The sequence below is a fragment of the Sabethes cyaneus genome, chromosome 1, assembly GCF_943734655.1.
Source record: "Sabethes cyaneus chromosome 1, idSabCyanKW18_F2, whole genome shotgun sequence".
NCBI lineage: Eukaryota > Metazoa > Arthropoda > Insecta > Diptera > Culicidae > Sabethes > Sabethes cyaneus.
The window spans coordinates 169,755,891-169,877,786 of NC_071353.1; the positions used below are offsets into that span (position 1 = coordinate 169,755,891).

The 121,896-nt window shown below is 41.9% G+C and overlaps 6 protein-coding genes across 7 annotated transcripts; 3 read left to right on the forward strand and 3 right to left on the reverse strand.

The window, feature by feature from the left end:
- Window positions 1–16,145: 16,145 nt before the first annotated feature.
- Window positions 16,146–22,494, reverse strand: LOC128733382 (uncharacterized). The gene is made up of 2 exons (XM_053826940.1): window positions 22,345–22,494; window positions 16,146–17,329 (listed from the first exon to the last, which is right to left on the reverse strand). Exons 1-2 carry the CDS (start codon window positions 22,406–22,408, stop codon window positions 16,170–16,172), a joined length of 1,224 nt encoding a protein of 407 aa, XP_053682915.1. The 5' UTR covers window positions 22,409–22,494; the 3' UTR covers window positions 16,146–16,169.
- A 482-nt stretch (window positions 22,495–22,976) lies between these two features.
- LOC128733392 (UDP-N-acetylglucosamine transporter) lies at window positions 22,977–24,595 on the forward strand. Its single transcript, XM_053826952.1, has 2 exons — window positions 22,977–23,264; window positions 23,323–24,595. Exons 1-2 carry the CDS (start codon window positions 23,255–23,257, stop codon window positions 24,369–24,371), a joined length of 1,059 nt encoding a protein of 352 aa, XP_053682927.1. The 5' UTR covers window positions 22,977–23,254; the 3' UTR covers window positions 24,372–24,595.
- Window positions 24,528–25,513, reverse strand: LOC128733397 (uncharacterized). 2 transcript variants are annotated; one of them, XM_053826972.1, is made up of 2 exons: window positions 25,222–25,513; window positions 24,528–25,160 (listed from the first exon to the last, which is right to left on the reverse strand). In XM_053826972.1, exons 1-2 carry the CDS (start codon window positions 25,367–25,369, stop codon window positions 24,610–24,612), a joined length of 699 nt encoding a protein of 232 aa, XP_053682947.1. In that variant the 5' UTR covers window positions 25,370–25,513; the 3' UTR covers window positions 24,528–24,609. The 2 variants fall into 2 exon arrangements, with proteins under 2 accessions (XP_053682947.1, XP_053682938.1); XM_053826963.1 differs by having other exon boundaries at window positions 24,528–25,163.
- A 6,807-nt stretch (window positions 25,514–32,320) lies between these two features.
- On the forward strand, window positions 32,321–34,399 carry LOC128732425 (uncharacterized). Its single transcript, XM_053825674.1, has 4 exons — window positions 32,321–32,524; window positions 32,582–33,139; window positions 33,695–33,847; window positions 33,906–34,399. Exons 1-4 carry the CDS (start codon window positions 32,380–32,382, stop codon window positions 34,397–34,399), a joined length of 1,350 nt encoding a protein of 449 aa, XP_053681649.1. The 5' UTR covers window positions 32,321–32,379.
- A 3,702-nt stretch (window positions 34,400–38,101) lies between these two features.
- Window positions 38,102–115,924, forward strand: LOC128732689 (stromal interaction molecule homolog). Its single transcript, XM_053825990.1, has 9 exons — window positions 38,102–39,991; window positions 65,588–65,745; window positions 65,805–66,153; window positions 78,434–78,606; window positions 78,670–79,237; window positions 79,315–79,362; window positions 92,344–92,758; window positions 92,856–93,017; window positions 103,661–115,924. Exons 1-9 carry the CDS (start codon window positions 39,502–39,504, stop codon window positions 104,106–104,108), a joined length of 2,811 nt encoding a protein of 936 aa, XP_053681965.1. The 5' UTR covers window positions 38,102–39,501; the 3' UTR covers window positions 104,109–115,924.
- A 45-nt stretch (window positions 115,925–115,969) lies between these two features.
- LOC128732426 (probable 4-coumarate--CoA ligase 1) lies at window positions 115,970–117,648 on the reverse strand. Its single transcript, XM_053825675.1, has 2 exons — window positions 116,575–117,648; window positions 115,970–116,506 (listed from the first exon to the last, which is right to left on the reverse strand). Exons 1-2 carry the CDS (start codon window positions 117,646–117,648, stop codon window positions 115,970–115,972), a joined length of 1,611 nt encoding a protein of 536 aa, XP_053681650.1.
- Window positions 117,649–121,896: the final 4,248 nt, after the last annotated feature.

Here is a 121,896-nt window from a genome sequence, read left to right on the forward strand (position 1 = left end):
GGTTCAGTATTCAACAGTTTCAATAGCTTTGAATAGTTCATAATAGATAAAACCCTTCTGATCCCACCAAACACAAAGCACTGTCTTTCGTCCATAGCGATTTGATCGTGCAACCTGTATATTAATGCTTCCTTTGGAATTACTAATGATCGTTGACGTTTAGTATTCTCGAAATAAATCCATGCTTTTCATCGCCAGTCATAATCCGACGGACGAACGTCTTGCTCTTGTATATGGCGAGCAGCATTTCACATGTGGGTTTTCAGTTTTCCCCAAGACCTTTAAACGTATGGAGATGGTTTTATGAGCCGTGAGTCGTGAGTTGTTGTTGCGTTTGAGAGTCATCTTCGTTCGAAAATGCTTGCAGTTGTCCTGGAACTTTTCCGGCCGTTTTCCGCGCTCCCTGTCTCTCACATTAATGTCGACCTTTTTAAATTTTTTGAACCACTCGAAGCACTGCCATTTTCTGAGAGCATGTTCACACGGTAAGCTCCGGAAAACCTTCGATGCGATCAATTAGTAGCTTTCTTTAACTGGCAGCAGGCAATCAATACCAGTTAGAACCTTCCCAGCCAGCACCAAATCGTACATCATTGTACGAAAATTATCGTAAATATCGCTTAATCAATTCGGATTCGTAACTAAAGCTTAATAAAGTATGCCCAAGTTGATTTTCAGTCGTATATAATGATAATAACTGACACACATACGACTTTCAGCACAGAATTGTATAGCAGTATGGAGCGAGTCGCACTTAATCGGCTATTATCGTATATAAATACTTATATAGATGAAACGCGTATATTTATTCTACATCACGCATATGCCAGTTTTACGCATCAAATACGATTTATTAGCATGCACATCTATACGTAATGTTGATTTATTACTTTTATATACATATTCTTAAAAACAAAAACCATGGTATCTCGCACAATTTTGCAGAAAACGCATGCTTTTTGTAAGTACCATGAAAAAGCTATTCAAATTTCATCATGTCATGTCATGTCATGTCAAGTAATTTTGACCACGATTATGTTATTTTTGTTATGTATCGGGGTAACGACGAAAGTATCGCATAGTAATTTTAACCAGAACACTGCTTAAGCTGAACAGAAATCTTTTCTGCAAAAATTCACTGGTGTGTCCTCTTAATTTTACCCTCTAATATGGTAACAATTACCATGATTCTTGTTTCAGTGTAGGTAGGTATGAAAATGCTAGCTGGGTTCATACTTCTAACTTCTAGCAACATAGAGCCGGGGTGGCTATTGCTGTATCAAGGATTTCTGCTCACCGTACTCGGTTTGGGGCAACTCGTCGCCAATTCGTGGAGCATCTCGACACACGCTAGTCGGCTTCAATCTGGTCGAGTCATTAAAATTTAGTCAAAGCAATCGAACCATCCCTGCCTAGTGATGAACTGACATTTTTGGTACCGACTATCGATTGTCTTATCGAATTCGTTGATACTGATATTTGAAAGTCAGTTCTAGCGTGTTGGTATTGAACTTTATGAGTATCAAGTTACATAGAGGACTGCCGGTCGGACTAGCGTTTTGTACATTGTCAGCTTTGTGCGATCGAAGCGTCTTGCGGAGGGAAAATAGTTGCCATATACAGTGTTCCTAGGAGGTTGTCGCAGCCATTGTCTGGGCCTTAGAATGCGTTGTGGTGCGTAGATATGAAGTTGACCAAGCAGTGCGGGACTTGCAGAATTTTGGCGCCGAATACAGCTTGGTTTGCATTCCGTCGATCTTCCAAGGTTGCGATGCCAATCAATGCACACCAGTCTTTACAAGGAGGCAGGTCATGCGGATGTGTCCATGGAAGGTTACGTAGCGCGTATCGAACATACCTATGCTGCACTGATTCGATTAGGGAAATCCATATCTCTTCATAGGGCGGCCATACAATTGATCCGAATTCGAGTATAGATCTTACTAAAGAACAGTACAATGCGCGAAGACACAGTGGGTCAATGAAGTCAGCAGCAACTTTCGACATAAAACCAAGTTGGCGACTAGCCTTGTCCACAATAGATGAGTAGTGCGTTTTAAAGAACAGTTGGTAATCTAACAGAACGCCTAGATCCTTGATTTGATCGACACGATTCAAAACAGTTCCGTCGGTAGAGTAGTTGAACAGAATAGGATTCTTCAGACGCCGATAGGAAATCACACAGCACTTTGCTACACTAATCATTAGATAATTCAGCCGACAGCACCTGGTAAAGCTGTCGAGCATCTCCTGTAGCCGGAAACAACCATCTAGCTTGCGGATGACGATATAAATTTTCAAATCATCCGCATAGATCAACAAACTACTGTTCGGTAGAATCGAAGAGACATCATTGAAGAAAAGAGCGAATTGAAGTGGTCCTAAGTTACTTCCTTGAGGAAGCACGCACTTTGGACTGATTGTTGTTGATTCAGCCGATCCGATCTTTACGTATAGCTGCCGGTTTGTTAAGTAAGATTTAAGCCAATCACAGAGTCTATCCGAGAAGCCGAGACGTCGAAATTTGGCGTAGAATATTTCGTGGCTCACTGTGTCAAAAGCAGCTTTGATATCCGTCTATATTGCATCAATTTGTACACCCCCATCCATCTGGCTGATACAGAAGAAAGTAAACTCACAGAGGTTCGATTCAACAGAGCGCTTGCGGAAGAATCCGTGCTGAGATGGCGTGATGTAGTGTTTACATGCTTCCAAAATCACTTTGTTAAGTATAGTCTCAAAGCATTTCGACCCGGCAGGCAGTGAAGTTATCCCACGATAGTTGGCAATATCAATAATATATTGAATATATTCCCGAAATGTGAAGCGGAAAGTTCGCACTTTCCATCGACAGTAGAAGCGGTTAGATCCCCTAACTTCATACACGTAGGTAGACCATAATCCTTCCGCTTAGAGTTTACAAACGACCAAAACTGTTTCGAATGCCTGCGTAATTTGCTTTCTGTCTGATTGAGTACAGTAATCGATTGTAGCAACGGTATACTCGACTCGCTTCCTCAAATTGGCGTTTGGAGAACTGCTTTTTATGCAGGCAGTATTTTTTAGTATTTTAGAGCGCATTGGATTGGACCAAGGTGGTTTTTTTCGTAGGTCTAAATGGGGGTACCACCTCAGAAAAAACAGCAACGCAATTTATTATTGAAAGCAGTGACAGCGTCATCAACATTAGTTTTGCGTCAAAATTAGTTTTGCGAAAGTTGTGTTCAGGTACATCAACGTCATAGTAATGAGTAACAGCAGGAAGACCCTTGATGGTTAACAAAAGAGCAGGGTAATCAGGATCCAGTCGGACAACAGGTTCGGGAGCTTCTTCGTTAATACTACTATCAGTGACAGGATCAGAAGTGTAAATCAAGTCAAGAATTCTGTCCCTGGAGTTGCGAACTGCATTACGTTGTCTCAAACGGCAAAACGACAAACCATTGAGTAACGTGTGACAAGCTAGTGTAAAGTACGATAAATGTGGATCAGCGAATAGGTAACCACCTGTAGTTGCACTCCATTCAACGCCACAGTCAGAACGATTCATGATTCCGACAATCCCTGCTATTGTTCGGCAGAATATAGACAACACCAAGGATAATAACCTTGTCGTGAAAAGCGATTTTGACCCATAAATTTTCCACAGCAAGTCCGCAGGATAGATGAACGAGGGAAGCATTAATGTTTTGTGCAACAGCTACTAAAACTCCTCCACCTCTATGCCGTGAAATATTGTTATTGTTGCTGAATAATTGACGAGAGGCGATGCGATCGTCGAGCCACGTCTCAGTAAAAACCTACACGTCATACGAGAACTCGGAGGTACTCAGGAACACTTCGGAGATTTTGGGCTTTAATCAACGAACGTTCTGGTAGAAGATGCAGAAGGGCTTACTGGGGACTTTTGGCTGGTCACTTGTCGATGCAATGGTATTCAGTACAGCATTCGGCGCGTCAGTTCCGATTGTGCTGGAACGCAAAGAATCGCAACACGAAGAGATATCGACACGATGTTCATACTCGCCTTGGGAGTGTAGTCGAAAGATCCCCTCACCAGCCACGACCGTAGGTGTGTAAGATGGCTGGAACCGACTGAAGACTCGACTGGGTCGGGAAGCAGGGGGACTTCCTTAATGCAATCCGCAGCGCGTCCTGACGAAGGAGTGCGGGAATGTCGATTGAAATTAGAAGTACCGCTCGAATAAGATGGATTCAGCCGCATTGGAGTGTTTTCACTGAAACCTTAACAAGCATCACGCCGGGAAAAGTTGGAAATGCACGAGTACTTGCCTGAGATAGCAGGCTGGAAGACCCCTTCCAACCCTCCGAACACAGGGCCGGGATGACTCTGTTGGCAGGATACTATTTCGTTGATGGTTACAGAATCCTGAAGAGCGCCTGACTAATTGACTGTATCGGGGCCGAAAGGGGCTTCAATCATGCTTTGCTGCGTGCATCCCGGTGTTGACGATGACGAAAAAGTTGACGAAGACCTATGCGTCCATATCTATTGGTTGCGCAGGAACCGTGTCCACCTGCGGCATTCCTGGCGAAACTTTCTTCGACGAAATTCTCATAATTCTTGTGGCGTTTTTTGTCCGATAATCCTTGAACAGACAAAAACGTACATTTTCTGGCCATGTTTCGCAGTATAACGCTAAAGCGTTGCTTAAACTGCTGCTTGACCCCGACTTTGAAGGTCACAAAGTTGAGTGCTGTAGGGTCCTTTCCCATAGGGACCGTTTCACAACCTTAGGTTGTTCTCCAGAATTGAACGCAAGACATTCAGTGACGAGACTAGCGATTTCCTTTTCAGTGGTAGAAGGATGAATGGAAGACAAATATATCCACGCCATGTCCTCACTTTGTTTCCGGTCGAAATTAACAGATTTAATTTTATAAACCACTTTGTCCCCGTAGGTGTTGGCGTTCAGCGTAGAAAGTGGACTAACAGGATTGCCACTGTTTTCCCGGCGTCGTTTTGACATACTCTGCAGGCCAGTCGAGCAAGCAACATTAGGCCACGGTACAGGAGTAGCATACTCATCAACCACTTCCAGTTCATCGCCGTCAATAGACACTGTCCGTGAGAGACGACCATTGTTTTACGTACGTTTGGCGTAGATTGCCTCCACCGTCCCAAAGTTTCTTCAATAGCGATGTTGAATAACATGCAGGACAGTCCATCCCCTTGCCGCAACCCTTTGCGCCATTCGAAAGGACTCGATAGTGCGCCCGAGACACGCACGTAGCACATCACTCGCTCCAGACAGCCTTGATCTATGGAGGCAAAGGATCTAGCAGCAGCAAGAGACACCTGATGGCCAGCGTTGCCATGTCGGTGCTGAGGTCGAGTGCCATAGGCAGGGGAACGTCAGGGGCGCTCGAGACAGAGTTACGAGATCACGCTGAACACGGCGTACTCTGTACCTATACTCTGTACTCTGTAAGGTAATCCTCAACCGGATCCAGAAGATCGACGCTACTCTCCGGCGGCAGTAAGGATGCCGTGCTAGCCGATCATGTGTAGATCATATCACAACACTACGCATTATATTGAAGCAGATCAACGAATTCCAGAACTCTCTTCTGCTGGTGTTCGTTGACTTCGAAAAGGCGTTCGACCGACTCAACCACGAAAATATCTGGGGCGCACTTTGGCGTAGAGGAGTTCCAGATATTAAGCTAGTCCATCTCATCGAGGCTCAGTACGAGGCGTTTTCGTGCAAGGTTTTGCACAACGGCGTCTTGTCCAACCCCATAAGGGTTACTGCTCGGGTGAGGCAGGGCTGCATTTTATCACCGCTTCTGTTTCTCATCGTTATGGATCGTTATGGATTCGTAGCCGGTGGTGATACCAAGCCAGATATATCCACACGGATCAGAAGGGCCAGGGGTGTCTTTACAGGTCTGCGAAACATTTGGCACTCAAACCAGATCACTTTACGTACAAAAATCTGAATTTTTAATTCAAGCGTTATATCCGGACTGATGTATGCCTGCAAAACGTGGTGCGTCTCAGCGGAGACAACGCAAAAACTGCAGGTATTTATTAACCGGTATCTACGATATATAATTCGTGTCGGATGACCTATCAACTGGATAACCAATGAGGAACTCCATCGTCGGTGTCATCAACGGCCGATAGCCACAGAAATTTGAGAACGTAGGTGGAACTGGATCGGACACATCTTGAGGAAAGGAGCGAACGAGATCTGCAGAGAAGCACTCGACTGGAATCCACAAGGACAGCGTAGAAGAGGCAGACCCAGAGGCTCATGGCGACGCAGCTTAGCCAACGACATTAGGGTTGTAGACGAGAACCTGTCCTTGCTGGCGACAGATAAAAGCCATGGCGGGTAACCGTCAGCAGTGGAGATCTCTGATTTCATCCCTTTGTTCTGCCGGACCGGCGGACATGGACACATAAGTAAGTAAGTAAAGTCGTTGAAATTATCCGGTGAAGTGCCGTTGCTAGTGGTTCTTTGCCATTTTTGTATAGCTTCCTCGGGAGGGAGTCGGTCGTTTCCGGTGGCTCTATTATTCTTCAGCTGACCGATTTATCTGGCGAACCTCTTCGAGATTGGGGGCCAAAATTATATTGTTTCTAAGCATTCCTAGGTTAACTTCCTTTCTGGCTCCTTCCCATCGAAGGACTGTTTCCACCTGTCGGCCGGCTCGGGCTCGCCTGTGACCTTAGTGAGCGTATCTTGTCGATAACTTAGCTTAGCTTAGGTAGACTTCGTGATTAATCCAACCGGTAAGACTGGCGAGCGTATGTTGGTGATGTTGGAGAAACACCGGCCATCCATGAGAATACGGTCGGTTTAACTCAATGTTCATTGGTCAAGTTCATTGGAAGCATGTAGTTAGCTTCGATTTTCGATGCTGGTCTAACAAGCCGTCGTATGTTCAAATCTCGGCTGCTGATGGCGGGAAGTGCTGATCACCAGGCCTCGGAAAGCTGCAAAGTTGATGCATCACTGGTCGTCATCATAAGTGTCGGTGTACGGGCGCCCGATCACGGGTCTATACATCACTTCCCTGCCGATCTGTGCATTCATATCCCCGATAACGAACTTGATATCCCATGGCGAACAGCAGAAGTATGTTCCCTCTAGTTGTAGATAGAACACTAAAATCTTCGCTCTGGTAAAATCGGGTCATGCCTTATATGGATCCTCCATATAATGGGGCTACCATCTTAATTGTAGTGCCGAGACACCACATTTCTTAATTTGCCCACCCATTCCGGATCAGATGCTGTCGTAAGTCGCTCCTAACCTGGAGTACAATCGCGCAGAAGATTGAGGAATCGTCTAGCCATCAAGCGCCGCTTCTGACATGAGAACAGACGTTCAACAGACAGCTCGTCGACAGACAGACGCCTGATAAGCCTATTCCTCGTTGATACATTCAGCATTCGTACGAGTGTCGTCTTCCCTGCCGGTAAACAACCTTAATTTCCAGACCAGACCAGACAACGAACGAACGAAGGCAAATGAACTTGACCAGGTCGGACGAAATCTTTTAACTCGTTCGAAATACAGAATGTGGGTATCTTACTTGGATCATAGCGATTGGCTACTTGTCCAGGAAATGTAAATACTAAATATAATGCTACGAGATTGTTCTTGATTCCTATGTGTGGTCTATTTTCCACCGTAGCGAGTCCCGGATGCTATTCTTTTCAATGCACATACGGGATCTATTGCCAAGATCTCATCTACGACTCCAACCCCAAACGACGTGCTCATCTTGGACGACTTTATTAACCTTTCCGGAATTGAACACGGTGAAATTTAGAGTGCGTTCATTTTTGAACCATTCTTTCAATCCAAACACTTTTTAAGGATGAAACAAAGGTAATGACGTTAGGTTTAATGAAAAAAAAATCGTTTCTCTCACTTTACTCTTGGTACCGCTCATCAGCCGACGCATACCTTCTTCAGTTACGGGCTTGGGCCGCCGGTTCCACCAATTCTTCATCTGACCAATATTACTGGCTGGTGACTGCTCCATTCATTATTACCCAATGCTTCTCCATTGGATGGCGCTGGAGATAATTTGGTGGCGTCAGCTCATTTGGGATGAACTGGACTCCATTGTCATTGTACCATTGGAGAAGGTCTTTGCAGCTGACTAGATCTTGCCAAAACATTACCAGATCATCATGGAACTTAAAAAATGAAATCCATTGATGATGGGTTCATGTTTGTAAACTTTCAAACTCAGGGTCTTATCCCTCACAAAAATGCTGGTTGTCTTGCCACAGGTATAGATCCCTTACCAAATCATGAAGTTTTTCGAAAACTTATCTGCGACAACAAACATGAATCTGCTAGGAATCTCACCACGGGCCTTGTAGAGCTTCACCCCTGGGATTTGGTTGAAATCGACTGTTGCCTAAGTTTCATCGTCGAGTGATACTGGATTGTAGATACAAACTGAATTATCAAATCACTGTCGCTAAGTGCGGGAAAAATAGGCATCAGAGGGTCGGTGATTCAGTGGGTCAAACCATGTGTCGAATCGTCACCTTAATGACGTTAAAGTTTTTTTCGCCATCTCTCACAGCTATTTCAAGATTCCTCAGGGCAGCCGTCCCGGACCAGCGTTTTTTGTTTGGTTTTGAACGACGTTAACTTCGTCTGATGCTTGTGCACTCCATGAGCTGGCGTCAAAAAGCCAGTCTGCAGAAGCTTGTCACGCAGTCGATTGAAACTGAGCTTATTAGTAGTTCTATTAGGTAGTCTATACGGCGCAAGAGCGAAACCACCATATTTGGCTATCAAACGCCTAACAGTTGGCCCGAAGATTTTTCCAACATGCATCAGTAAGCTGTTAGACCCAATAGGATCGCAGCACTAGCTCTGCAATTGGACTGTACTCTACGCAGTCGAACGAATAAAACCTGGTCAAGCTTCGGAATTGGAATGTAGTAGCTAGGTTTTGTTTTACTTTACTTGCTGTATCATCCGTATCGATGTCACAGCTTTGTGAACTGCCTGGAGGATAACGTTCTAGATGTTGAATTGAAAGGGTTTGAGAGTAATGTCAATAATTTGATGCTTATGGAAAGGGTCATATTATGTAGATCGAGTCGAGTAATTCAGTTCAACCCAGTCACTCAAGTTTTTCACTGACCGGTCGATGGAATCATCGTGTCCAATTCGACTTTAAAATAAGAAAAACGATTAGTCGAGCAAAGTGGAACTAACATATGATAACACAGTACAAAATATTTTTTCGAAAACGTATCGACGTGTAAACCAATCGTGGAGGTTTTATACCATTTTGTATAGAAAACATTGAGCTTAAAGCACATGTTGGCAGATATTTTGCCATATTTTCAAACATCTGTAGAGTGCCACAGAGCAGCATTCTAAGCCCATTTGTGTTAGTACTATCGGGATTTCGCTGTTCAAGATTAATGTTGGACACTTTCACCTACCCCGGCCTATCCATCTTGCCAAGGGCAGACTCTAACATTTCATTGTTTAGTTTTTTTTAACGTTTGTTCCACTAGGACTAGCTACAGTTACTCAGGAACTTCTGCACTTTGTTACTGTTTCTATGAGCCCCCGCTTTCTGGATCATCTGTAGTCCACTACGCAGCCCCTGCTTTTCTAGGGAGTGCAGTAGAGTAAAGAGAATAAGTACAGTAGCAGAGATTACTAGTGTAATCATAAGTATTTTTTTTTTGAGGTACCATATTTGCCTTAACTTCTCAGCAACATTTTTAACATATTTTACATATACCTTTCGGTTTCCTTCCTTGAAGTAGAAAATTTTAGTGTATTTTCGCAAATACCAATTTATAAAGAATAAACGTTCTACGTTTCAGGATTTACAGCAGACTCTGTTGAGTCTAATTCAGTTTATTAAAAGTTAGTTTGAATATAAACTTTTGAAACAACAGCGACAGCAACGACTGTGGCAAACAAAACATTGTTTATTTTAAGCGCAAAGTTAAAATTACAAGCGATTTAACGAAAAAACTTTGAGCAAATCAATAGAACTGAAGGGAAGAACTATAGAAAGCAAGCACCGAGCACAATGGAACAAATTCAGTGTAAATCTAAAAAACAGAATAGCAGGCAAACTTCCAAAAAAAGAAAAACTGAACCAGACTGAAACTGAAATGGCCGTTTTTCTCACCTCCTCCTGCACGGGACCGGCGTCTCTCATTCATGACGTTGAATGCGATCCGGGTGGCCGCACGGAAAGGGGAGATATTCTGTCTCCCGGGTGCAGTGTCTGGTGTCTGTGTCTGGAGTCAGTAGTGCTCGATGCTGCCCAGCTAAATCACCACAACCCACTCAGTCCATTGCGGAAAAACAAACCGTCCGTCCGGAGGTTCGTCGCAAAACGGTTGATTGAACCACACACTCTGGCTTAGGTGGCAGAGGATTCCTAGAATACAGAGAGATGAAAGAATAGCGAGGGAATAGAAACTGAAAGACGCAAAATCGGTTCTGAGTCATGGGAAGGAAATGCGTGCATGTCCAGCACAGCGTCGTCGGTCAATGGATGATCGAAAAGGTCAGCTGAGGTAGCACTTCGTCGTCGTACTGCCGATGCGATCGATGGTGAGGAATTTGTACGGAACGGTAATAAGTAATAGAGACTGAATGAAACCAGAGCACCGATACTGACAAAGTATTTATGCATGGTGAAAAAGGTTTCCTCCCCGTGTACTCACGGCTAAAAATAGGCCCGAAATGAAATTAAATGCTGGGGAAGTATGTACACGGTTTCAATCGATTTGATGGCTAACATTTGAGGCGATAGTTTGTTTAAAATTTACACTGTCAAATAATAAATTCGTTGAAAGGCTGAACTACTTACCACACTAGTCATGAAGAAAATTCCTGCAACCTCCGGATAGTGAAAATGTTCGTTTTTTCTTCCGACTACTTTGATCAAACTTAATTTGAAATAAATTCAAAAGACACTACAATGTTATGAAGTGTTATTCAAGAACCACTAATGTTTGCTTTTTCAACAAGCAAAGCCAACTCTTTTTTTTTTTGTTTTCTATTTTCCGACGATTTTCGCCTCCGAGATGCAACAACTTAAATATGGCTGCCAATTATCGCGAATCTCCTCTTGCTTCAGTGATTGTTTGCTGTAATCACGGTCAATTAATTATCTGCAATTAGTCATTGCAGATTGTGGCCGTAGACTAGTAAGTCTAAACATCTTGCAGTTATCGAATGACAACTTTGTCGAATCACAACTAGTAAAATTCAGATCTAAACTACCATTCTGCTTGCTGACGGTTCACTTTTTCCTTAACTGATTAACTCAAATTACTCGGTATGATTTGCTTAAGCCCGTGTCCGGATTCTGATCTACCAGTCTGAACCCTATCAGAAATGAACTTATTCCCCTGATGCCTTAACCGAGCATTTCGGTTCTCGAACTCGCACTCGATTCACTTTTTATCGGTCGTCTGCAATCCGGATGCAACTTTCTGCACTTCTCCTAACAGTTTAAAGGAAAATACTTCCAAATCGGCACCAATCGAGCGAAAACCGATAAAAAAAACTATTTTTTCTCACCATCTTCAGGCGCAGTGAAATTGTTTTTCTTGTTTTTGCAAACTTGCGCTTCCTCTTCTTCACGCACAATCGTTCCACAAGCAAAACTGTTTTGACAGTTCTCCGTCGTTTTGCGTCCTCCACTTGGTTCTTCGTGCACGGACACACTCACACAGCTGCAACCGAACCGTGATGCATGGTACCGCAAACACATGCATGAAAAAAAGGTGAGATTTTCGATTCCATTCGGTATGGTTGCACTAAAAATACTTAACTATTCAGTTGAAAACCACTTTCCATGCACGATTACTTCAATTGCACGTAAACTCTACCGAATGTGGAAGCAGAAACTGTGGAATTTAGGAATTATTTTTGTAATTTTCCGGCAAAAACGACCGTTCGCAATTAGCGACCCATCCGAAACGCGATTCCACTCAACTCAACTCAGCTCAACTCATTGCAGTAGTGATGTTCAGTGTTCGCTCGTTCAATCAACTAACCGATTATTTCACCATATCGATAACGAATGGGGCATTCGTTTGTTTGAGTAATTTTAAAATCTGCTTGACTACACTAGCTGCCTTTCGCGGTTTTTCAATTTTTTTGCATTCAAAAACAACTGAAAAGCCTCTCTTGTTCGTTATTTACAATGCAAATGGGTCGAAAATTATTCGATTATTTATTAATCGATTAATTTAAAGAATCGAACATCACCACTGACAGGTGAGCTTGTGAGAACAGGCGACGACGAGATAACACATACCACTGTCGATACGCTTCACACTAGCACAAAGCGCGCCGTATTTTGACGTATTTCGGCTTCTCGCCAGTAAACTGTGGTATTCAATCAAAAGTAGAGGTGAAGGAATGTAATATGTAGGTAATGATCGTAATTCATTTAAAGTTCTCAAAATTCTGCTTTTCTCGTAAAATTTATTCATATTCAGATATAAATAGTTGTACCAATAAATATGCTATGAAAATCATATTTTTATGATTAAAATTTTTAATAAAACAATGACTGCAATGTTTTATGGTATCAGGCCGTATGAATAAAACAGTTTCCCATGTAAATCTTATGGGAGAGTTTGCTCTCACATTTTTATTCTATTCACCATATTCATTAGCATTACTTGGAACCGCACTCTAAAACCAGAAATATTACTCCCTATCTTCCAATCTAGCACCATTTATTAAATTAAGTATACAGTCTGAATTCGTTTATTTCCAACCATCAGGTCGTGATTCGCTAATTGGGTCAACTGACAGTTGATAGAAATGTCTAAACTCGAAAAGTCGAAAGAATTTTGACATTTAAGTGATTTTTAGCTGTTGTATGGCCCAATTAACGAAGCACCCAATTAGCAAATCATTGCTGTATTGATATGCTTCATCCTTGGATTATAAATGCCAGCCTTAGAAACGGCGCTTCTGCTGTCTGCTCTGGTTGTCGCACAGGATCTTGATGGGGTCGGCTTTTTGAAACCGTGACACCAGCAGCCCTTTCCATCACGAAGCTTCTTGAACTGCTACAGACGCCGTATTCAGCTTTGCTTACAGCACCCTGCAGGTTAAGCTTGTAGTCGCTCGTTCTATCGTCAAATCAGCTGCCCAATCTACGTCACTGTATCCAAGAACATTGTCCTTCTTGTACACCAGGTTCATTTTTGATGCTCCACGAAGGTAATGCAAGTGATGCTTGATGGCGTTCCAATGCTGCGTTATTCAGCAGCTCCTATTACTGCCTCCTCGTGGTACCATCCGGGATACGAGCAATCTTGGTGGAGATCGGATGATCAACCCCCGCGGAAGCCAAGGTCGTATGCTGACAGGAAAGGAGGGCTCTTTCGAGCTTCGCTGGCTTTCGAAAAAACTAAAGCACGGAACGAAGAACACGGAAACTCGGACTGAAACAATCGAAATAGACCCACGCGACGAAAAAGGACTATGAATTGGAAACTCGGGACGTGGAATTGCCGATCTCGCAACTTCCTAGGAAGCACTCGAGACTCTCAAACGTATTGAAGAGCTGAAAGTTAGACATCCTAGCACTGTAGGAGGTATACTGGAAGAACTCAACGGTACGTATATTCGGAGATGAATATAACATCTACCAGAGTTGCGGCAACACACACGAGCTGGGTACAGCTTTCATAGTGATAGGCTTGGTGCGGAATAGTGGGCGGTGGCCAATCAATCCTCGAATGTGCAGGTTGAGAATCAAGCGCCGGTTCTTCAATATAAACATCCTGCACGTGCACAGCCTTCACCTCAGAAGTACCGGTGACGACAAGGATGTATTCTACGCGCAGTTAGAAAGTGAATACGACCGCTGCCCACAACATGATATCAAGATCGTCATCGGGCGTTCCAATGCTCAGGCCGGCTAGGAGGAGCTTCAGCTGAACAATGAAATGAGCCTAAGACTTATCGACTTTGCCGCTTCCAAGAACATGGCCGTACGTGGTACCTTCTTCCAGCACACATTCCTACACAAGTACACCTGGAGATCACCAAATCAGACAGAATCACAGATAGAACACGTTTTGATCGCCGGTTGGCACTTCTGACATTATCGACGTCAGATCCTATCGAAGAGCTAACGTTGACTCGGACCGCTATCTAGTGATGGTTAAGATGCACTCAAAACTCTCCGTCGAGAACAACATTCGGTACCGACGACAGTCTCGGCTAGATCTCCCGCAGCTGAAGTAGTCAGACGTCGCCGCAAACTATGCACATTAACCCGAAGCTGCGCTGCCGGAAGAGGACGAGCTGTACGAAGTTCCTCTCGAAGATTGTTGGAACACCATCAAAACAGCCATCAGCAGTGCAGCGGAGAGCTCCTTCGGGCATGTGGCCCGGAATCAGCGGAACGATTGGTTTAACGATGAATGTAGGAGGGTGATGGATGAGGAGAACGCTGCGCGGGTGGCAAAGATGCACAATGCCACATGTCAGAACGTTAAAAGGCGCAAACAGAAGAAGATGCAGCGAAACCAAATCTTCCGGGAGAGAAAGTGCTACCTGGAAGAGCAGGAATATGCAGAGTTGAATTGAACGGATCCCGCAAAGGCTTTGTGACGCGAGTCGAAACGTGTCAGGATAAGAATGGGAGTTTTTGACGGACGATCGTGAGATGACCGAAAGGTGGAAGCAGCACTTTCATGGACACCTAAATGGCGCCCAGGCGGAGAACCATGGCGGCAGGCCAAGCGATTTCGACGGTGCAACAGACAGGGAAGAGGTGCCAGCCCCAACGATAGGCGAAGTTAAGGAAGCCATCATGCAGCTAAGGAACAATAAGCTGGTAAAGATGGCATCGAAGCGGAGCTTATTAAAATGTGACCAGAAAATCTGGCCACTTGTCTACACTGGCCAATTTTTAGGATTTGGGAGACAGAGCAGCTACCGGACAAATAGGAAAGATGGGGTTATCTACCAGATCTATAAAAAGGGCGACAAGTTGGACTGTAAGAACTATCGAGCGACCAGCGTTCTCAATGCCGCCTATAAAGTGCAGTCCGAAATCATTTTCCGCCGACTATCACGAATTGCGAACAGATTTGTGAGAGCTTATCAAGCCGGCACCATTTGTTCGTTGACTTCAAAGCCGCATATGATACCGTCGACCGGAATGAACTATGGAAAATCACGGACGAGAACGGCTTCCCCAGGAAGCTCATCAAACTAATCAAATCTACGATGGATGGTAAACAGTGCTGTGTTCGGATTTCGGGTGGATTGTCAAATTCATTCGAATCACACAGAGGGCTCCGTCAAGGTGATGGTGATGGACTAGAGCGCGAAGCAGAAAAGTTTGAGGAAAATATGTCTAAAACAAAGTACATGTTGCCCAGCGGAACCGAGGCCGACCGACGCCGTTTGGGCAGTAGTATAATGATCTATGGCGATGAGTTTGAGGTAATCAACGAATTTATCTACCTTGGCTCACTGGTAACGGCGGACAATGATACCAGCCGTGAGATTCGGAGGCGTTTTATCAGCGGAAGTGGTAGTTACTATGGCCTTCACAAGCAATAGCAGACTAAGCCCCCGAACAAAGTGTATTCTGTACAGTACGCTGATTTTCTACGGGCATAAAACATTAATAATGCTCGAGGAGGACCTGCGAGTGCTCGGAGTTTTCGAAAGACGAATACTAAGAACGATCTTCGGTGGCGTACAAGAGAACGGAGTATGGAGGCGGAGGACGAACCATGAACTCGCCCAGCTCTACGGGGAACCCAGTATGCAAAAGGTGGCTAAAGCTGGATGGATGCGATGGGAAGGGCATGTTGCAAGAATGCCGGACAACTACCCTGCAAAGATGGTGTTCGGCTCTAATTCTATAGGAACTAGACGACCACAAACGCAGCGAGCAAGATGGTTAGACCAGTTGGAGCGATCTGGCGGAGAGTACTCGCTGTTCGAGGAATCGGAGAGCGGTAGCCTTCAACCGAGTTACATGGAGAAACTTTGTTCAACCCGAACTCCCAGGGAAAAATAGTCGTCAGCAATGGACATTATTTTGGGCAATAGGTTATTTACTTAATTCAATCAAAGCAATATTTTTATTCAAACAATATATTCATGTATAAATCCAATCCGTCATACACATTACTTCTTACCCCTTCCGAACAGCCTACCAGACCTACCGGATCGAGCTAAAGACCCGCCAGAACTAACCTTATCATCGGGATTGGCCATCCGAAGCGTTAGGGTGTTCTTCGTCGAGTTAAACGTCGCACCCAGAAAGGCACCAAATTTCAGCAAATCATTTTTCGCGATGCTCAATCCCGCGTGGATCTGATCCACGTTGAGGACACAGTTTTCCAGCGTGAAAGCCAACGCCAAATAGTGCGCTAGCGCTTTATGCTCCGTGTATTTGGTTTTCAACTGTTTGTGATGGTTGATTTGGGAAAAATTGCGCTTCAGTTCTGTGTTCAGCTCTTTGCTGAAGGTGGACAGCTTGGCATGCGGCAAACTGCGCGATCGTAGTTCCAACAGGTGACACAGGGCATCCATCACCAGGCTGGTGGCGATCACCTTGATGTTTTCCTCCGAATCAGGTTCCTTCGACTGAAGAGCTGATTTTACCTTATTAGTTAGATAGACATTCACCAGTTCCAATGTCTCCGGATCCTTTTTCATAAGCTCCAGCGCAACAGTTTTCAACTGCTGTAGAACGGATTCAGAAATCATATCCTCCAGTTGGTACAATCCGGCAGGTGTTGTTGCCTTTGGATTCCGAGCTGGTTTTATGCTGGCAAGCAAAAGTTCTCCTTCCAGCTTACTTTTGGCGAACTGATTATCCTCTGCAAAGCGCTCATCATCGAACTTCTGCACCGAATCGTGAATAGTTTCGTTCAGAACATCCAGATTGCTTCCCGATCGAGCTATACGATCCAGCGCTCGAAGTCCTGCCTTTCCAGCGAACTTCCGCTGCACGGTCAGATCAACCTCGTCACTAGCGCTTTGAAATTTATTTACACTATCATCGTAGCAGGAATGTAGCATCGTGGCTGTCTCGAGTTGAATAAGCCGCATTTTTCCCGTTGTCTTGTTTCGAACAGCAACGTATGTGTTGATCTGATCCGTGCCTAACCCTTCGCCCAGATAGCCCCGGTACACTTGCTGCTCGGAAACGACCACAGCCATTCGCGATGGCTGCGGACGACTATCTTCGTCGTCGTTTTTGGTTCGGTTTGTGTCTTCCGCCCGGAAGCACTGGATCTTGGTGTCGTCCTTGTAGCCCATTTCGGCGTTCTGGAAGGATACTGAAAAAAAGAAGAAAAATCATCAGAAAACTTTCACGGTAGCTTCAATTTTCTTTGCAATCCTATCTCTGACACAATTAAGATAAGACGGTTTCGGTTTCATAATTATACACAATCGGAGTTTTGCTTTTAGAAAAGGTTGTTTTAATGAGTCATAAGCAGTAGGTTATAGTTTTAAGTGGACCGTATAGCGAGCAATACATATTTTTAAACATCAGCACTCGCGCGTTGTATTACCGATCCTCTAAAGGATTTTTCGGAGAGTAAACATTTGATCCGTAGTAGCACAGGCCCCTTTTAAAGCCAGCCAGGGAAAAATAATGTAACAAAATCTGGCAAAGCACCCTGGAGGTGGCGTTGATCAGCTAATGCTTCGCTAATCACAGCAATCAAGCCTATCACACTACAATCCCATCCTCCGGCAATTTCTCCTCCCCGCAAGTTCCTGGAATTATCCAGTGAAGTGCCGTTGCAAGTAGTTCTTTGGCATTTTTGTAGAGTTCTACCAGGAGTCGGTCCTCTCCGGTGTCTTAATTATTCTTTAACTGACCGATTCTATCCTTACCTCCTCGCGGTACCAGCCTGGATACAAAAAAACCCTTGGTAGAAATCGAGTAAACAACTCCGATGGAAACTAAGTTCGAATGAGCATCTCTTTCGGACGCTTGCTCTTATTTTGCTGTTAACCACGGTCGTCACTCTTGTTCGTCATTGCATCGTGAGGGCTTGCACTGACAGCCGCATGTGTAGGGGAAGGCGCAAAATGAAGAAAACAAGAAAAAGCAATCCAAAATCTGTATCCATACAACCTAGTGTGCCTCACGGGCTCTTGGCTGCTCACGAGTTGCTGGTCTCGTGAGACAGCTATGCAGAAAGACGCTACGCGGCTGTGCGTTGGCGAGTGTGTAGGTTGCAAAATGTATGTACACAGCACCGGCGGTTGTTTGTCATACAGTTGCATCAGTGGCGTAAGCGTTGGATGATATTCTCATACTCGCTCGAGTGTGAGTAGTCATCGTTTGCTTCTCGCTCGATTTGCAACATTGTTTCTGTGGGAGATGGCCGGGGGTACTACAGTACGGCAGATTTTTCATGGTGGGTCTACGGAATCCGCAGAAATCTTGAAATCGTGGAAAAATCGTTGATTACTGATAATGTCAATTTTGGGCTCAATTGCTGTAATTACCGCGGCATTATACTGGTCAACGCCACCTACAAGGTGCTCTCCCAGATTTTGTTACGTTTTCTATCTCTAATAGTAAGAGAATTCGTAGGGCAGTATCAGGTGGGCCCGTGCTACTACGGATCAAATTTTTACTCTCCAAAAAATCCTCCAGGAGGATAGCGTGCTCACGCATATTTTCGTGGATTTCAGGGCAGCTTACAATACAGGCGAATGCGAGTACCTATGGTACATAATGCAGGAGTACGGTTTTCTGGACAAACTGACGCGGCTGATCAAAGTTACCCTGGAGCGAGTGATCGGGGCACTCTCGCTCGAGTCCTTTCGCGCAGAGGGTTGCGGAAACAGGATGGTTGTCCTATATGTTATTCAATCCGGCGAGCGGGCATCGAAACGAGGAACGATCTTCAGAAAGAGCAGTTAACTATTAACCTTCGGAGACGACCTCGACATCATTACTAGAAACCTTGGAACGCCGGAGACAATCTACGCCAGACTAAAAACGGAAGCTAGGAGGATATAAATCAATGCGTCGAAAACCAAATATATGGTAGGAAGAGGCTTCAGAGAAAGCAACGTTTGCTTCCCACGGACAGTGACACGATCTGAAAGTGGTTAATGATCTCGTATATCTGGGATCTTTGGTCACCGCCGACAATAACAAAAAACAAATTTAGCCTACTTTGCCCTTCGCAAGGCGCTTTGATCAAGGTGCATACGCCACCGCACGAAGCTGACGATGTACAAAACGCTAATCAGACCGGTAGTCCTCTACGGACTTGAGACAGTAACTTTGCTTACGGAAGACAGGTGTTGCGAACTATTTTCGGAGGGGTACAAACGGAAAGCGAAGGCATATGAATCACGAGCTACATTCACTACTTGGGGAGATTCCCATCATACACCTGGCGAAAGTTGGGAGACTACGGTGGGCCGGTCCCGTCGCAAGGATGCCGGACGACTGTGTAGCGAAATCCGTTCTCTTCAAGAACCCTACCGGCACCAGGAATAGAGGGGCTCCCGGCTGCTAAACTAAACTAACTATATCCAGTTTGCTGACGCCTGGGCCACATGAGGGAAATCACTGAGGAGGGTATAGAATCAACAGCTCAACAGTATTATATACCACATCACTCTGTAGTCATACCAGAAAGTTCTTCAACTAAATTGCGTATTGTTTTTGATGCCTCGTGCTATAGTTGCAGACATTGAAAAAGTGTACCGCATGGCCCAAGTTAGGTACAGTACGTACGTAAAACGGTTACGTATGGGATGGCCTCGGCACCATATTTGATGATAAAATGTTTGAACCAACTGGCAGAGCTCGACGGTGAAACATTTCCGGACGCTGCGAAGGTATTAGCGGAAGACTGTTACGTTGATGACATGATGTCAGGCGTAGAGATCATGGAGGAAGGTGTGCAACTGAGATACTGCGAAACGGCGCCGGCGGATGGAGCTCGAATTGCCTAGCAGTGTAATACCTGAAAACTACAAGGATTAACGGACTTGCTTTGAATTAGACAACTCAAGTGCGACAATGGAAACTCTTGGATCGGTACTGAATTATTTCAAATTCAAGGATCCTAATGGTAAGGTTGATAGCTTTAAAGCTCGTTTGGTAACCACTGGATTTATGCAGAGAAAACATATTGATTATGAGGAGACAATGAACACAATCCGAACTGTAGCTAATACAGCAATGATTCGCTAATTGGGGGCTTGTTAATTGGGTATTCTAGCGGTATATAAATTTTCGCATATTCTGATAAGAATTAACTGTCGCAATACGTAGTTTACCGAATCAGCTAGTTGAGAGGAAGGCATGATTGCTCTTTCCTATGGATTCATTGTACATTCAGTTACGTTACGTTTCGTTTCGTTTCACAAAATCGTTTACCTACAGGACATCAGCTTAGTCTAGGTTTAATCGAAATAATTCTTTACCTATAGAAGAAGAAGACTTTGTTACTTTATTTCTAATATTGAGGTAGTTGAACTCCCATGTGTATAAACTTGCCGTCGCGGGCCTGGGAAGAAATAACCATGCTTTTAAGTGATTGGTTGATAATTCTTGACAATGATTGATCTTTTTTTTTCAATAGTCGTTTGATAAGTTTCGTTCATATTTGCTATAATAATCTATGCTTAGAAAAATTTCTGAACAATTGACGCAAATATCTCTAAAATTAGGAATCTGATTAAAAAAGCATTTTTGAAAAGTAACAAAAGCAAGCAAAGAACTGCAAGAGAGTTTAACCATTTTAATTCCAAAGCCGCAAAGCACATTTTCGTGGAAGAACATCCCATTAACAGTGGGTGTCGCGGCACAAAGCCGCAATATGACCGCTTGACCTTCGCATCTAGCAGACAACAATCAGTGTACAAGACAAAGTGCTATTGTTGTTCTCGCTAGATGTATCAACAATAATCTATTATTAAATGATGTATAAATACGACAATAAACGTAGTCTTAGTTCAGTCAGTTCACAGCCACCGCCGCTGGCGGTGAAGTGCATATCGCAACACTCGTTCGTTTAGAAGGACGGACGGACGGGAGGACGATTTATCTCTTGGATATTTTGAAATCCCGTTTCTTTATCTATTACACGCGCTCAAATTCTCATCTCAAAGTCTTTTGTTTCTAATCGGTAATGTAATCTCACCTTTGCAAGCAACAGGAAGCGATTCTACCTTAGCAGACTAACTTGCCTTGACCTTAGCCAACTGACCAGTATCATCATCGCCTTCAGCTTTCTATTACACAATATCTTCCATTTGGGCACGCACCTAGCGAGACGTGAACCGATTAGGAACCATCTAACGTCATGACTCATGCCCCGTTACAGCCTTTGTAGGTTTTCATGCGTATCTGCCTAAAATAGTACACGCCCTGGCAGGTGTTGTGGGTTCAAATCCGGTTATAATCTCTTAACTAACTTAACTTAACTAATCGAACACAGAAGTGATCCTAAAGCGGTTTTTGCATATTATTGGAATGTTTTTCTACTTTACAAGATCTCTATGCTTGTTTTGTATCGGTTCAAGTCAAAGTTCTGGAGATTTGAATATCTTTCAGTCTTATCGAACCATGTTGCTTCGGCACTACATGCAAATATGAATGTTCTCTTTAGTTATCCTGTATCTTGCTTGTAATAGCCTAGTTTATATTAATTTCACAAAAAACAAGTTTTTTACCACTCAAGCACGTGGATTTCTATAATTCAGCGTGAAATGTAACCTGTTTGTTGTCGCATAAATATACAAAAACATTATTTTCTCGTATATACTGTAAACAAACCACTGACAAAGTATATACCAAAAAAAAAAAGTACTCAATTTTCTTACATTTTGCAATAATAATTTTACTTGTACATTGTTTCACTACATTAAGAAAATTAAAAAAGTAAACTTTTTTCCGATTCTTCAAGCAAACTGTCAACTTTCTCACCGTTCGGCTAGTTCCAAAGACCACCACCGTCAGCGCATAAGTTTCTGTCGAACAGGTCAATTGAAAAATTTAAAATGTCGTGTTAGGTTGCCACTAAACAAATTCGTTAGTTATTGAACCAATTCAGCAAATCAGCCGTTTAATACGTCTCGCATTCGCCTAGAGAAAATGTGATCACAACTAACAATCAAATAGTAAATAAGTTTCAGGAATTGGTAAAGCAAAGTCCTACTTAGCGGTCAGGTCCTGAAACCGCTGGATTTAACATGACGAAATCAAATACCTTATCGTAGAAAGTTCTTTGAGTTAAGCCTGGTGTACATTACCAGATTTCTGATGCATGCATGGTCCTAAAGGAAATTATTGTTGATATTTACTCACACAAAATTGGATTGTCCCGTTCCGGCCTCAGCGTCACAACATCCGATATCACGCACGAACTCATCACAACAATTGTGTTTTTTCACCGTTAATAATTGAAACAAATTAATAATTCCACTGCACCAAATAAATATTCAAGATCACATGCGAACAGCTCGGACGGAGAGCAGCAACCATCAGCGAGCACGTTTCGATAGTGTTTATTTACATTTATGGCGAGTCGGTTTCTCGCACAAAGTTGCCAGATTTGGTTCCTTAAATCTGCTTGAAGAGTGTTTACCTAAAGGCAAGCCTAAAGGTAACGATTTCAGCTGCTTTAGAAAAGAAATTATAAAAAAGGGTTTTCGTTTTCATATTAAGTTAGATTTAAACAAAATTTGCTTTGGGTTTTACAAAACTTGATAAAATCTGCCGAGTCGGATCAGTGTATTTTCATTAAAAATAGGAAAAAGACAGCTATACCTGTGTAACTGGCAAGGCTGATGGCAAGCACCAGTTTTTTGTCTTTTCCGCACATGTTTGACAGCTGCTATCAATAACAAATTCCGCTCTTCTTTACCGACGAATAAGAAACTTATTTTAGGCAAAGAATCAGAAGCGGGGAAGAAGCAAACTACGGTTCTGATTGGCAAATGCGATTTTGTCAACGTAATCAATACAAAAAATTTCTACACTCGAGCGGTACTCCTACTCCTACGCAAAGTGCGCTTTGTTTTCGTTTTTGCCTAATATTTTCTCAATCAGAAACCGGAAGCACGGGCTATTCCGGTGTCAATGAAGCAGTTCGTCCGTTCGTCGAAGTGACTGCAAATGGAACGTAACTTGTGTAAAGTTTAGTTTGGGAAGCACTCTCCATTGTCTTTTTTACTCACAACGAGATTGTAGGCCGCCGATCGACCGCACAAACGTAATGGCATCCAGTAAGTTTTGTTAGTATTTTTGTCCCTAAAACTATAATTTAAATTGAGTTTCTTTCAGAAACCACTAATAGTAACCTGAAATATCTCAGCCTGGTTACGCTAACCCTGCAGAATGCTATCCTTGGGCTCAGTATGCGCTATTCGCGAACCCGTCCGGGCGACATGTTCCTCGGCTCGACGGCTGTAGTGATGGCCGAACTGGTTAAGCTGGGAACCAGCTTGGTGCTGCTGTTTTTAGAGGAAGGCAAAAACGTACGCCGCTTGCGGGCCACCCTGTACGGTACGATAGTACAGCAACCGATGGACACGTTGAAAATTTGCGTTCCTTCGTTCCTGTACATTGTGCAGAACAATCTGCTGTATGTGGCCGCGTCCAATCTGGACGCTGCCACCTATCAGGTGACGTACCAGTTGAAGATTCTAACGACGGCACTGTTTGCCATGATAATCCTGCGTAAAAGGCTCCTGCCGACGCAGTGGGCCGCCCTGGTGGCACTGGTTATCGGTGTGGTTTGCGTTCAGCTGGCTCGGTCCGAGCCGGCTGGAACGGCAGCCACGCGACAGCAGGAAATGCCGGGCGGTGAGCCGAACCAGTTCCGGCTGCTTGGATTTGGAGCCGCCGTTGGCGCCTGCTTTTTGTCCGGTTTTGCAGGAATTTTCTTCGAGAAAATGCTGAAGGGAGCGGACATTTCCATCTGGACGCGAAACATTCAGCTCAGTTTGTTTAGTTTGCCGTTTGGATTGCTGACCTGCTACGTGTCCGACAGGGCGGCACTTTCTGCCAATGGATTTTTCTTTGGTTATGATGGTTTTATTTGGTATTTGATTGCCCTGCAGGCTGGTGGGGGACTGATTGTGGCCGTGGTCGTTAAGTATGCCGATAACATCCTGAAGGGTTTCGCCACTTCATTGGCTATCATAATATCGTGTGTGGCATCGATGTATTTGTTCAACTTCCAGCTGACGCTGCAGTTTGCCGTCGGGACGGCTCTCGTTATCGGGTCGGTGTTCCTGTACGGGTACGATCCCACGCAGGCCAACAAGCACAAAATCATCAAACTACGTCCGGACCTTGACCAGGAGCGTCTGCTAGCGGAAAAGGTTTAGACTCTCCACAGAAAAGACATTAGATCGGCTGAAAAGTATTTCATTTTTTATTTTATTTAAGTTAGTTTAAAGTTAAACGATTTTAGTAGTTAGGGTTAACTTTTCGAATGCAATCTAGAACAAATTATATATTTTCGGGACTTAAGCTAACATCGCGTTTATTCAATAAATCGCCAAGGAAATTTATTTTACTTTACTTACCATATGAGTGATTATTTTAACGTTCATTAAACGCTACCTACGTCACATCGGAACCGTTTGATACTGCCCTCTCTTGATACACGTGTTCAAGGACGAGATGTTGTACTTCAATCCGAAAACGCATTTTTTTATTTGGTTTCAGCTTGCGAACATACGGTAGCAAGCTTTTAAAGTACAAAACATCATCATCCTCTTCACACGGAGCGGCTTCACGGTGTTCCATTCCTTTCAGCACTTCTCCAACATCATCGTTCGACGATGACGTCTGTTGCTGAACGACAAACTTTTGATCATTTCCAGTTTTTAACTCATTCATATTTTTCTCCAAATCATCAAACTCAAGCGCATCCATTTCCACCATCTCGATTGGATTGCTGATGGAATCATCTGTTTCCTTAGGTTCGAAATCCTTGCTTTCCACCTTCTGAAGGGGCCTTTTCGGTTTCATCATATCCTTCACAAAGAGCATTCTTTCGAAATGCTGCCAAGCAGTGTACCGCTCATGTTCTTCCAATTTTCCTGGTGGCACCTTTTTCAACTCCTTGAGAAAGTGATCGCGAAGCGATCTCCATCGCTTTTTAATGCCATCTACTGTAATTCGATTAGATAGATTAAACAACGCAAAACTGTTAACTGTTTTAAACCTTACCGTTCGAGAGGCCCAGACCCATTTGGTGTGCAATCTGTCGCCAAAGTTTGTCCACCAGCGGTCTGTTGTTGTGCTGTCGCAGCCTTTTGTCCCATATTGGTTTTCGCTCGAACACAAGTGCAATTACACGTTCGGAGTCAATTGGCATTTTGGCCAACAGAAATAAATACGCGCACGTGTACACGAGAAATGGTTTCCGGATTGTTTAGCGCGCGTATGGTGCCGCAGCTCAACGCTCTCATCCACTATATGACCGTACGGTTTGCGATCCGTTTGCGTTGTCCAATCCGTCGCCAAATGCGATCGAAGTGCGATGGTTTGTTGACTTTGTTGTTGACGTTGTTTTTGCTGATGTTAGGGAAGGGATGGGAAAGTTAACGATTTGTTTCGATTTTGCCGGTAATATCCCGATATTGAAAATATCGTTAGACTTTTGGTATTATTTAGAGTGACTATATCCAGCTTTCCACGAGCGATAATGGCGGATATTGAGCACAAGTGGGCACAATCTTTTGACATACATTGGAGGAGCGTCGAGTTCGCCCTGACGGAGTTACTATGGATACATTCATGATTGTTTGTTGTTCGAATGTAAAAAGGTAAACATTGTTCAATTTTGCAGATCAGCTCAAGAGGAACATAATTGAACGGACAACGTGTTTTATGGATTGTGGCTTTGCATTTTTCGCAAATTTCAGGGAGAATGTCCAAATACGCAACGGAAAGTTTCTTATCAAGTCGAGACGCTGTTAGAGAGCAAACTTGACAACGGCTCGACCAACATAAAGTTAATGTTTGCGTTAATGTGTAATGTTTCGAATGTTTAATTCGCACGATTGTGAAAAAGTATTCTGAGCCAGTGCCTTCAGCAAATTATGGCCGCAAACCACTATAAAAGTTTGAATCCGTTTAGTTATGCTCCACTTCAGCTGATCTGCAAAATTGAACAATGTTTACATTTTTACACTCGAACAATAAACAATCATGAATGTATCCATAGTAACTCCATCAGGGCGAACTCGACGCTCCTCCAATGAATGTCAAAAGATTGTGCCCACTTGTGCTTAGTATCCGCCATTATCGCTCGTGGAAAGCTGGATACAGAGTGGCGACAATGTCAAAATTGGAATGATAATTATCTGTCAGTGTCATTCCAATCGAGCAGACGACCTATCCAATGCGTATGCAGGAAAGAGAAAGAAAACCCTTGGAAAAACCGCATTGCATACATTTGGGATGACTTGTCGCCACTCTGTATATCCGGAGTGATTCGCGATAAGGGCGCAACTAACAAAGTGTGAACGATGAGAAATATCACTGTGATAATTTTCCAGTACATTTTCAAATCTTAATTTAAATAACAGTTACAAAAATCAAGTTTAAAGACATAAATTGGTGTAGAATAAATCAATCTTATAATTTCACAACAATACTGCATAAAATTTGTGCATTCAAACTCAAAATCTAAGTTTTATAGTTGAACCCCTTGGAATGAGCCTCAAAGCCTTTTGACAATGAGATTCGCCCAGCCCTGTTTCGCCTTGTTTTGATTTTTTTATTTGGTTTCGCCTGTTTACAATGCGCCTGTGTTTTGAAAACAACGCAGTTTCGCTCTTTACTATCGTCTGTTTACAAAACGATTTGCAAATAAGCCTGTCACTTCATAACAATGCGAGGGGTTAAACTGCAAACTGTCTTGTTTTGATTAAACACTTCTATCGCCCATCACTAAAAACTTGTTTTAAATAATTTTAACGATTAAAACAGAAGAAAGGATTCTTGCCAAGGATATTATCAGTCTTTTTAAGGCTGATGGTGTGATAAAACGATTTGTTTACAATTTGTAGTTGAGCCCCAATCGCGAATCACTCCGGAATATAGTCACTCTAGTATTATTGATAACAAAACATTTACAGTGGACCCCCGTTCGATTGAACGATTCCTCATGCAAACTAACGGGGTTACTTTTTAATTTGAACAACTGGTAACCCGAAATATGCTGAAACCTGTGTGAACTGGCCGCCCTGCTCTTTGTTATTGTTTTGGTGGTTTGTTTTTGTTGGCAGTTGCAAGTGCGAATATTGCATTTTCCGATCGGATTTCTCACTTAATCGTTAGGAAAACGAAATGTGAAACCGATTAAACACGCTAGGTCAGTATAAACGAATCGTGTTTATGTGCATCGTCTGCATAAACAAATGATGTCATGTTGAGAATGACATTTGAACCATTTTTAATTTGCACGTCATGCAAACCCAAGGAACAATTTTTGCTTATTAAACGTTTTACCGACAGCTTTTATTCAGCATATGCTATATAGCTGCTTTTCAAGTATGTCTAAACACCTCTGTTCAATGCTTATACAGTTGGTTTTGGAGAATTTAAACAGCACAGTGCTGAATATGGGCGTGGAAGATGCGTTTGTATGACTGTTATGCAACGTATAGTAAAATGTTTATTCAGTACGTATAGATATGTTTATTAAACTTTTGCTGATGGTACTGAAGCTACGTTTATTCCACAGCAGTTCAACCTTTAGCAAGCAAAAAGAAAAAAAATATGCAGGAAGTATTTTTATTTTATTTTGTGGGTTTCGTTATTTTCATGGCCATGTTGCATATATTATAATTTAATAAGAGGCTTAGTAGGAAATTATTGGTTGGCTCAAAATTCATCAAGCCTGCCATACACTTTTTTCATTCACCCGGATTCGAACTTACATCCTGTCGGTCGGAAGCCGTCAACGAACACATCTGAGATAATCTGACATATGACAGGCGCCGAGTTTTTAGCCGATGTAGATTTACCAGACCAGCTTAAGGTCCCGTACAGAGTAAACGCGACAGCGACGCGACACGACTTCGCTCTCATGTTGCTAAATGCACAGTCCTGCTTCGGGCGAAAAAGGGCTGCGCATATAACTACAGCAAGAAATGTCGCGTCGCGTCGCATGTCGCTTGCACTCTGGCGGTACCCTAAGTTTGTCAAGCGTGGAACAAAAATGGGCTAAAATACATTTAAGCGCTGAAGAGTAGTTTCTTAAATCATGTTTGGCATCTGCTATACTAGATTACTTTAGAAGTATTTATTCCGCACATGTTAAACATTTAATAAACTATTTGTACTAAAATAAAGCATTTCGCTTGTACCACCAGCAACATAACACACTTACAACGCCGAGGACTTTTTCATTTTGAATATTGACGGTGAGCGGCGCTACTGAATAAAATTCACTGGAAACTAGAAATCCAGAATGTTCGGCTAGCGATTGTTCATTTAGTTAGCAGTGATGTGATTAGCAGCAGCAGTGATTAGTTAACAGCAGGAGTGATTCGTGCTAGTACTTTGCTGAGCTTATTGCTGCTTTAAGTCGCTCGTTGTCTGTGCAAATCTATTTGTCATCGGCTCTGATTTAGTTTTTTTCATCCAAAAAACAAAAAAGAGCAGCGGATGGCACGAGAAGCAGTGGTGTTTTCGCGCACCGGCAGCGGGAGCGGGAGCTAGTCACACGATTACGGCGCTACCAGTAGCGGTGGTGGTATCGCCACTATACCACCCGATCATAACAATTCTGGCGACTTCAGCCCGACGAAATTCATCTTACTGAGCAAATCCATTGTGAGTAACTCGCAAAGTGTCAAGCAGCCAGCTGTCTTTGGATATAAGTTTGTTAAATTTATCGGTACGACGAGGGATAACGACACGCCGAGGGCAAAAATACACACCGTACAGGCAACAACACCTAAAAGGAATTCCACTACAAGCAAAGATTTGCGGCGGCTAAAAGTGGTTATGCAAATGTTTTCTATTCTGATTGTATCTAAAAAAAATAAAAATAAAGTGTACCTAATATAAATTTAAAGCATAAATTATAAAGTGTAAAGTATAAAGTGTCATTCAAGTTATTGGTGTTATTGGCTGCCATCAAGCACCTTTTATTCCACACCTGCTCTTGGTGGTGCTACTGATACGTTTGTACGACGATTATTCGACACATACTCCATAATTCCTCTTAGCAATGCAGCTGATGCGTTTGGGCAACTTTAATTCCACTCTTATTCTACACTCGCTCTCAGCAATGCTGCTGATACGTTTGCGCAACGCTCATTCCACACTTATTCCACTTTTATTCCACACTTTTTCGCAGCAATGCCGCGCAACATTTATTCCACTGTTATTCCACACTTGCTCTCAGCAATGCTACAAATTCGTTTGTACAACATTTATTCCACTGTTATTCCACTTTTATTCTGCATTTGCTCTCAGCAATACTGCTGATACGTTTGCGCAACTCTCATTCCACACTTATTCCACTATTATTCCACACTTGATCTCCGTAATGCTGCTGATACGTTTGCGCAATGCTTATTCCACTCTTATTCCACTTTTACTCCACAATTGCTCTTGACTGACACGTTTGCACAACGTCTATTCGACATGCATTTTTATGGTAGCTTTTAAGCAACCATTATTCCACACCTGCTCTTAGCCGTACTGCCGATACGTTTGCATAACGTTTATTCGACTCTTATTCTGCACTTATATAACAACGTATAGATGTTGATTAGAAGCTAGAAAAAATATAGGATATGACGTTTAAACAACAGACAATTCAGCAAATTCGCTTATTCAGCACCGAATGCTACCACACAACTCTTATTCCACACCTGCTTGTTTAGGTGCTGCCGTTTTGTTCCTTGGGAACCAACGGGGTTCAAATTAAAAAGTGTTCAGATTAAAAATGGTCAAACGAACGGGGGTCCACGGTATTTTATTTACTGTCTTATTGCTCAATCCACCTTTTCGCGTGCGTAATGGCGGCTAGCGGGTGCAATCTTCGGAAAATATTAGCAAGCCTTTGGCAACTTTATTCACGTCAAGTTAACATTTCCTCTTTTGATTATTGTTGTAGAATTATGACGCCCACGTGAGCGAAGTTGCCAAAAGCCGATGAACGGGTTTGAAAAGTGTACCCACTAGCAGCCATTACGCGCGCGAAAAGGTGGATAGAATTTCTTGCAGAATTCCCCAAAATTTGGTACAATTTGAAGTCGGTTCTGTTCTGTTGTTCCAGAAAACTCCATTGTAAATTTTTCTATTTCCTCGGACATTTCCTCAGCTACTGACCGGTCATATTCTGTCGTTAATCGGTAGTTTTCAATCAGTATTTAGTTATGTAAGTTAACTTATATGTTCATATCCGCCGGTCTAGCAGAACAAAGGGATGAAATCAGAGATCTCCAATGCTGACAATTACCCTTCTTCTTCTTCTTCAGCAGCATAGAGCCGGGGTGGCTCGTGCTGTTTCAAGCACTCGTCTCCATTCAACTCGGTCTTGGGTCACTCGTCGCCAATTATAGTTGTTTTCTAGTATCTTCAATAATCCATGCAATGTTCGTTGTGGTTTCGATTCCGACGACTACCTAAATAATAATTGACGCACATTAAACATTCCAGGCAAATCCTCTTAGTAATATGCTGCCACTATATGCTGTAGTTTTTGAAGGCAGGACCGACCAGCCGGTTTTTGAAATTTTCGGACTTGGCAACCCTAATGTTTAAGAGCTAAAAAAATGTTTTATTTCTAAACCTAAACCATAGATCAGCCACAGGTTGAATAAAATCAGCTATAAAAGCGTTTGATCAGCCTGAATGAAATTGTTACTTGGGATGGAAACCGTTCGCTCGATGCTTGCATTTGCAAATCAGCACGATTATACTATCCATCAAATGGATGTGACATCCGCTTTCCTCAACGGCTCTTTAAATGAAAACATTTATATGCGTCAGCCGAAGGGATTTGAAGAAGGGGACAAGATGTGCAAGCTCAACAAATCTCTTTACGGGCTGAAGCAGGCTTCCAAGACTTGGAACGATCGTTTCAATGACTTTATTAAACGGTGTGATTTCCAGCGATGTGAAGGCGACAACTGTCTGTATGTTCGTCGAAACAAATCAGGTCTAGTATTTCTGTTGCTCTACGTGGACGACCTGTTACTTATTGCGAAGGATGTCAATGAGATAATGCTAGTTAAACGACTGCTACGGATGGAGTTCAAAATGCAAGACCTTGGAAATGCTCGTATGTTTCTGAATTTGCAGATTGATCATGACAAAGAAAAAGGAGGTATGAAGTTTAGTCAGCCACATTATGTGAATGCCGTGCTGAGACGGTTTGGCATGAAGGCGTGCAAGCGCTCAACAACTCCAATGGAAGCCGGTCTCCAACTCCAGAAAGATGTCTCGCAAGAAAAGCTAGATAAACCTTATCGGGAGCTCATCGACTGTCTTAAGACTGTATTAAGACTGTATTAATACCCACGCCGGCAGTAGATGTTGGCTACTGTCAAACACATTGAGTAGGAAAAGGGTTGCCAGTCCCTTGGGCTGTTTAGAAGCGGATTGTTTAGCAGAAGAAGCCGTTATTAAGCCCGTTTATTAGTATTTGAGAGAGAGCTGGTTTAAAAAACTTAAAGTAGTTTAAACATCGCTTGTGTAGGCACTATTTAAGTGCTTACTTTATGCAGCTTTTTTGCCTTAAATCAACCCGTAAACAGCAATTGCTCTTGCAATTCAGCTACCGTTCACGCAAAAAAAAATTGTAAATGCAAAAAAATTCTGTATAAATTCAACAAAAAATATTGTTGACTGAAGGCTAACCCAGATATTTTTTTGATTCTAACTGTTTGACTTTTTAGTTCAACAATAAGGTTTGTTATTTCAAATAATTGCTAGTTTCATCAAAGAAAAAATTGTAGAATCAAAAATAAGTACTTTTGGGTTTATAAACGATCTAGTAGAAGTAAAAGAAGTACGAATTCAGTTTAAAAAATATTTTTTTGATTTAAAAATATGATACAAGTTGAATTCAACAACAGTTGTTTCAAACTATCACCATTTTTCTGCGTGTTCGTTACTTGGGATCCGCTTGCATAAATAAGCCAAAATAAGGCTATTACCCTATAATTTTGAGTGATACCTCTTCGATAGCTAAACGATAAGTTTGAGCTTGGAGTTTGACAGGTCGGTATTTTGTTTACTCTGAGCGGCGTCGCGTAGAGCGGTGCGTTAACTTCATCAGGCTTCGGCGTTTGCCAAAAGCGTCGTGCGTGTTGTGCTTGTGAGATGCGATAAAGAAAACCTATAAAAGTGTGAAAAATGGACAGCGACCTGCAGCGCTTGATAATGCTTGTTTCGGAAAGAAAACCCATATGGGATAAGTCATTTAGACCGTACCGAAATAAGCTGCTGGTTAGCAAATATTGGCGCCAGGTCGCGGACGAATTCGGTGGCAATGTAAAAGGTAACTTTCATGTCGGTTAGCGTTTTATTGATTGATATTAACTAATATCTTTTTCAGTTGTTGATTTAAAGAAAAAGTGGAAAGGCCTTCGCGATAAGTATTTGAAGGAATTGAAAAAAATACCACCGCCGAAACGGGCGGAGCCTAACATTGTGATGTACTGCAAATGGCCGTATTTTGAATCAATGATGTTTCTAAGAAATTCAGTCAACCCACGAAAGGTTGTACTTTTCCCTTCGGATGAGAAAGGTGACAAGATGGAAGATGAACCATCTGTACCAACTAAAGCTGAATACAATACGATTGATATAATAGATATGCCAAGTGCATACGAGGTTGACAGCAGTACGGAAGGAAGCTACTTTGAACCTCAGCTTAGTATTAGCACTAGCAGCAGTTGTAATAGAAGAAACGACCAACCACATTCGACGCAACAGGAGCCCGCCCCCGCATGTGATGACGAGGATGAACTGTTCTTTAAAAGCATACTGCCACACGTTCGAAAACTGGAACCGGAACACAAGCTGGCTTTCCGCACGGAGGTGCAAACCCTCGTTCTGCAGTACGTGTATCGGAAAAATTCACAGTACCTTCAAACCTCCGGTTTCTCCACCAGCTCTCTCAACTAGGTCGTATAGGCATTAGAAAAAACCGCCGATCACGATGATGGATTGCAAAACACACTAATTATATTTAATTATAAAAATAAGCACATGTGAACGAAATTTTATACCAAAACAATTTCAATAGAAAGTAACAACAATAATTGTATTCTGCCATGAGGAAAATAAAACGATTTTCATTCATTAGGTCAAAATTCATCTTGATTTTAGTCTAGAAAAATCTTAAATTATGTTGCCAGTATATCGACGACAGCACAAGACCAACATCAATATGATAGGATAGGGGGAAACCTTGCCATCTCGGTTGTGAGACTTTAACACATATTCCCGCAACAGGCTGAAATTAAAAAGAACTGTATATACTAAAATTATAAATAGGGCCAAAACAGGTAAATGCACTTTACATAGCAGCAACACGAAGAGCAAAGAGCTGCTGAACAGCCAAACTCACCAGCTTCACTAATCTGATCTGTCACACAGTGAAGGCGTGTTGCGGCGCGTAAACAAACACGGTCTCACGGCAAGAGTTGATTTCATTTTACGAAATTCTGTGCGAGAATGGACATCGATATCGAACGTTTGATTGCGCTCGTTTTTGCGCGGAGGCAAATATGGGATAAGTCGGTCAAACACTACAGAAACAGAGAGCTGCTGGAAAAACATTGGCAAGACATTTCGAACGAACTGGGCTGTGCTAAACGTAAGTAGTTTTTCGCTCGCATGTTGGATCTGGATGAAAAACCGTTACTGCTTTCCAGCATATCCAGTGAAAAAAAAGTGGAAATCACTTCGGGACAGCTTTTACAAGGAACTAAAAAGCATTCCACGGGAAGAGTGGCCGTATTTGGATGGTTCAGCCTATGAAATGTACGGCGCTTGGCCACATTTTGCGTCTATGCTTTTCTTGAGAAACTCGATCAAACCACGAACGTCTTCTGGTGATCCTTCGTATGGTGACATCGAACGATTGGAAGATAGTGACCACTGTGAGGAATCTAAGCCGGTGAGGGTTTCGAGTTACGATCAGGCAGAACTGGCCGAGCTGCCGGAGATAGATGACTACATGGAGGACGAACACACGAGCGTAAGTGACGACGAGGATGAAGCGTTTTTCAGAAGTTTGCTTCCGCACGTTCGTAAACTGGAACCGGAAGCTAAATTAGCGTTTCGAATCGAACTACAGAATCTCGTTCAGCTGTACGTTTACGGGACGAATACGTTGGACAATCAAGAGCTGAAATCCGATGACTGACTGTGAATTTTGCTGTGCTGTGATCATAGATTTTACTTGCAGTTATTACAATTAATACGAAATAATTATGAACTTTGTTACATATACCTATGTGTTTTTATTAGCAGTTTAGAACCGGGATGACCCATGCTGTACCGAGAACGAGTCTCCACTCCATTCGGTTCAATTCCTTAAGAGTCTAGAAACTAAATAACAGGTCAGCTTCGATCTGGTCGAGCCTCTAGCACATTGGGCCAAGGGGCATGGTGTAATTTTATCTTTTTCTATTGTTGTCCGAGAGCATCTTTCAGACTGTTCTTGGATAAGTAAAATTTCAATCATGAGTTCATCAAATGGTGCGATCACTTTGACTCAATTCTGATTGATTTGACAGTACCGTCTCAGCTAAGCAAAATTTGACAAAGTTAAAGACGGGACATTTGTAGAACAAAATATGATCTACAATCTTGCTGAATAAAGTTTTAGAGTAACTAAGTGAATGTGGAAACCAAAAAAACACGTGGCAGTAAAAAGAAAAACGGAAGAAATGGAGGAAAAACTAAAGGAAAAGAAAAAGTGAGAGCAAAAACATATGTGAAAAATTGAGATTTCATCTAAATTTCAAATAAAACTTCGTTTCTAATAAGGGACAAAAAAAGTAGAAAATACAGCTGTCGGAAAATGGAGAAACAAGAATAAAAAAATGGGACAAAAAAGAAAACGGAAAACAAAAAGCGATCAGACAAGAAAAACAGATCGTGACAGAAAAGGAGGAATCACAGCACATAATTAGAGGAAGGACGGAATTGACGAAAACGAAAAGAGACGAAAATTGGGACCGAAAAAACAAAAATGTCGATACGGGGCAGAAAAAGACACCAAATAAAGTAAGGAAAGGTGACGAATCGACCTGCAAACGAGGAAGAACGGAAGAAAGAACGGAAAAATAGAAAAGAACGTCAAGTCTCAGGAAAAGGGTGAAAACGGGACTTGATAAAAGGGACAGACGGACAGACGAAGAAATATGAAGAAACAGTACAGAAGTGAAAATAAGAAAAAATGGAATAGAAAACCAAGAACAACGAAACAGGAAATAGCAGCAGCAAAACAGTAAACGGGAGAAAAAGAGGACAAACGGAAGAAGACTTTCTTACTTCTGTGTCCATGTCCGCCGGTCCGGCAGAAGGGATGAAATCAGAGATCTCCACTGCTGACGATTACCCGCCATGGCTTTTACCTGTCGCCAGGACAGGTTCTCGTCTACAGCCCGGATATCGTTGGCTAAGCTCCGTCGCCGTGAGCCTCTGGATCTGCCTCTTCTACGCTGTCCTTGTGGATTCAGGTCGAGTGCTACTCTGCAGACCTCGTTCGCTCCTTTCCTCAAGGTGTGTCCGATCCACTTCCACCTACGTTCACGAATTTCTGTGGCTATCGGCCTTTGATGACATCGACGATGGAGTTCCTCGTTGGATATCCAGTTATCAGACCACCAGGCACGAATGATGTATCGCAGGCATCGGTTTATGAATACCTGCAGTTTGTGCGTTGTCTCCGCTGAGACCGTCCGTTAACTTAACGTTTGGATTAAAGATTCGGGTTTTCGCACGTAGAGTGATCTGGTTTGAGCGCCAAATGTTACGTAGACCTGCAAAGGCACCCCTGGCCTTCCTGATCCGTGTGGCTATATCAGTCTTGGTACCACAATCGGGCGTTGTCTGGCTACCAAGGTATTGAAAGGCGTCTAGTTGCTCACCTTGTTGTCCCGCAACTCTGAAGTTGGTGGAATTGTCAGTGCCCAAGCAACCAAAAGTTCGAATATTACTTGACACGCGAACTCGAAAGTTCATAATTAGTTCAGATTCAGTTCCGTGGAACTTTCTTGCTGATTAGTAGTGTATATCAAGTATACGTGGAACTAAATGCTTTAAGAAGTGTTGCGAGTACTTCATAGATACTTCAAAGCTATTAGGATGCTACATGAAGCTCTGAAGTAACTTTAGTTGCTAACAAGTTCTGCGTGCTGCTTTTTTGTTTATATTTCTGGTGATCAAACCAGCAGAACCTGAAACTATTGGAGATTAATTATTTTTATTTCACTTGAATAAATTTAATCCTCGCACATTTCTAATTACAAATATAAATTAGAATGTAATGCTCTTCATTATTGTGTTGTGTTGTGTAGCATATGCTGTCAGTATCTCACTACTATAGTTAATTGCCTGGTTCCAAACTTTATGTTCTATAATTAACTCGCGCTGCATAAAGCTGCTGCAAGTTCTAAAACGAACTTTTACTTAAGAACAACTCATTGGCAAAATTCACATCGCTTGTATACGACAAAGGTGACGCAGTGGATCGGTATAGATTTACAACGCGGAACACCCGGGTTCAAACCCAACAGCAGGCAAATGCAACGAATATAGAAGTTAGGTAGAAATATAAAAAAATAGAACATAGAAGTGCTGCTAAATTTGTTTTTTCTTTGTTTTTGACAGTTTATTTCGAAGCTGCTTAGCGTTCTATGCAGTGAACCCAAGACAGCTTGAAAGTTCAGTTAATTCCTTAAAAGTGACGCTGCTTAGCAAGTTATAGATTGATATACATAAAGCTGTTTAACCCTTGATAGACACCATGAACTCTTGGTAACTTGGGCTGGCAGCGTCACTTGTCATTCTGCACACAGTCTATACTGCTCAGCAACCGCCTGAAACATCTTTCAGAAAAAGTCCACGTCTTCAGTAGAGTGACTATATACAGAGTGGCGACAATGTCAAAATTGGAATGATAATTATCTGTCAGTGTCATTCCAATCGAGCAGACGACCTATCCAACGCGTATGCAGGAAAGAGAAAGAAAAACCTTGGGAAAACCGCATTGCATACATTTGGGATGACTTGTCGCCACTCTGTATATAGTCACTCTAGTCTTTAGCAAAACAACTGAATTGGCTCTGAGTAGCGAATAACACCACTTTCTAGCGCGATGTTGAACAGAAGACAGTATACCATCATCTTGTCGAAGTCCTCTGCGTATTTCAAATGAAATGGGCTTGATAACGCGTCTGAAATCTTTACACAGCACTGAACACCATCCATCGTGGCCTTAATCAGTCTACTTAGTCAGCTTCCCAGGAAATCCCGTTTTGTCCATAATTTCTCATATAGCTCTTCCGGGTCGGTAGCATCGTAGGTGACCTTAGGTGATATGGGGACTTGGTATTCCCGACACTTTTGGATGACCTGTTGCATCACAAAGGTCGAACGCCCGTCCATCAGGCATTCATAAACCCGGCTTGATAACTTTTTTCTCGTTTATTCAAAACAAATCTGCTGTTTTACACATTTCTGGCTTAAGTTTTCAAAAGGTCGCCGTTCAAAAGGGTTGATTTACTTGATTTCCATATTTTTTCTACTCTGCTGGTAGCGTGTAGATATGATAGATATGGATATCACAAAAACTGGCAACGCAAATTTATTTCAGCAACTTTGCTGCCCAGTCACGCACACTGCTATCAATTTATCGTTTTTCTGCCTTTTTTGTTCGAAGCTAGCAATTTGAATGTGAAACAGCAGGATATCAGCTGGCGTAGTTTGGAGGCGGAGTAAAGAAGAAAGCATCACATTCCTATCAGAAAATTGTACACACAAAAGAACAACAGTAGGGCGCCCGTACAAGTGTGTGGGTGCAAAAAGTGACAGTTCGTTGTGCGACTTACACGCGACGTCGACGGTTTCCCGTTTCGTTCCGTTCTTTTTTGTTAGTCGTCTGGCTGCTGCTTTGAACTTTGGATGTTCACTTCACTATTACTGCGATAGTGCAAAACCGTGCGCACAAAAAGGTGGTTTAAATATTTAGCTATTTAATTGCCTGTCTGATGACTGATGACGAGTGCGCGAGTGAGACTACAGGCAACGAACGGACTGAGCTGGTAATTGTTGGTTGGTGTGCAGTGAAATTATTGTCGGATCTATACACTACGAAGTGCACCTTCCTTCTTCCAATTCATACGGTCAAGCAGGGAGGCAAGCGAGTGAAAAGTCATTCATTTTCGTTATTGTCCGTTCGAATTGTACAACAGTGCAACACTCCAGCCTGGAACAATAGGTATTGAACGCGGTGGTGGCTGAGGCTACGGTGGATGTTAAGTATTTTGTTCGAGTAATGCTCGAGGTCTTCTGCAATCGATTACGGTAGACGGGTTGACTGACGTGTTCGAACGTTTTGTGTGTGGCGGCGAAAAAAAAAGAAAAAGAAAACCCCCGTTCCGTGGTTTGTCGTCTCCCATTTGCTGGAATAAGTCGAGGTTTCCTGCAAACCGTCCGACCGGACAGCTGTCGGCGGGGCTGAGTGGCAAGTTCAGATGGAAAATCTTATTTTTAGGTGACACTTCCTGTGCTGGCTGGCTTTTTTATTGTGTCATTTTCGCGTGAATAGATTACCTGTCTGTGTGTGCGCGCGCGTCGCGGGTGCAAGTGAGTGGAAAAATAAAAGATCACTCGGTATAAGGAAAAATAAGTTTTAGTGCGACCGCAAAGCAAAGGTACGTCCGCCGAGCGAAGATCTTTTGCTTCTTGGAGGCGGAATTAATCGGATGAGAAAAGGTGTGCGACAAAAGCATTTTCAGAGCAGCTGCCTTTGCGAGCGTGACACAGGGTGAAGGTCGTTCAAAGGCGTCGTCGACGACGACGACGACGGCAGCGGTAAACCTGCGGCAGCTCCTACAGCGCCAACAGTTTCTGGAAACGACAGCGCGATCGACAGATTTAACAATATTATCGACAACGACAGCAGCTTGGGTGAGACGGAAAGAGAGGAGATCCGGAAGTGCCGTACTGGTTGTGTGATACTCGTTCAAGATCAATGCCAAAAGAAAAGCAACAGCAATAAAAGCTCACGGGTGATTAATCGTGGCAATAACAACAACAACAACAACAACCGCTGCAACAGCGACGACAAAAGCGGTGTAGCCGACATTGGCCGTTCCGAATCGTGATAATGAGGAGGCATATCCGATGATAGTGCAACTGTGGTTTTGTTGCTTTCCAGAATTTTGCAGTCCGGTTCTTCGAACGGTTGGCAACTGAAATTATTCAACACAACAGAGCAATAACAGAGGAGGAGACATGGTTCACTGCATTGCGAAGCTAACGGTCGGGTGCGCTGCTCGGAGCTGGCTGCACGTAGCTCTGGTGCTAGCACTGCTCACCTCATCGACGATCGTGTTTGTGTCGTGCTTCGAAAGTGAGACGCAAAGCGATGACATACAGCAGCCTGACTCAAGGCAAACATATCCAGTACAGCAGCATCAGCAAAAACAGCATCAGCTGCAAAAAATCCCCGTTCATCAACCCGACCGAGGTGGTGGAGGAGGCAGTGGTGCCGGCAGTGAACCACCTCGAACTGATCAAGCGTCAGGATCGCCGTCTGTCGGTAGCTCACCGTTCAACGATGGAAGCCCGCAACAACAACAGCACCAGCACCAGCAGCAACAACAACAGCAACAACCATCGAAAGCCGCTTCCGGTCAGCAGTCTTCCAGTCGAATGCTAGAGACACGAAACTCATACGCCGTTCTGAGCCAGGCAATGTCGCAAGCCGTCCACCACGAATTCGGTAGGTATCATGCGAACTGTTACCGTGTACATATGTTATTGCCTCTAAGTTTGCTATTGTTTGTCGGTTGTTCCGAAAGCTTGTGTTTCGTTTTATTCTTCAACAGCGTTCATTTCCCTTATTCCAGAGGAACGCGTGTGTGTGCTTGTGCGCGCTGTGTGTGCGTTGCGCGCAAAGTCTCCTACACCGTTCGAATTCAAGGTGCCGCCAATTCGACACTCCGTCATGTATTTATACACATTTGGAACATTACCCACTACTATAGGTACTCTCCGCATTCAAAACGCCGCCAGCGGCTGATTAGTTGATTTTTCACACCGTGTATGAATAATATGTTTTTTGCTTCATCTTGCGGATAGAGCACATTCGCTTGTACCCCGCACCACCACCTCTGAGGTTTGCTAGTGGGCTAGCAAAAAAAAACATCACCGTATTGGGTAGGATATTTTGAGTGCTCAAATCTTCAACTCTGGATATGGAAGTGTGAGACGTGATTCATGGATCTTATTTTTTTACTTTTGTCATAAGACAGATACGTATTGAGCAAACTGTCGGGCGGTGAATAATGAATTCAAGACGTTAGATAACAATGTTGAGATTAAATTGCCGTAAAATTAATAATAAACTTTTCACATTTTCATACGTAACTTAACGCTGATTAATCGAAAATGGATTGTGCAAAACTTTCTGTTTTAATGAAGAAATGGATTTTTTTACCACAATATTTCTTTTGTTTTCATGCAAAATTCTGCAAATATTGGCAACACTAGAAGCGTGCTTTCTGTATTTCCGATCAAAGCAATCCAACACAATGGTCAACGTTTGCGTCAAAAACTGAAAGTTTCTCGCGTACCCAGTTTGGTTTTAAACTATTTTTTTATTCAATTAGGTACCTACGACTTATTAATTTTGTTACATTTAATGTGTATAAAGGCACTAGATGTGTATAAAAAGACTTTTAGACAATAAAATATAACCTATATGCAAGCTTTTGCTCGCATCTTACGTTTAACTCGACTCATAAGGTTCAGTGCAACATCGTGGTGCAAGTTTGTTCTGTACGGAGACCCACTTTTTCTTTATGTCTTCCTTAGATTCGCCCTTCTTGGGTTGCTTCCGTAGTGCCTGCAGCCCAGTATTTTTCGATGGGTCTTAGTTCCGGTGCGTTGGGAGGGTTCATGCGCTTGGGTACGAAAGTGATCCCGTTGGTTTCGGACCACTCCAGGACATCCATTGAAGAGTGGCACGAAGCTAGATCTGGCTAGAAGATCATGTTGCTTTAACAGAGGAAGCAAACGCTTTTGTAGACACTCGTTGAGGTAGATCTGCCCGTTTACAGTCGCGGTAATTACGAACGGCGCACGGAAACATGAGCAGATCACTTCTTGGCAAACTTTGAAAGTGTCTGCTTCCTTATATCCTCTGGAACATCAAACTTGTGCTGGGCGGTGAAGTAGCCCTGGAAGCTCCGGAAGTCCGCTTTGACTGTAGTCTCATTACCCATGATGAGACAAAGACAATGAAGCTTCGTCGGCATCTGGGTTTACAGTTTCCGGGCCCGTTACTTTCCCAACGTATTTTGCCGTTGGTTACGATTTGAAGCCTGTACATTTGTACGTATGTATTCCCTCCCGGTAGATAACCGTATAGGCGTGTTGAGGATTAAGGGCAAATTCTTTAACTACAGCCTTATCAACTTATACGAACCAACAAACGATAAATCCGATGATGCTAAGGACGAGTTTTACGATAGGCTTGAGAGGACCTATGGAGAGGGCCCAAAACACGACGTGAAAATCATCATCGGAGATGCAAATGCGCAGATCGGGAGGGAGGAATTCTTCCGTTCAGTCATTGGAAGACATAGCCTTCATCTGTCGACCAATGATAACGGTCTGAGGCTCATAAATTTCGCCGCGGCCAGTGGAATGACCATCTGTAGCATCTACTTTCCACGTTTGAATGATCGGAAACACACCTGGAAGCATCCAAATGGAGACTAGCTCTCAGATCAATCATGTCTTGATTGACGGTCGACACCTTTCGGATATTATCGATGTACGGTCTTTTCGGGGACCAAATATCGACTCTGGCCACTATATCGTAGTCAGTAAGATTCGCGCAAGGCTGTCGAACACGGCGAAAGCTCGCACTGAGAGGACGCTGCGTTTCAACATCCAGTGGCTAACGGCAGACGGCGTAGTAGTGGAGTACGCCAGGAAGCTTGACCAACGAATCGCAGAACAGCAGGTAGAAGGAGAAGATATAAATGGGCTGTGGACGAACATTTATTGTGCCATCGAAACAGCTGCGTGAGAGGTGGTAGGCACGACGCGTGGAAGACAGCGTAACAGCTGGTTTGATGCCGAATGACAGATGAAAAGAACCAACCAGGCGTCGCACTGCGCCGCTCACTGCGGCAACGCGTCAAAACAGAGAGGGGTACGGAGAGATTAGAGCTGCGGAAAAAAGAATCCATCGTCCAAACGCGAGTATGAGAAGCACGTGCTCGCCGTCGCAGATGAGCAAAATGCCAGCAACGACACACGGAGTTTCTATAAAACGGTGAGGTGCAGGAATTTTGCCATGCCTGTGATGTGCAATGATAGTGCTGTGCTGGCAACCTGCTTATTGACAAAGGTGGAAGGACACTTCCAGACACTGTCAAATGGAGAAGTAAATGCGGAGATCAGCAGGGACAGGATAGGAATTGTAAGCGATGGTCAAGCTGTGGAGCCACCAACACAGGAGGAGGTTAAGAAGGCAATCAATGAGCTGAAAAACGGTAAGGCTACTGGGAAGGACGGTATCCCGGCTGAACTTCTAAAAGCGGGGAGCGAGCGGCTGTACGAAGTAATCCACCGGGTCATTGTCAGGATCTGGGAGGAAGAACAATTACCGGAGGAGTGGTTGGATGGCCTCATTTGCCCAGTTTTCAAAAAGGGACATCGACTGGAGTGTAAAAACTATTGAGGAATTACATTGCTCAATTCTGCCTACAAGGTACGATTCAGTGAAACGAAATGAGCTGTGGCAGATAATGCTAGAACATGATTTTCCGACGAAACTAGTTACGCTGATTCATACGCTTTCGTGACGTTGGATGGACTGAAGTAAGGGGATGCACTCTAACCTGCTATTCAACATTGTCTCGGAAGGTGCATTACGAAGGGCAAACGTGGAAAGGAATGGAACTTACTTACTTACTTACTTACTTAATTGGCCTAACGTCTTATGACAAGGTCTGCGCAGTATAATTTCTTCATCTGTTTCGGTCCATGGCAACTGATCTCCAGTTCCGCGGGCACCCAGTGCTCGCCAGATCTCACTCCACCTGGTCTTGCCACCTCGCTCGCTGTGCCCCTCTTCGTCTTATTCCTACCGGATTTGAAGCGAAAAACATTTTTGCAGGATGGCTGTCCGGCATTCTAGCAACATGTCCTGCCCAACGTATCCGTCCAGCTTTAACCACTTTCTGAATACTTGGTTCGCCGTAGAGACGCGCGAGCTCGTGCTTCATTCTTCGCCTCCATACACCGTTCTCTTGCACTCCGCCAAAGATGGTTCTTAGCACCCGCCGTTCGAAAACTCCGAGTGCTCGTAGGTCCTCTTCTAGCAGTGTCCACGTTTCGTGCCCGTAGAGGACAACCGGTCTAATTAGCGTTTTGTACAGTGTGCACTTTGTACGGGAGCTCAGATTGTTCGACCGCAAGTTTTTGTGGAGTCCGTAGTAGACCCGACTTCCGCTGATAATACGTCTTTTAGTCTCACGGCTGGTATTGTTGTCCTCTGTTGCCAGCGAGCCAAGGTATACGAACTCGTCGACTACCTCGAACTCATCCCCGTCGATCCCCTGTCGCGCTCGGTCCCGCCCGCCAGCATATACTTCGTTTTAGACGTATTTATCTTCAATCCAATCTTCTCTGCTTCGCGTTTCAGTCTGGTGTACTGATCTTCCACCGCCTCAAATGTTCTGCCGACAGCATCCACGTCGTCAGCAAAGCAGATAAATTGACTGGATTTATTGAAAATCGTGCCCCGCATTTCGATCGCCGCTCGCCTTATAACACCTTCAAGCGCAATGTTGAATAGCAGGCAGGAAAGACCATCTCCTTGTCGAAGTCCCCTGCGAGATTCGAATGGGTCCGACAATCCACCCGAGATTCTCACACAGCACTGGTTCCCATCCATCGTAGCCATGATAAGTCTAGTAAGCTTACCCGGAAAGCCGTTTTCGTCCAAAATTTTCCATAGCTCTTGTCGGTTTACGCTATCATATGCGGCTTTGAAATCGATGAACAGGTGGTGCGTGGGGACTCGGAATTCGCGGCACTTCTATAGGATCTGCCGCAGGGTGAAGATTTGGTCCGTTGTAGACCGACTCTCCATGAAGCCAGCCTGGTAACTTCCCACAAATCTATTGGCTATTGTCGATAGTCGATGAAAGATGACTTGAGACAGCACTTTGTAGGCGGCATTCAGGATAGTGATTGCTCGGTAGTTCTCACAATCCAGCTTATCACCTTTCTTGTAGATAGGGCAGATAACCCCGTCTTTCCACTCCTCCGGTAGTCGTTCCGTATCCCAAATCTTGACAATCAGTTGATGCAGACAGCCGGCCAACTTGTCCGGGCCCATTTTAATAAGTTCCGCTCCAATGCCATCCTTTCCCGCTGCTTTTTTGTTCTTCAGCCGCTGGATGGCTTCTTTAACTTCCCTTATCGATGGGGGTGGCACATCCTCGTTGATTGCTGCACCAATGTGGTCAATTCATCCACTATCATGGTCTTCCGCCTGCACGCCATTCAGGTGTTCACCCCACGGTCGTCAGTCAAGATATCTCCATTTTTATCTCTGCGCATTTCGGCCCGCGGCACAAAGCCTTTGCGAGATCCGTTGAGTCTCTGATAGAACTTCCGTGTGTCGTGAAAGCGGTACAGCTGTGACAGAGTTCTTCGCACTCCTTCTCCTCTTGGTGGCGCTTCTTCTCCTTGAAGAGTCGGGTTTGCTGCCTCCGCTTCTGTTTGTATCGCTCCACATTCTGACGGGTGGCTCTACGCAGCATTTGTACCCGCGTTGCGTTCTTCTCAGCCAATATCTGCTGGCAATCCTCGTCAAACCATTCGTTACGTCGATTCAGTGCCAAACGGCCTAGGACGTTCTCCAATACGCTGTTAATGGCTGTTTTCACGGCTTTCCAACAGTCCTCAAGAGAAGCTTCATCCAGCTCACCCTCTTCCGGTAGCACGGTTTCGAGAGATTACGCGTAGTTTTCGGCGACCTCCGGTTGCTTCAGTCGCGCTAGATTATACCGTGTCGGGCGTCGGTATCGTATGTTGTTCACAACAGATGTTGCGAAACATGCTTTTAGTGATAAATGAGTGGCTTTTGAATGGACGATGGAACTAATGCGAGTGTCTCGTCTGTTTGTCTGTACTTGGACAATAAATTTTCAAACGCTGATATCCAAGTTTAGATCGGAGTGGAAATTTGCAGTGATCAGCTCGGAAGTCGAGCAGCGAATGAATGATGATAATGGCTCTGGTTTCCTTTTTATGTCATTTCAGTAGGCTTTACATGTCAAGACGGCGGAACTACTCAACCGCCGCAAGTTTATTTTGCTGTTGACGTAGGACTACGTCTTACGGCAAGTTTTGAGATGGGGTGTCATTCCAAAAAATCGAAAAATGCGAGCGTCACGAAAAATGAAAGGTTTTGAGCGCTAATAGCTCAGCGGTTTTCCGATCGATTTTCAATATTCTTACACCAATCGATCGGAAAATCTTCTAAGAATTGACCCAAATGAAGAAAGGTATGGATTCTTGAAGTTGATTTATTGAAAAATTGAAAATAATGAACCTGTTTTACCAGAATTCTCTTTGTGATTGGTTGGAAGATTCTTTACGATGATCTAAACCTATACCAATTTGATATCAGTGCTTGGGAAGTAAGCTAAAACAAGTGACAAAGTTTCCTCATTTCAACAAGATTTCTTAACACCGCGGTTAAACCTAGACCATTTTGATGTCTTTGCTTGGGAAGTACGCCAGAGAGAGTGACAAAGTCCCCTCGTGCCAACAGGTTTCTAACGAACGCGATTAAACCTAGTCCAATCTGATGTCTGTGTTAGGGAAGTGTGCCAAAAAAAATGACACTGATACGTTGTCCCAACAGATTGCAAATTCTTTACTGCGTAACGATTAAACCTCGGCGAATTTGATATCTGTGTTGGAAAAATGTGCTACAGCTGTAGTGTTCGGTTATAATACGACTGTGTATGAATACGTATGCTTGCCGTTTCATTAGAAATGTAGTGAAAAGATGTGCTGTTGATAAAATAGGATTGAATTGGTGAAATCTCTTCAACGTGGGAAACCATGGATAATAAAAACAATCTTTAATTTCAGTAAGGTAGCAGGAAAGCAATAGTTTGTGTTCTTGATTTTGTTAAATTATTTTCAAATGCACAATCTTTTGAGAATTGAACGTATGCAATGTTACTACTTTGATAAATGTTACATACAACGCATGTAGCATGTATACACACTTAAAATTTTTTACCGAACACCGTAATTTTTTGGCGAAATTAGAACTGCTAAACGTTCGGTGGTCAGTTCGGTAATTAATTTGCTTGACGAACACTCGGCAATGAAAATATTTTTATGAAATGTCAAAAATTGCGGACTGTTCAGTATAAATTAACAAATCTCTCAGCAAAAATTATTGCTGAAAGCCGTAATTATAGTGCTGATACTTCGGTAATGTGTACTGAATTGTCGTCATAAATTAAAAAAATATTTTTATTGAAATCATGTCTTAAAAATAAATACAATTAATTATATAGGATCTATGGTGCACAGATATGGTTCTAACTTGGCCTCGAGGTAAGGCTCTGCCAGCCGCCGCATGTTCGGACTAAAAGAGGTTGTTCCGAGTTAACCTATTTGTAGCACCAGCCCCGCAATCGTCCTGTAGTTCTGCAGCTACCTGCGAAGTTTGCACCGGAGCACTAAATAGCATTTGCTGCTTTGTTTTATGATGACAAAATTTTGAATGAGAAGGGAAATGAAGATTTACAATTTAAATCAATATTAACTGAATAAGAGATATGGAGAGATATATATTTAAAACACAAATTACATAATAAATTGGCATACCTTATATAAAGAAGGTTAAATAACGTAGCGAAGCTCTGCTATGCGCCACTTAACTCTTAAGAAGAACTATAATTGTTCATATTTTGAACAATTTCCACACACTTTAAACACGCAATAAAGTATTTTCTTGATAGCGCTTCATTTTGACAGCTAATAAATGCTTGATGACAACTTCCGCAATTTTTTCTAATCTCAACATAGCTTTTGCGGGCTATCCCGTAATAAATACTGATAGTTCGTTAAACAATTGCTGAATTATTGACAGTTACGAAATGGAATCGCTTTGCGAAAAAATACAGCAAAAAATATTAACGAACTCCCCACCGGTTGATGAAGATCTGTATTAAGAAATGTCAAGTAGTGACGATTCAGCATTCCTTGAAAAATTACCGAATCGCTCAGCATTTTTCCAAATATGCTGATCAAATCCGCAAAATAAATTACCGAAGATCTGAATAAAAACTAAGTGTGTACATGTTGCATATAGCATGTATACATGAAGAATCGAATGATTACAAGCATGAATACATGCTACTATCACTACAAAGAGACTTACGTAGTCCTGCGTCACCTATATATGCGGTCGTGTCTTGTACACAACCCCTCTGATTTTTTGTCTTGAATCAGCAGCAGCCTCAAGCTTAGTGTATGTAATGGTCGCCCGTGCCTGGGAAGCAAGACCATTACACGGAAAATGCATGAGAAAATTTTAGCTTGGAAGTTTTCGTTAATCTGCATCAACCATCAAAATCCGTTTTGAATTGGAAGAGCTATTGGCGTTCAAAATCTTTCATTGTTTCGTGAGGCTATCTTGAATCCAAATTTTGGATTGACAACCTGTCGTAAGATGTAGTTCTATGTCTAAAACACATACACAAATAACGATAGGTATTTTCTGGATAAAAAGGTAAAAAGCATCAGTAAAGTAACCTCAACGTAACAAGTTTGCACACATTCACACACACATATTTCGGAAAAATGAAATCTAAGTTAGATTGAGTTATTTCAACCTAAATCCCTAAAATAAATAATCTATATGAAATTGATGGTATTCGAAGAGCCACGAAGTGCACCAGATCAAATATTCGTATTGAGCAGACTGCTCGGCGAGCAACGAAGCAAACAAAAGCTACACGTGTCAGTCGACTTGGATTTGGATTGGTGTAATGAAACTCGAACCCATCTTGATATGAGGGTAGCTCGTGCATTGATTAATTGGATTATACAAACCACCATAGTAGGATTGTTCATCACAAGGACCCAAAGAGTAGCAAAATGAGAAAGGGGACGGTAGAGAATAAGGTCTTGTTCACGGAAAGGATCAATCTCTTGGACCAGACAAAAAAGACCAGCTGGACGACGAACTTTTTGTGATTTTTAGCAGATTAGAACATAGAAAAAGTAAGATCTGACTATCGAGTTCTCTCGCTCGGTCGACAATCCCAGTTGTTCCCCCCACGATAAAACGTTTTGGAATAAAAATCACAAGCAAGTGATTAGTGGTTTTAACTACCTTCCAGTAGTTTCGTGTAAAAGTCCAAGGAACGAGTCGGTTTGTGTACTTTCAAAGTTCAAAAAGCACCTAACCACATCGTTGTATCATGGATGATTAGACATATATCTAAAAACAGGTGTCTAGCTACTTCCAGATAATGACTATAATAAGAATAGATTTAATGTATCACAATCGCGATCAAAACCACGAGCTACAGGTACCACTTGGGGATCCCATCGGATACCTGGCAAAAGCCAGAATGCTACGGTGGACCGGCCACGTCGCAAGGATGCCGAACAACTATGCAGCGAGATCTGTTTTCTTTAAGGACCTCTGCAAGAGCTTGACCAGGTTGAACCTAACTTGCGAGCGTTGAGATGCTCAACGAATTGGTGACGAATTGTTCTCGAAACAGTACGAAAGGAGGAGTATCAAACGCGAGAACTAAAAGTTGTGATAGCTTGCAAAGGAAATCCTGTTTTGGTAAGTGATTTCCTCGTACAGAAAACAGAACACACCTTTCTTGGCAACTTCAAACGTTAATAGGTGAGTGAAGAAGCAAGAATGTTTTCGATAACAGCCATAGCTTCCATTTCTGAAGTCACAAAAGGGTATTTTTTTGCTGAATTTTTAACTTTCTATTTCCAAAATTCGCACGAAAAAAATGCTTAATTTTAAAGCCATGCATAAAAAGGTGGTGTTTCTAAAACGAGAAGGCAAAAAATTAGTAAAAACTATTTCAAAAATGAGATTCTAGAATTTCTTGAATGCCAGATTCTTTTCTATGAAGGCACGATCGCCGGGTAAAGCTTCCCGCGAACACTTGCAGTCAAGTTCCAAGCATGACAATCCGCGTCGCATTTATTATCTAACCAGGGGAAGACACATTCAATTCGTTTGATTTGCTTTACATTCACCTATGCTATTAGCTATTTAAATTAGTAGCGTCGTGCCGTAGGGACGAACGTGTGATGAACAATGGGAAGATGCATCGAATAGTGGAAGTCATCCTACCGACCGACCGACCGAGCGCGGCCAGGTAGGAGCCGAGGGAGCACACCGTTGAAATAGATATATGAATTCAATTTAGCGAAATGAAATATGAGTCTACGTTTGTTTCCGTTAAGTGAAGGTGTATCGACAGAGCTCCGGTTACGGCAACAACAAACTTGGCAGGTTGATGTAAACTGTATCGTTTCGATGTTCATTTCAGCCAGAAGCGGTTCAGCCTAATGAACTGGGTTACCTTGAAAACGCAAGCCAGATAGGACAGCGCTGAGTAATCCGTTGTAAACGCGTAGGAAACGCAACTGGCTGTCGTCTCCCCTTGCTTTGCTTTGCTGCACGTACACCGGACGGAGTGCACACTATCTAGAAAACAGTAAGAAGATTGGCCTCCGATTATTGATTGTGGGAATAATTCAAATTCTCACATGCTCGAAATGAATTCTGATTTACACACGCTAAGTGATAAATCTTCGCTCATCCGTAGAATACACGAGCGATTTTCGAATGAAACCCGGCCAAGTTTGTTTACACTATTGATAAATATCCACCACACCGGCGCGGCGGCGGCACGGCACGGCCCGGCGCAAAGCTGAGCTTGTTCCGACCGGCAGCAGCAGCAGCATTCTCGGTTATCTCAACGATTTGCGTCTGTAAATATAATTTAGCTGAGAAAAAAAAGAACGTTCCACATTCTCCACTTAACTCTCCGGCTGGCTCTGGCCGGCTCGGCTCGGTCCAATTAAGCGGGTTGCCCCGGCAGTAGTCTCAAAGCTGAGCAAATATGAGCGATAGCGCACTAAATCCCGCTAGAAGCCAGTCCTATAGTACCAGTAAGCCACAGACAGATCAAAGCTACGGAGTCTGAGCCGCCTTCACCGTATGTTTTGATAGTTAGTATGTACGGCTTGGGCGAGGAAATTGGCAACAATTTACGATGGAATTTGAATGGTTTTAGTACTTTGAGTTGTCCTTCCTACACGTCCGTTCTGCAAAATAAACAATCGATAAGTATAAAATAAATCCCCGAATTGGTGAAATATTTCATCTGTTCATTTGACAGGTGAAAGAATTTAATATCTCAGTAGGCGGAGTAGACCGATTCACGGCTCGTGCTAGCGGCAACCGGATTTTTTCGCACAAAGTTATGAATTCCTAACAGATAGGTGAGCAGATTAATTAGAAGAATTAGTGGAAATCCATCATCAGCTCATAAATGTGTGTTCAAACCAGAGAAAGAAACGTTGAAATGCTCTAAGCAAAGCAAATAACTCAGAAAAAAGAGATGATAAATAGTACGATTTGGCAACTACCGGGAATGTTTGCCGGAGGCAAACATCGAATAATAACGCCGAGTTTGATTCATTGTGACGTTAATGGGCTGCGTGCGTGCATTTGCATATCGTACAAAATCGCAGACTGACCGGATCGTTGTTTTTTTTCACTAACTAATTTCATTCTCGTCCAGTTCAGTAGCAGCGCGCTGGGAGAAATTCACGAGCTCGTAAGTTCGCGAACTAATCGCAGTGGCTGCTGTAACGTTTTATCTTCCACGATGATCGATCCCGGTTTGTTTGCGTTGCGGCCGTCCCGAAGGCACGTCAAGACGGACGGCATCGTAAACCTGCCACCACCGCGAACCGGTTTCCATCAGATGCAACCTGTCCGTGTGTTGCGCGTCTATCCGTCCGGTCCGTCCGGCCGTCCGCGTGCTGCCGCACGTCGCGCCGTTCACGCTAATCGTCGACGGATGATTATTATTAAAATAGCTACGTAAATTAACCACTTGCCCGTAGTAGGTGAACTGTTGGAACCGTTCAACCGCTATTTATATATACATGCCTGTGAGGTGTGGGAAATCGCTTAAAATGCGGTTAATCTGTTGCAGAGTTCTGCTGCAGATGTCATGGTCACATGGTCACCGGGTCACGCTTCGGTCAGGGTCAGCGTTTTCGAACTGTTCCCGTCTTCCGCAGAACGAACTTCAAACAAATTCCGAAAGCTTTTTAGTCAAAAATTTCTTCCCTTTCAGAAGAATATGAAAGTAAAATTTTAATTTTACTTTGGTCGGCGGTCTGGCATTTAAACATTTTTTAGAACGATAATTTTTAAATCGACGTAGGGGACGGTAGAAAAAAGTAATGAAACAAAAGTGTTTATGATATCCAAACAGAGTGACGCAAACCGTGAAGAGGAAAGAGCTAAAAATTAGATAAAGGAAAAGGTAAAAGGGTCATTGAAGCAACGCTTATTAAGTATGTATATCGTTTCTGTTTACCCAAGCAGTTTCTTGGGTAAAGAGAAACGATACACGTACTTAGTGGTCCTCCCTTGCTCGCTGGTCCTCCTTCCGCTCTTTCCTCTTCATGCCTTGTCCCACTCTGTTTGGATACCGTAAACACCTTTGATTCATTACTTTCTTCTAACGTCCCCTTCGTTGATTGTAAAAATTACCGTTCTCAAAAAATTGTTTAAATGCCAAAGCAAAGCAAAGTCTAGGTGCTACATTCCGTTATCGAAACTTGACCTTCTGTTTTTATACGACAGACTTCGCAGCCAGCTGTTAGAGTGCAGGACAATTGCAGGGCCAGTTGCTACGATCCTATTGACTCTAACAGCCTCTCCCAGTTGAGATTCGAACATACGACGACTGGCTTATTAGACCAGCGTCATACCTCGGAGCCAACTGGGAGGCTGTTTAAATGCCAGACCTCATTATAAAGGTCAAGATAAAAACACGCCGTTGGTCTATTTTTGAATGAATGTTCACGGAGCGGCAGGTGCGTTTACGTAGTACCCGGAACGCTCTCAAATGAACGAAAATAGAGTGCTAACAGCTGGTGTAGTTAATAAGTGACTAAGAACACGTGTTTCTTACCTTTGAGTCAGAATTCTAATCAACATAATTTTAGTAGTGCACAAGTTAATAAATAGTATTCTTATAATAATTCAATTTTTTTTAGTTTTCTGAATACTTCAAATTATTTCTTATTGTCTGATCCGATTTACTGAGTCTACGTCTCATTTCTCGAATTAATACACCTTTTTTCATGTTTGATTAAAAAAAACAACTTAGGCGATGGAAAATTAAGAAGGGTAGCATCATAGACCCGACCATGGTTGGAATACGCTAGACAGATTTTTGCTACAAAACTTTGAATTAGGCAACTTTTTTCAGGACTGCAAATATAGCCTCCGTTTTAGAGGTCTCTTGTCACACGGATATCCTCTCGTCGAAGCTTGAGTGGATAACGTTGTTCCTGTTGCCCAAAGAATTGTAGTGCCACATTTCGGTGGCTTGTGGGAAACTGAAACTAAGAGCTTCAAAAGACATTGAAAGTGCACTTTACAATCAATTGTTCTCACCTTGTAGGAGTACTACATAGTTTTAACGAACATCGAGTCTGTGCTTAAGGGATTATACTCAGTTGGCATTTTCGCAAAATCGATTTTCTTTTTATTTCATGATCGTAGTGTATATATGACACAACGAAAATTTCATACCAGTCCAAAAGTGTGTTTTCAAAGTTCCTCAAAAACGACTGAGTCAACCGCTTCAAATTTTCAGTCAAGCTTTCTAAAACTATTTTCTAATAATTGAGCGTAGGTTTTTCTTCGTCGATTAATAATTTTCATTTTATGCGAATTTAAGAGCAAAGTTTAAGGCAAAAACAAACTTCTGCATTATCGATTTCTTTATGGGTTTTTGATTTTCGATGCTTCAATGCAACAATATCGTGCTCATCACAAGACGCCTTTATTCTTTTTGGTATGGACATTGTCACTGCGACCAGTATCTATTGTGATATCATACAGGTTTTTTCTGTGTTCCACACTTCGTTCTTTTTGCAGTATCGCTATAGAATGAGCGTACTGCGTATTATCCGTGCTTAAGTGGCCTCTTGGGACCCTTAAAAAGGAATATTAAATTCCACTGGGTGCTCATTAAAGTTTTTAAATAATTTGATGTATCCTCTTTATGATTTCCTCAGCTTAAATTAATTTCTTTGTTTAGTGTGCTGTCCAGTTTTTCTTCTAAGCTGAGATTCTGTAAGTGTCCGATACCAGGGGCTTTCTGTGTGAACTTTTTGGTAACGGGGGTGTGTGGAGGGTCAATTAGAAGAAAAAAAAGTGTTGGTGTTTAAACCCTTTTTATGCTTTTTCGTGCCCTAAAGCCAGAGTTGGTTCGGAGACTAGTTATGATTTGACATTGGACAAGAGGTTTCATTCGCACCTTAAGCTATTACCATTCTTATAACTAGTCACAGCTTGAGACTTCGAATGAAAAGCTTCAAAACCTGCTTAAAGCGAACTCTACTATTGGCTGTTCTCACCTTCGATGAATATCGTGCGCATAATTAACTCCCCTCCACTATTTGTGTTGTCACAAGAGTAAGATCCCACTGTATTTCTCCCTATTACTCCCGCGCAGCTCCAGCTAGGAAAGTCCTAAGAGACAGAAGACCGACACCACTACCGACAGCAATAACAACGAAGTGCGGAACAACACCTGGATAAAATCACAATAGATCAAAATGCTGGTCGTAGTGATAATATCCACACAAAAAAAAAGAGACAGAATGCAAACCAGCGTTACTATACTATTTAACTTAATTGAAACCCCTACGGCAGCAGTCTAGAAACAAACTTTTTTTTTGTTTTGTTTAATCTTTTCGTCTGACCTTTATAGGTTTACATGAAATTTGACGTGGTTGGGGAAGAGCTAACTTGAGGTTGTCACAACGAGACCTTTTAAGACCATAGAAATTGAAAAATGATCAGTGCCTTTAATGTAATAGATCAGAAGGATGCGTATTGGGTTGACTGGAACTCCACACGGGGTTGGTCGCAAAACTCTGGTCGGTGCGTAGAAAGAATCCGATTTGTGATAACCTGATAGCAGATCTGGGGCATGCGTGTGACGTTGTTCGGTTGTCAGCGTGTTAGCCGCGATTCTCAGCGCGGGTTTTTGGAGAAAGGCTCCGTTCCTATGAAATTGACAGACGACAACGTCACACGCAGTCCAGAAAGTAAAAACAAGTTAGATTAAAACTTCTCGTTCGATGGTTTCTACAGTAGACGGAGGAAGAGGCACAATTTGTGTCTAAAAATAACCCAACCAGATACGTCGCTACATTAATAAGGGGGTCTCCTATATTATGGCTGGGCGATGCTGCTATTTAAAGTCAGCAGGGTCGTTGAACTAGCCCAGTGATTGTGTTTACTCTAACAGCCGGCTGCGAAGCCTGTCAATAAAAGATTTGATCTTCGACACATTTATTTTTAGACCAATTCTCCTAGACTTCGCTGTCAGTCTGGCGTAGATTGCCTCCATCATCGTAAAGTTTCTGGCTATGATATCAAAGCCATTTGCAAAGCCTAGAAGTTAATTACTTTTGCTGATAGTAGTTAGGATATGTCCTCCCCTTGTCAGAACACTAGCCGCGTCTGTATGTAGTTTAAGCAGTCGCGCCAGTTTGCCCGAAAAACCGTGTTCGTACATTTTCTATCACAGTTAGTCTCGATCGATTGTATCGTATGCTGCTTTCAAGTGGATAGATGTCGATATTTCTGCAACATCTATAGGATGGTAAAAATCCGACTTTTGGTGTTACTCAACTTCTGACTCTTGCGAGATGTTCGCAGAATTTTTCGCTTCCGTTTTTGCTGATGAAACTGCCTCTGATAGTATCGCGCTGAAATGGCTGCTGCATGTGTTCCGGCAGATTTGGTAGATTTGATTTTGGACTCATATCTCGTTGGTAGAGTATTGCGGGTAAAACTCGGTTCCAGTGTTTCTTCGGCGTGCACTAATACGTCTGGAGTTCCTCAAGGTAGCAACATGGGACCTTTGCTTTTCTTGTTGTTGTTTAACGACGTGACTTTATCGCTTGGTGTTGGCTGCAAATTAATGTACGCTGACGACCTGAAATTGTTTGCTCCAATTCCAAACATCGATTTGTTTGGTGAATGGTGCAAACTGAACTGGCTCATTGTGAGCATTGCCAAAATGCGAGGTGATGAGTTTTTACCGCATTAAAAACCCGATTTACTTCAGCTACACTATTGAAGGTATTGAGTTGCGCAAAGTGGACCAAGTTAGTGATCTTGCTGGACCCAACGAATTGAACGCGCGCAAAGTAGATTCATCCGACTTGCTTTACGATACCCGGTCTTCTAGGGAACCACCCGGATAACTTGCCCCCTTATGCAGATGGATGCCGTTTACTGGAACTTGACACACTAGAACGTAGACGCAAAAGGCAACAGGCTTATTTTTTCCCCATTTTTTAGAGCCCCAAGCATAGCTGCCATAGCTGCCACGCCTATGCCCGCAGGTGGAGGCGTTCCGCTCCTGCGCGGACTCCACGAACTGACTTTAAGATCTCTCTGTCAAAGCCCGGAATGTCATATTTTAAATATAATGATGATAATGATGTCGATAAGAAGAAAAATGGTAGATCGAATTTGTAAATGTGCTTTGTACTACTTGAGTTGTAAAATGTAGTATAGTAAAGAAGTGGAGAATTCGTCATCCCCGTCTAGCACTAAGCAGAAGCAGAAGGTTTTCAGGCACTAGCACTGGTCCTCAACCGCGCGCCCCCTATCAATTTTCCAACACAAACAACCACAAATGAACTAATAGAAAAGACAAACTTCGGAGCATTTGTGATTATCAATTTATCAGCGAAAATTTGATCTTTCATTACCCAGCATTTATGCACTGTCCCAAGATGCAAAGTGTATTGAACGCAGCATAAGCTGGACATTCGCGGTAGTCGACAGAAGCTTTAAAATATAGAGACGCATCCGCCTTCCAACCCCCGAGACCAATGGGTTAGTGCAATAAAGCTATGGGCTTAAACGTCTCTCTAAGACTCGACCCCTTCCCATCGACAGTCCCCGCGGCCGGCCATCAGATCACAGGACAGTCACGGGGCCAGTGCAAAAATCCTACCGACTCTATCTAGCAGCACCGCCCAGCCGAGACTCGAACACACGACACGAATTGACCTAATTTTCCCATCTGCTACCTAAGCACTTCTATTATTACACGTAATCATTGTAGAGTGGTCCTTCGGCATTCAACCGGATCTGGTATCCCGCTTACATCCCCTTACTAACCCTAAGCCCTCGACCGACCCAATCAATCCAACATTTTTCGGAAACATTTGTGATAGCTGTGATAAATAGGGATGAATCCGAGAAACATTCATCTATTAATTATCAGAGATAGGGGGCTCCGTAGCCGCAAGGTTATCGACTCTGCTTTGACAAGCGAATGGTCGTGGGTTCGAATCTTAGTAGAATCAAGCCATTCGATGTCATGTGACTTTAGCATGGATTTATTCTCAGGCCCCTCCATTTATGTCCCTCCTATAGTTTAAGTGTACTGGTCAGAGGTACGAATGAGTCCTCGCTAGGGACGGCTATAATATAGGATAATACTGGCAGCGAGGAATGAGTGGGTAAAGTAGATCAAGCTTTGAAGGAAGGGTAAGCCCCGATACACACAAGCACGCATAAAATTTAATAAGCATATCGCTTATTCAATAGCGTTTATAGCAAAAAGAAATGCAGTGCAGGTCATACAGCAAATACCCGAGCGATATCACAATAGATCAACTATACTGGTCGCAGTGATGAAGTAAACGTGACCGCTGTTCATTTACTGATTAGTTAAAAAGCCCTACACCACGACCCACGACAAGGTTCAGTTTTATCGTGGGGAATACTTCAAATTATTTCTTATTGCTTTATTCGATCCACTGATACGCATACAGCATACAGTTTTATTTATCAAATTGATACCCTTTGTTTCATGTTTGATAAAAAACAACTTTGGAGACGGAAAATTAAGAACGGTATAATTATAGACCTGACCACGAAGGAATAGGCTATAGGCCTATAGGCAGATTCCTGCTTAAAACCTTGAATAACAGAACTCTTGCCGTAACGAGGTTTCCTGCAAGTCCGCCTGTGTTTGGGATCGGTGGCAAATGAGGTCACATCAAACATAAGGCAAAGTTAAAAATAACACCAAACTAGGTACAACTAGAGAACCACGGTTATATACGGCATGGCGTGGCAAGTCACCGGCAATCGAGGGCTATCCAGTCTGTTTCTAGATGATAGGTGTCCAACTCAGTCCGTTTCTAGATGAGAGGAATTTGTTCCGTGTTGGAGGTCGTCTGCAGAATACCTGCCAAGCATCAATTTCGCTTGTCACATGGATGTCTTATCGTCGAAACCTGAGTGGATTACGCTAGAGCCCCGTGACCGTCAAGGAAGGATGTTATAAACCGAAGCACGTTATGGGATGCGTTGCCTCACAATCACAAACATCCATCTCGAACTGGTCCCTCAAATGAAATTTTTCGGTATGGACATTGTCACGGCGACCAGTATTTTGATCTATTGTGATATCATCCAGGTTTGTTTTCTGTATTTCACGCTTCGTTCTTTTTGGATATTTACTGTAGAATGAGCGAACTGCGTATTATCCGTGCTTAAGTGTCAGTTAATGTTAATGCTTTCTACTGCTTTTCAGCCAATCTTATTCCTTAGAGCCAGAGTTAGTGCGGAGACTAGTTATAATTTGCTCTCGGACAAGACGCTTCATTCGCTACTCGAGCCATTACCGTTTTCATAACTAGCCTCGGCTAGAGGCTTCGAATGAAGAGCGTCAAACCCACTTAATGTGAATCCTATTATTAGCTGTTCTCACATTTGACGAATGTCGTGTCCATACGTCTATTATTTGTATTGTCACAAGAGCAAGATCCCGCTGTTTTTTCGCTGCTCTTGATGCTGAGTTCATTTCATCTGTATTACAAACAGCAAAGAATGAGTAGTATATTGCATCAATTCAGATGTACTGCATAAATTGAATATTAGAATTCTATGCACTGACCAGGACGAAAGCGACTTGCCAGCCATCCCAGCTCTGTGCTGACGACGCTAAGAGATACATCGCACTGTTAGTGTGTCTCGCAATCAAAAACATCAATCTCAAGTCTCAAATGCATGTTGCTGTCTGTTCCAATTAAGGATGAAGGTACTTATATAAAGACAGTGGAGTCCCTGTTACCCAAAGAATCGCAGTGCCACACTTCGGCGGCTTGTGGGAAGCTGAAATGTCGAAGCGTCGAAACTCACTTGTGTAAAGCAAGTTAGTTGTTCTCACCTTTGAGGAGTACCACACAGTTTTGACGAATTTCGAATCTATAGTTAACTCACGTCCTCAATATGCATTGTTAATCTACGAAATTCAGCGATGCTGAATATTCCCATCCGTGCTTGCTTGAATGTTAATACAGGGTATCGATAACTTGGCAAATCAGGGAAAACCTGGAAATGTCAGGGAAACTCGTATCAACCTGGAAAAGTCAGGGAATTTCATTTGAAGTTAGGGATCTTTGGCATGGGAAGAGAGTCTACCGGAAAAGCTATGGCTTCGCAAGGCTAACATTTATTTTAAGTATCTGGCAACCTTTTATTCAAGGCCTTCGCGTATGCCCAAATGAGATAGAATATGACACGTTATTTTCACTCTACTGTGTACAAATTTCCCAGAGTTTCAAAATTTTGAATTTCATGAATGTGCGACTGACCCGCTTTAATCCAGATCACGTTTCTCAACAATCGATTTGATCGATTTTGATTTTAAAGAGAAGCGTTCATAACCTAATTGATCATTATCAATATCTTTTTGAATCTTTTAATTGATCGGATATTTGGATCAAAAGCCGTGTGTAAAAATTTGTAACAACTCTGTACCAGGCTGGTGGAAGTTGACACGCAAAGCGCATACTTTTAGTCTGTACAGGACGATTTTGTTGGAGGAATACTTTTTCTGTTTTCACTGCGGTTAGTTCAGCAAGATTGTTAAAAACCTTCGATGCTTCGAGAACAAATATTAATTGGGTCTTGGAAGCTGACATTTAGAAAAACCCAGCAATTAAAATTTTGTCTCTAGATAGTTTCAGACTTTTGGACCGAGATCGAACCAAGAACCAAGATTAGCCTTGAAAATTTACACCGACATGTAGCCTGAACGGATCAGAACTCGGACTTCAATATTTATTCTTATGAAACTCGACTCGAGACGATAGAATCACAAACCCAAAGTCTTCCTGAAAACTATAAGTTGGCCGTAGGTAGGTCGAATAAAAATAGAAGGTTGAGTCATTTGGCATTAAGAATTTTTATATTCCTGAGGAACAATTATTTGCTCAAATTTTGATTACAAATCAAAATTCGCAAATCGGGCCTTGCCGCAAGGCCCTTGCGTCGGAAAATTTCTTAAAATTATGTATTAAATTTAAGACCAACTTTTATATTTACTGTTTTACGTAGGTAAATGTTTGAAGCGAATTTATATGGCCATTCAATACATGCGATCAATAAAACGGCACATCGCTCCACCCTTTGGCAATTGGATAAACCATTTTGACAGCAGACTATTTGCATTTTTCCGAAAACGTAGGGTAAAGAACTGGTTTTAGGCAGTCTAAGCGGGTCACTGATTGTTTTACTAAGTGGGGGATATCAGCATACCAATCTTCTTGCTATCTTTAGTTCTTCAAGCTGTTACCATTGGAAGACACTATTGTTGAGCTAAACTTTTGATTTTTCGCTCTAAAAGTTGGAGCGGTGGAACTAATTTTGATCATACCGAACCCTCAAGGTGCTTTTTTAAGCAATCCTGAAATCTGAATTTTTTTACGTCCCCTTAAAAAATCCCTCGAACTTTTCCCCCTATTCAGTAAGTTCGCGTTCCTATCCGCGACCTACTAATCGGCATCTGATGCGTAATCGGCATAGCGTATCGGCATAGATGCGTAAAATGCCATCTGTCTAAATTGTTTATCGGGGCATACCCTCACCGCACCGTTCGGCAAACGGTATTCGTCGTCTCTTTTATTCTCTGGTGTTCTTATGGGAAACTGCGAGTTTGACGTCTCACTCGCTGTTCATAAGGATGGTGGGAGAACAAAAGAGGTAAACATATAGCAGTACAAACGATCCGACTCAGAACAGTGTTGTCAAAGCAAATAACATTGAAACACATCGTTGCTTTATTAAATCACTGAGAAAATCTTCGAAAATTATTGATAAAGCTGTCTTTTGTGTTGTTTTTAATTAAGAAAAATTAATTATGAACATACATTTCTCTTGAAAGTATTGAACCACGTTTTCACCATAGGAGGTTTCAGTTAATTTCAAACTTAAAATTCTTATTTCCAGAACCGAAACAGTGTCTTGGCAACACGATAGTTCATCAGTTGTGCTGCAGCTGCTGATACTGGTGAACAGGTTCCGTCAATTCAGAATTTGTTTTCAGTTTTGTTAGAAAATAATAAAACTTTCAGCTAGTGACAAAGTCTTAGATAATAGAAAAAAAGAGGGTGAATAATATGGTATGTGACAATTGAGTGCTTGACTTTTAGAGTGCTTGTAATTAGTGCTGAAAAATGTGATGGATTCGTTAGTAGCGAGGTGGCGATTGCCTTCAGCAGCTGAAAAATGTACGTTTTTGGACAACAATTTTTAATTCATCATATTTCTTGTCGGAAACCCAATAAATTGTGTTTGTGTGAATCAAATGTATGGTTAAGTGATTTGGGAAGATGACCCTATCAAAAGATTTTGAAAATATGAATAAAACAGTGCATTTTCGGCTCATTTATGTTCAACTGATTAAAATAGGTGACACTGCTTAACTCGTTCCTTACCCTACCTTCAGAAATGTCACGACAAAATTTGATATCTGATCTCGTTAGAAAGTTATGGCAAAAACTGTGGGGTCACCTCAAAGGAAGTGCATCGCTACACGGAACTTTAAACGCGTTTTTCTCGAAACCATGCTTTTTCAGCTGGCGGTACGTGTATCTCAAAATCTCAAAATCTAGTTTTTTAGGGTTTAGGGTTTTTTAGGTTTTAGGGTCTCCCCTTAAGAGCGATGTTGAAAATTATGCAAGATAAGCTGTCAGTAGCACCCTCGTCGCCTCTCGAAAAGACTCTGGCCTCTAACAGCCTCTTCCAGCCGAGATTCAAACATACAACGTACCTCAATGCCAACTGGAAGGCCAAAATTGGAACCTTTGTCTTCTATTATTTCTATTTGATTTTTAGTCAGATAGAGAACAGTCCATTTCAACCAATTGCAGAATTGCAGAGTGCAGATAGTTTTTGGTGGTCTTGTAATTGACTGTTAAGTTTTATGGAAGAGTCCAAAATTTCGAGGTCGATTAGTTTTTGAGTTACGCAAAAATTTCTATTTTATTTGTATGAGTCTTTGTCCCCCTACGACAGAGGTGAGGGGTCTCAAACCATCATAAAATAAATTCATGCCTCCAAAATCCCACAAATGCTAAATTTGGTTCTATTTATTTGATCTGTTCTCGAGTTATGAGGAAATTTGTATTTCATTTGTATGGGAGCCCCCCTCCTAAATAGGAGAAGGATCCTTATTCACCATAGAAAAAAATCCTGCCTCCAAAAACCCCCACATGCCAAATTTGGTACCATTTGCAGAAGTTATGCAGTAATTTGTGTTTCATTTGTATGGGAGCCCCTCCTCTTAGTGAGAGGAAGGTGTATCCACATTCGCGACTACGAAGTTGCTAATATTTGTTTGGTTTTTGCGTGAAAAAAGTGAAGGGAGTATTTTTTCTTTTGTTTTCACGCAAGTTTTGACAATAGGTTTTCGTGTAAGTGCGAACAAGATTAAAAATCTCTTTAGCTTTCGCAGTCGCGAATAGGTACTGCAAGATTTTTTTTCGGAACTGTTGTCTTACAAGGAAACACGGCTGAAGGGATATTTGTGCATGTGAAGTAACGCAGCAATTCTCAAAGTGAGGAAAATCTGCGACTCTTTTATCCGAGAATAGTTTTGAATGTTTCAAATGCTGCATTACGTCAGTTAGTTGCCTGCAATGCTTTACTATTCAATAGTCAAGCATTAATTTCTTTTGAAAATGGTGGAGAAGACAAGGTAGAAGGGTTCTGTAGTGGTGCTAATATTTATTTGACCTTCAACTCAATATAAGGCAGTAAGGTACAAAACATTTTGCAAACAACTTTAACTTACTTAGTAGCTTTCAATCATTAAAATGAATAAAACGATCTGAAAAGTTAACGACTTGCAAAAATTTGGATTTCTCAACCTGTAGCACAGTCAAGCCATTTTAACCTAATTTTAACCAATTTTTTGATGTCAAAATACATATATATGTGAATAGTATAGTAATAGTTTGATACTAAAGAGAGAATTTTGTTAATAGCTGGGTGCATGAGGGAGATACGGTTCGTTAATTGGGTGTTCGTTAGTTGGGCCATGCTTCAACTTGAATGTCAAAATTCTATTGAACCTTTAAGTTTAAAAATTTCAAACAACTGTCACTCGGCCCAATTTGCGAATCAGCTGAAGTGCATTCGTGACCCAATTAACAGATTCAGGCTGTACTCCGGTTCTGACACTGGTAAAAATATATGTTTTTGGCATCACAAATTACACAAAATACATACCAAAAATACGATACAACTGTTTAGCACTATTATTTACTTCCAAGGTTAAAATCCAAGATGGCCACCAAAAATTTTTTCACTCCATTTGAAAGCCCTGTTCTTCTTTACAGAACATGGCAAATTTATGAAATATCACATGATATAGATCTCAAGGTTTGCTCAAAATTCAACTTTTTTTGAAACTGTTAGGCCCCTTGGCGAACAATGGGTCCACTTTTTCGAGGTATCAAAAGAGTAATTCTTATTTTTTAACCATTTACAACCAATTAAGCGCAAAAGTTCCAATATTTGAAGACATCGTGTCAGTAATGGCCCCGTTTCAGCGAGAATTACTCGGCTATAGATATGGGCAAAAATAGAACAATCTCACCAGCAGTCCTTCGAATGGAATAGAGTTGCATCTGAGTTTCCATAAGTGCTTCTATTGTTAATTAAATCTTCTGGTATCCTTGAGCATTATTTAAACTCTTTTCGAGCAGAGTTTTCACTGTACAGTAGGAGGTGCTTCGTGCGCTAAAAGGAAACAAATAATTAAAATAACTTATGTAAAGCTTACCTAGTAATAAGGACGTGTGGCTCAGCCGTCACCCAAATTCGCAGTTTTGAGAAGAAATTCAGCTGCATTTATTTGTTTCGATGATGTCGAAACCTGCAATTGATCATCGGTTTTTGAAGTTATTTACATTGAGTTTCCGAGAAATTTGTTCTAATCAATGTTTCTTAATTTTTGCTAAAACTTTCACTAAAACATCTAACAGATAATAATTATAATGAAGTTAATAGATGATAACGATTGATGATAACCATAGATGAGATTAATAGCGAAAGAAGCGACTTCAATGAACGAGCGTAAATTCGTCGTCCAGAACTTTTTAAATTATCATTTACTCATTTTCAAATTTGGCCCGATTAGAAGCTCACTAAATCGGTTCTAGAATCTGATGTTGTTTGTACAATTTAGCTCATAATTTTCAAGTGAAATCGAGCGCGATTGAAAGAACTTTGGGAAACGAATTGTTTAATAACATTTTCAACCACAGCTGATGGGTTGCATACTTGTTATTATTAGATCATACACAATACTTACTTGTTGCGGTATTAATTTGTTCCCTTATAAAATTCCATGAATTTTCAACCTATTTGGTCGTTGCAAAACCTAGCCTGGACGCCGGACTGTTTAATCTTTTTCTCGCAAATTCCGGATTCCTAGGAATTGCTCCTCTTGTGAAAACAAACTGCCAACAGAATCATCAAGTCAATTGATTATTTCAATTTAGAATGCATATTTTACATGGAGGAGGGAGTGGAGCGCGACCGTCCTGTTAGTGTGGCGGTGTGGTTCCCCGCAACAAGTCAAGTGTACTCAAATCAAATCGATTCTCAATCCTCACTTCATGTATGTTTGTAGCTGGGTAGGTACCTATATTTATGTTTATTTATCCGTAACATCTTCGGTACCTACCGGGAATCAATCGAATGGTGCTGTCATTCCGTGATTCCCCTGAACGACCAAAGTAGGCGGAGAAGAGTGCTTTTCGATAGATTTCTTCGAATTGACAATATTTTCGCTTGCGAAAACGGCTTTGCAGTGAGTTAAGACTTAAGAACCACGTAATACCAGCCGCCAAATATTTACCGGAGACGGCCGCGTATCGTCCAAGAATGATATTCAAATTTGTTTTCAAATCTTCCGCAAACAGTGCACAAGCCATGCGCGCTGCAGCTTCAACCGTAGAGAACTTTGTTTGTAGCAGCTGTAACACAAAAGAGTAATTAAAATAATAATAAAACTCACCACCGCGCGAAGCCGGTGATAATATTCATTAATTTTCACCCATTACTGTGGTGCAATGGATTGGGAAGGTCTGCGTGTATACATAGTTAGTGTCTTGTGGCGGTTCGGCCGATTTCCGTTGCCGATTGGCCTGACCGGCCGGCAAACTGCACACCCACTTTGTGTGGTAAAACGATTATAATTTAGCAACTGATTGAGGAAACATTTGGCGACTAACGACCACACGACCGTGCCTCGCTGATAGTACCTAGAGTAATCATAATGCCATTTAAACAGGAGTTCTGTGGTTATCCAAACGCCACACCGCCGGCCGTCCGTCCGTCAGTGGAGGTCAACCCCGTGGGGAAGGACGTTCCATCATCAGCCACAACAACACTGTTACTGTACACTGACTGTTACTTTGCTACGTTTTTGCTACGCTACCCTTCAACCCATATTCCACCGGCGAGCGACCCCACCGAGTGTTACAACACTACCAGCGCTAGTCCAGTAACCAACCAAACCAAAACCAGCAGCGTGCTTGTGTGAACCCCATCCGCCGCCAATCTCAACCCCCCAGAAGAACGGATACGATTGATTTAAATCCTAAGATTTCTTGTTTTTAATTTCAGGCACCTACGGCAGCGGTTCGGCGGACGGGGCCTGCTCGGCCGACGATCTGGACTGCATCGCCCATCACGACCATCTGGGAATGGAGGCGATCCGGTCGCTGCATCGGCAGCTCGATGACGACGACAACGGGGACATCGATCTGAGCGAGTCGGATGATGTGAGTAGAAACAGTCGGTTAGCTTTTTTTTTTATTTAGTTGATGATCTGTTATTGTAGTTCCTCCGGGAGGAGCTCAAGTACGACTCCGGCTACGAGAAGCGGCACAAGGCGTTCCACTTCAACGACGATATGCACATTTCGGTGAAGGAACTGTGGGAAGCTTGGCTTCGGTCGGAGGTGCACAATTGGACGGTGGATCAGACGACGGAATGGTTGGCCCAAAGCGTTCAGCTGCCGCAGTACGTGCACCTGTTTCGGTTGCACAAGGTAACCGGAAAGGTGCTGCCCCGGTTGGCCGTTAACAATATGCACTACGTGAGCAACGTGCTCGGGATCAAGGATCCGATCCACAAGCAGAAGATTGCACTGAAAGCGATGGATGCGGTGCTGTTCGGACCGCCGAGAGGTGAGTTGGGATGATGGGAGGGGGGGTTAAGCGGCTGATTAGTATATAACAATTTCCCGAAACCCACCAAGATATTTCCCCAAATGTACCAATTCTCCGAAAACTGTGTGCCCTAATTCTGATTTCCATGAGTTGAATTTATGAACTAACAAATTGCGAAAAATCATTACTTCGCAAGCCTTTTGTCAAGTTTTAGTGTCTGGGCGAATCCAAATTTCCTTTCCCAGTATTTTCAAAGTAGAAATATGCATAACGCATTTCCCCTAATGAAATGTTTTTCTGAAATATGCTTTTTCGGATGTACTGAATTCGAAAATCAGTTTCAGCATTATGGTCCTCCAGTACTATCGGTCCTGGGCTGTCGTTCATCGTCCTCTACAGGGCACATCCATCGGGTGCGGGGTCTGCCCCGAAGTCTACGTACGGCCTATTTCTGGTTCTCTGCTGAAAATAGTTTTAATAGTGTTACATGGTAAGTTCCAATTTCGCTGCTTTCATTTAAAAGACCTAAATGCCTCTTCCACTGCTCTACGGTTGATTCCGATGATATCGACGTCATCCACAAAACCAAGAAGCATGTGAGATTTCGTGATGATAGTACCGTGGAAAGGATCTGTTCGTATTTGCACCTTCCAAGGCAACGACGTATCGAAGGCGGCTGAGGTCCTACACGCTATTCTGACGCATGATTTTGCCTCATCCTGTGTCGTACGAATTAACGTAACTAGCTTCATCGGAAAACCATGTTCTAGCATTATCTGCCACAGCCCGTTCCGTTTGACAGAATCGTACACCGCCTTAAAGTTTACAAACAGATAATCAGTCTGCAAATTGTACTCCCGGAACTTGTCTAGTAACTGACGCAGGGTAAACGTCTGATTCGTCGTGGAATTTCATTGGCACAATTGGAGTGCCTTTAAGTCCCCGGCCTACTTTATCTTCCCTTTCTTCCTACTGTTCTGCGATTCGTTGATTAAGCTTTCTGGCATATTCCTCTGCCACGCCATCTGCCGCCAACCGATGGATGTTGAAACGTAGCGTCTTCTCGGTACAAACTTTCGTCATGTTCGATAACCTTGCGCGAATCTTACACACGACGAGATAGTGGTCAGAGTCGATATTTGGTCCCCGAAAAGATCGTAGAGTCTCCATTTGGACGCCTCCAGGTGTGTCAGAATATTCAGACGTGGAAAATAGGTGCCAAAAAGGCCATTGCTCTGGCTGTGGCGAAGTTTATGAACCTCAGACCGTTATCATTGGTCGACAGATGAAGGTTATGTCTTCCAATGACAGGACGCAACAATTGGCCCCTGCCGATCTGCGCATTGGCATCTCTGATGAAGATTTTCTCATCATGTCTTGAACACTATACAGGTCCTCTCGAATCTGTCGTAGAACTCGTTTCTAGCACCATCGGATTTACCACTTTTCAGCTCGAAAACTTCGATTAGGTTGTAGCTGATGAATTTGCCCTTAATTCTCAACACACATATACGGTCATCTACGGGCCTCCACCGAATAACTCGTTGCCTTTGCTTTGCCAACACTTTGAAATCGGCTCCATGTTCCGCCTTTCTACCGCCATTCTGTCGTAGATGTGGTCTTTGAAAGAAGTGCCTCCAATAGAGTCTACTGCGCAGAACTCCCTTTCCCCGGAATTTGACCACCAAACTTCCTGAACGAATGCACTATGGGCCAGAAATTAAAATTTCGGGACAAATATATTTGCGGTTAAACGGCGTGTCTCAGCTCAATGTGGTCTTCGGCAACTTTTTGAATGAAAAATTGATGCATATTTTGAAGGGGTCGTCCAATATTTAAGCGTTACTTTAACAACAATTTAAGTAATAACTTTTTGAGTAAAATTTTTTCACCTTTTTGGTTTCAAAATATTAAAGATAAACCAATTTCAAGTAATTTTTCCGAAGACATCAAATTTCTACCTCTTACTTATTTTCAGCAATAGACCTTTGTTTATAGACGACCCCTCAAATCACATTTCTTCTTGTAACATGTTTATTTCAACAGACCGCTCAATGCGATGTTCTAGAAAACATTTTGCACATAAAAGAGGAATATTTTTGCTGAAGACTATTTTGCTTTATATGCATTAATTAATAAGATTATAACTGATCTGCAGGTATCTGCAATTATTTTGCATACCAATTTGTAGGGAATTATTAAAGCTACCTGCCCAAATGTGTATTTCAGAGAATACCTGGGGATACCTGGGAATAGTACGGATTTTTTTTTTCATACATTTTATAGCTTAATAAATATGCGTCCTAGCGTCAAACAGTCTTCACAGAAAATATGTATTTCAACATACTGAATAACTTTGTAGAACATTTGAAAGCAATAAAATAATCGTGTGCAAAGTTATTGAGTGATTTTTAGTGCTCTTTTTTAACACATCATTATATTTCGTAACCGGTAAGAGATAGATAGTTACTTTATTCAGCAAAGTTGCTTATTTTAGTATTTTCTGCAACTTTTGGAGAAAAAAACTTTTTTTAAAAATTATTTAAGAAAACAAAAGTTTGTATCGCCCTAATAGGTGAATTCATGGTCACCCTAATAGTGCAGGAAGATGCGCTATATTTTATTATTTTAGTTCTCCGAAGACACCACCCTTGAAGAAATACACATTTTTCATCAAACGGTGTTTAGCCTAAAAACAGTTATATCTTATTAATTAATGCAGTAAAAGCAAAACAGTCTTCAGCAAACATATTCTTCTTTTATGTGCAAAATGTTGTCTAGAACATCACATTGAACTGTATGTTGAAATAAACATGTTACAAGAAGAAATGTGATTTGAGGGGTCGTTTATAAACAAAGGTCTATTGCTGAAAATGGGTAAAAGGTAGAAGTTGATATCTTCAGAAAAAATACTTGAAATTAGTTTATATTTAATATTTTGAAACCAAAAAGGAGAAAAAAAATTTACTCAAAAAGTTATTACTTAAATTGTTGTTAAAGTAACACGTAAATATTGGACGACCCCTTCAAAAGATGCATCATTTTTTTCATTCAAAAAGTTGCCGAAGACCACATTGAGCTGAGACACGCCGTTTAACCGCAAATATATTTGTCCCGAAATTTTAATTTCTGGCCCATAGTGGAATGATAGCTGGTAAGGACGGCTCACATTTACTCTATATGCATGTAGAGAATTAATTGAAAAAAATGTTTACATTGCTCCCAGCAGAATGGCTTAATATGTACTCCAAATTCGTTGCCGCTCGGTCGGACTTAACTAACTCATCACAAGGTTCGAGTAGACCTAAGGAAGCAGTATCTTTTGTTTAAGAAGAGACTACAAATACCAACGCGGCCCGTTTTCTTTGTTTATACGGTTTCACCAGATCGCTATTCTCGACGGCCTCTTGAACACAAACCTCTGATTTACTGACTTCCTGGCTTTACTCATACATAGAAACTTTTAGTTAAACCCGTACGAGTAACAGCGAGTAAACGTAGCATCTATTTGGATGTTGAGTCGATTAAAGGCCGCAAGTGTTTTTGCGTAAAGTATTTCACTAAACGTTCTGAGAAATAGTCCACTTAAAATATTCTTGTTTATAGGACAGATTGCAATTGAAATTTTTTTGATGAAACTTTATCTTCAATAAATTATGTTTGATACAAGTCTAACAGGAAAACATGATAATCAAGTCAAGAACCAATAAAACGCTCAATTGCTTCAAAGCAGTTGCCACCCATCAGGATACGCTGGAAGACTCCACGGGTTACGCCACGCTGGCAGATTTCTGAGAGCGAGACATATGAATCTCTTTTGGATACATTTGATTTAGGCAATGGGGATCCGTTTAAGTCCTTGGCAATTTTGAAGATGAGGCCAAGTTGTCGGGCTGCCTTGAAAATAATTGACATTCAGTGCGCATGGAATGTAAGCGTAGGTTCGAGAAGAATACCAAGATTCGTTATATGGTCCACTCGGTTGAAAAACGTACCGTCGATATGATTATCCTAGATAATCGAGTCTGTAGAATGATGCAAGGTCCACGTTCTATTTTGCAATACTGATAACGAACAAAATGATCCCAAGTTGCTCCCTGGCGGGACGCCAGATGACCTCAACTTGCGCTCTGGCTTTCATAGCTGTCGAAGGTATAGTAATGAAGTCTAACAAGCTTGTAGTTACGGATTTACCGGAGCTGCATTCTTCTCGCTCGAATGTTCTTCACAATCGTGTGGAAGATTTGTACCTTGCCTTGTACCAATCATGGCGGGTGAAATCCCAAACGTATCCATCTGATCAACAGAATTTAGCGATAGACACTACACGCGGTTCACGAGTTCAGCGTCTGCATCGGATGATTGTTCGCGTTGAAAGACAGAAGCGAAAATTCACTACAAACATTGATGCAAACATCTAGTGGAGACAGTAGGAAATCCCCGACAGTGGTAACCACAGTGCGGCTGACTTTAGACATAAACGCTGTATCTAGAGAGCGGATGTTGTTATTTAGCCGTAGGTTTACTACTAGATTCATGTTCAAGAAGTCCATGACATCGACCAATGCTGTGTTCACCGGAGTTAAATACGACGATTTATTAGAAAGTGTACCGTTCTCGTCCTTGCACCACACAAGGCGGAGTTGATTTTAATCGCTGCACACGAGAACTATTGCAGAGTTGACTGCTGTTGTGTTCTTCAATTACATCCACTTACCAGCTTCTGTCCGGAGGGACGTAAACATTAAACATCAGGAAATGCTGGCCCCTTATGGTAGCGGAAATACATATCTGCTGCAGTTTATTGCCATTGAGAGAACAACCATGTCGCTCGACAACAGCAACCAACGCACGGCCAAAATTACGCCAAAATCTGCAGATGAATTGACGCTGTCATTCAATCCAACTTCCGTTAGCATAACTTTGTCGTGGCTACAGTCAAATGATCCTCAAATTTGGTCCTTAATCCTCTTACATTCTGATAATACAACCAACAGCTGGGGATCCCCGAAAGTTGTTGGCAGAATAATCATCAAAAACGCAGAATACAGTACCTCAATTCTAATACTTGACCTTTCTTAATCGGCATACTTCGCAACCGGCTGAGATTCGAACATACGAGATCAGCATCGTTCCTCAAAGCAAACTGAACGGTTTTACACCTAAGACGTATGCTTTCTTCAGCGTTTAGTGTTTGCAGCTGAAAGCTAAAAGAAAATTTATTATCAATCGCCATATGTGCGTATAGTGCATACGTACATTTAGTTTTACCTAACCCTGTCAAAGTCCTTCGAACATGCACTACGGAAAATCTGTTGCTACCGCCTGAGTAAAGTTAATATTGTAATTTGGAAAACTGATACGTATATATGATATGGATATAATTAGATATAACTTGCGAATAATCCGCACATCGAAAGTGCGGAGAACTCGGAGAACAATCCAACTTTCAGTGTTCTCGCATCACTTAGCCATTTTATATTTCTGAGGATTGTGGGAAAGTACTTCTTTGGCTAACGATCCCAGGTGGCGTCCGCAAGTTGTTGTGAGCGTTTTAGCGCTTCACAAGCACCGGAAGTCGTGAATTTATCAGCCCCTCCGTTTTATGAGCGCAGTTCACAGAATCTCGTCGGAGAATTTTCGTCCGTCATCCAGTGTCGCAGTTGCTTCCTTAACATTGCGGACCATTGTCTCCCACACTCCGCCCATGTGAGGTACAATAATCGATTTTTTCGCTTTGTGTTTGTTACTCGCGACTGGCACCGACCCAGTTAGTGCCACTCGCCCTCACATGAACCTCCGGATTGCTATAATATATGACCGATGGACAGGCCACAGGAAACCTCAAAACGAACGGCTCGCACTGCTAGACTCGTAAAGGCAATGACTTATTTCTTATCTCTGCATCGGTGGACCGGTACTTTCAACGGACCCATGTAGTCAATAAACTAAAAGGTCTGACCTTTGGTGTCAGCCGTTGTTCGGGCAATAGCGCCACCAGGAGAGGTAAAGGTTTGAATTTCTTAAGTTTGCAGGATTGGCAGTTTTTTGTCGCTTTGTCTATTGTCGAGCAAAGATATGGAATTTTGAACTATTGTCGTTCGTGTACTATAATGAAAATACAAAAATAACTTTTTTGTGTTAGGAAATATAGACATAGTTTCTTTGGCAAAGTTGTGAACAAGCAACTTTGCTGAAGAAATAAAATTTCTATCTTTATCGAGTGCTGAACTATAGGGCATATTCTTTAAAACCCCTTTAAAAATTGATTAGCATTTCTTAGTTGCATTTTACAAAAATATAATGTTCTAGGCAATTATCGAAGCTCTCAAAATACACGTTTTTGTAGAAGACCGCAAATCTCTTGGACCTTTACTTGGGGAGTTATCGCATATTTAAGCTTTAAATTTCCATAGCTTCATAAGCCCATGGGGTGAAATGGGGCAAGTGGATTTATGAAATCAGCGCTTCATCTTAAAGCTTAAGTCGAGTACTATAAACTTGTACGGGTTCCGCTTGTCCCTAACAAACCAAATGAGAGTACGGCAAGCATACGTTTTATGTGTTTCGCGTTCGCTAAAAGCTCAGAACACGTCCATTTTTTTTGTGTTCGTAGATAGACACATGGTTTCTTCAGCAAAGTTATAGAAAATATAAAGATAAACAATTTTGCTAAAGAAATGACATTTCTATCTCTATCGAGTGCAGAGCTGTAGAGCATTTTCTTTGGAAATTCTTTAAAAATAAGTTTTTCATATTTAGCGTATGCTGGTTGCATTTTATAAGAGTATATGGTTCTGGGCGATTATTGAAAGACTTAAAACACATGTTTTTGCAGAAGGCTGCAAATCTCTAGGACCTTTCCTTACAAAGTTAACGCTTATTTAAGCTTTATTTTTCTTTAACTTCACAAGCCAAAAGCGATAACTTTGTAAAGGTCCTCCCAGTTGGCCTCGAGGTAAGACGCTGGTCTAATAAGACAGGTGTCGTATGTTCGAAACTCGGCTGAGAGAGGCTGTTAGAGTCAATAGGATCGTAGCACTGACCCCGCACTGTCCTGTATTCTAACAGCTGGTTGCGAAGTCTGTCGTATAAAAACAGAAGGTCAAATTTCGATAACGGAATTAGCACCCAGGCTTTGCTTTTTTTGTAAAGGTCCTAGAGATTTGCAATCTTCTGCAGAAACGTGTATTTTGAGTCCTTCAATAATCGCCTAGAACCATATATTCCTGTAAAATGCAACATAAGCTAAGTATGAAAAACTAATTTTTAAGGAATTTCCAAGGAAAATGCTAATTTAAAGCTTGAATATGCGATAACTCAACAAGTAAAAGTCCAAGAGATTTGCGGTCTTCTGCAAAAACGTGTATTTTGAGAGCTTTGATAATTGCCTAGAACATTGTATTCTTGTAAAATGCAACTAACAAAAGCTAAGTATGAAAAACCAATTGTTAAAGAAGTTTTAAAAAATATACCCCTTAGTTCAGCACTCGATAAAGATAGAAATTTTATTTCTTCAGCAAAGTTGCTTGTTTTTACAATATTTACAACTTTACCGAAGAAACAATGTCTATATTTCCTAACACAAAAGTTATTTTTTTATTTTCATTATAGTAAGCAATGACGAACTTTTGACAGTTTTAGATTAAGGGGAATATTCATACGAACAAAAGTGTTAGTTTTCTACTTAAAAGACCTAAAGGCCCCTTCCACTACTATACGGTTGTTTCCGATGATATCGATGTCATGATCATGTGATGATACTCACGTTCCTATCCACGTTTGCTCTTCGTATTGCACCTTCCAAGGCAATGTTGAATAGCAGGCAGGTTAGAGAGAGGGCCTTCCCTAGTCCATCCAACGTCACGAAAGCGTCACGATCCCATTGTAAGCAGTTACGAAAGCGGTTCGTTATAGAAGAGACGGAAACAGTTGACCACCAGTCGTTCCAGATACCACTCAGCATTTTATTGGATTCTTTGGGCCTCAACCTGTGGACGAATGAAACCCAGTCATCGTCATCCGAAAATCACGTTCTGTGTGAACCTGAACCTAGAGGGGTTCCTCAGCATACAGTTTCTTTGCCAGAAGCTATTCCTCGGCAAATGCTTCCATATTGTCATTCTCCGAAGACCAGAAGAGCACCCATGAGGTACGATCATCTTTAATAAAAGGGGGAGGTATTGGAGGACTATCCGACCGGCTGATAACACTGACTCGGAGGGCTCACAGTCTGACACGGTCAAGCGACTGACGACGTTCACTTCTACTTCCGTCCTGAGATATGATAGGTCGAGTGCAAGCTCGAGAATCTTAAGTTCCATGTCACGTCGTTCGGTGTCCACAATACGGAAGCGTTTTGAAGGATCGTTACTGATAAAGAGTTTGTTCAGCTGCCTTCACACCAATTGACAAACATGTTTAGTGACATTTGGAGGCAGTTCTCGATATAGCGCACCCCTACGTAGATCTTACATCTATAACCGTGACGAACAAAATTGGTCCCAAATTGCTTCCTTGCGGAACGTCAGATAAATTGACAAATAGTGTTGGTGATGTATAGTTCTTCCAACTAAATAGGATGAAAACCACGACACCAATTTGCTCGATCCTCTTATTGGCGACAATTTACGAATTAAAATGTTAATAAGTGGTCAATTTTGTCGAAAGCCGCTTTCAAATCCGTATAGATTACATCTGCTTGTGCTCTGTCTTCCATAGCCGTTAAACAAGAAGTGATGAAGTATAACAAGTTTACAGTTACGGATCAATCGGGAACGAAACCATGCTGGCGAGAGGAAATATAATACTTCGTGGCTTGTAGGATTCGATCGCTGCGGATAATCTCGAACAGTTTCGAAGCGGCGGAAAGACACCTTCCAGCTGGCAGGAAATTCCCCTCGCTCGAATGACCGGCTGATAAAGAAGGCTAATAACTCAGCAAATGCGCCGGCACTGCGACAAAAAAAACAACAGCAGGGATCCTATCTGGTCCGGGAACGTAAACGTTTTTTAACAGTTTTTGAGGCAGCGACAATCATGGTGGGTGAAAAGCTCGAAAGAATTTTGGATTTCGACGCAAGCCAAAGTGTACCCTAGAACATACGACTTATAGAGGGCAGCAATTAGCTATCTATAGTTATCACCCGCATTCTTGAAGGTCTTCGATGCTGGGAGCGGTTGCGGTCTCTTTTCACTTTACGAAAAAGAGAAATACTCCAGGGAGGTAAATTGTGTTCCTTTTTACTGGAACAGTTCTAATCAACAGCTGATAGGTGTGCTGAAAGACTGTCGAAATTAATTTTCCGAAAATTGAGTTCTGTGTGCTCATTTGTCATGAAAATACGCCACAAACATTGATGCAAACAACTAGTGGCAAATTATGAAGATCTACAGACAGTAGAAAATCTTCGGTAGTGGTAACGGCTGGCTTCAGAAACAAAAACTAAATCTACAGAGCGATCGTTGTTATTCAGCTATAACTTTACTTGACTCACGGTCAAGTCCATCACGTTGACCAATGCTGTATTCGCTGGTGTTAAATACGAATTATTAGGGAGTGTGTCGCTCTCGTCTTGGTACCATACAAGGCGAGGTTTATTGTAACCGTCGCACACGAGGACACTGTCATCTTGAGAGGCACTATTGTAGAGTGTCCGGACGGTGGGTGCTAATGCGTTCGTCAATTAGATCCACTGACCGGCTTTTATCGGGAGGGTTGTAAATATTACCCATCATGAACCGATGGCCCCGCATGGTTGCGGAAACACACACCTGTTCTAGTATATTGCCATGTTATTCGACAACAGCAATCAGTGTACCGACAAAACTACGCTTGCCGCTGTCAACAGTAGTGGTTCGGTCACAACGGAGAACATTGAGTAAGGTACTGGAAAACTGCAGTGGGTTGATACAGTCATTTAATCCAGCCTCCGTTAGCATAATTTTGTCGTAGCTATAGTCAAATGATCGTCAAGTTTGATTCTCAATCCTCTTACATTCTGATAATAGAACCTGCTGCCGTCATCGGTGGCGGTACAGGTAAACTGAGGGTTCCTAGCGTCGAAACTAACGTGCCTAATGTTGGGACGTACTCCTTGGATTAACTATCCCAGGCAGCGTCCACAAGTTGTTGTGAGCGTTGGAAGCTACTTCGAAGCACTTTTCTCAAATCTGCTGACGATTTTAGCGCCTTACAAGCACCGGAACAGCCGCATAAGTATGAAGTTGTTTGGTGTTAATGCCTGAGGGCAGGTCGGCTCCATGTAAGTAAGCGGTCGTGAATTTATCGGCCTCCCCGTTTCGATGATGGCAGTCCACAAGATTTCGTCCGTCATCCAACGACGCCGTTGCTTTGCTTAACATTACGGACCATTCTCTCCGAAACTCCACCCATGTGAAGTGCGGATGGGGTGCGGTTAAATGACCACTTTGTCTGAGCATCCGTTATTTTTGTAACTCGCGACTGGCACCGACGAAGTTAGTACCATTGTCGGTGAATATATGTAATGATGATCCTCGCTTTCGTGTGAACCTCTGGATTGCCATAATACACGACTCGATGGACAGACCATAAGGTTTCCTTCCTGAATCATTATAAAGTTCGTCATTCCGAAATAGTAACGTGGAATTTGCAGTTTCGCTATACCAAAGATCCTGAATCAACGTTCATTCATGAATAAGCCCGAGAGGGCCAAAAATGCTCATAATATTCTTTAGAGCGATACGCTTTGTCGGACGTTTTCCTCCAGATACTTGCGGTTGAAACTGGTTTTTTAGTTTCATAAAGAACGTTAGATTGTTCGACTCCGGGTGCCATAGCATTCCTAAGACGCGTTCCTATTTGTTCTCTGGAGGCGACTGCAGATCACGTGCCTCGCCAAGCGCTTCCATAATTTCGACGCTTTTGTTTACCCAGTTATCCCAACGAGTGTTAATCGTTCTCACTTCTACGACCAGCTTGCTTCAGCGGATGCATATTCAACTAATGCAAAACTAATACCCACCAAACAAGCACTCGATAAACTATTCTACAACAGAAATGTTCGTTGAGTAATGCCTAATTGTTTGATCTGTGCCGTGCTTAGCTTCCACGTCAATGTATCTGATTTGTGTTCTCGAAAACACAACACGTTATTTTTCGCATTGGCGTTGCTAGGAAACTTCCCTAGGAAGGGCCTAGGGGGTGCCTTCTAACAAAAAATTCAGTTTGTATAAACAGCGCTTATATGAGCGCCATTGTTATCGTTGTCCTTGTTCCTGGTGTCGGTTGGACTGTTGTAGAGAACTATTTTTGTCGCATTGCCGTCCGGCATCTTTACGGAGTGTCTGGACCACCGTAGCTTACCATTTTTCGCCAGATGTGCGATGGGAATCTCTCCAAGAAGTAAGTGCTTGTAGCTCGTGATTCATACGTCTCCACCACTTTCCGCTTTCAGTTCCTACTCCGCCGAATAGTATGCAGCACTTTTCGGCTTGAACACGACAATGGCGCGTATGTACTCCGTGAGCAGCATATAATCTAATAATGGTTTTGTACATTGTAAGCTTCGTACGACGGCTATCGTAGCTTTTTGATTGTAGCGTTTTGCCGCAAAGTTCCTGGCTAGGAGTTGACAACCCTTGGCAAAAATTGTGCCACTTTTTCGATACCCGCTCGTCGGATGAACCCCTCAAGAGCAATGTTGAACAGCATGCCGGCTAAGCCATCAGCTTGTCTCAACACGCGCTGCGCCTCGAAGGGACTCGAGAGTGTCTCCAAGATGCGCACGAAACACACACTCGATCCTATGTAACTCTGATCAATCACGTCAGTTTATGCGGAAAACCGTGTTCTTGCATTATCTTCCATATAGGTGGTCTCGAACGACTGTATCGTATGCTGTTTTGAAAACAATAAAGATGTGGTTCGCGGGTAGGTTGTACTCCCGACATCTGATATGTCTAATCTGTCGAATTCCCTACGAAACCATGGGCTAACACCCGGCGTAACAAGATCTAGGAGAGTACTTTTAGGCGGCTTTACCAGTGTTATGCCTCTCCTTCCATCTATTCCTCCGGTAGCTTCTCCTCCTCCCAAATCTTGGAAATAACCCAGTATAGAGCTGTTGCCTGGTCCCCTAGGCTCCCCGTCTAGCTACGCCAATGACTTTTCGCGAAAATGGTAAATTTTTGGTTTTCGGTAAAGCAGTACATTCGGGGAAATGGTTTTCAGGAAAGTTTTCGGGAAAGGTTTTCGGAAAAGCAGTACATTCGGGGAAATAGGTTTCGTTATTCCACCGTATTTTTTTGTGTATAGAAACCGGTACTCGATGGAAGGATTTGTTGCTGGTGACCCTCCTGTTGACTGCTATCATTGGCAGCTGGTATGCCTATCAGCAGAATAAGAATGCTAAAATACACCTCAAACGGATGGCGAAGGACGTGGAAGGACTGCTGAAGGCGGAAGTGGCTCTCAAGGATATGCAGAAGGTAGGATTGAGTGTGTTTTTTGTTAGGATAATTGTAGTTCCTATAGGAAGCGAATGGTTTTAGGAACTGGAACGAGCCCGTCTGGAGCAGGAGAACGTAGGCAAGGAGAAGCAAGACCTAGAACGACGCCTCCGGGAGGCACCAACGCTAACGTCTTCCAATTCCGACCTGGAGCTGCAGCAACTGAAGCAGGAGATCGAAATGCTTCGTTCGGAACTGTCGCGAGCCGAGGTGGAAATCAACGATCACTGCTGGACGCCACCGCAGGGCCTGCAGAGCTGGCTACAGTTGACGTTCGAGCTGGAAAACAAACACCACATTCGGAAGCGAGTGATGGCCGAAAAGCAGCTGATGTCAGCCCGGGAGGCTTGCGAGAAGCTAAAGAAAAAGCGTTCCAGCCTGGTGGGAGCGTTCGTGTCGACGCACGGCAAGAGCATCGACGACGTCGACCGGAGCATCGTGGAGGCCCGCAATGCACTGAACGATGTGACCAACGACCTGCAGGAACGCATGTTTCGGTGGAAACAGATCGAACAGCTGCTGGGGTTTAGTATAGTCAACAATAACGGGCTGGCCTATCTGGAGAATCTGCTCTACAGCAGGAATGGCGTCGGCAGTAAGAGCTATCGATGTGAGTATCTGGGTTAATATTCCGATAAGTTAACATTCATTGATTGTTTTTTCCTTTTTCGGTACTCCCTCTAACAGCGCGCCTCTCAAGTAGCCAAGACGACCTCGATGACGACTCCGTGCAAGGTAAGCTACTCAGCTTTGACAACTTTTCTGTCTTTTCATCGGAGTAGTAACTCTAGCTTATTACTTTCTTTGAACCGTACTTTCGGTTTCCTTCGGTTCTTTCTTTGTTTGTTGTGTATACTCTCTGCTGGTGCAATTTGTATTTGCAACGAATGCAAATAAACACAAACAATAAACAATTCGTAAAAGCATCGATACGATGAACGATGAGTTTCTTCCCGCGAGCATCTGCACAGATGCCCATCCCTCCCGCGTCGGCCTCTTGCCTCTTGTTGGGTAGGAATCTGGCACCCCACATGTAAGACACACGCACACAAGCACCCACCACAGTGCTCTAGACTAGTTTTATGAATCTGGCACACAAAACTGCACACAATCTTCGCGCGATAGAGAAGAAAAACGTTAGACTTAACTGGTAAAGTTTATAGTAGAGTTTATCGATAGATTATCCCCAGTAGACCAGGGATAGAATTTGATAAAAAAAAGTTTTGTAGTCTGATAAAATTTATTGCTTTACCTCTCATGCATTCTCTCCCTCATGACTTTTTAATTTTTATATGTGCTTCATTATATCAAATGACAATAAACAGAATAATATATCTGCATTACTTAAAAACCTAAGCTGACAACTGTAAAACACGATACATAACAGCTAAGTATAAAATATTATTGTGCAATTTTGATTTACTTACTGCAGTAGTACTACTCATCCATGGAATCCCGTACCCTTCCTTGAACCCTTTCAAAAACAAAAAAAACTTCCACTAGAACAAGCCAATCAAACAGTAAGAAAGCAAGCAAAAGGCAGCATCATTAACCGAGACTAACGCCGAGAAATAAAACCGAAAATCATTGAGGTTCGGCCTAGCGCTGCATTATTCGTACCCTAATATAACACGTCCCAAGCAAGAATGATGGTTTTAACACACTCTTATGATGGTTTTCATGAGCAAAATTGGTCACAAATACCATCATAAGAGTTCTATCTAGAAGATTGGTTCACAGGAACGTGGCCACACACAAAACCTCAATGAGAAAACAGAAACGAAATGTTGCTTAACTCCTTCTTCAGCATCCAACTAAAACCAAGATCCAAGTAAAAAAAGAGCAACTTAAGCTAAACTGTTTATCACTTAAGACCCCTAGCTAGGCTAGGGTAGGACAAGCCATAGAGTGTAAGATAAACTGTTTACTAGTTTACTATTGTCATAACGAATTATGTTTACTGTTTTACTTTTTTTGTGTTTTTTTAGTTATTTATTTTTTCCTCGATTAAAGCTACATTTTTTCTTACATTGAAAAACAGCTTGTTTGTTTTCATTTGTCTGCCACACTCACAACAACACCTGCTGCTGCAGCTCTCCAAAGTCGATTCGACTCCTTGATCCGTTTTTTTGCTTTTCTTTTTCTATTAAAACTAAATCGATGTTTGGTAAAACCTGAAAAAATAAAACATAACCACAATCATGGTGGCCCATTTTTGCTAATCTCTTGTTGTTTGTTAAAATTTCCACCCGGTAAACTCGACTCTGGACCACTCGAATCCGTCCCTTTTGTCCTTCTTCGTTATTTTTCGTACGAAAAAAAACTGTAAAAAAATAATTCGAATCATGTCATTCAATTCACCACCTGAATTCGCACACTGACCAACCACCACCCCCAGATTACATGATCTAAACAAAACAAAAAAGAGAGTGTCAGAAAGAGAAACACACACAGAGAGAGAGAGAGGGGGAGAAAGTGAAAAAGAAGTAAGACAGTAAGCCAAGCAGGCCTCTGTGGAAATGAGATAAGTCAACACAACCACCCGGTCAAACAAACAATCCCAATCAGGCACAAATCAAAAACAGAGAAAACGGTGAAAGGTAAGAATTTCCAAACCAATTTTTATGATTTCGTTTCCATCATTCTTCTTTCTCGTTTATTTTTTTGGTTACTGCAAAATTGCTAGTATAATACTACTGCTGCTACTACTACCTACTACTACTGCTGATCGATTGGTTTCGTTGTTGCATCCTCCTGTGAATGCGATTAGATTCTGTGTACCTTCTGTCATGGATGGTGTTGTTTAATGCGTGTTAATTATGCTTGCCTATTGCTGCTGCTTGATTGTTTATTGGCGCTTTCGTATTTCGTATTCTAGCCGTTCGGTTCGGTCGTCGTCCGAATGCGAACGTTGAATGTTTAACGGACCTCTTTAACCCCTAGTCTGTAAGGCTCAAAATTAAAAAAAAAACATTTAAAGAAATTTCCTCCTCTGTGCACACACTAAAGTCCATCATCCTTTCCTCTTCCCAATCACCATCATCACCTTCTTCCCAGCAGTGGTATGATTTGGCACATATTAACATAGTTTTTATGTAATAACATAGCTGTAAATTCTTCTCTTTTATGGGTAAAGAATAGAATAAAGAGAGTACCTATATTTTTAATAGATCAGGTGAAATTTTGCAAGTACACGGAACAAGTAAGGTGCAAAAGAAGGTTGATTTCTGAGGATTTTTTAAACTCATTTTTGAACGACCTGACGGGCATATTCTGCTTTTAGAACTATACAGAGTGTTAGGTAGCTTAGTGCAGACATTTCACGGGGTGTTAGAGAATCATATTTGACGAAAAAAAAATTCTACACATATGGTCAAATCTTAATTATTACAGAGTTATTGAACATTTTTAGTTTTCGGTTCTGTTTGTCTTAAATTAGCTCTGAATATGAATGAATAGATGAATATATGGTACTACCACCTGCCTTAGCAGAACATCCGTTCATAGCAATGAGCCTATCATGTCAAAAAGAGTTGAAGATATTCAACGATTGGCCATGCTTCCCAACTCTTGTATGAAGGGCCAAAAGGGAATTGGTCGATAAGCAACATCACTTACACTTACCAGGAATTTAGAGAATCTCCTTCCAAGGGCTAAGTCGCCTGAGTCAATCGTTGAATAAACCGTCTTAATGCAGAATGACTCCAGCAGGGGGAGAGGAGAGCCCGCTCGTTATCCACGATGTGTTGTTATTCGGGCCAAGATTAACCCTAGAAAGTTGACTGTTTCACTCTCCCTAGGCCAACCGCTTCAAACAAGTGCTCTGATGGTCCCTCCCTCTTCCCCATTCTAGTTTATTTATGAAATGTGGTATATATGGATAAAAATAGAACAATCTCACCAGCAGTCCTTCGAATGGAATAGAGTTGCTTCTTTTTAGTTTCCATAAGTGCTTCTAATAATTAATTTAATTTTTTCTTCTGGTATCCAATATCCATGTGCAGTATTAATACTCGTATTGGCCAAAGTTTTATATAGCAGGAGGTGCTTCATAAGCTAAAACGAAAAAAATAGTTAAAATAACTTATTTTATGCTTACCTATTAACAAGGTCGTGTGGCTCCGCCGTCTGCGCAAAACCTCGATTTTGAGATCAGGCAGCCGGGAACCACCCAGCATCGCACCTCCTAGCTTGGCTACTCAATAGAGCATTACCGGGTATGGCCACGTGGAGGCGCTAAGTAGGGGCTTGGGATAGCTAGAGGTATATTGGACGCTCCTCATTTGCCTTCTCCATTTCATACCCTGTTTGTCTTAAATTAGCTCTGGTACAAAAACTAGCCTTCATTCATTCGAAAGATGAGAAAATTTTGTACTGAAAATTGGTCTTAAACCTCCTACTTCATGAAATTTAATAACTTTTTAGAAGCAAAAAACTATGAAATAAGTGTTTCTCACGGCGTTTTTATCGAATTTCTCCTGAAAATGAGTGGTAAAACTGATTGCTGTTATTAACCAATTAAAAGCTCTGGTACCGTTCTCCAATTCGTTCTTTGACGTAAAACGCCTACCTCTTTTAGTTTCATTGCAATTTCATTTTAAACGTATGGTTTTCGGTGTTGAGTTAGTATCTGAAAACTGCAGGAATTCATACATCACGCATAGCACACTAGATTACCGCATGCTATGAACACAGTCTGACACGTATGAAAAACAACAACAATGTTTTTCACGAATTGAAGGTTCGCCTTCACTTTTGCTTGCATAATCTTGTAAAACTCAAGTCGCTTATTAGGTTTATTCACTGGCAGCAACTCTTAAGCCTGTAGTGCGGAAAGGATGCATTTTTACCCGGTTCAGCACGTTCCACACCTCCACGGTGACAAGGGACTGTGCCGTAATTTGACTTGCGCTTGTCTTGAAATCATTCCTACCATGATCTGCGAAATTTTATGGTCAATCGCAGACGCCACTTGCTGATGAGGCTGATGTTTTCCTCGAAGCTTCGTTAAAAATAAGGTTCCTTCTTGGAAGCGACGGTGCGTTGTCATAGACGTCCTTCCGGAGAATACATTTTAATACTGCAATCGTTTTCAGAAACTTTCCAGAGACACCCGAGAAGTCAGTTTCGAAACTGTTTTCCATGTGCGTCTAACCGTGTCCGTCGCACGCGTTGAGCTAGTGTGCTATGCGTGATGTATGAGTTCGAGCAGTCTTCCGACATACAGTTTTCAATTAATTCAACGCCCAAAACCATACGTTTCAAATGAAATTGCGATGAAACTAAAAGAGATATGACGTTTTACGTCAAAGAACGAATTGTAGAACGGTACTAGAGCTTCAAGTTGGTAAATGAAAGCAATCAGTTTTACCACACATTTTTAGGAGAAATTCAATAAAAATGCCTAGAGAAGTACCTATTTCAAGACTTTTTGCTTCTAAAAAGTTACTAAATCTTATGAAGTAGGAGGTTTAAAAGCAATTTTCAGTACAAAATTTTCTCTGCTTTCGAATGAAAATAACAGAATTGAGCTAGTATAGTTTTTGTACCAGATCTAATAAATAAGCGAAAACTAAAAATGTTTAAAAACTCAGTAATGACTTAGATTTGACCATATGCGTAGACGGATTTTTTTTCGTCAAATGTAATCCTCTATCACCTTCTGAAATATCTGCACTAAGCTACCTAACACCCTGCATACTAGTTGACGGATGGAAATACTTCGGAGAGAAAAAAAACAAAGCTATAACAAAATTATTACGCACGGTAGTGGTTAATCACGAGACTTGCCTGAGCGATTGTCGGCAACGGAGCGAGTAAATAATAGTCTATCTTCTTGACGGTAGAAGAAAGAAAGAGCAGTCATACAAAAATAATATCGTCGCATAGGAAGTGCGTGTTGCGTATACGGAGAATGATAGAATTGGGAGAATAAAACCAAACTAGCCTAACGGGCGGTAGTAGTTTAGTGAGTAAAACCATCCGGTTTTACTTTAGTAGTTTAGTTTAGTAGTTTAGTGAGTAAAACCATCCGGGTACCATCCGAAAGAGCGTGGTTGCAAACCCCAGCTGCCGGCGTTTCAAAACAATTATTGTCCGTTTCTCCGGAATAAACTCTCGGTTAATTTATGTACACTTTGGCAGCAGTTCGAATAAAACTGAGCGCTAATCGACCTAAACCAGGTTCGATTATAAATTCGTTGTAATATTCCGAGTGTTCTCCTGTTTCGAAGAGGTTTCAGTAAGAACGAACGTATACGTGGAGCGTTAGTCATTGCAGTAATGCGGCTTTAGATCTGTGTAAGATTTGTTGTTGCAATTCACGATGCTGGTTCCAGTTATTCCTTTATAGGGAGGAAAAGAAACGGTCCGACATGGCTGCCTTGTCGAACTTCCAACTTAAATGGAAACGAAGACGAAACATAATCTCCCTTATTAACGAACATATTCCGTCGAAGTCTGACACAAACGCAACCAAGAGTGTAGCTTCCATCAAATTATGGTGATATACATCATAAGCTAACACACTGAAGTCGCTTTTTACGTGGTTTGTTTTTTACGCGACTATTTTTACGCGAATTTCGGAATTTACGCGTTTTTTTTTACGCGAATTTCGGAATTTACGCGTTTTTTTTACGCAAATTTCGGAATTTATGCGGTTTTTTTTACGCGATTTTCGGAATTTACGCAGTTTCTTACGCGAATTTCGGAATTTACGCGGTTTTTTACGCGATTTTCGGAATTTACGCGGTTTTTTTACATGATTTTCGGAATTTACGCGGATGTGCTCAAAATGTCTATTTTTTCGCGTAGTGTTGAGATCCACAAAGTTTTTTTACGCGAAATTTTGGTTTTTTCACGCGAATTTCGGAATTTACGCGGTTTTTTTTACGCGAATTTCGGAATTCACGCGGGTTTTTTACGCAAATTTCGGACTTCACGCAGTTTTTTACGCGATTTTTGGAATTTACGCGGAATTTTTTACGCGAATTTCGGAATTTACGCGTTTTTTTCACGCGAGTTTCGGAATTTACGCGGTTTTTTACGCGAATTTAGGAATTTACGCAGTTTTTTACGCGATTTTTGGAATTTACGCTGATTTTTTTTACGCGAATTTCGGAATTCACGCGGTTTTTATGCAAATTTCGGACTTTACGCGGTTTTGTTACGCGATTTTTTCACGGTTTACGCGGTTTTTTCACGCGGTTTTCGAAATTTACGCGGTTTTTTACGCGAATTTTGGAATTCACGCGGGTTTTTTACGCAAATTTCTGACTACGTAGTTTTTTACGCGGTTTTTTCACGCGAATTTCGGAATTCACGCGGGTTTTTACGCAAATTTCGGACTTCACGCGGTTTTTTACGCGATTTTTGGAATTTACGCGGATTTTTTTTCACGCGAATTTCGAAATTTACGCGGTTTTTTCACGCGAATTTCGGAATTTACGCGGTTTTTTACACGAATTTCGGAATTCACGCGGGTTTTTTACACGCAAATTTCGGACTTTACGCAGTTTTTTACGCGATTTTTGGAATTTACGCGGATTTTTTTACGCGAATTTCAGAATTTACGCGAATTTCGGAATTTACGCGGAATTTTCACGCGAATTTCGGAATTTACGCGGTTTTTTTTACGCGAATCTCGGAATTTACGCGGTTTTTTTACGCGAATTTCGGAATTCACGCGGTTTTTTTCACGCGAATTTCGGAATTCACGCGGTTTGTTTCTACGCGACTATTCTTACGCGAATTTCGGAATTTACGCGTTTTTTTTTCACGCGAATTTCGGAATTCACGCGGTTTTTTTTTACGCGAATTTCGGAATTTACTCGGTTTTTTCACGCGAATTTCGGAATTTACGCGCTTTTTTCACGCGAATTTCGGAATTTACGCGGTTTTTCACGCGAATTTCGGAATTTACGCGAATTTCGGAATTCACGCGGGTTTTTTTTACGCAAATTTCGGACTTTACGCAGTTTTTTACGCGATTTTTGGAATTTTCGCGATTTTTTACGCGAATTTCGGAATTCACGCGGGTTTTTTTACGCAAACAAGTTTTTTACGCGGTTTTTGGAATTTACGCGGATTTTTTTACGCGAATTTCGGAATTTACGCGGTTTGTTTCTACGCGACTATTCTTACGCGAATTTCGGAATTGACGCGGTTTTTTTCACGCGAATTTCGGAATTTACTCGGTTTTTTCACGCGAATTTCGGAATTCACGCGGTTTTTTCACGCGATTTTCGGAATTTACGCGGTTTTTTCACGCGAATTTCGGAATTACCCGTTTTTTTACGCGAATTTCGGAATTCACGCGGGTGTTTTTACGCAAATTTCGGACTTTACGCAGGTTTTTACGCGATTTTTGGAATTTACGCGGATTTTTTTACGTGAATTTTGGAATTTACGTGGTTTTTTACGCGATTTTCGGAATTTATGCGGATGTGCTCAAAATGTCTATTTTCTCGCGTAGTGTTGAAATCCACAAAGTTTTTTTTACGCGAAATTTCGGAATTTACACGGTTTTTTAACGCGAATTTCGGAATTTACGCGGTTTTAATTTACGCGGGACGTATCCTTCGCGTAAAAAGCGACTTGAGTGTAAACGAAAATTACAGTGGCTTTACTATTAGTTCTCTTCACCGGGGTCCGAGCAGGTTTGAAATTTCTTAGTCAATGTAAATAGTTTTCAAACCAAGATGAAGGGCGTTTTAATTGAATTAGTAGCTGAGCGTCCGGTCTCAGTCGGGGCTCCTTAGACTCTCGGTCACTTGGACATTTGTTATTGTGATGGAAATTACCATAATGCAAGAAAGAAATCCCATTTTTTTCTCTTTTGAGTGTGTCTACTTTCCTTGTCATCCTCCCCTTGTTGTCCTGCAGCCACTTTCTTTTTTGCTTTTTTAAACCTTGTCAATGGCCATCCTATCTCCATACTTTTCAGACACCACCAGCAGCAAAGTAAATTTCTGGCAATGTATTTAGAGGCAGTCCTACATGTTTCCGGTTTTCGAAAGCAAAGATCGACTAAATATAAGGATTTTTCGTGGCATAACTAGTCTCTCAGCGTCCGAAGCAAGTTGTCCAAAATAATAGTAAGCTCCGTTATTCTCTGCTATATCTCTGTTGATCAACGTGGATTTATGCCAGGACGATCCATTTGCACTAACATTATGAATTTTACGTCTTCTTGTATCTCGCACATGGACCAGAAGGCCCAAATCAAGGTAGTGTACATCGATTTGAAGGCAGCGTTTGACCGTATCGACCATCGGATATTTTTACGAAAACTTTACTGAGTGGCTAAGCTCCTACTTATGCGGTCGAACACTACGTTTACGGCGCAATTCTTGTTTATTCACCCCATTTTCAAATAAATCGGGTGATCCAAAAAGGCAGCAATATGGGCCCACTGCTTTTATCGCTGTACTTCACTGACATCGCTTTGCTTCTGGGTGACGGTTGTAAGTTAGTGTACGCAGACGATCTGAAATTGTATTTAATTGTACGGTCAACTGAAGATTGTCGTAATCTGTAAAAGCTGCTGGATAATTTCGTCAATTGGTGTGAATCGCACGGCTAGTATCTCTAAAGCAACTCGACAGCTCGGCTTTATTTCGAAAATCGGAGGAGATGCTAAGGAACCGGACTGCTGGAAGGATTTGTCCTCGTTTTTGTTGCTGTTATTATTTATTTATGACATTTTACACTTAAGTAGTGCTCAAAACTAGCTATCTACAATAATCCATTCAATGTGCCCTCCCCCCCTTTGAAGTCAGGACCAGTTATTGCATTTTCAGATTTGGCAACCCTAGTCCCAACGTCTGAAGGGCTACCACCTAATCAGTGGTGTTGAAAACCATGTACAAGCTTAATCCGCCATAACTAATTACGGTTTACCGAATCGTACGCTGCCTTGAAGCCTCTAAACAAATAGAGAACGGTAGAATTCTCGGAATTTATTGAGAATCTGTCGTAAAGTGTATATGTGGAGCGACTTTCTCGAAAACCGCTCTGAAATTCGCCAAGAAAAGTCTCCTGCCTCAGTTTATGAAGAAAAAACACCTTGCGGAAGAGAATTTTGTATGCAGGATTGTGGAGAGTAGTGCCCGATGATTGCTGCTTTTTGTAAACAGGGCCCATGAGACCTTCCAACCAGTTTGTAGGTAGTTCCTCAAGCACAATTCAGCCGTTCGCATTGGTTGTGAGTAATCGTTTTCAACACATCAAACTTTACAAAATCTTTGTGTAATCAGATTCCTCTTGTTGTCGTTGCACATAAGAGGAATTGGCACGATCGTACAAGCTTCTCGTATCGTGGCTCTCGCAGCAACTCTCTGCCTCTGCAAGATGGCGTTCCCGGTGCTGGCGTTTCGTAAGTCGGTGGAGCCTCCTTTCGGCAACTCTTGCGTCTCTATGTCTCTCTCTGCTTTGGTGTATCAAAGAGGCAGCTAACACGTGAGTTCTGACTCGATTCTTCTCGAAACAAAGCAGTTGTATCGACAGGTCTCATCTACTTAATTACTTATTTAATTGGCTTTGTGTTCTAAGACAAAGCTTGATAAACAAATGTATTCGGTCGTGGTCTACCGCTCTCCAATTTCTTGGGCAAAACTCTCCGTCAGATCGCGCTCCACTTGGTTTAACCATTTTGCTCACCGCGCTTCTGGTCGTCTTGTTCCTACCGAATTTGAACAAACACCATCCTTGCAGGGTAGTTGTCCAACATTCCGTGCCAATCGTATTTGCCCAGCTTTAGACACCTTTTGAATCCTGATTTCGCCATAGAGCTTCATCCTTCGCCTCCATACTCCGTTCTCCTGTACGCCGCCGAAGATCATTCTCAGCAGTCGTCTTTCGAAAACTCCGAGCACTCTTAGCTTAGATCCTCCAGGAGCACTGTTCACGTTTCATGCCTAAAGAGAAAAACCTGCTCGTCACACGAGGAGAAGCCGTTCTCGTTCATGATTTTCCATATCTCTTTTCGGTCGACGGTATCATATGCAGCTTTGAAGTCAGCGAACGCACAGTGCGTGAGAATTCTGTTTGTTGATCGTCCGCTAACGAAACCGGCTTGATAAATTCCTACAAATCAGTTCGCAATTGGTAATAGTCGGCAGAGAATGATTTGGAACATCACTTTGCAGTCGGCATTAAGAATGGTGATCGCTAACCAGCTTATCACCAGCTTATTACAACAGTGGCTGCAAGAAATGCGTCCCTACCGGCGTAGTCGGCCACTAGTTCCTTACTTACAAAGCAGAGATCTATGGTAAACGACCGTTTTCGTTGAAGATCCCACTTAGCTGTCCCTAAATAAGCTGGACTAAATGCGTCTAACAGACATCTGAATGGAAGATTGTTACCAGAGCAAGTCACGTTCGAATGAAGCAAAAGCAATGAGTTTCTGTTGCTGTTGCTGCTTCGATGTTGGAAGTTTCCGATAACGAAGATGTTATCTCTAGCCTTTGACATTGATGATGACTCGGTCTGGATACACTTGTAGCTAGTTACTTCGAGAGCGGATGGCTAGCGAAACGTACTGAGCTCTTGTCACCATTGGTCAAGGATCGGTACGGTACTGTCTTTTTTAAAAATGTTCAACGGCGAACGTTCCATTGAGTCAGGTCTCCCAAAAGGCGTAGATAAGTCATAGACGCAACTTATTCCTCTAACGTTTTGATAATACAGCAATAGGACGAAATGACTAACATTGCTGTTAGCAATTGCTTCAGACGATTATGATGTCGCTTCCGATGGATCCGATCCGATCGGGAGCTACCGCTGAAGGTAGCTCTGCTGGATCTGAGGTCTTTTCCGATCAAAAAACCGACGACTGGATGTAACCTTCCTGCCGATTCTAGATGATTTGGGTGTGCAGCAGTTAGTTAGATGTCGGTAATGTCTCCCGTTTGACACGTCTCTGCTCTCGTCGAAGATATTTTTTTTATTTGGTTTATGATAATTAAATACAGTTTTCCATGTACTTGTTTAAATCCTGCAAATTTCTGAAAACGTAAAAAACCGAGTAATTAGGACTAAAGTGTGTCCCACACATCAAATTGCATCACGAAAGAACTGCTGTAGAAAATTACCCATAGGGTATTTTCTCTTGAAAATTTGGGTAGAAGTAGTTCAGAGTGTATGGTTTACACTGTATTTTTATCGCGGTCAGTTTTTCGAGAAAATTGGAAAAAATGGCGTCACCCGAAAAGCAACGCGGCGAATTTATTTTGCGCAAGCACCTGGAAAATTCCCGGCTCTCTCATCATGGATGATGAGACCAGCATCAAGGCGGACTTCCGGCAGCTCCCGGGGCTACTGTACTTTATCGCCCAGCACAGGTTTGATGTTCCGGAGGAAGTAAGGATGCAGAAACTTTCAAAGTTTGCCCAGAAATACATGATTTGGCAAGCGATCTGCTAATGCGGAAAACAGAGTGCACTGTTCGTGACTACCGGGACTGTAAATGGGCAGATCTACTTCGAGCTTTGTGTCACTATTCAAAGGATCTCCTGGAGTGGTACGAAGTCAATGAGGTTACTTTCGTATCCAAGCACATAAACCCCCCAACGCACCGGAACTAAGGCCCAATGAAAAATACTGGCCTATTATGAAGCAGGCACTACGTAGGGAAGCATCCTAAGGAGGTCAAATCTGGGGAAGACATGAAGAAAAAGTGGGTAGAAGCTGCAGCGAGATGTCGCTCAAAACTTTTTGAGTGGAGTGGAGTTAATTGTCTGTAAAGGATCGGTCAATTAGGTAATTTTCTGCAGCGTTTCTTCCGTGATTCAATTTTATTTAGTAAAAGTACCCCTGATTTTTTGTTGAAATGCCATAAGTCACATCTAGAAATCAAACAGGATCGCAGTAGCCAGGCACAAAATGTTCCTATCATTTGACATATGACCACGTGCAATCATTTTTAATGAAAACAGTGAAATATTTCAGCAGTGTTAGGCAAGGTGATTTTTTTCTTCTTTTTATTATAAGGTAATTTGCAGCAGAATTTTGTTAATTAGAATAAAATTCGTCATTCGAACTGTGTTGTACAAAACCTACTTCTGGGCTTTACGTAAGTGCAAGTCGAAACAACAACAATTGAAGTGTTCTTTTGTGTATAGCAAGTTAATAGAGTAAGGTCAATAAGTATTCATCTCGATTCCAATCTGATCAAACCTGTTCTACTCAGAATGCCTATCCTGAATTTTCATCGGAACAGGATTTTTGACCAAAAAAGGGTTTGATCAAAATTTTAAATTGAGGCCTGTACAAACGTCGACACATCGTCTATCGTTGATTTAATTCCGTAATCTTTCACACTGTGCAAGCAAGCAAAGGCACCATACAGTTCATCTCTAACTTTACATAATATTCCCGTCTAATAAGTTTTGCAACTAGTTTTCGGATTGGTTTTCGGCACAGTATGTTACTTTCTTTTCGCAACGTGACTCACTGTACAATATATTGCAGCCTATTTTTCCCTCGCACACACACAATCGCTCTTAGTAATCACCTAGTTTTCTTTATTAGTGTAGCTTCCATTTCCTGTATCATCATTTTCATCACCGAGCAGCTATTGTACTCCTATTTAGTACCTTTTTTCGGTAACGTATTTTTCCGTTTCGATTTTTCTTTCTCTTCCATGTTTATCGTTTGCTCGTGTACTTTTGCTATCGATAAAACGAACGGCCTTCGGACCTCCGGCAACAACAGGTTTGTACGATGGAATCTGCCGCGGTGCCCGGGACGATTCATCCGCCAGCGATGATGGCGAACGGGCCGAACGGGACACCGTGACGTTCATCGTTGGCGGAGGCGGTCTGGGCACTTCCAGCTTGCAGCTTGGCGCCCTGAACACCCTCAACACCGGCATTGTAACGCCGACGACGGCGATGGCCTACCTGGGCAACAACAGTCAGCTGTTCGGTCAGCAGCTGCAGCACCAACAGAACACACCATCACCGACACTGTCCCTGCACCAGTTCCACCATGGCGGCAGCAACAGCAGCAACAGTCTCAACTATTCCGGTTCGGTTTCGTCTACCACACCTTCTTCACCGCTGTCGTCTCCGTTCACCTACGCCAGTCTGCCGGGCCAGCAGCAACAGCAACCAAACATGAACGATAGGTAAGCGATCCGATTTGTGCATGCGAGTGTGCAGCAAAAGTTTCCAAAACTTTTTTTCCTATTATAATTGTTTTTATCTCACAAAACACAACACCAGTTCACAAAGTTTACACGATGAAACGTTGATCTCTTCGTCGACCGAGCGGATAGTTCCGCCCCGTGGAAAGAAGGCACCGGTCAAGATGCCCCAGACCAGCGTGTCGAGCGGTCTGGGGAAGACTCCGATGCCGCCACCCCGGAAAACGATGTCCTCCCAAAGGTAAGATTGCTTTTGTGCTAAACTTTGCCCCTTGCATGCTATTGTTATTGACGTAGATTATCAAATTTGTTAGTTTAAATTGTTCTATATCACACCGTTACTGTTATAATTGTTAGTTTTTGGTAATCTCCTATTCATTTGTTCTCTCACCCCAGACGTTACAATCTGCTGCAGCAGGATAAGACCAGTAGTAACAGTAGTAGTAAGAGTGATCTTACCGATCCTTCTTGTTCCACTTAGTGGTGCGTGCGTGGCACAGTAGATGGCAGTTTGAAAAGTTGAAGAAGATAGTATTCCCACACTGAGTTATAAACACACAGTGGACAACACAGAGTGTATTTATCGAAAATTTAGAGAACTATAAGAATACGTACCCCAAAGACAGAGAAATGTGCGATTTTTTTGTTTTTTGTTTGGGTGAAAAAGACGAATTGTTCGAGTGATGATGCACAGAAAGGTTTCCTAGCTGTGTTTTCCAGTAGATTCGAAACCGTGAGTGATTTCTGCTTTGGTTTAGTTTGATTGAGAGTAGTTTCGGTTTAGTTCCTCTTCTACTATAGATACTTGTAGTAGTTTGCGCTAGCTTTAAACTGAGCTTAATTGCCTTCTATTATTTTCTCTTTGCTTTCGTTTTAAGCTATGTTTGAGTTGATTGTAGTAAACAGTACCTTTCGGAAGCTTATTCGGAAAAATAGCAGCGATTTCTGAACATTTAATGTAAATTGGAATGGCTTTGTAGTGTGTTAGTTCAGCTTTAGTCGGTGCTACGAGGGCACAAAATATCCTAATCTTCCTCGGATGTGTGTTTCCATTCAAGAAGGAATATGCACAATTTCAATATGGAACTTTTCTACTTGCCTCGTTGTGTGTTTCTCAGTTGAAGAGCAATAATGGTTTTCATACTGATCAGCAATCCAACTGATCAGCAGCTTTTAGCAGTGCAAATCAGGAGTTTTACAGAGTTTTGAGACTATGATGCGTTATGCGTGGATAATTTTGTGATTTTGTGTAAGAAAAGTCCTATAAACGGTCAACCTTTACGATTTGTTACTAATTCTTCTGGTTTTCACAGCTGTAATTCCGCAAGCATAATTGGAGATATACGGATGTAGAATTACCCTCTCTAATCAAGTTCATGCCTCAATCTCTCAAAGGATGTGTTTTTCTTTAGGAAAACACAGTCTGGTCAAAGTTTAAACTTATTTTTATGCATGTGACGGAACTATTTTGTGAATCCGATGGCGTATATAGAAACAAACATCGAGAATCACTACGAGCTGACATGGACACATTAGAAATACCGTGGAAACAAACTGCCATGGTCTGTTGTCGCTGAAAAGGACGACTTTTGAAACAGCACAGAAGAAGACAAAAAGAAGAACCTAATTAACTGCGAAGAAATTACTTTACTTTGCGGGATAAATTTTGCAAACAAACCGTAGGGGCATCCATGGGAAACCCGTTATCATGTGCGTTATTCATCATTGAGAAAAGACTAGAAGAAAAGCAGCTACTACAATAGTACATTTTTAGTGGCTATACGTTGATGACGTCTTCAGCAATACCAAAAACGAGAAACTCGAAGCAATTTTAGCAGTTTTAAGTCAGAGTCCAGTTGCTTTTTTTACTGATTTCAGTACTTATTGCCACGTAGAATCGCGTATCTAGTTTTGCTGTTGAACTAGATCCGACTGTAATTCTATCACATAAAATGTTGTTTACGGTGAATTTCATTATCAGTGAACTTTATAAGTATATTATCGACTCTTTACGACCTTTAATTTAATAGCGAAAATAGTTGGTTAATTTCATGCTCAAATGTTTACGTTGGCATCACTCCACATAAACGTCCGTTCCCTTGGCAACGTACAACAACGACGGTCGCGGATTTGGAATTGCAATAGAAACGAAGTGAAGTTTTTCTCATCAATTCAAGTGAATAGTTTGGGCAAAATCAATATAATATCTTACTAAATAACTGTTTGGGTGGTAAATTAAAGTTTTCTGTGCCTTAAGTTAAGTTTCGCGAGTGAAGTAAGGAATGGAACGGCCCAAAAAAATTAATGAAAATCGATGGCGAAAAAGTGAAAATATAGTGATGAATTTTAATTGGGCAGAAATCTCAATATTTAGTGTAATTTATGCCCCAAAAAGTAATATTCGACTAGCAGGTTAGTTGAACTGATTTTATTTTTTGACATGGTTTCCCGAGTCTATGGGAGCATGTTAATGTACTGAAGAAGGGAAGGGAAGGGTGATATTCGGTGCCATACTGACTGCCATAAATGTACTCTGACGACCTTGTCGTTAAATAGCATAGAGAAAACTTCCCGTCTACCACAATTAACTCCGTCAAAGCCACGAGAATGACCATCTTACTTACTTATTGATTCATTTTCGCCTTTTCGGCAGATTAAAATGCAGAACATCCGACGGATTCACGTCAACAGCCGAGATGTCGTTGGCTAAGCTGCGTCGCCATGAGTCTCTAGCGTCTGTCTCTTCTTCGTTGTCCTTGTGGATTCCGGTCAAGCCCCTCTGGGCAGACCTCGTTCACTCTTTTGCTCAGGACTGGCCATCGGTAGTACCTATTTTGCACGACGAAACATTACAAAGCATGTTGATAAACGAGCGATCTACCCGGGGACCAAACGTCGATTCGGGCCACTATCTCGTAGTAAAAAAGCTTCTCAACCTGTTGTCCAACGGTTACGGCTAAACGGTGATCAGTTCTACAGTGCGAGAGGTATTGGGTGCTACAGGGTTCGGCACTTGAAGTGTAACCTCGGAAGTAAACCTAGGAATGCTCATAGACCGTAAAGGTGTCCCAACACCTGATTCCAAGAGATCCGACGAGAAACCGGGTTGCTGAAGACCAACAAAGTGGCCGATAAGGACCGCCCACCAGCCGAGCTTTATAAACATGGCCGAGAAACGCTGGCAATGGTTTTATACTGGGTTATTTGCCGGTGATTTGGGAGGAAAAGCTATCGGAGGAATGGATGGAAGGAGTGGTTTGCCCCATCTACAAAAAGGGTGTTCAGCTCGACTGCTAAACTATCGTAGCATTGTTTGGCAGCTTCAAAGCAGCATACGATACAGTCGAGCGAGACTAGTTATGGCAGATATTACATCTCAGATATGCGCATCTCGTGGGCACTCTTGTGTGCTTTCGAGACGCGGAGCGGGTTGACACAGGAGTGAGGATTGGGCTAAAAATAAATGCGTCGAAGACCAAATACATGAAAGGAAGAAGCTCAAAGGATACAAACGCGTGCCCACCACGGAAACTAACCGTTGACGAAGACGAGCTAGAAGTGATAGATGCTACCTGTATTTGGGATCGCTGGTGACCGTGGGCAACAACACAGATAATGAGATTCAGTGGCGCATTCAAGAAGGAAATCGGGCCTACTTTACCCGTCACAAAACGCTACAATCAAGAACGCCGTACGCCACCGTACGAAGCTGACAATGTAGAAATCCCCTATTAACCCGGTAGTACTTTATGAAATCACACGTACAGAGGATGCAATTCAGATTGCAAACTAATCCAAAAAGCTTTTGGACATTCGTGAACTCTAAGAGGAAAGGATCTTCTATTTCTTCTTGCGTGTTCTTGGGTGGAACGGAATCATTAACTGTGACTGAATCTTGCGAATTGTTTGCTGATCATTTTTCTTCTGTGTTCTCCAGTGGATGTACCACGCAGTCTGATGCTCAAATAGCTGCGTGGTGTCCCCGATGGTGCTGTTGATCTGGACATTTTTGACAACACTCCCGATATGGTCATTTCTGGTGCAAAGAAATTGAAGAACTCCTACTCACCTGAACCTGAGGGTGTTCCGGCTATGATTTTCTGTCGCTGCGCGACTGCTCTTGCCGTACCTCTCAGTCGAATTTTCACCAAATCGTTTGAGTAACGGAGATTTCCAACGCTGTGGAAACAGTCCCAAATGTTTCCCGTATTTAGAAAAGGAGAAAAGCGAGACGTAAGCAACTACTGAGGCATTCTCAGTCTTTTTACTGGATCAAAGCTCTTTGAAATCATCGTAGGTGGTACAATTCTGAACAGCACCAAAAACCACAGTTTTATGCCAGGTCGTTCTGTGGCGATGAATTTGTTGGATTTCACTAGTACCTGCATCTCACAGCTGGAACCCAAATTGACGTTGTGTACACAGGTATTAAGGCCGCTTTCGACACAGTAGATAATCGAATACTCTTGCATAAGCTCTCTAAACACGGTGTATCTGATAGATTGACTTCATGGTTGAGCTCATATCTTACAGACTGTACTTTACGTGTCAAGCTGGATTCCATAGTTTCACGTGCATTCAGTAATACTTCTAGTGTTCCACCAGGCAGTAACCTGGGGCCTTTGCTATTCGCCTTGTACTTTAACGACATTGCCATTCTGCTTGTTTCCGGATGCGTACTGGTATATGCCGACGATCAAAAGATCTACCTTGTTGTGAAATCTATCGCTGATTGCTACCGATTGCAAGCGCTGTTGGACACTTTTGCTGATTGGTGTAATAGAAACAAGCTCACAATAAGCATTGCCAAATGTGTGGTTATAACATTCCACCGATGTAATTAGGCCTTCTCATTTGATTACCGGATAAACGGAGCTATTCTCGGACGCGTCCTCATACCGGAATCCTCATAACCTGTGTTGGAAAGCCGGAATAGAACGTGTTCAACGAAGATTTGTTCGCACTGAGACATCAACCCTAGCATCTACCTCACAATCTTCCCCGCTACGTAGACCTAGACCAGCTTTTGGTTTTGGAGACATTAGAGAGTCGTCGAAGGATTCGACTTCAGCAACTTTTGTGGTCAAGCAGCTTAACATTGACATGGATGCCCCGGCTCTGCTGTCCCGTAGAGTAGGGCGGGGCATAAGTGCGATGTTTGAAGTTGTCATCAATTTTCGTGAGATATACAGAAGGACAACAGCATAATATATTTTATAGTGATGCAGTAACTCAATGTCTTCACATTCAACTATAAATCATCTGCGTTAATAGTGTTTTGTAAAATAAATTCTTCTTTCTTCTGATCAAGTGCAGATTTGCACTTTTACCCCACTAGCAGGGCAAAAGTTCGAAGTTAGAATCCATGAAATTAGCCCAGCAGTAGCTATCAAAACCATATTATCTTCAACCTGCGTTATATTTCGGTAAGGAATATTCTCAATTGGCATCTTTTCTATTTTGCGCTGGTGTATTGCAGCCTCCGTTAGATCGAAACTTTTCCAAACGTTTGTTTTTTGTTTCATCAGCGGAAACACATTGTTTTTCTTCGGCCAACATCTGCAGAGCACACAGTTTTCTGCAGATCTTTCATTTCTAGTATCTGTGATATAGTGCCTGAAGCTGTATATAATTAGCTATACATTTTTGCCTCGTCCATGAATCGCACTTTTGCCCCGTCCGTGAATCGAACTTTTACCCCGCTAGGCGCTTGACGGGGTTAGATTAAATTACGGAAAAGCGAAATACATTTTGTAAATTATTTTCGCCGTATTTTCAAAACAGATATGTGACTGATGTAAAACGCTGCTATAAATTTTCAACAGGCAATATCCTCCTGTTGATATCGTATTTGCCGTATAACGAAAAGTTACATCAAAACCGCCCTAAAGGAACATTTGCACATAACTCAGCAACTATGCTTCGTAAGCAACCAAAGTTTACGTTAGATTGAAGCTGTCAAAGTAGTCACCCATCCATGCCAATGTAGAAAATTTACTCGGAATCTGCACGGATAAATCACTGAATCGCACTTTTACCCGCATCGCACTTTTACCCCTCCTTACTCTATAGGACACGGCAAAGAACATGGGAACGATTAATGGATAACGATTGGAAACTCGGTAGCTACGTCGACTCGGAGTGGAGATTTGTTTATTTGTTTATTTGTTTTACACTCCATCTGACTTATAAGCCTAAATGAATTTACTCTTACAATCTATAACCAATTCAATCTCACCAGCCGTTAAATTTATTCAGTGATTCGCCAAATTGGAAATGTTCCTCAACACAGCTAAAAACTCTGACACACGATGTTATTGGTTCGTTGCGGCCAAATTCGGTACAGGTACAGAAACAGGTTAGCCAGCAACGATGACGGCCTCAAAGTCCTTTCAGATGCACGGAAATTAATAAGCGACAGCAATTTCGGTGAGTCAATTTCGTCGTTTAACAGTTTGGCCACGAACAAAGGCTGTTGTACCTTACGCCGACATCCTAATGTATCTAATCCAAGCAAACGGCAGCGGTTTGGGTCACGCCAAGGCAGATTACGTAGACCCAATCGTATAAACCTTCTCTCGACTCGTTCAATTCGAAGGTTCCAGTAGAGCTGGTGCGGGTTCCAACCTATACATGCGTTTTCGAGGATCGCACGGACTAATGCATAATAGAGTGCTTTGAGACAATGCGGATCATAAAAATTTCGACCTATTTTGGCTATAAATCAAAGCTGGCGCCTGGCTTTTGAGATTATCAGTGCACGATGACGATCAAACGTCATTTTTGAGTCAAGTATGACACCAAGGTCGTTAACGCAATCGAACTTTTTCAATACCTGACCGTCAATTCTGTAGTCATATACGATCGGCGATTTGATACGGTGGAAAGTCATTATCTCACATTTAGTAATACTGATTGTCAAGTAGTTCTATTTACACCAGTTCACAAATCTGCCCAAATGCATCTGAAGACGATGACACACCTCGATGGAACGAATCATCAAGTAAATTTTAAGATCGTCAGCATATACCAGTCTGCAACCAGTTCCTAGAGCAGAGGCAGTATCGTTGAAGAATAAAATAAATAAAAGTGGACCCAAGATACTGCCTTGAGGTACACCGGATTTATTTCGTAGTGCAATTTCGTAGTGTTTCGAAAACAAAAGCTATCTGGTGAAGGTCCGTAGATGCTCGTATATGTGTGTTGAAAAGTAAGGACAAGTTCTTCATCTAAAGTACTGCAGTACTACAGTGCCGAAAACAAGACGTGATAGTCGTCATCGGAGATGCAAATGCGTAGATCGGGAAGTTTGTCTGTCGACCAATGATAACGGTCTAAGCTTCATAAATTTCGCCGCGACAAGAGGTGTGGTTTGGCCATTTGTAGCACTTACTTTGCACGTCTGAATATTTGGTAACACCTGAATGGTCACTCTAGTTTTCAGATCGATTATGCGGTGAACCTTCATTGTCCCATTAAAAGTGCCAACTGCGAGAGAGCTGGTAGGCAGTACGCGTGGAAGACAACGTAACAGTTTCATGTCGAATACCAGAGCGTGACAGATGAGAAGTACCAGGTCAGGTATAAAAAGACTAGAGGTGCGGAAAAAGACACACGCGTACTCGTTCGAACGAACACGCCGGCCTAAGCATCCCTTTCTGATTCTCACTCTGATTTATTCATGCACTGCGACGAGATTTTGCGAGTGAGCTAATAGCCACGGTCGTCGCTCTCGTTCGTCATTGCTGCTGATACCGATCTCTCGCGAGGGCTCACGCTGCCGCCCGTAAGAGAAGAAAAAGTAATGCAAAACCTGTATCCCAGTGCGTACCTAACCCTCACGGGCAGCTGGTTGCTCACGAGTTGTTTGACTCGCGAGTGGGCTGTGTGGAAAGACGATATGAGGCCGTGCGTTCGCGAGTGTGTAGGTAGCAGAATGTCTGCACACAGCAGCGGCGGCAATGTGTCTTGCGCTTGCGTGAATGGCATAAGCGTTGAATGCTATGCTTCTCATATTCGGTCGATTTGCAACATTGTCGCCAGCAACGGCACAGGGAGTTTCTACAAAACGGTGAGGAGTAGGAATTTTGTCATGCCTGTGATGTGCAATCATAGTGCTGGTAAACGGCTTACTGACAAAACGGTGGTAGCAGCCAGGTGAAAGGAGTACTTCTAGACGCTGTCGAATGGAAAGACTAGCACGAAGATTAGCAGTAAGAACATAAGAATTGTGAATCACCAATACAGGAAGTGGTTAAGAAGGCATTCATTGAGCTGAAAAACGGCATCGCTGCTGGGAAGGACGGTATCCCGGTTAAACTTTTAATAGTGTGGTGCACGCAGCTGAACGAAGCAATCTTCCGGATCGTTGTCAGAGTCCAGGCGGAAGTACAAATGCCGGAGAAGAGATTGGCGGCCAGTCACATCATTCACATCACTTTACTCACGGGCTTTATTCTTACAGTCACCTTCACCTCGCCTTCTAGTCCCCATATGGCTTGTTCGCTCACTCAGGTAACCGAAGTCATGTTGGGAACTTTCAGAATCGCAAATTGTGCTCTCACCAAAAAAATTTAGGTGAGCTGACGGTGAGAATAGGGCCCTGAACGGTCTCGTTTGCCTTATTTTTAAAAAAGGCGGTAAAGGCCTTGTTCGTGATCGTCGTTAGGGTAGTCCGGTTACTAACGGGACTGGCTTCTTCACACAGTTAAATAAAACACTATGAGCGCATTGCCTTCATCTGGTGACCAATGATAACGGTTTGAGACTCATAAATTTTGCTGCGGCCTGAGGTATAGCCATTCATAGGGTTTACTACTGTCCACGTCTGAATATTTGAAAACACACCTGGAGGTATCCAAATGGAGACTCTAGCTCCCAGATCGATCATGTCCTGAATGGCAGTCGATACTTTTCGGATGTCATCGAAGTACAGTCTTCTTGGGGACCGCATATGCACTCTGACTATTATCTCGTTCCTCAAGGCAGTGTCTTGGGGCCTTTGCTGTTTGTTCTTTTCATCAACGACGTTTGTGAAAAATTGAAATCACCGAAACTATTATACACTGACGATCCTAAATTTTACCGTGTGATCACAACACTAACAGCCTGCTGTGCGTTTTAGAAGGTTAAGAAAGCAATTATTGAGCTGAAAAACGAAGCAATTATTGAGCTGATGAACGAAGTAATCCACTGGATCACTCTCAGAGTCCAGGCGGAAGAAGGACAGCCGAAGAAGAGGTTGGATGATTTCATTTGCCCTATTTTTAAAACAGGACATCGACAAAAACTATCGAAGTGTAACGTTGCCCGACTCTGTAAGGTGTTCTCCCGTATCTTGTTTTGATACTAGATTGAGACCGTTAGCGGATTCCTTCGATTATCAAACCGCTTTACGTAAGCTACTAGATAAGTTTCAGAAGTATAACGTGCAGACTAATGGTCTGTTTAATGACTTTAAGATGGCGTACGATTAAGTCAAACGAAACGAGCTACAGCAGATAATTCTAGAACATGGGTTTTCGACGAAACTAGTTAAATTAAGTCATACGACGCTGGATATGTCTCAATAATGAGTCAGAACAGCGGGTGAGACCCCAGTCGTTTTCGTGACGTTGGATGGATTGAAGCAAACAGATGCACTTTCTATTTAATCTGTTATTCCACGTTGTCTTTCGATCGGACCAACCGACTGCCAGATTTTTGCCAGGCTTGTTATTCTGTTAACAATCAATCTGGTCTGTTGGAATGTTCTGTTGTATGCAAACCAAAGCTTCCCGCGAGTTTGGAGTCTACCTAGTGGAGACTTGAATTGTACGTGTCTAATCATTTGCCAAATGGAAACTTTACCACAGGTCAAATTGTGTTAATCCAAAAGGTTTGTCCGAAAATACACGACACGCGTTAGCGTCGACTGCAAGGTAGTGTATGATACGATCGATCAAGAAAAGCTGTGACAGATTATGCATGAGCACAAGGTCATTCTGCTGGATTCCGGATTGCGATCAGACCACCCAAACCAGACTGAAAACGAAAGCTAGATAAGTTGAACTGTGAATTAATCTAAAGATCATGAAGATAAAAGGCTCCAAGAAAAAAACGGGTCACGGGTCATTGTAGACGGCGACAAGTTCGTGTGTTTCAGATCACTAGCCGTGGGTCGACAGATATCTGAAATCTTGGCGACAAACAGCCCAAAACCAAGAATGAAGGCGAGTTCTTGATACGAAGAGTCACCTCGGCTCTTTTTGGCTATCTAGGCAGGTAACGGAAAACTTGTCACTTCAACAGGTCTTACTCCGTTGAACAGCTCGCCTGCTCAATGATGTTATTCATGGAATCTCGATTAACTGACAAAGCTATTGAAATTGTTTCGCTTTTGATCGTTGCTGGCTCTTACACACCGTATACTGAGCGTGTAAATCGTTTCTCACGATATTCCATTCCTCACATTGACTACTGAACTATTGACTCTCAGGGAAGACTTCCGTTTTTTTGCTGTTTAGCATTGATGTGCCGTGAATAAGGAGGCTTGGGTCTGACTATGTGCCGTAAAGAAGCAAGCTAGGGCCACTACCTGTTTTCTTATTGAACAATGGAATGTCGATTCTTTTGCCATGACAAATCCGGTTTACTCGGAGGCATTCAGTAACAAAAATTTCGGATCCGGAATTATCCGGAACTATACTTTAATAGCTGCCTAATTTTAGAATACAAGCGAAGCAAACAAACGCATTTGATTTCTTTTCATGTTTATGCTTTTAACAGCGAATCCTGAAGATGGCTGCGGCACTCCATCTAACAGACCTTTCGTTAGCGTGTTTCATCCGCTCCTTTCAAGGCTAACTCTAATCCTAATCTATTGTTTTGCCAATTTCCTTCCAGCCTCTTCTCGCTGGCCGCTCGCTCGGCCGACACCGACCTGGTGCCCCTGGGATCCCCATCGCTATCTCTTCCACCGACATCTTCGAGCGCTACGTCGTCGCCGACGGGATCAACCGTCGGTACCGTTTCCGCAGCATCCACGCTACAGCTCCAGCAGCTCACTGATTACTACCTTGCCCAGCAACAGCAGCAGCAGCAATCTGGCCATCCTGGCAGCCGACCAGGACTACATCAGCAATCCCTGCTGCAGCAGCAGCAACAGGGTGACAGTTACGTCACTTCCGGCGGCACTGCACCAGCTGGAGCAGCTGGACATGCCGCCGAGCTGGACAACTGCTCGACCGATTCATCCACCGTCGACGAGGACATCAAGCGAGGACGAGGACGACGGAAGCTGCCCTTCCCGTTCGGGAAAAAGTTCGGCAGCAAATCGAAGAAAAATCAATGACCAGCGGCGGCGGCTTTCGGCGGCAGAGCTGGATGCGCCGGGTGACGCACCGGGTGCGGGTGGCAACAACGAGCAGCAGCAGCAACTCCAGCGGAGCAACAGTATCTGACGCAGGTGGAGCGACGCCATTGGCAGTATTCGGGGCATAATCCGGCGAAGCAGAACCCGGTTCACCAGGGACGACGACACATGCTGTGATGATTCCAACGGCAAACGCTCAGCAGGGTAAGTCACCATTCCTTCCACTTATACATACAATACACACGAACAGGCAGAAGAAGAAGAAGAAGAAGAAAAAACACGACGAATTAATGAGCCACCACCGATATTTTAACCAATATTTGATCGGAACGTTGCTTTCGGAAGTTTTTTGAGCTAGGTTTTTTTTGTTTTAATTTGTTGAACACGCTTTCTCAGTTTTAGAGTTTTCCTTGTGTTTTTTTTTTTGGTTGGATGGGATCACTTCCGTTTTGGGTTGATTCCTCGACATTTAAATGTTCTAGCGTATTAGGCGTGAAGGCGAAAGAAAAAAGCTGTGAGTGAGAAAACAAAAACAGTACTTCCGAAGCGACTCAGAAGAAAACATGTGTGCATGTGTTGTTTAAACTATTTTATTGTAGGAGATATTGTTATTTATATTGTTAAAAATTGCGGAAGACCAAGCAAGTATGTACTACAGCAAAACAACACGAACAACACGGTTAGGCTGTGGAAGGAATTCATTCATGTAGGCGTTAGTTTATAAGTAGCGCCACCTCGACGAGTGATTATGGGAGAGCGGGAAACGGGGGAGTTTGGCAGAAACAAAATGCTAGCTAGAAGCTAAAAGGATTTTTGAAAAGTCTGACGAGAATCTTAGTGATTATGTGTACTTTTGTTTTTGTTTACTGCGGCGAACGTGTTTCCTTATGTATAGATAGAATGAGAAGAATGCTACGCAACCCGTGTTTTTTTTGTTAATTTGAGTGTAAGTGTTGAATAATTGACGGCAGATTGCTGAAGGCTTTTAGAGTACTGAACGAGGCAGGAAGAAGTGTGACTGGGTCGCAAAAATTCTGCTTATGATGGATTGTTCTAATTTTGGTACACTTTTCATGGAAGTTTTTGTAAATTATAATGTCAAAGTTTAGGTGTTTCCACCCTGATACTGAATTTAACAAAGCTTTCTGGTTGCAACGAAGTTTATTGTCTTCAAGCCGCCGTGAAAAATTAAAAAACTGCTGATGTTTTTACTCACTGGTTAGTATTTTCTAAATTTTGTTCTCAACGTGTTATTGATTATGTGTATATTTCCATTTTTTTGGTACGGGAAAGAGGCAAAGGATTCCTTCCATCCCTTTAGCAAAACTAATAGCATAACAACACTGCCCGTACCCGAGAAATTACCTGAAAATTGTAATCTACACTTGTCACAAGTTTTAGAGTTCTTTAGGCTATAGAACTGGCAAACAATCAATTTTACATAAAGTTTTCAAGCTTTCATGATATCTTCAGACGACTTTTAAACGACTTTCCGACAACCTTTAGATGATTTCCAGTTGACTTTTAGATAACTTTTAGACAAATTTTGAATGATTTTTAAAAGACTTTCAGATTAATCTCAAATGGTTTTCAGACGTCTTTCGAACATACTTTCAGGCGACTTTTGAACAACGTTTTGACGATATCCAAATCCAATTTGCAGACCAGAGATTCAAATGACTTTTAAAAGACATTCGAACTTCGTCTACCAAAGGAATTTCGGGTAACTACTGGGCGACTTTCCGGCTGCTTTGGACGATTTTTAAGCGGCTTCCAAATGGCTTTCACAATTTTCAGATGATTTGTAGACAATTTTCAGAGGTGTTTCATAATTTTTTCATGTGACATCTAGGCTACTAGACGATGAGACGATATTTTCGAATGGCTTTCAACTGGCCTTAAACCACTTTCAGATGTCTTTTAGAAGAATTTCAGACTACCTACAGCCGATTTTAGATGAAAACCAAGTGCGTCTCAGACGGCCTTCAGAGTATTTTCAAATGACTTTCAGAATAAATATATTCAGATGACTTCTCAGGTGTCTTTCAGATAACTTTTTAGGTGACAGACCATTTTTAAACGTCTTCCAAATGGCTTTCAGACGACTTCTGGAGGATATTTAGACGACTTTCGAGAGACTTTCAGACGCCCTTCAAATGACACACAGATGACTTTTAGGCGACGTTTCTTATTGGTTTCAGGAGACGTTTAACCGACTTTTAGATGAAATTCATGTGATTTCCCGACAGTCCTCAGACGGTTTTTCGGTGTCTTCCAGGCGGATCTCGGGGGGTTTCTGGATGATTTAGTTGATATTTAGATGACATTGTAGGTGGTTTGTAGACGACTTTCAGGCGTCCTTCAGAAAATGTTCCGATGGCTTCTCAGAGAAGACGTCTTTTAGTTATTTTCAAATGACTTCCAAATGGCTTTCAACTTCAAATGATTTTCAGATGACTTCCAGGTAACATTCAGACGACTTTTGGACGGCTTTCAGGTAATTTAGATGGCCTTCAGGCAACTTTTAAGCGAAATCAGCGTGGCAAGCCTGCTTTCAGGTACTTTCTACTGATAATTTTCAGATGGCTTTTAGACAACTTTTAATCGACTAATATTAGTCGACTGTTAGATAACTTTTAAATGAATTTTTAAAGACTTAGAAAAGACTTCCAAACAGCGTTCAGGCGACTTTCGGTGCGACTTTTAGACCATATTTAAATTACTTTCAGGCGATTTCTAGATGACTTTTGATCGTTTCCCAGACGGATTGCACCCAAGTAACAATTTGGGTTTTATTACACTCTTATGATGGCATTTAAGATCAAAATTGGTCATAAAAACCGCCATAAGACTACAATAAAACTCACATTGTTGCTTGGGCAGACATATTCCAGAAGTTTTCTACGCAATAAGCAGATGCGTCAGATGATTTTCAGGCATTTTTAACAGAATATCCGGTCACCTTATACAACTTTAAAATGGCTTCATCTTCAGATGACGCAGATATTTTTCAAGCAACTTTTCCAATGGCAAACGACTTTTAAGCGGCTCTTAGACGACTTAGATACGACGGCCTTCATACGACACACAATCCACTTTCAGGTGACCTATCAGACGACCTTCAGGCGACTCTTAAACGACTTTTAGATGAAGGTCTTATGATTTTTAGATGATTTCCATATGGCTCTCAGACGATTTTCAAACGCCATCCAGACGGGATTCAGGTGACTTCTATATGGCTTAGACAATATTTAGATGGCATTCTGTTCTGGTGTGTGTGGCTCTTACACAATCGGATGACTACTCAGATGTTTTACGGACGACTTTTAAAAGATTCAGATGATTTTCAGACAAGTTTTAGGCAACTTTTAGATTACTTTGAAAAGACTAAGTCTTTCGGACGTCTTTTAGACAATTTTCAAATAGCTTCCAAATGGTTTTCATTTTCAAAAGATTTTCAGATGACATTCAATCAGCTTTCGAACGGTTTTTAAATGTTTTAAAATGCTTACATATGACCTTTCTTACGACTTTTCGAGTAGATGTTAGGTGGCTTTCAGGTGGTTTTCAGACGATTTGAATAATTTTTAGAAAATTTTACGTTGGTTCTTAGATGGCGACTTCCGAAGCGATTTTCAGGAGATATTTAAATGACTTTTGCACGCCCAGTCAGCTTCGGAGTACGATGCTGCTCTAACAAACCAGTCGATAAAGAAGGGTCAAGTTCTTAAGGACGTTTTTACCCATGGCTTTGCTTTTTTAAACGACTTTAAGATGATTTTCAGACGACTTATAATTGTCTTCCAAACGGATTTCATTCTTCTCCTGAACAACTTTCAAACGATAGTCAGATAAATTTCAGGCAGTTTGTAAAGTGGCCTTTAGACGACTTTCCATTGGCTTTCAAACGGCTTTCATAGGGCTTTGAGGTGACCTTAGCCAACTGTCAGACGTGTTTTAGAAGAATTTCAGACAACTTTCAGTGAACTTTTCAGATGCCTGTGATGGCTTTCAGGCGAGTTATTGATAGTTTTCAGGTAATTTTGGGCAATCTTTGAGAGGTTAAGACCATCAGCTAACTTTCAGGCGCCTTGTAGACAATATCTAAGTGACTCAGACGGTTTTCAATCGTCTTTCAGACGGATTTCGGGCAACTTCTGTAAAACTTTTGGACGGTAGTTATATCACTTTCAGAGGCAAAGGCGTTCTAGAACTTTCGAATGGCTTTCAAACAATTTTCGGATGACTTTTATTTAAACGATAATCAGATGCGTTTCAGATGGTCTTCAGAATGTTTTAAACAACTTTCAGGCGACCTTCAGAACATGCTTAGATGTCTTTCAATATCTGACATCTATGTTTTAAACTCTTCCAAATGGCTTTCAAAGGATTTGTACTGAATCACTTTTAGAAGACTTTGACACGACCTTCAGACAGACGATGCTCAGGGCGACTTTTATGATTGATTTCAGGCGACTTTTAAGCGACTTTTAGATAAAATTCGTATCATTTTGCGATGGTTTGTCAAACGGAATGAAATAATCTTCAGTTGAAAATTTTTTAGATGGCTCTGAGGTGATTTTTAATTGATTTTCAGGTGACTGGGCTTGGTTCTGGGCCACTTTTAGATGATAGTCAGGTGACTCTCAAGTGAAGTGTCTTTCAGGTGATTTTCAGGAGGCTTTCGAATGGGTTTTAAACGCCTTCAGAGGGCTCTCAGATGACCTCAAACCTATGGAGTAGTTCAGATAACTTTCTCATGATTTAGCTGACTTTTGAACAACGTTTAAAGATATTTAGAGCTGATTTTCTGGCGACTTTAAGGTGAAATTAGCTATCATCGATTCTGCTGATTTCAAAAGCAGTTTTTTAGAAGACTTTCAGATGGTTCTTAGATGGCTGTCAAGCTTCTTCGGGATGACTTTTAGACGATAATCGGATGCGTCACATAACTTTCAGGCAGTTTTTAAAAGGCATTCAGGTGACCTTATACAACTATCAGATGTCTTTCAGAAGAATTTTGGACAATTTTCAGATGACTTTCAAATGAAAGCAAGATACGTATCAGACGCATTCTAGAATATCTTCAAACGACTTCCAGATAATTTAGAAAGTGTTTAGATGACGTAGATGTCTTTCAGATAAGTTTTCCGATAACAGACTACTTTCAAACGCCTTCCAAATGGTTTTCAGACGACTTTCAGCAGGCTTTCAAACGGCCTTCAGCTGACACGCAATCCACTTTCAGGTGACTTTTTAGATGGCTTTCAGACGACTCTCAACCGACTTTTAGGTAAAGTTCATATGAGCTTTAGATGATTCTTAGACGGGTCTTAAACTTCTTTCAGACGAATTTCAGGCAGCTTCTAGATAACTTCGACGTTATTTAGATGGCATTTAGCTGGTTTTTAGCCGACTTTCAAGCAACATCCAGATAATTGCTCAGATGTCTTTCAGACGAATTTCAAATGACTCAGATGATTTTCAGTCAAATTTCAGGCTATGACTTTAAAAAGGCCAAATTCAAATGCCTTTAACCTTACGCCTTTCGAACGATTTTCAGATGATATTCAAGCGGCTTTCGGACGATTTGCAAGTTACCTTCAGACGAGTTTTCGAACATTTTTAAAAGACTGTCAGATGGTTCTCAGATGGCTTTTAGACGTCTTTCAACCGGCTTGCAGGCGGTTTCTCGAGCGATTTTCAAACGAACAATTTAAACGACTTTCAGGGAAATTTTCAGACGACTTATAATTCGGTAGCAACTTTTCAAAAGGGCCAATCTGCAAAAAGGTAAACAAACCGAGTGAGGGGTATTGTCTTCCAAGCGGATTTTAGGTATCTTCGGGATGACTTCCGGACGATAGTCAGACAGACTTTCAGGCAGTTTTTAAAAAGACCTTTAGATGACTTTCGAGCGGTTTTCGAACGGCTGTCATAGGGCTTTTGGATGACTTTAGACAATTTTTAGATGTCTTTTAGAAGAATTTCGGACAACTTTCAGAGGACTTTTAGACGAAAGTCAGCTGGTTTTCAGACGGCCTTCAGAATATTTTCAAACGGGTGCCGGGCGACCTTAAGAATATGTTCAGATATCAGCCAGACAACTTTCAAATGACTTTTAGGCGGTTTTCAAGTAATTTTCAGATCATCTTTAGATGGCTTTTTGATGTCTTTCAGACGAGTTTTTTTTTCAATGGTTTTCAGGTGATTTTAGAGTACCTTCAACTAATTTGGATGACGTTTAGGTGAATTTCGGATAACTGAACTTTCAGAAGACTTTGGACAACTTTTAGATGATATTTAAACGATTTTAGGATAACTTTCAAAAAACTACTGAACAACGTTCGGAAATATTTAGAACCGATTTTCATTTCAAGATTGCAGAGATTGTTGTTAGTAGATGATGCTTCAAATTGCTTTCAGATGATTTGCTCACCAAACTTCAAACGACCTTCAGATGGCTTTCAGGCGACTTTTAAACGGCTCTTAGGCAACATTTAAACGAATTTCGGACCGCTTCACAGTGGGACCATTCTGAAAAAAAGGCGGTTTAAAGTCTTTTCTCGCTTTTCCTGACGTTTTTGAGCTTAGGTGTCTTCGGAGAAGTTTCCTAAAAAAGTGTTCTGCATCTGTTGACATTTTCATACAATTAGATATTGAGGGGATGACAAATTTGAAAAAATTAGCTTTTTCTAGGAACTAGATAGCATGTTCATGTGTTCGGCAAAGTTGTAGAACTTTGAATTTCATGAAACTTTGCCGAAGATTCTAAGTATCTGCATCATATGGTTTGCGAGATATAATTGACTTTCTGTCGTGACCCCCTTAAAATCAGTTTATTAAACTTTTTGTACGCGAAACATCATCTAACAGCTTTGACATGATCTACAAACTTTTTGACGCTATCAAAATACGCAGCTTTCTAGAAGGTGTAAATATCGTATGTTGGTTTATTTGCTTTAAAAATTGATTTAAAACATGAATTTTACCGTTTTTACAAGTATTTTTTTCCGTAAATAGGCACCTACTGGCAGCTAAAGTTAGCATCGCTCAAACCGCAAAGGAATATAGTATAAGTGTGCCAAAAATCACGGCTGGGTCTGCTCGGGCATTTTTTTTTGTTATTTTTTTTCTAATTTGTTAGAAAATTAAGGGGCATTAAGGACACCTTAACTGTTTTCAAGTAATTAGGGGTAAAAAGAACCAATTGAGTTCAACCTGAAAAGGCCTGAAACTGAGATGAAAGTATAGTCTAATTAATTTCAGTTCAGCTTGTTTTCGACATAGTCATTAATTATTTTGTGCAATTTCCAAAAAGTAAAATTTCAAAATCATTTCTAAGTCTGCGTTTATATTTTATATCGATGAATTGTCTTATAGTATATTGTAAGACACTTTAGAAACCAAAAAACCGACCATATTCTTCGTCGTTTTCATAGAAAACTGAAGAGTGGCACTTTTGCACCGGGTGGTCGTCTTGGCCCTAGTTCCCCTAAATAGAAAAATTTTACGCGTGCATGAATATTCTCGCTTCGGTTGCCAGTAACACTGACATTACCTAACGAAAAAGAGTGATATATTTTTTATGTTTCATTTTCTAGATGACTTTCAGAGAGATATCAGGCGATTTTCAGTTAACTTTCCGAGCGGCTTTCAGGCGACGTTCAGTTGAGTTTACGATGGCTTTCCGACGACTTTTAGATGAGTTTCAGACGGCATTACGGTGACCAACAGACGATGATCAGATGATTTTTCAAATGACTCTTAGAACACATTAAAATGATTGTCAGACAACTTTCAGACGGCCTTCGTATGACTGTTAAAAAAATTTCAAACAGATTTCAAACAACTTTTAGCTTTCCGAACTTCAAGATGACTTCAGGACAACTTTTCGATGATATTCACATGACTTTCAGAGGCTCTTCAGACGAGATTTAGGTAATATCAGAATGCTTTCCAGACGTATTTCTGAGGGTTTTCAAATAACTTTCAAGAGATTTAAACTACTTTCAGATGGCCTTCAGTTGTCTTTCAGATTATTCTCATATTTTACCGATCTCAATTACCGATGGCTTTCAGATGATTTTCAGGCGTTTTACAAACAAATTTTAAACAACTTTTAGGCGAACTTCACACCTTTAACAGGGCTTTCAAACAATTATAGAACTTTCAGATGACCTGAAAAACACTTACAAATAGCACCATGACGACTTTGAAACATCTTCAAAACGGTTTTCTGACGACTACTGGGCCACACTGAAACGGTGAGAAGATTCAGATGATTTTCAGCGGAACTTTCAGGTAACCGTAGACGATTGACGGATGTTTTTGGAAGCATTTCAGACAACTTTTATTTATTTTATTTATTTTTATTTCAAACGGCCCAAGTGACACATGGAATTTCACACGATTTTTAGGCGACTTGTAGATGGCTTTCAGATGACTTTCAACAGGCTGCTTCTGGGCGATTTTCAGACGATATTTAGATGGCTTTTGATCGATTTTAGACGACATTCAAAGGGGTTTTAAACAGGTTTCACGTTCAGACGACTTTTAGATAACCTTCAGAGGACCCTTTTATAACTTCAAACGACCGTCAGTCGATTTTAATTTAATTTTCAGACGATTTTCGAACAATTTTCAGATGATCATAGATTCGGATGACTTCTGAGTGATTTTTAGACTTTTTCGACTCCGATATGGCTTTTAGAAAACTTTCGAAAGGATTGGCTTTCAGGCGTCCTACCGATGATTGTCAGATGAATTTAGAAGAATTTCAAACAACCAAAATCAGTTCTTACTCGGTTATGTCTGATATCCCAACAGAAAGTTTTGTTTACGAGTAACTTATCGAACCTTTGCGTAACTAAAAGCCGTAGAACAAGTGCTTGATAAGCTATTACAAACATAATAAATTACAGATTACAAATTTTGATAATGGTACGAACTTTTTCTCGAATCTGGTCAAACTGTGAAGCATCGAAAATCTGACCAAAACTTCACAGGGTCCTTGTATGCTATAATATATAGCAGAATGCGTTTTTTCAGGCACTCTTCCTTCTGGACATCCGAGTTCATAGCCTGACATTTGTAACGAAAATCTTGGATTTCTGGCCGATGCCAGATAAGGAGTTACCTAGCAAATTTATCAGTGAAATTAATGTTCGGGCCGTTGCCCTAAGGGACTTGATCACAAAGCTACCCATAATCTATCTTCGCATACATTTTTTGCCAGTACTTCCTACGTCAGAACCTTGCTGTACAACTTCCGAGCGCGACTTGTGACCACTATGTTCTCTGATTCAGAGATGGCAAAGTCGTCATCCAAAAGTCTCGGGTTTGTTACCACTATGGTTTTCAATACCTTGAAACGTAGCTGTCGCTCGTCAGTGGCATTTGGATATTTATTGTGATTCATTCGAACGATAGCTTTCCGTTCATTGAAACGTTTGAAAACACTGTTCTACTCTTCCGTAATATCACCTTTATATGATGCTGATTACCCCTTGCTTACTCGGGCTCCTTTGTCTCTTGTACATCTGCTATTGTAATGAAAATTCTTATATTGTAAGAAACAAAACCCTTTTTCTTCATTTGAATGTGTCTACTCTTGGTCAGCACCCCCTCCTGTTGTAAATCGCTCTGCTGTTCGGAAACTCTTATAAAGCGAGACAAAGTCTTTTTACGTTTTTGAACCTTCCCCTTATCAATGGCCAACCTATTCCCTCTATTAGAAATCCAGCAATTTGTACAACTACTATCGTTCCAAATGCAAGAGAAACGCACGGTTTTACTCATTTGAATCTTCCTCCTCCGTTGTAAGAGACCGCTTGCCTCTTTTGTCAACCCACATGCGCTGATTTTTTTATGTCAAAAAACATGTGTGTCAAGTATAATGAAAACCCGGCCAGGCGTTCCGGCGCTATGACCGAACATACTCTCATACTCACGTTCCTTGTTCCCCGCCTGCTGGCTCCTTCCCTGCAAGCTTCTTCTTCTGTAACGTAGCCCATTAGGCATCTGATTGCTCTCTAAAAATCAACATAGTGGAAATAAAACAAAGTTCTTTTTCCAGCTTTTTTTGCAATAATCGATTGACACAAAAATATTGTTAATCAGAAATTAGTTATAGGTGTTCAAAACCTGATTACTTTCTCACATCTTAGGTTTTAATTTTAAACCCTTACTTTCCCTCTTACGGGAAGCAGTGGTTCCCCGTGGCAGGATCGCCATTTTTAAGTGTGGGTTTAAAATGTTACTTAAATAAGCTGTTGAGAGGCTTCACGGTATGCGACTTGCTTCGCCGACTGTTGGCGGAGAAAAAGATATCGATTTTAACTTTTGATCTACTTCGCATTGTTATAGTAAGTTTAAGTTATGATCGAGCTTCTTTTATTGAGTTCGTTGATATAAAGTTTTCTAATGTCCTAACATATCCTACAGCTTTTAGTCACTAAACGACGATTTTTAATGACATAATATTTCTATTTCTCCTGAGATAGATAGAGATCTGACCTTAACCCTTGTATTTTTTTAACAGGCCTAATACGGTTGTTAACCGCTCGAACTTCGAACACTCGAAGACTTTCGCCTAACGTAGAATTAGAATAATGTGATTATTACATAACACTATTGAAATGCCTTAGTTGTGGAATGCTTTTAGCGACTTTTTTCAATGGGAGTGTTCGAAGTTTCAGACTGATCAATCTGTCAAAATTTCCTAAACGTCAAACGTTGTGACCCAGCGCACTTCTATCTAGGCCTACTCGTTTTTTCCACTCTGCGTCGACTGTATTTTTATCAAGCCTTTTTCTGTTGGCCTGTTGAACGATGGCAATCTGTTACCATAGGGATACGAGGGGGTTGTGGTTGAATGAATGGCAACGCAAAACAGATCTTAGTCAGAAAGTGTACAAAGGAAATGCTTAAACTCTAGCTTTTAGTGTAGGTAATCAATTTATACATTAATGTAAGGAAGAAGAAAAAAAACTTAAAAAAGGACAGAGTGAAGTGTTGTTCGCCTAGCCTAGACGGACCGGTTGAACGGAAGCGGTAAAATATGGTATTAACTTTGAATTTGGAAAAGTCCAAGTCGTCGAAACGTTGAGGTTAGTAATTCAAATTATCGATAGCGTATAACGGATAGACTTATAGAGCAATGCAGTACTTTGCAATATGATGAACATTATTGACAGCAAAACGGAAAAAAACGGAGATCCTAATAAGCAAGAAACACCAACAAAAGTTTATCTCCTAGCCATTCAATCAATTGAACAGGGAAGAGATGCGAGAAATATTTTCCCTTTATCTACACCTATCTACCTACCTACCCGTATTTAGAATGATAAGATAGAAGTGCACACCGTTAGACATGGTTTATTTATTTATACTTCCCGATGATGATGACTTAAGTGCACGGTAGGATGATGACAAACTACTTGGGAATTTTCCTTTCCTTTTTTTATTCAACCAACTAAATCAAGTTACTATTTTTTCCCTTTTATTTATCAATTTTATCTAGCCGAATAGTGAATAGAAACATATTTTTTTTGGAATAAACTTTCCCTAAACTCTCTTATTGATTACCTTTGAACGTTTTACTTTGAACCCGCAGCATTTTTGTGGTTCGCAAAATGTGAATTTTTACAAGGGCTCAATAAAAGGACATAGAATATAGACAAACAGTAGAGCAAATCAATTGTTACACGGTATGAAACACTAACCATACAATTTACAAAGAAGGAAAAACCACAACAAAAAAACTATGAAACATGACAAAAAAATAAAAAACAAACAACAAAATTAACCGAACCGTGTTCGCGCGTCCGCACCGGAACTTAATCGTTGTAGAGTTGTGAAAGCCTAAGTGCCATCTGTTTCGCCTCCCGGCGGTTGAGCTTTCCGTTGGTAGTCCGCGGTAGGCCGTCGACGAAGAACAGACCACCGCGGAGGCGCTTGTAGTCCGGGAGTTGTTCGTTGAACTGCGCTTTCAGTTGTTCGGCGTCCATGGCAGGACGCGTCGATGTAGTGACCACCAAAGCCGTCGCCAGATCGACATGCGGTGGATCCGGATGGGGAATGCCTACGACGGCGGCCTGCTTTACGCCGGGCAGTTCGACCAGCACGGCCTCCAGTTGAGCCGGGGCAATCTGGTAGCCCCGATAGCGGAGCAATTCTTTCCTCCGGTCGGTGATGTACAGGAAGCCGGCCTTATCGAAATAGCCAACGTCTCCGGTTTTGATAAACCCGTCGAAGGTGTGCAGAGCCTGTGTTTCCGGTTCGTTGTTGTAATATCCGTAGAACGGATGGGCGTAGCGTACCTGAATTTCGCCCTCCTCCTCCGGTCCCAGCAGATCCCAGTCTTCGTTGGCGATCTGTCGAAGGTAGGAAACCAGTTTTTTTTTCTAAATCAAACGAAACTTTAAACAGACTTTTCTTTTACCCTTGCAGTGATGTTGGCCATCAGGATGCCGGCCGAGTTCGGTTTGCCGAACAAATCGATCGAAACTATACCGCCGGTTTCGCTCATCGCATAGCCTACGAAAACTTTTCCATTCGACTGCAGCAAAGCATTGGCCCTTTGGCGTAGGGATTCCGGCAACGGGCTTCCACCGCATCCGAGCACTCGCAGCGATGGTAACGTTAGCTGGCCAGCCTCACAATAAGCCACCAAATCGGCCAGCATCGGTGGAGGTGTGAAAAAGTTCGTAACCTCAAACTTAACGATCAGTTCGTAGGCATATTCCGGACTGAACGGCTTCGACGTCGTAATCCGTTTGTGACCATTGAACAGCGTCATCATCAGCATTTGAAACGACGACACCCAGTAAAGGGAGCTGAAGCAAAGCACTGTATCGATTCCAAGGTTTGTGAGCCACGGATAGGGTGCGATCAGTTGGGCATGCGTTAAACAAACTGCCTTCGGCAGACCGGTAGTTCCGGACGAACAAACAATTACCGCAACGATTTTATCCGAATCACCCAAATAGGGAGCACGATAGCCCGCTTCACCTTCCACCGGATCGAAGAGCAGCTTCGCGGTTTCCGGCTTATCCAAAACAATGACCTGCGCATCGCAGCTGAGCTCCGCAAGTGCTTGTCTCACTGCTGGCACATTGTCATCATTGCAAAACACAAACTTCGGCCGAGTGATTCCCATCAGATGCACCAAATCGGACCGCTCAAAGGAAGCATCCAGCGTATGAACCGGTGCTCCCAGCAGAAAACAACCCAACAAAACCGGCGTCACACAGGCGCTGTTATTCACCACCATACAGAGCATGTCCTGTCGGGATACGCCGTACCGTTTGTTCAGATTCAAAGCTACCCGAATCATTTGCGTTCGCAGCTCACCGCACGTCATAACCCGTTCGGTGTCAGCGCAAATTTGAAACACTTTCTCCGGCGTCCGTTCGAGAACGTTCACAATCACTTGACCGAGACTGGCGGCCGGATTGAGGATCGGTGGTTGCCGTGGGCCACTCCAGGTACGCGTCGTTTGATCGTATTGAGACATGATTCTTCTGACCGCGCGGAAAGTCACACTAACAGTAAAGGTTTCCTACTGGAACCAAAGTGGTTTTATATAGGGATGACCTCCGTTCAATCAATTCAATTCTTCTTATCAGCCGGGCATCTCAAGAGCCGGTGTCAAAGTCGACTATTATTGCCGGTACGGCTCAGTTGTTATCATAGTTTAAACTATCATCGTTTGTTTGTGGAATGGATAAAGTCATCATCGTCGAAGTCGAAGTTCGACGCCAGGAGAAACCGCACGCCGGTTAACCTACAAAGCGCTCACGCGCAAAATGTGCAACATAATTTCTGCGGTGATTTTATCAACGCGGAATGGCCTGGCAGCGGGCGCACGTGCGCCCGTGACGATGTGGATCTCTAAATCGACGCGGAAGACGCCTATGTTATGCTGATTATCTAAGTGAGCGCGGAATGAAATTCCTCTGCTCCCCAGTCATCGTCGTCGTCGTCGTCGCGGTTCGGTGCTTTTAATGCTTCGGCGTTGTTTTTCTTTCTTTTAAATATTCAGTCGGTCCTACTAAATGGATGCGCAAAACCGTGTGATGAATGACGACCGACCGGCATCTTTTAGGCTGTAGCACTTTCGACCGAAACGTGCCAAGCCCAGCCAACCGACAGTGAATCGTTCATTTTGACAGCACCGGTCCCATTAATTCTTATTCAATGAGGTTCAGGTTTGCTGAAAATGGAGAAAATTGCACTCCAAAGCGCCACTTGATTCGAATTAGGTTAGCTCTCCGGACGGAGGTGATTGAATTTTGCGCGAAGCATGCAAACAAGTAGCACGTTTTCACAGCAATGGCCCGATTGATGATTTTAGTATTCTAGTCGGATTTTTAAGAGTCACACAGGAACGAGTGGACGTGGTCGATCGTCAGGGCAGGGCAGTAGAACAATATTTTTTCAGTTCACGTCCACACATTAAAGTATGATTTTCGCCATCGACGATCAATAGTAGGCTGTGCTGTGATTGAAATGTCAATTTTCTCACAAAGTTAAACAAGTTTTTTTTTCCACAGGAATAAAATTGTTAAATGGTAGATGACGTAAAATTGAACGCAAGAACACTCCAGGTAGGTGTATTTCAAGTATTTATATACCTATATTTAACCTTCCGTTACTCGCGCTGCTGTATTTTGTACAACACTTATAGATTTTTGAATGCCATTTTGTTTTAAAGTAACAGATCAATGTCAAACCAATGCGTATTCTTCAGCAAACTTATTATGAACAAAATGACATAATTATTAAATACATCAATGCTTTAAAATGTTCAGAAAAATAGATTAGCAAAAACCGAAATCGCAGAAATGGTGCAAGCGCCGTACGAGGGGTACCGCAATTGGTCCCTACCGGAATTTTCTCTCGTTTCTTCATAAGGGAAATTGGTTTCTGTATCCAGTAGTTATTCAGCAGTTGATGATCATTCCGCAGCTGTGAAAAAGTTCACAATTTCGTGGCTTCAGGCCGCTAGTATATGGGTCAGTTTTCTGCATGTGTTATATCTACAGAATCTGTTTTTTGTGAGGACTTGTTGAGAAAATATTATAGTAGATCAAAAACGTTAGGCTGATGAACGGATGTTTCAAATTTTCTCACTACTGTGCGAATAACTTCCTAAACATTCTTGCCCAAGCGAATTAAAACATCACATCAGCCCTACTTTCTAAGCTGTCAACAGCAGAAATGATATCATACTATGTTTTATGTGAAAACATCTAAGAAAACATGGTAACTGCTAGAAAAAAATCTAGTCAAAGAATGTTATCTCATTTAGGAACGATAAACTGATCTTTTCGAATGCAACAACCTGTAACGGCCGCAATGGTAAGGTGTACAATGTACAACACATTTTAGCGCCGCCTGATGACAAACTTATGAAATTCTATGCCCCAACAGAAAGGTCTTGACCTACTGATTAACTTTGCTGAAGACAATAACTTTCTATCTAGCCAAGATATAGAAATATTCCGAGATAAAGAGTGTTGTTGGCGGGAGTAACGGAAGGTTAAAACATAAACTTGACCTTTAGTAAATGAAGCATTCGCATGTTGTGATATAGAAATCGATTCTTTTTTGGCTAATCTCAGTGTTTCTTTCCTTAAATTTGAACGAAGTAGGTATGACCCAATTTGACTGAAATTATGAACAATTGTGGGTAGAAAACCCTCGTCTCGCAAAAATCTGTTTTGCCCGAGTTGTTTGAATGAAAATTTACAATCCAAAAATTAATTTTTAAAACGTACGTACAACCTTCAGAAAGTTTGAGACGGCCTTACGACATGCAAACGACTTTACGGCGACCTACAGACAGACTTGACATAATTTTTAGTTAAGTTTTACATGTCTTTCAGGCAGTTTTTAGAGCTTTTAGCTTACATTTAAAAGGCTAGAGCGGCTTTCAGACGTCTTTGAAAATCCTCTCAGTTGACTTCGAGGTGCCTACCTACGACAATGGTTCAACAAGTCATTAGGTCAATAGGATCTTATCACTGGGTCCGCAATCGCAGTGTACACTAACAGTTGAATGCGAAATCGATCGAAGAAAAACACAGAAGATCAAATTCCGTCGGAATGTAGCGCTAGCACCTTGTTTACGTTTTGCAAATGGCGACGTTCTTCAGGCGACTGGTGGGTGACTTTTATACGATACTAGCTGACCCGACAAACTTCGTATTGCCACAAATTAACCTGTGTTGTACATAAATCATGAATCTCGGATGATCTTTGTTACAATCTCGAGTTTTGCAAGTTTCTGAGGGGTTCAACCTTAGATGATTCATTTTGGCAGTTACGTAACTACGAAAGCATCCCAGGTAACCAATAAGCATCACCAACGCTATACAAATGTAGGCCAATAAGCATTTAAGTCGCCTTAAATGCTACTTAAATGCTATTTTGGCAAAATATACAGCAACTTTACTGATAACCTTCTTATAGTGCTGAAAATGCTAATTTACAGTTAATTACCGACACGACGAATTTAAATACAATTATGGATGCCAATTTACAATACCTATGCAGTCAAAAAGCTAATATACAATAACGTGCAGTATAAAATGCCAGATATGCTGATTTGCAGCTTATGTTAATGCTTATTAGTTACCAGGAATGGGTAGTTTAATATACAAATTTGCAGTTTTTCCTCACAGTAAAGTAGAAAACAACTCCCCTGTCCCCTCATTGCATAACCAGAAAGCGGATAGTAATATTCGCCATGATTGTACAAAATTTCGCCGAATATCATTTTGTGAAAAACCTTAAACGGAATATACCATTTCACGGAAAACTTTTTTGTGGAAAGTACCATTTCGCGATCCTCTCCTTACTCGCTGTCGCTCGTTCCAGGAAACCCAGGTAGACCTAGGAAAACAAACAAACCTAGACAGTAGTGATTTCTGCGGGGAGTTACCTCCCCCCAGTGGATGGCGCTTCCTACGGCGGGTCGCCGGCAACACTTGCGGTCGTCTCGTCCTGAATGATCTAGTGTTACTATAGATAGCTTTTGTGGTCTTTTTGACTTTGACATTGACTAATGTTTTATTGAAGAGTCTCGAATTTCTCGAGTTCGATTAGTTTTTGAGTTTTGCAAAAAATTCTGTTTTACTTGTATGAGAGTCCATATCCCCCTACCACAGGGGTGAGAGATCTCTATCATAAAATAAATTCAAGACTCCAAAATCTCCCACATGCCAAATTTGGTTCCATTTGCTTGATTAGTTCTCGAGATAAGAGGAAATTTGCATTTCATTTGTATGGAAGCCCACCCTCTTTAAGGGGAGATGGGCCATAACTCGCTTTCTAAAGAGGAGAGGGGTCTCAATTCACCATAGAAAAAAATCTTGCCTCCAAAACCACTTATATGTCAAATTTGGTTCCATTTGCTTGATTAGTTCTCGAATTATGAGGAAATTTTTATTTCATTTGTGTAGAAGCCCCCCTCTTAAAGTGGAGAGGGGTCCTAATTCACCATAGAAAATATTTTTGCCGCCAAAAACCTCCACACGCCAAATTTGGTTCTGTTTGCTTGATTAGTTCTCGAGTTATGAGGAAATTTGTATTTCGTTTGTATGGAAGGCCCCCCTCTTAAAGAGGAGAGGAGTCATAATTCCTCTTCTAAAGAGGGGAGGGGTCCCAATTTAGCATAGAATAAATTCATGTAGCCAAAAACACCCACATGCCAAATTTTGTTCTATTTGCTTGATTTGTTCTCGAGTTATGCAGAAAT

Coding starts and splice junctions, on each gene's coding strand:
- LOC128732689 (XM_053825990.1), top strand. CDS start 39,502: ATGGTTCACTGCATTGCGAAGCTAACGGTCGGGTGCGCTGCTCGGAGC. Junction 79,238..79,314: donor CGGCAGTAAGAGCTATCGAT/GTGAGTATCTGG, acceptor TCCCTCTAACAG/CGCGCCTCTCAAGTAGCCAA. Junction 92,759..92,855: donor CAACCAAACATGAACGATAG/GTAAGCGATCCG, acceptor ACACAACACCAG/TTCACAAAGTTTACACGATG.
- LOC128732426 (XM_053825675.1), bottom strand. CDS start 117,648: ATGTCTCAATACGATCAAACGACGCGTACCTGGAGTGGCCCACGGCAA. Junction 116,507..116,574: donor TGGCCAACATCACTGCAAGG/GTAAAAGAAAAG, acceptor TACCTTCGACAG/ATCGCCAACGAAGACTGGGA.
- LOC128732425 (XM_053825674.1), top strand. CDS start 32,380: ATGGACAGCGACCTGCAGCGCTTGATAATGCTTGTTTCGGAAAGAAAA. Junction 32,525..32,581: donor ATTCGGTGGCAATGTAAAAG/GTAACTTTCATG, acceptor TATCTTTTTCAG/TTGTTGATTTAAAGAAAAAG. Junction 33,848..33,905: donor CGAACTGGGCTGTGCTAAAC/GTAAGTAGTTTT, acceptor ACTGCTTTCCAG/CATATCCAGTGAAAAAAAAG.
- LOC128733382 (XM_053826940.1), bottom strand. CDS start 22,408: ATGAGTTCGTGCGTGATATCGGATGTTGTGACGCTGAGGCCGGAACGG. Junction 17,330..22,344: donor ACGGGACAATCCAATTTTGT/GTGAGTAAATAT, acceptor TCTTTTTTTCAG/TATCCTTCCAGAACGCCGAA.
- LOC128733397 (XM_053826963.1), bottom strand. CDS start 25,369: ATGCCAATTGACTCCGAACGTGTAATTGCACTTGTGTTCGAGCGAAAA. Junction 25,164..25,221: donor GGGTCTGGGCCTCTCGAACG/GTAAGGTTTAAA, acceptor ATCGAATTACAG/TAGATGGCATTAAAAAGCGA.